The sequence below is a fragment of the Leucopleurus acutus genome (genome assembly GCF_964270905.1).
Source record: "Leucopleurus acutus genome assembly, chromosome: 4".
Classification (NCBI taxonomy): domain Eukaryota; kingdom Metazoa; phylum Chordata; class Mammalia; order Artiodactyla; family Delphinidae; genus Leucopleurus; species Leucopleurus acutus.
This window is the reverse complement of record NC_139146.1, coordinates 63453489-63558156: the sequence shown is the minus strand read 5'-3', so window position 1 is coordinate 63558156 and position 104668 is coordinate 63453489. Positions and strand designations below refer to the sequence as shown.

At 40.7% G+C, this 104668-nt stretch overlaps 1 protein-coding gene across 3 annotated transcripts; it reads right to left on the bottom strand.

The window, feature by feature from the left end:
- Positions 1-26666: 26666 nt before the first annotated feature.
- Positions 26667-90352, bottom strand: FAM114A1 (family with sequence similarity 114 member A1). Of its 3 annotated transcripts, none has more exons than XM_082838973.1 (14): positions 90326-90352; positions 81502-81857; positions 71448-71535; positions 58500-58613; positions 58274-58380; positions 55323-55457; positions 50429-50581; positions 43933-44056; positions 40298-40389; positions 37852-38013; positions 36868-37007; positions 33950-34022; positions 29733-29786; positions 26667-28517 (listed from the first exon to the last, which is right to left on the bottom strand). In XM_082838973.1, exons 2-14 carry the CDS (start codon positions 81847-81849, stop codon positions 28416-28418), a joined length of 1692 nt encoding a protein of 563 aa, XP_082695099.1. In that variant the 5' UTR covers positions 81850-81857; positions 90326-90352; the 3' UTR covers positions 26667-28415. The 3 variants fall into 3 exon arrangements, with proteins under 3 accessions (XP_082695099.1, XP_082695097.1, XP_082695098.1); XM_082838971.1 differs by lacking the exon at positions 90326-90352 and adding an exon at positions 89614-89705; XM_082838972.1 differs by lacking the exon at positions 90326-90352 and adding an exon at positions 89614-89705 and having other exon boundaries at positions 58274-58377.
- Between the last annotated feature and the right edge of the window lie 14316 nt (positions 90353-104668).

Below are 104668 nucleotides of genomic sequence, written 5' to 3'. Positions count from 1 at the left end.
GCATAACAAAGGATTGGAAAGAGCCCTTAATCAGTGACTTTAGGAAGTTTTTCATGTTCTTATAAGACATAGTTTTAATAAATGGTTTAAAATTTTTTTCCACTAATTATTTTCAGATCAACAACATTTTTGTGTGAATAATATTTGCCTTTTTTTAAATCTTCAGACTATCCGTATGAATTCCTCTGGGCGATTTGGACTGAACCCTTCTGAAGAGTATTCATAATTCTATTCTGGGAATGAGTTAACTTGTAATAGTTGGTCTGGCTGAGGATGTACAATAGGAACCAGTAGGAGTGCTGACTGGTTGATGGAAACTAACTCAACAGCACTCATTTGACCCAGGAGATCAAAGGCACAAGAGTTTTTTTCAGGAAGGCATTATGAGTCATGGAAAACAAGCTAATGAAACCCATGGAAAAAGCAAGAGAACACTTACTCTCTTTGTTTATCCATCATTATACAGCTTACACTAGTCCCAAGATTTTGATTTTGAGGAACCAAAAACAGGGTTGAGGATGCAAATCCTTTCTCTCACTGGTCCACATTGCAGATCCTGATTTGATGTGTTTTCTTATATAGATGGATTGTTTCTATTTGGCAAATTGCTTAAGAGGACCTGGGTTGTTTGTTTATACATTTGTTTGCATGTGTAAAGCTTTCCTCCTTTTGGCACTGGGACGTTTAAAAAAAATTCAAAACACCAAAATAAAATGAATTTAAGTGAAATACTTGAATGTTTAAATCTAATAACAACATGTTTCCTCTGTTTCCTTTGGCTTTCATCTTTTCATAGCTATCATTGATGTCAAGAATAATTATAGTTATTAATTACAGTAAAATCATATATAAAAAAGAGGATAGTTCTTAACATTGAAAAATACTTTCCAAAGAATTAATATTGTTAAAATGGCCTTACTATCCAAAGCAATCTACAGATTTAATGTGATCCTTATCAAATACCCATGACAGTTTTCACAGAACTAGAACAAATAATCCTAAAATTTATATGGAACAATAAAAGACCCCAAATTGCCAAAGCAATCTTGAGGGGGAAAAAAAAAATACCAAAGCAGGAGGCATAACCCTCTCATACTTCAGACAATACTACAAAGCCACAGTAATCAAAACAGTGTGGTATTGGCACAAAAACAGACATATGGATCAATGGGACAGAATAGAGAGCTCAGAAGTAAACCCACACACCTATGGTCAATAATCTTTGACAAAGGAGGTAAGAATACACAATGGGAAAAAGACAGTCTCTTCAGCAAGTGGTGCTGGGAAAGTTGGATAGCTGCATGTAAATCAATGAAGTTAGAATACACTCTCACACTATGCACAAAAATAAACACAAAATGGCTAAAAGACTTAAACATAAGACATGACACCATAAAATTCCTAGAAGAGAACATAGGCAAAACATTCTCTGACATAAATTTTACCAATGTTTTCTTAGGTCAGTCTCCCAAGGCAATAGAAATAAAAACAAAAATAAACAAATGGGATCTAATGAAACTTACAAGCTTTTGTACAGCAAAAGAAACTAAACAAAATGAAAAAACAACCTATGGAATGGGAGAAAATATTTGCAAATGATGAGATGAACAAGGCCTAATTTCCAAAATATACAAGCTCATACAACTCAACAACAGAAAAACAAACAACCCAATCGAAAAATGAGTAGAAGACCTAAATAGACATTTCTCCAAAGAAGACATACAGATGGCCAACAGGCACATGAAAAGATGCTCAACATTGCTAATTACAGTACGTCCCCTACATATGAACCTTCAAGTTGCGAACTTTCATAGATGCGAACATGTGTTCGCATGTCCAATCATGTAAATTCATGTGTCTGGCATACCTTGTCACGTGTGTGCATCCTCTACAAGTGGTTGTGCTTTTGTGTACAGTACTGTATAGAGTACAGTATCATTATTTCAAGCCCAGCATGTCCAGAAGCAAGCGTAAAAGCAGTGGTATATAGCCCATTGTGTTAGTTGGGTACTTAGGCTAACTTTGTTGGACTTACGAACAAATTGGACTTATGAATACGCTCTTGGAAGGGACCTTGTTCATATGTAGGGGACTTACTGTATTAGAGAAATGCAAATCAAAAGTACAATGAGATATCACCTCACACTGATCAGAATGGCCATCACTAAAAATTCTACAAATAGTAAATGCTGGGGAGGGTGTAGAGGAAAGGGAACCCTCCTACACTGTTGGTGGGAAAGTAAGTTGGTGCAGCCACTGTGGAAAACATTATGGAGGGTCCTCAAAAAACTAAAAATAGAACTACCATATGACCCAGCGATCCCACTCCTGGGCATATATCCGGGCAAAACTATAATTCAAAAAGATACATGCACGCCTGTGATAACCTAGAGGGGTGGGACAGGGGAGTGGGAGGGAGGCTCAAGGGGAAGGGCATATATGTATACATATAGCTAATTCACTTTGTTGTACAGCAGAAACCAACACAACATTGTAAAGCAACTATACTCTAATTAAAAAAAGAAAAAGAAAAAAAAATACATGTACCACTATGTTCATAGCAGCACTATTCACAGTAGCCAAGAAATGGAAACAACCTAAATGTCCATCAGCAGACGAATGGATAAAGATGTGCTGTATATATACAATGGAATACTACTCAGCCTTAAGAAAGAATGAAATAATGCCATTTACAGCAACATGGATAGACTTAGAGATTATCATATTAAGCGAAGTAAGTCAGACAGAGAGACAAATACCATATGATATCACTTCTATGTGGAATCCAAAATATGACACAAATGAATCTATCTACGAAATAGAAACAGACTCACAGACATAGAGAAAAGACTTGTGGTTGCCATGGGGGAGTGGGTGGGGGAGGGATGGAGTGGGAACCTGGGGTTAGCAGATGTAAGCTATTATATATAGAATGGATAAACAACAAGGTCCTACTGGATAGCACAGGGAACTATATTCAACATCCTGAGATAACCCACAATGGAAAAGAATATCAAAAAGAATGTATATGTATAACTGAATCACTTTGCGGTACAGCAGAAATTAACACAACATTGTAAACCAACTATACTTCAATTTTAAAAAGGAAAAGAAAACACCTTCTGAGAGTTAAGGTGGAACTTAATCTCCTGATGTCATTATACGGTTAAAATTGCTTATCTGAGTAGATTTTCAGAGTTTAACTGCAGGGTCAGATTTAACATTAAGCAACCTAACAGGAATGAATGTTTCAGCACACAGGTTTTTTTGGTACTCCAGTTTTTTTTGTTGTTGTTGTTAGATCACAAACTGAGATTCTAATTGTAAAATTTAGGGATTGAGGATTTGGCAAATGGAATTCTACTAGTCATACTTTTTCTTATTTGTATATCCCTGATTAATAGGTGAGTCAGGCTTAGGTCTGGGATACTTCAGCAGGAATTGAGGGATGTCACACTCTTTGAAGTATGGACCTTATATACAGTTTCTGAGAAGTCAAATTATTGTTTCCTTGCATATCACCTATTATGATCTGACAAATGACTTGGAAATCAATGGCAACTTGGCTTACAAAAGGCATGAATTAAGCTTCAAGTTCTGTTACATTGTGGCAGCTTTTAGAAGCTAATTTCACTTATTTATTAAAATACTAGACTTTAACAGAAACTGTGAAGCACTGAAAGAGGTAGTGTTATGGGCTCTCTGCCCACAGCAAGCTTACAATGTGGTGGAGGAGACAGGATATGAATGCCGCTAGTTACAATACTAGATGCAATGGTAAGGTAAGTGTCATTAGCAGGCTCCATGCTTCATGCTGAGAGTTCACAGGCCAGAAGAACCATTGCCAGCGGGGGTAATCTGGTGGGCTTCTTGGGAAGGCCACCTTTGAGCAGGGTCTGGAAGATGGCTTCTCCTGTCCTCTCAGTAGAAGTCAAATCTCCCACGTGTACATGTTCTCAGCCCTCATAGCCCTTTTCATATTGGTCACTTACAATTATTTTTGTGGTTGTTAATTAATGTCTGTCTCCTTCTCTAGACTGGTTCTGCTCACCATACTATCCCTGGCAGCTGGTAGAATGCTCAGCTCACAGTAGGCGCTTAATAAATATTTGTTGGATGAAGAACTATTTATGGAGCCTCCCTGTGCATCAGGCACAGTCCGTGTATACTCATTTCCTCTCACAACTGCTCTTAGGTGTCATCACCGCTGAGGAAGCTGAGGCCAAGGGAAGCTCACCAGTTTGCCTGCCATCTCTGGACTAGTATTTGGCTCCAGGCAAGGTCTGTAAAGCCGGTGCTACTCCCAGGACTCGCACTGTGGGGTGGAGATGGGGCAAAGGGTGCAGGATCCTTGGAGGGGGTGCCTGAGAAAAGGGCTCCCTCCGAGAACACCAGCGGCCTCTCTTCTGGAAGTGCGAAGAGGCTGGGTGAACCTGCCTTCGGAGGAGGCCTCTGATGGAACTGCCTCGGCATTGCTGGTCCTGCATGTCCCCCTCAGCCCCGCAGTTCTGCTCGCCTCCCTGCCCGCCTGGCTCCAATAAACACGACCCTGTGTTCCTGGGTGCCTGGTGTGATGCCTGGCTTCCAGTCTACACAGCTGAGCCTGACTTTTAGCCCATCCTGGTTTTCAACTGGTTCCACGTCTGACATTGACCCACCTCACACCCCTTCCCTATGACTTATATCTTTGTCGTCGTGTGTCTGTGGCTCTCACCGCAGGCTCCCCTTCCCAGCTGTGAGCCACACTCACCTCCTTGACCTCTGTGTCCTTCTCAGCAGCCGGGACCCCAGCACTCCATGCAGAGGGGTTCAGGTGTGAACTGGAGGGGGAGGGAACCCGGCACCAGGCAGGGAGGCTGCCAGCATTGCTCAGTCACTGAGCAGACACGGTGGAATTAGAGTGGTAGAAAGAGGGAGAGAGAGGGAGAGAGGATGTGAGGGGAGAATTGGTGGCACTTGGCAATGATTTGATGCAGGTGTGGGAGTGAGGGTGGGGCAGGAGAAGGCGGAGAGAAGAGGCACGGAGGGCACCCCTCGGATCTCTACGTGCGGAAAACAGCATCACCCGAATTTATAGCTGCTAGCTTGGGTTTCTAGAAGAATTTTCATTTCCCAAAGGATTCCCTTCAAACTTTACTTTCATCCTGGTTGTAACTTCTACTTCCCCCTGCCCCCTGCATCCTTAGTCATCCTGAATGGAGCACTCATTCTCCAGACCACCTTGCTCCTTCTGCCTCCTTTCTGACTGTGACATTTGATCTTTCCTTCCATCTGTAGAAATCCTCTCCACCCTTCAAAGGCAGAAAGGCTACCTTGTCCATGGAGCAGCCCCTGCTGACCGCAGCTGGAATAATGTCTCTTTTCTGTGCTTTCCCAGCATTTAGTCCTCTTGCAAAGTACTTCTCCATCCCGCCTCACACCACAACCATTGTACTCATGTCTGTTTCCCCACCAGATGGTGAGGAGACTTGGAACCACATCTTCTCCAGCTTCTGAATCCCCAGGGACAGGTACTCACTTCTCCCTACCCGCTCCTCCCTCGCAATGCTCATCAGTGGAGCTTGACAGATGTTGGCTGTAAATTCAGCACAGTGGTTACCTCTAAGGCGATGGGGAAGGGGATGGAGCTGGGCAGCTACATGCCAGGGACTTCTAACACAACTGTCATGTTCTGTTATAAACTTGGTGGTGGGTATATGGGAGTCTTTGTGTCATGATTCTATGTAGCTTACATATATTTTAAAATATACTTTTGTACCTACACGAAATTTAATAAAACCAAATTTTACAAAGGATAAATAGCATATAAATTGCATCTTCCTTTCTCCCTCTGTCAGAAGATAGCTCTGTCTGTCTCTCTCCCAACTATATTTCTTTCCCTTCATGTAAAACATGGTAGAATAAAGACTTGGAATCAATTTTTTGACAGTTGATTCCCATGATCTGATTTTGCTTACTTCCTTCTCTATTTTTTATTTTACTTCTCTTTTCTGTCTGTATCTTTCTTAACCATCTCCAACTATTGGTGCTATTCTGATGGGTGGCAATCTTAGGATAATGAGTGGAAGGAAGTTCTTACATTTTTAAAATCCAAATAAGGTATGTTATTGATTAACTGAGAGATATGACAACAAAAGATGCATTTAAAAATCCTCTATGAACTGGGAATCATGTACTTTAGTAAAGATAGGGTAGTCTAGAAGCTTCTATAATTTGAAGGACAAGATGAAGTGTGCATGCAAGGGCATGGAGCAAAACAGGACATTGTGGCAAAAAATATTACTCACAAAATTCTTTGGATGAGTTATTTTTTCACCTGAGAGTTAAGGCTGTTTCCAGAGAGAAATATGGAGATAAATTTATTGCTTATTGAAAGAATATCATTTTGAGGGTTATAATTGAGGTACTTTCATCTGCAAATAATAGTAGGCCCAAATCAAAATGACGGAAATTATAAGATAAATTAAATTACTGTCTTACCTAATAGAAATTCTGAATAGGGTGCTTCCCAAGTTGGTGAATTCAAGAACTCACATCATCGAACACGCAGGTTCTTTCCTCCTTTTCCTCTCTGCCATCTTCAACTTGTTGGCTTTTGCCTTCAGGCTTCCCCTCTTATGGTTTCAAGAAGAGATTGTATTAAATGGTGGTGCCACGGCATCAGCCATCAGCACATTCTTACACCACAGTATCCTTTTTAAGAGTAAAGAAACTTTATAAGAAGACCCCTCCTGGAAAGATTTCTCCTCATGTCAGAGCATCTAGAATTGGATCACAGACCCACCCTTAAACCCACCAATGACAGGACAGGGGGTTGGGAACATTATGACTAGTTTAGAAGAACTCAGATTTGCTTTAGGGGAGAGGAATTGACCATCAGAATGAAAACAGGCTCTGTAAACATGGAAGAAGAGGAAATGACTATTGGGTGGCTCTGGGAATGTTCCTCCTCAATTCCAAGGAGATGTGCAGAGAGAAACTGATTGAAGACAAAACACAGGCTTGTTTATGTTCCCCGCAGAACAATCTCTTGGGGGCATGCTAAGGCTGTTTGCCAAGCATGTGTCATTGCCCAACATTTCACGATGGGTGTCAACAGCGTTGTCGTGGGGCCATTATCTCCCTCCAAAGACATGTCTATTTTCAGAAGGACTGTGAAAATAACCCAACAATTTCCACATAGAAAAGTGATATCAGTGTGTGATATTACAAAGGCAGGCACAACATTTGTAGTGAAGAGCTGCATGGTCGTCATTACCTTTCTTTCGTGGCCTTATGTGACTTTCCTCTTAGGAATTCTCTCTCGTCCACTGAATGATGTCTTGGCAAGACTGTAAATCATGGTTTCTTTCCCATTGGGCAAGGGGTGACATATGACCCGAGCTAGACCAATTTGACCTACTTCCTTAGGACTTTGATTTATAGCGACATGAAGGTGAAAAAAAGATCTGAGCTTCTTCATTCCAGCTGCTGAGTCATTTCTGCTTTTAGACACCCCAATATCTCCCTACCCCCACCAAACTGCCTTGGTCCTGAGCCTGATTCTCCAGTCTTCCCTTTGATTCTGTGAGCTACCAGTAACATCCTTGCAAAAAGATTCTTTCCTGCTTCAGTTTCAGAGTTGGTTTCTGTTGCCTGCTATATACATCTAACATCTACTTTATTTCATAAAATCACAGGATGTCTGAGCTGTAAGAAATCTTATAGATCATTTGGTCAATGCCGTCATTTTACAGCTGAGGAAACTGAAGCTCCCAGAGGTTAAGGGTTTCACCCAAGGTTACATCACAGAGCTTGTCAGTGACAGAACTGGGAATAAGACAGCGTCTCCTTTGCCAAGGGTAGTGCAGTCAGTTTTTAATTTTAATTCCTTTTTAGTATAAACCACAGCCTGACTTTCTCCTCTCTCTCTCATGATTAACACAGAATAGTGACTTTAAAATCTTCATTTCCCCCTGCAAACTGACAATTTGCTTTGTGTAGTTAAAAAAACTTGTTTCAGAGATAGTCCTTTCAGGTACATGGCATCTGGTAAAGACAGGCATCAGTTTATATCCTTATATGGAGCCTTAATTCCTTCCAACTATCTATAAATATTTATTTTTCTCTTGAAATTCATGTTTGGAAAGGAAGTGGTTTGCTCTAGGGAAACATATGGGCTAGGGCTCTGAAAGTGATTATCTACCATTTTTAACTCTAGCTTCTAGCTGTGTGCATTTGGGGAGAGCCTTCCTCAATTCACACTAAAAGATATATATCTGCTCTATTTTTTCAGGTGCTTTAAGGCAGTCGTACCTCATATAACTGCAGCCAAAATAGCCCAGTGTTAGGGTAGGAGTTGAGGAGGGGTTTAATGTAGTACTAATTATGTGCCTGTCTCTATTTTAAGCACAATACCAGAAGGTAAGTACCTCTATCAGGATCCCAACTTATAGGTGAAGAAATTAAGGCAAAGAGAGGTCAAGCAGTTGCTCAAGGACACACAGGTTTAAGTGGCAGAGTTGAGATTTGAAACCAGGTGGTCTGGGTTCAAAGTCCATGCCCTTAACCCTCTTCCCCATTACATCTTAATTATGGAATCTCTCTGTGGAGGTAAAGGTAGATCCATTTTCTTAGGAAGAGATTGTCCAATACCTTTTCATAAACACTTCTAGCAGGGGGTTCTATAGCATGAATCTCTCGTGTCCCAACAATGCTTCGACGGTATACTTAAAAAGCACTGCTCAATGGCAAGTACTCCTCCACAACAAATGCTTTTCTTGTCTCTACCCATGCAACAAAGCACATCTAAAGAACTTAATTATTTGGTAGTTGTGAGAAAAACTGCACAGAAGGAAGCTTTTTGCTCTGGATGCTCATAAAATAGGATCAAAGGTAAATCATTTAATAGATTTTTAAAAGAGTTAAATTCTTTGAACTCATCTCAAGATCCCCTTTGGTGAATGATATTAATTACAGTGCAAAAACAGCCAAATATTGATTAGAAAAAGCTGTGAACTAAGTATCTGGAAATTCCCTTTCTGCTTATGGGTTCAAAACATTTTTCTACTTGAAATTTGTTACAGAGAAACAGGAAATCATCTCTATTCCCCATCCTATTTTGGCAAACGGACAATGTTTTATTTTTAAGCAATTTACCAAAACAAAGTTCCACTACGTCAAAACAAATCAAGAGGGCTTAATGGGGGACACCTTCAAGATGGTGGAAGAGTAAGATGTGGAGATCACCTTCCTCCCCACAAATACATCAGAAATATATCTACATGTGGAACAGCTCCTACAGAACACCTACTGAACGCTGGCAGAAGACCTCAGACCTCCCAAAGGGCAAGAAACTCCCCACATACCTGGGTAGGGCAAAAGAGAAAAGAATAAACAGAGACAAAAGAATACGGACAGGACATGCACCTCTGGTAAGGAGCTGTGAAGGAGAAAACGTTTCCACACACTAGGAAGCCCCTTCGCGGGCGGAGACTGCGGGTGGCAGAGGGGAGAAGCTTCGGAACCGCGGAGGAGAGCGCAGCAACAGGGGTGTGGAGGGCAAAGCGGAGAGAGTCCTGCACAGAGGATCAGTGCCGACCAACACTCACCAGCCCGAGAGGCTTGTCTGCTCACCCGCCGGGACGGGCGGGGCTGGGAGCTGACACTCGGGCTTCGGTCGCATCCCAGGGAGAGGACTGGCGGCGTGAACACAGCCCGAAGGGGGTTAGTGCGCCACGGCTAGCCGGGAGGGAGTCCGGGGAAAAGTCTGGACCTGCTGAAGAGGCAAGAGACCATTGTTTCGGGGTGTGAGAGGAGAGGGGATTCGCAGCACCGCCAAAACGAGCTCCACAGACGGGCACGAGCCGCGGCTAACAGCGCGGACCCCAGAGACGGGCATGAGACGCTAAGGCTGCTGCTGCCGCCACCAAGAAGCCTGTGTGCGAGCACAGGTCACTATCCACACCTCCTCTCCCGGGAGCCTGTGCAGCCCGCCACCGCCAGGGTCCAGTGATCCAGAGACAACTTCCCGGGAGAACGCGCAGGCGCGCCTCAGGCTGGTGCAACGTCACGCTGCCCTCAGCCGCCGCAGGGTCGCCCTGCACTCCGTGCCCCTCCCTCCCCCCCCTCCCCCCGGCCTGAGTGAGCCAGAGCCCCCGAATCAGCTGCTCCTTTAACCCAGTCCCGTCTGAGCGAAGAACAGACGCCCTCAGGCGACCTACACGCAGAGGCGGGGCCAAATCCAAAGCTGAACCCCGGGAGCTGTGCGAACAAAGAAGAGAAAGGGAAATCCCTCCCAGGAGTCTTAGGAGCAGCGGATTAAATCTCCTCAATCAACATGATGTACCCTGCATCTGTGGAATACATGAATAGACAACAAATCATCCCAAATTGAGGCGGTGGACTTTGGGAGCAACGATATATATATATTTTACCCTTTTTCTCTTTTTGTGAGTGTGTATGTGTATGCTTCTGTGTGTGGTTTTGTCTGTATAGCTTTGCTTTCACCATTTGTCCTAGGGTTCTGTTCGTCTCTTTTTTTTTAACTTTCTAAAATTTTTTTCTTAATAATTATTTTTAATTTTAATTCTTTTCTTTTCTTTCTTTCTTTCTTTCTCCTTTCTTTCTTTCTTTCTTTGTTTTTGTATCTTTCTTTCTACTTTTTCTCCCTTTTATTCTGAGCCGTGTTGATGAAAGGCTCTTGGTGCTGCAGCCAGGAGTCAGGGCTCTGCCTCTGAGGTGGGAGAGCCAACTTCAGAACACTGGTCCACAAGAGACCTCCCAGCTCCACGTAATATCAAACGGTCAAAATCTCTCAGAGATCTCCATCTCAACACCAAGACCCAGCTTCACTCAACGACCAGCAAGCTACAGTGCTGGAAACCCTATGCCAAACAACTAGCAAGACAGGAACACAACCCCACCCATTAGCAGAGAGGCTGCCTAAAATCATAATAAGGCCACAGACACCCCAAAACACACCACCAGATGTGAACCTGCCCACCAGAAGGACAAGATCCAGCCTCATCCACCAGAACACAGGCACTAGTCCCCTCTGCCAGGAAGCCTACACAACCCACTGCTCCAACCTTAGCCACTGGGAACAGACACCAAAAACAACGGGAACTACGAATTTGCAGCCTGCGAAAAGGAGACCCCAAACACAGTAAGTTAAGCAAAATTAGAAGACAGAGAAACACACAGCAGATGAAGGAGTGAGGTAAAAATCCACCAGACTAAACAAATGAAGAGGAAATAGGCAGTCTACCTGAAAAAGAATTCAGAGTAATGATAGTAAAGATGATCCAAAATCTTGAAAATAGAATGGAGAAAATACAAGAAACATTTAACAAGGACCTAGAAGAGCTAAAGAGCAAACAAACAATGATAACAAAATACATGAAATTAAAAATTTTCTAGAAGGAACCAATAGCAGAATAACTGAGGCAGAAGAACGGATAAGTGACCTGGAAGATAAAATAGTGGAAATAACTACTGCAGGGCAGAATAAAGAAAAAAGAATGAAAAGAACTGAGGACAGTCTCAGAGACCTCTGGGACAACATTAAACGCACCAACATTCGAATTATAGGGGTTCCAGAAGAAGAAGAGAAAAAGAAAGGGACTGAGAAAATATTTGAAGAGATTATAGTTGAAAACTTCCCTAATATGGGAAAGGAAATAGTTAATCAAGTCCAGGAAGCACAGAGAGTCCCATACAGGATAAATCCAAGGAGAAATACGCCAAGACACATATTAATCAAACTGTCAAAAATTAAATACAAAGAAACCATATTAAAAGCAGTAAGGGAAAAACAACAAATAACACACAAGGGAATCCCCATAAGGTTAACAGCTGATCTTTCAGCAGAAACTCTGCAAGCCAGAAGGGAGTGGCAGGACATATTTAAAGTGACAAAAGGGAAAAACCTACAGCCAAGATTACCCAGCAAAGATCTCATTCAGATTCAACAGAGAAATTAAAACTTTACAGACAAGCAAAAGCTAAGATAATTCAGCACCATCAAACCAGCTTTACAACAAATGCTAAAGGAACTTCTCTAGGCAGGAAACACAAGAGAAGGAAAAGACCTACAATAACAAACCCAAAACAATTAAGAAAATGGGAATAGGAATATACATATCAAGAATTACCTTAAACGTAAATGGATTAAATGCTCCAGCCAAAAGACATAGACTTGCTGAATGGATACAAAAACAAGACCCATATATATGCTGTCTACAAGAGACCCACTTCAGACTTAGGGACACATACAGACTGAAAGTGAGGGAATGGAAAAAGATATTCCATACAAATGGAAATCAAAAAAAGCTAGGGTAGTAATTCTCATATAGGACAAAAAAGACTTTAAAATAAAGAGTATTACAAGAGACAAAGAAGGACACTACATAATGATCAAGGGATCAATCCAAGAAGAAGATATAACAATTGTAAGTATTTATGAAACCAACATAGGAGCATCTCAATACACAAGGCAAATGCTAACAGCCATAAAAGGGGAAATCGACAGTAACACAATCATAGTAGGGGACTTTAACACCCCACTTTCACTGATGGACAGATCATCCAAAATGAAAATAAACAAGGAAACACAAGTTTTAAATTAAACATTAAACAAGATGGACTTAATTGATATTTACAGGACATTCCATCCAAAAACAACTGAACACAATTTCTTCTCAAGTGCTGATGGAACACTCTCCAGGACAGATCATATCTTGGGTCACAAATCAAGTGTTGGTAAATTTAAGAAAACTGAAATCATATCAAGTACCTTTTCTGACCACAATGCTATGGGACTAGATATCAATTACAGGAAAAAATCTGTAAAAAATACAAACACATGGAGGCTAAACAAGACACTATTTAATAACCAAGAGATCACTGAGGAAATCAAAAAATACCTAGAAACAAGTGACAATGAAAACACGACGACCCAAAACCTATGGGATGCAGCAAAAGCAGTTCTAAGAAGGAAGTTTATAGCAATGCAATCCTACCTCAATAAAAGAAACATCTCAAATAAACAACCTAACATTACACCTAAAGCAATTAGAGAAAGAAGAACAAAAATAACCCCAAAGTTAGCAGAAGGAAAGAAATTATAAAGATCAGATCAGAAATAAATGAAAAAGAAATGAAGGAAACAGTAGCAAAGATCAGTAAAACTAAAAGCTGGTTCTTTGAGAAGATAAACAAAATTGATAAACCGTTAGGCAGACTCATCAAGAAAAAAAGGGAGAAGACTCAAATCAATAGAATTAGAAATGAAAAAGGAGAACTAACAACTGACACTGCAGAAACACAAAAGATCATGAGAGATTACTACAAGCAACTATATGCCAATAAAATGGACAACATGGAAGAAATGGACAAATTCTTAGAAAAGCACAACCTTTTGAGACTGAACCAGGAAGAAATAGAAAATATAAACAGACCTATCACAAGCACTGAAATTGAGACTGTGATTAAAAATCTTCCAACAAACAAAAGCCCAGGACCAGATAGCTTCACAGGCAAATTCTATCAAACATTTAGAGAAGAGCTAACACCTGTCCTTCTCAAACCTTCCAAAACATAGCAGAGGGACGAATACTCTGAAACTCATTCTACAAGGCCACCATCACCTTGATACCAAAACCAGACAAAGACGTCACAAGGAAAGAAAACTACAGGCCAATATCACTGATGAAAATAGATGCAAAAATCCTCCACAAAATACTAGCAAACAGAATCCAACAGCACATTAAAAGGATCATACACCATGATCAAGTGGGGTTTATCCCAGGAATGCAAGGATTCTTCAGTATACGCAAATCAATCAACGTGATACACCATATTAACAAATTGAAGGAGAAAAATCGTATGATCATCTCAATAGATGCAGAAAAAGCTTTTGACAAAATTCAACACCCATATATAACAACCCTCCAGAAAGTAGGTATAGAGGGAACTTACCTCAACATAATAAAGGCCATATATGACAAATCCACAACCAACATCATTCTCAACGGTGAAAAACTGAAACCATCTCCACTAAGATCAGGAACAAGACGAGGTTGCCCACTGTCACCGCTATTATTCAACATAGTTCTGGAAGTTTTAGCCACAGCAATCAGAAAACAAAAATAAAAGGAATCCAAATCGGAAAAGAAGAAATAAAGGTGTCACTGTTTGCAGATGACATGATACTATACATAGAGAATCCTAAAGATGCTACCAGAAAACTACTAGAGCTAATCAATGAGTTTGGTAAAGTAGCAGGATACCAAATTAATGCACAGAAATCTCTTTCATTCCTATGCACTAATTATGAAAAATATGAAAGAGAAATTAAGGAAACACTCCCATTTACCATTGCAACATAAAGAATAAAATACCTAGGAATAAACCAACCTAAGGAGATAAAAGACCTGTATGCAGAAAACTATAAGACACTGATGAAAGAAATAAAAAATGATACAAACAGATGGAGAGATATACCATGTTCTTGGATTGGAAGAATCAACATTGTGAAAATGACTCCACTACCCAAAGCATACTACAGATTCAGTGCAATCCCTATCAAACTACCACTGGCATTTTTCACAGAACTAGAACAAAAAATTTCACAATTTGTATGGAAACACAAAAGACCCCAAATAGCCAAAGCAGTCTTGAGAAAGAAAAACGGAGCTGGAGGAATCAGGCTCCTGGACTTCAGACAATACTACAAAGCTACAGTAATCAAGACATATGGTACTGGCACGAAAACAGAAATATAGATCAATGGAACAGGATAGAAAGCCCAGAGATAAACCTACGCACATATCATCACCTTATTTTTGATAAAGGAAGCCAGAATATACAATGGAGAAAAGACAGCCTCTTCAATAAGTGGTGCTGGGAAAACTGGACGGCTACATGTAAAAGAATGAAATTAGAACATTCCCTAACACCATACACAAAAATAAACTCAAAATGGATTTGAGACCTAAATATAAGGCCAGACACTATAAAACTCTTAGAGGAAAACATAGGCAGAACACTCTATGATATAAATCACAGCAAGATCCTTTTTGACCCACCTCCTAGAGAAATGGAAATAAAAACAAAAATAAACAAATGGGATCTCATCAAATTTAAAAGCTTTTGCACAGCAAAGGAAACCATAAACAAGACGAAAAGACAACCCTCAGAATGGGAGAAAATATTTGCAAATGAAGCAACTGACAAAGGATTAATCTCCACAATTTACAAGCAGCTCATGCAGCTCAATATCAAAAAAACAAACAACCCAATCCAAAAATGGGCAGAAGACCTAAATAGACATTTCCCCAAAGAAGATATACAGATTGCCAAAAAACACACAAAAGAATGCTCAACATCACTAATCATTAGAGAAATGAAAATCAAAACTACAATGAGGTATCACCCCACACCAGTCAGAATGGACATCATCAAAAAATCTACAAACAATAAATGCTGGAGAGGGTGTGGAGGAAAGGGAACCCCCTTGAACTCTTGTTGGGAATGTAAGTTGATACAGCCACTATGGACAACGGTATGGAGGTTCCTTAAAAAACTAAAAGTAGAACTACCATAGACCCAGCAATCTGACTACTGGGCACATACCCAGAGAAAACCATAATTCAGAAAGAGTCATGTTCCACAATGTTCATTGCAGCTTATTTACAATAGCTAGGACATGGAAGCAACCTAAGTATCTATCGACAGATGAGTGGATAAAGAAGATGTGGCACATAGATACAATGGAATATTACTCAGCCATAACAAGAAACAAAATTGAGTTATTTGTAGTGAGGTGGATGGACCTAGAGTGTGTCCTACAGAGTGAAGTAAGTCAGAAAGAGAAAAGCAAATACCGTATGCTAACACATAGCATACCGTATGCTAACACATATATAACACATATATATAACTCCATATATATGGAGAAAAGCAAATACCATATGCTAACACATATATATAGGACATGGAAGCAACCTAAGTATCTATCGACAGATGAGTGGATAAAGAAGATGTGGCACATAGATACAATGGAATATTACTCAGCCATAACAAGAAACAAAATTGAGTTATTTGTAGTGAGGTGGATGGACCTAGAGTGTGTCCTACAGAGTGAAGTAAGTCAGAAAGAGAAAAGCAAATACCGTATGCTAACACATATATATGGAATCTAAAAAAAAAAAAAAAAAAAAGCTTATGAAGAACCTAGGGGCAGGACAGGAATAAAGATGCAGACGTAGAGAATGGACTTTAGGACACGGGGAGGGGGAAGGGTAAGCTGGGATGAAGTGAGAGTGGCATGGACTTATATCTACTACGAAATGTAAAATAGATAGCTACTGGGAAGCACCCACATAGCACAGGGAGATCAGCTCGGTGCTTTGTGACCACCTAGAGGGGTGGGATAGGGAGGGTGGGAGGGAGACGTAAGAGGGAGGAGATATGTGTATATGTATAGCTGATTCACTTTGTTATAAAGCAGAAACTAACAAAACATTGTAAGGCAATTATACTCCAATAAAGATGTTAAAAAAAAAAAGAGTGCTTAATGATTACATCATAGTGAGATTTCTTTTTCTTACATTATTCTTTATTCAGAGTGAAAAATTCAATAGAAAAAAAGGTACTTTAAAAATTGTCTATTTTATTCCAGCTATCTAAATAACAGACTAATACTAGACAAAATGTTTATTATTCAGTAGTAGTTGTTGCTTTTTTATCAGAATAATTAGATCAATGCGAGCAAAAATGATCTCTTTCAATGGCATGTTTTACTGACAGAAATGTCATCAGAGACAGAATTCACACAGGCTGTATTCCTGAGAAACTGCTGGTTTGCATGGGATGGGTAGGGGTGGAGGAGCAGTAGGGAGGAGAGAGGAAGAGGAGGTAGGAGGCTTCCTGCCTCCCTTGGGAACTGGTTGTATGAGCCCTGGGCGTGTAGGCCTCCCCTCCCTGGGGACCCAGGTTGGCCTACCTGTGCCCCCAACAAGCTAGTGTCTGAGCGCCAGTAACGAATACTGGTATCTGATATAGAAATTACCCATTAAGTGTTTGTGGACTTAATGAATGGAGTGCTATGGGAGCCCAGACAAGGGGAACCTAAATCAAGGAGGAAGAAGTGAAGGAAAACTTCCTGGAGGAGGGGACACAATCTGAGATTGAAAGAAGTTGGCCAGGCACTTATGAAGGCACTTGGGCAGTTGTGTACAGGAAAGTGGGGGCCTAAATTAAGATCTATGTGTCTAACACACACACACACACACACACACACACACACACACACACACGTGTGAGCTCCTGTCATGCAGGAGACAGAAGCATGCTCTCTTTGAAATAGTAATAACCATGCTATTCTCTTTCAAGGACATTGTCGTAATTAATGTGGGAGAGGATGGGCTTTGTTAAACTTCATAATGTCAGGGTTCTGCAGGGGAAAACTGACAATACTGTGATCTATTGTGATATTCTTCACACTCTATAATTTGAGCTTGTAACTGCTTAACCAATTAAAGATTAAGCAGGCAGGCCTTAAATGCTACTGCACAACTGAAAGAATGATTTATTACTCACAAGGTTATTGGAAGGGAGGGAAGCCAGATTGCATTCAGAGGAACACCACTGGAGGTGGCTGTTAATTGGGGCTCCAGATCTAGGCTTCCCTGTTCAACCCGGAGAGAAGCTGCACCTTCAGTCCGCCTTTTGGAGAGTTTCAATACACAATAATAAACTGAAAGGTTTGGGAATTCACTATGGTTAAAAAAAAAAAAAAGGTTTATTAATGGTTAACACTCTTCTCAGGAAAATTCTTTTTTTTCCTTCCCAATTATCCCTGACTACCAGTTTTTGAATCATTGCAGTAAGAGAAGATTGAGACACTGGAAGAAATTTCATCCCTCTTTTGGGGTTATATTATAGCCAGATTTTTAAAAATCAGTCTAAGATAAATTCCATGAAAGCACAGTTTGTGCTAATGATGCTATGCTGACTCTAGGAATGCCTATTTGCTGTTTTTCAAGTGCCTACAACTCAAAGTAATCAACATACCAAAGCAGCATATTTGGGGATGGCATGTCCTGAACTCCTACAGTTATATACTGCAGTGGCATATGCTGCAACCCTTCAGTATCTATTACACCAGTTCACAGGAATGATGAGAAGAAAGGGAAACAAGACTGAGGCAATGGGATTGAGGAAGATATACAAAGTAACTGATAGCCTTTGGAAACTGATTGGGTGTTGAGGGTGTAGAAAAGCAAGAGCGTAGGGTGACAGCTAGGTTTCTGGTAGAAGTAACACTGTGCATCCAACTAAGACAGAGAATGTAGGAGGAGGGGGAAAGGTGATGAATTCAATTCAGACATGTTCAGATTAAATTTACTAGGACACCCAAATATTGATGTACAGGTGTCTGGTAGGAAGCTGACTATGGCTAGAATCCAGGAGTGATATCAGGGCTCCAGGTAGAAATTTGGGTGTCATTAACATATAGGTGGGTGGTTGTAGAAACCATGGATATACCTAGTGGATGTTTTTGCACAAACAGATTTATATAATTTTGGATAAAAGAACTGCAAAGTCAGTTTCAGTTTGAATTTCAAATTGAACCCTATTTTAATTACTAGAGGGTAAAACAGTTGCAATAAATGTTATGTACTGACTGGATGAATATATGGATGAATGGATAATTGAATGAATGAAGGGTAGAGCTTCAAGAAAATCAATAGATGTTTTCCTTTTTTACTTTATCTCATGATTTGTTTCAGTTTTAGCTCTGGAAAGAAGAAAAATATGACTATCTCAAAGAAGCAAGAAGGCCACAATGGATGGGTTGTTTGGATGCAATACATGGAAGACTGCATTCCTGCTCTTAAAAGCCAATGAGCCTTTCATTTTTATGCCAACTAATTTCAGACCATTGATGTATATTATTCCCATTAGGTATTGATGCCCTAGCAGTGACTGATCGACTGCTGCCTTTGCAGCAAATCCAGATGGAGATGACCAGTCAAGTGACAGACTTGTTACTGTTCAGTAAGCAAACATGTTATTTTGCACATGACTTTCTTTGAGTAAATGTGAGTCTTCACTCTATATTCCTTGCCAGAGATCAACTGGCTTTAAAAGAAAGAGATGTGGGATACCAAGCATTGGATTGTGATACCCATATCTTATATAAATGGCCATACTATGGTCCCAGGGGGCTGAAGAATAGTCCAAGACTCCTTAATAATCAACCACACTGCCATCAAGGCGATAGACAGGGCAGGTTGGAAACAAGTCTTCCATGACCACTGATGGATGACTTTTACCTTTCCATGGAAAGGTAGTTCTGACTCTTCATGAATCATCGAGGAAATACTTAAAATGCATGGTCCTGGCCCCGAATGGTCAAAATGTTTTCACACCTCACTACAGGCACCAAATGGTTTGGGCAATGCCAAGAAAATCCATTTTATTGTTCAGGAAGGTCATTAGGACTCAAATTCATTACCTGCTGAGACTTTTCTTTGTTTCCCATTCATTACTGTCCTTTGAGTGAAATGGAGCTATAGGAACAGAGCACAGACCTCAGTTCACTCATCCCTGACACATTATTCATGTCTACAATTCCGCCATAAATTTAGAGAGGGAGAGACAGAAATTGCAAATGCAGGGATTTAAATCCCCTTGTGCTACATTTGTCAAGATGAGCAGATTGTAAACTGCCTCTTGCAAACATGATATGCATTTGGGCATCAAACTAATAATTGTGAACCACAGACTCATTCATTTGTGTGGTGTTTCCCTCCAGAAGTTTCTGAAATTGCTTTTGTAGTCATTACATAGACGTAGAATTGTTCAGGTTTAGTAGGAAGATTAGAGAGACTATCCAGCTAAAGAAGTTGGCCTTTTCCAATGAGATAGAAATGACAAATTTTTCTGTTTACATCATCACAGTCTTTACAAACTATGCATTTGGAATACTTGGTTTTGGGCTTTTTTGAGGAAAGGAAGGAGAGATTTGTATCGTCCTCAAATTTGTCTTAGAACTTTATAGGAACATTGATGACAAAGAAATCCAAATCATTTAGATGCTCTCACTCACACATCTGGCCCTTCTGTTGAAAAATAACCTGTGTATTTTACACATTAAGGCCCTGGCAGGGCCCTAGCCTCTCATCTCTCTCATCAGAAGCTATGTTCTTTTGCTTCTTGTTTTGATTTAAAAATTTTCATTATATAAGTCATCCATTAATATATTTTCATTATAAAAATATTTATATATTATGAACAACACTGGAGTTTCCTTTGATTACTATGTCAAATTCTGATGTTCTCCCCACCCTATTGCAACCTTTTCCACCCCTGATCACAAGCATTGTTAATAGTTTTGTGTGTATCTTTGCAGATTTTCTTCTAGGAATGTGTGCATGTGTGTGTGTGTGTGTGTGTGTGTAGTATATTTTTGTGTGTGCACATGTTATTTGAGAGAAAATATACTAGAAGTACCATACTGTAGCTTTCTTTTTTCACTCAGTGATACATTTTGGAGTCCCATTAGTACAGAGATCTCTTCCACCTTGCTATGGATTGAATGTCTGTATCCTCCCCAGATTCATGTGTTGAAGCCTAATCCCCAATGTGATGGTATTTGGAGGCAGGGCTTTGAGGAAGTAATTAGGTCATAAGTGTGGAGCCCTCATGAATGAGATTAGTGCACTTATAAGAAGAGACAAAGAGGGCTTGCTTCCTCTCTCTCTTCACTCTCTGCTGTGTAAGAATGCAATGAGAAGACAGCCATCTGCAAACCAAGAAGTGGGCTCTTACCAGACACTGGATCTGCCAGCACCTAGATCTTAGACTTCCCAGCCTCCAGAACTGGAGAAATAAATGTTTATTGTTTAAGCCACCTAGTCTATGGTATATTTATTATAGCAGCTCAAACAGATCAGGACACATTCTTTCCATTCTTTTTAACTGTTGCATAATATTTCACAGTATTGGTATACCATAGTTACTTATTAAGGTGGTTCTAATTTCTCACTATAGTCTACCCTGGCCTGATGAAGAGTCTTGAAAAATCCCTTACAGAGTGAATTCTTCTAAGTAAAAAATGTAAATTCCATTCACTTTAATGGAAAAAATGTTTATGTACTTCTTTTTTTTTTTTTTTTATGCGGTACGCGGGCCTCTCACTGCCGTGGCCTCTTCTGCTGCGGAGCACAGGCTCCGGACGCGCAGGCCCAGCGGCCACGGCCCACGAGCCCAGCCGCTCCGTGGCACGCGGGATCCTCCTGGACTGGGGCGCGAACCCGTGGCCCCCGCATCCGCAGGCGGACCCCCAACCACTGCGCCACCAGGGAAGCCCGTTTATGTACTTCTAAGTCCTCAAATCGTGCCCATTTACGTTACAACACCAAATACCATTAAAATGGACACAAGGACTTCTATAGTTAACATTAACTCGATCAGATATTCTCCATCATTAATTACTCCATAATATGGCTGTTCCCATTCTCTTATTCAGTGTTTACAGATTGCACCCTTAAGACTTTGATGTATTTGTTCATTCAACAAATCATTACTGAGCCCCTACTATGAGCCAAACACTGGTATGCATGCAGGGAATATGTTAACAGACAAAAAAATCCCTGTCTTATGGAAATTACATCCCAATGCAAGAGATAAATAATAGACAAGTAAGATGTAAAGGATGGTAGATAGTGATATATCCTAAGGAGAAAAAAACAAAGCAGGGAAAGGGAATATTGGGAGGGTTGCAATCTGACCCGGAGGTACCTCACCAAGAAGGTGTGCTTTTGAATAAAGACCTAAAAGAAGTGAGGGAGGGATGTGTGAAGCTGTCTGGAAGAAAATTATCCTATGTATCCCTGACTAAGACGCCCTCTAGGACCAAATAATTCTTTCTGACAGAAATGACCAGTCTTTTTGCCCTGCAGTGCATCATTGGTTTCTCATCCTTTATCACATTTCCTAGCATCGGATTTTTTCCCAAAGATAGTAGACTAGAGCTTTCTTGCAGAAGCGTTAAGAGGCAATCACAGTTTTCCGTGAGAAATGGACCACTCAGCGTGAGATTTATAACATGAGGGAGAATGGTATACACAGGCTACCCACTTTCTCTTGGGATCAGAAGCATGGGCAGGAAAAATGTGGTTAGCCTTCTGACAGGGAGATTTGTGGAGCAATTTGTCTCTGCCTGAGGCCACAGGGTAGAGAGAGGAGAGCCCAGGTATTAGCTGGAAGAAAAGAACTCAACCTAAGGGAAAATGAGCAACTTTTCCTTTTTATGACCAGGTATCTGCTTGTCTGTGGGCTCTGACTAGCATTTTATACACTGCCTGGATATAAGTCCTATCTCTTGCGAGTATCAGTTGGATAACCTCAGGCAGATTATTTAATCTCTCTGTGTTTCGCTTTTCATCTGTAAAATGAGTATGATAATAGTCGCTATCTCATAAGGTTGACATTGGGAATTAAATTGAGATCATGGAGATAGTGTCTGGGACATAGTAAGTACTTGTGAATAAGTTCATCATCACCATCACCATCACCATCTCTATCACCACCACCACCATAATTTCTTGGGCTTAACAGGGAACAGCAGCAAGTTCAGGGACAAGCAGGTATTATTGAGTGCATCCTTAAAACACTTATCTGTATGTCACAGCACCTGGTACTGAAGATTCAGCAGAGAGGCTGCCTAAAGTCAGTAATCTTCTAGGCAAGGGAAGCATAAGACAACCCCAAGCTTCAGGCAAATAGTAGAGGGTTAAGGATTTTCAGGAAGGGTGGTGATATGAAAATGGGCTTCCTTGGCACCAGTGAAGGGGGAGGGGGAGGGGGAAATAGAGCCATTTTAGGACAAAGGCACCTGTGAGACAGGCTGCTGTGCTGAATTTGACCAGGGAGCTGCTTGATGTAAATGTCTGTGAAGCGGTGAAGAGGCCTGCGGTGAGAACCATCCAGGGGCTCCATAACCTCGCATGGCTTCATTCTGTGTCTCTTTGGCCCCAGTGTGTCCTCAGTTGTGTGGAAACAACCCAAGCTGACGACCAAATCTTTCAGCTACAAATCCACCTCGCGGCGTAAAGAGAACTAAACACGTAAGTGTTCAGATGTCTCTAAAATAACGTGTTACTTTTCTCTTTTGTTGGGAAGTTCTACATAATAGTTTACAATGTTAGCTGGTCAGGACGAACTGCTGACATGGATTTGAATCCTGGCTCTGTTTTACTAGTTGTGTAAGATTGGATGAGTTACATAATTCCTTGGGTCTAAATGTTCTCATTTAGACACTGGAAATTGTAATAATATCTACCCAATAGGGTACTGATGGAAATTAAATGGGATAATGCAAATAAAACACTCAGCACAGTGCCCAGCCAACAGTAAATACATATGATGATCATTACAGAAATCTTTTGGCTGGATTGTTTTCTGGTGAGGTAAATGGGGAAAGGAGAGTATACATGTAGAGAAAGAGAAAGGATAGAAGAGGAGACATGAAAAAGAGAGGCAGGATGTGAAAAGCTGATCCTGGAAGAGAGGCACTTAACGACTGTCAAAAAAGTCCTGAGAGAGAAAAAGGATAAAGATGGCAGGGACTCGAGGCAGAGAATTAGCTTTGCTTTTTTGCCAAGGTTTCATCCATCTGGTCTTGGCTTCTATGCTTGCTTTCTCCTCCAAATGCAGCTCTAGAAACCTAGTGGTGAAACCCAGGGCAAGGAGACAGGCCATTTCTGAATTACCCTAAACTTCTGTTCTCAGGCAAGGCATATATGAAATGGACATATTAGTCTTTTGCAGTACGTAATTCCTTTGAGACTAATAGAAGAGACAGGCCTGTCAAGTGAGTCAGCAGTGACCAAAGGCAGACATAATCCTTTTGCTTTTCGGCTGACAGCTCATGCAGAGAAAAATATTCTCTGGTTCAGACAAAGGTAAATGTAGCTTGAATTCCAACACAAAATTCTTTTTTTTTTGCGGTACGCAGGCCTCTCACTGCCGTGGCCTCTCCTGTTGCGGAGCACAGGCTCCGGACACGCAGGCTCAGCGGCCGTGGCTCACGGGCCCAGCCGCTCCGCGGCATGTGGGATTTTCCCAGACCGGGGCACGAACCCGTTGTCCCCTGCATCGGCAGGCGGACTCTCAATCACTGCGCCACCAGGGAAGCCCCCAACACAAAATTCTTACCCTCCATAATCAGCTTCTATTCCCAGTCTATGATGACAGGAGACACTAGAAATATCAGAAACACCACTGATTTCTTACTGTTGGGTTGTAATAAGTTAATCATTGCTAAAGGTAAAATGCCCAAATGATAGAATAACTCAGATTATTTTCAGGATCTAAGCGTGCACACACACACAAAGAATTTAGATTTGTTTAATAGCAGATATTGTAGTGGAGCATCTATTTATAGGTAAATATACAGAAAATGAACACAAACCTGAATAAGTTATGAGACACCTAGAAAAATACAACAAATGGTTAACCCCATGATTTTTTTCTTTAATGTGAAGAATGGCTGGTCTGAATCCACTCCTAGATTAGATTTTTGAATTCTAATCAACTACAAAATCAAGGCAGAATTGCAGTTCTGAACTGAATTTTCATTATGATCTCTTCTGATGTGCCTTTACAAACACAATAATTTAAGAAGCCAAGTTGAAGCCTGGATCTGAATATCAGAACGTAGGGCACACTTAAGAGGAAGACCAAAGGGTAATTTTTACATTACAAAATTTACCTTGACCTTGAAGAATAACTGCTTTTATAAAATTAAATACGGATTGAAGTCATGTGTTATGATCCACCCCATCTGTTCAGCATACATACATACATTTTTTTTTTTTTAGGAAAAAAGAGAAATATGCTTATTTCACATTTTTGCTGAATTACTTCATAAGATGTTATATCCTGGACCTCTGAGATGGCTGTGACTGGAATCTGCCTGCTTTTGTTTCTAGCTTAAGTGCAGCCTGGCTGGCCTGTGCAGAAGGTAATTTCCCAGACATGCAAGCCCCTCGGGGCAGCTGACTTCTACAAAGCACTGGAGACACTCTCATTTCTCAGTTGGGACTTCTACCATGTAATTCGCACTTTCCTTTGCCTTCCCAGGGCTGGTGCTTCTTCGCCTTTGAGTTCTGCAGCTGAGGTCCATGGTTCCTTTGTGGGTGCAGCTGAAGCAGCTCATTCCTGGCACTGCCCCAGTGAGCCACACTGCTCATTTAACCATGGGCTTGATGTACAGCCCAGTGTGAGACCCAGAGGAAAGAGAGGCTTCTGTCCTCGCTGGGATAGAATATTTACGCTTAGGCCTTTGCTTTAGGATTTGGGATTTTGCCCTTCAGAGCTGTATGTATCAATACCCCAAAGCAATTTTTCTTGGATGCATTTTGCTTTGAATTTGAAATATGCTTTTTATTTAATAAGGCACAGGCACAGGACTACATTCATTATTTAGACTAGAACATCTTTTGCACCTGATGTAAGGAAAAAATAAAAAACTGGCATGCATGTTCAGGGTAATTGCATAGAGTAAAATGAACCCAATTTATGTAAAGGATTATTGAAGGAATACAAAACCTACAAAGTAAGCCTGCTAAATCATTCATTCAGTAACGGATTGACATGTGCCCAGATCTGGATCCTGTGCTTTGCTAGCTTTTAAAGCAAAGCAAAGAAGCAGTTATTTAAAAGTGATGGTGGGGGCTTCCCTGGTGGCGCAGTGGTTAAGACTCCACCTGCCAATGCAGGGGACACGGGTTCGAGCCCTGGCCTGGGAGGATCCCACATGCCGCGGAGCCACTAAGCCTGTGCACCACAACTACTGAGCCTGTGCTCTAGAGCTCATGGGCCACAGCTGCTGAGCCAGTGTGCCACAACTACTGAAGCCCACACGCCTGGAGCCTGTGCTCTGCAGCAAAAGAGGCCGTTGCAATGAGAAGCCCACGCACCGCAACGAAGAGTGGCCCCCGCTCACCGCAACCAGAGAAAGCCCGCGCACAGCAACGAAGACTCAACGCAGCCAAAAATAAAAAAAAAAAAAAAAAAATAAAAGTGATGGTGAAAACCAGTATTGAAAGGGAGCAATCCTGGAGAGTGGATATATTTTAAGTGATGATTCTCTCTTAAATAATATAATTCACAGACCATGGAGCTAGGCCCCAGGAATCATCTCTCGGCCTACGTTTCCATTTGGCAACCCTTGACATTCTATCATTAAAAGATATATAAATGCAATGTAAATAATGTCAACCACTTTTAAACAAATAATTATCTCTCTTGTTCTTTCGCAGATTTCTATTTCATTTTATGATTAAAATTTTTGCTATGCACTAAATGGGTGCAGTTAGGCTTAAAGTCTAATTTTGGGAATCTAGCCCCTTTGAAACTATTGGTTTCTTTTACATTTCCAGTTATTGTCTATAAATCCATCTGATGCTAAAACATCTGATGTGAAGAAATTGTAAATCTAAACCCTTTCTTCTGCTCTATACACAAAAAGTCTAAAATTTATGATGAGGCAAATGGGACACTTTCATGAGTTAACTGTTCTCTAGACTGAATAGCAGAAACATTTCAGGCAATCAAAAAGCAAGTAGGGGGACTTCCCTGGTGGCTCAGTGGTTAAGAATCCACCTGGCTATGCAGGGGACACGGATTCGATCCCTGGTCTGGGAAGATCCCACATGCCGCAGAGCAACTAAGTCTGTGTGCCACAACTACCGAAGCCCGCATACTCTAGGGCCCGCGAGCCACAACTACCGAGCCCACGTGCCACAACTACTGAAGCCTGCGTGCCTAGAGCCCATGCTCCGCAACAAGAGAAGCCACTGCAATGAGAAGCCTGTGAACCACAATGAAGAGTAGCCCCCGCTCGCCACAACTAGAGGAAGCCCACGCACAGCAACAAAGACCCAAAGCAGCCAAAAAAAAAAAAAGCAAGTAGGAAAACCCAGCTTTAATTGATTCCTCAGAGAATTTTTTTTCCAGATTATAAATTCTTATATTTTCCATTTTGTTGTTTCAGGAGATACACAAATGAAATGCAGGATATTGGAAAATAAAATGCTGAGAAGTAGGATGATACAAAAATATACCTACTTTGCCTGTACGGAACTCTATCAGGGGAATAAAACCAAAAGTGAATGAGGGATTTTTTCACCCTGGCAAAAGCATAGGCTTCATCTGGCCTGGAGAGAGCCACTGTGCAAGACATCTTGTGACAGTACCTGGAGGGATGTCAGCGGGGCTCCCAGATAGGAACATTGTACAGACCCCTACCCAGAGTGACCATATGGGGCTCGGGGGGAGAAATGCCCATTGACAAGGCCTCTCCTGGCCGCAGGGTCTTCTGTGCAGCTTCCTGGATTGTGACCAATTAGTCATCCACACATCAGCATTTTCTGTCTTTAGAAGCAATCATTACATTTGCCATTGGCGAGTGTGATCTGTGTATTCATGGAACAGCTTGACTCAACTGTAGTAGATTTAGAAATGCAGTCCTGGGGGTCTACTCTGTTGTAATTCCCTTAATTTTCTATCTGAATACTTACAAGCTTTATGATTGTGCTATTATGTACTTATGGTCATAAGAATTCAATTTTAAACAAAATATTCTTTAGTATCCCTTTTCATATGTATTTTCATCCCATATGTAAAGCTTGGGATAAAAAAGTACAATCAGTTGAAGGGTAGAACATTTTAAAAAACACTAATTTACCTTGTTCTTCAAATTTTTTAAGGTTTAAAAAAGTTATTAGTATTTTAAAGCATTTTAAGAATTATTATAAATCCCCTCTCAGAATATCTGTCTCTACTGGGGTGAGATCATGTTCCTCTATTGTGAGCACACAGTAGGAGCTCAATAAATGCTTGTTCTGAGAGTACATGACTATAAACAGATACTTACGTTTCTCTTTCACCATAATAGGTAATATCTATGAGAAGTGTTATCTCCGACAGTGGCATTAATATAACAAAACTAAGTTTAGGATAAGAATTGATTTTAAGGCATACTAGAAGAATGGGAAATTTAAAAGTGGAAATATAAAGTCTAGGGTCTGTCCATGAATTTCCAAATATAACATGCTTGACCAGGAAAATAGAAATGAATATTTTGAGTGAACTCCAGATAAAGGAAATTATCAATACAAAGCCATGTAAATTTAAATTAACATAAAGGAAACATAATTACTTGTAAAAACAACTGTATACATTAAGAGAAATGATACTGTCTTTGAACTTGAATTCTCAATCTGTCTGTGCAAAATTGCTTGTAGTGTCTCCAAACAGGCATCTGTGGTCAGATACGTCGAAAACATTCCATGAAATGGTATATATCAGAGCAACAGAGCCTGCTGTTTCCTTTAACTAGATGGAGTCTGGCCAGGTCATGGCTGTGCTTTGGAACGACTGGTCTGGATGTGTGAAACCTGCAGGACAGGCAGCAGCAGCTGGAAGGCATCCTGTATGTATGTGGTGCTATTGCAGCCCTATGAAGGGAGAAAATTGTGATTGGAGGGTTATTGTCAGAGTTCCAGCTTGACAATTCCTCCCATTTGATAATGTTCCTTCTCCTCATACCCCACACTATTTTAGAATATTTTTCTTTTAATGTTGGTGCTTAAAAAAGATGTAAACACATTTCTTTGGATGTTTCTATTCTGTCTCTGACTGCCTGGGTTTCCTCTTAGCTGTGTCCTCCAGAACCTGCCTCTATGGTTCCTTGTCTCTTCTTGTCAACTCCATCCCCCTCTGTGGCTTTGTCTTAAACGATAACATTTGTTGTCACCACACTGTTATTCTTGTACCTTGGTAGTTTCCCTTAACGATAAGACCCAATTCCTAAACGCATTGCTATAAATACATAGGTAGCCCTCCCTGACCTTTGTAATTTCCAAATTTTGCATTTGACAGGTACTTCAGACAGCAAGAAACTACTGTATATGCATTGTCCATGTTCAAACTCAACTTGTCAACACCTTGTGGCTTCAGTGGGGTGCCCTGGGGCTACAGATGTGCCAGTTCCTTAGAGATGGTCCCTAATAGAAGGTTTTCCCCACTAATTACAGGTGGAACACAGTGCCTCTAAGTCAAGAATGAGGCCTCCTGGGCTTCTCTTCTTCGATCTTACATCGTTACTTCTGGCAAAGCCACAGCTGTACGGGGCAGCTGCACGTCCATGTTACAATGTCCTGGTGGGTGGGCAGGCCACGGAGTGAGCGGTCACAGAGGATCTTGCCTCTGGTCACTGAACGGGCAGATGATAAACATTCTACTTGTCATTTTTGCCAGTCTGGAGCTTAGACCTAGCTAAACTCAAGGTTATGTAAATGGAGGGAAGTGCCCATTTTTATGAAAATCACCACTGAGCAAGAATCCCTCATTGCAGCCAGTTATCACAGTGTTAAATCTGGTGTCAAACTTCGCAGCAGAAATGTGCTTCTGTCGGGGGAAACAGCAACAGAAATAACATGCGAGCTTAGCGTTTCTCTTTATAATCAGAATTCTTGAAAATGAGGTATTGCTGCTTCACCCGAGGGTTTACAGCTGGTTTAACTACACAAATGTACTCAGAAAAGACCGTAGACGATAAAATTTAGAATTGCAATAACACTTGCTGCCTGGGAGAAATACACACACACAAAAAATGTAGCTCTAACATTTGCTTTGATTCAGAAGCACTTTCGCTCCAGGAGGCCACTTACCTCTAACAGTACACTATTGATCATGGGGTTAAGGACCTCAGCCTTCTTGTTGCTCTGTGGAATCAAAAGGATGAAATTGACAGATTAGGTGCTCATACTCCAAGGCTTGTCCCAGAAAATGCAGATGCTGGCTTTGTTGAGGAATCTCTTAGAGAAGAAGGGGAGAAGTGGAATGCTTACTACAGACAAGGCTTCATATTTGGTGCTTCCCCTACACGATCATTTAATTTCGACAGAAATCTTAGGAGGTAGGTAGGTACCATGATAACCCCGATTTAAAGATGAGAAAATAGGGGACGTCCCTGGCGGTCCAGTGGTTAAGACTTCGCCTGCCAGTGCAGGGGGTGCGTGTTCAATCCCTAGTTGGGGAGTTGGGGAGCTAAGATCCCACATGCCTTGCTGCCAAGGAACCAAAACATAAAACAGAAGCAATATTGTAACAAATTCAATAAAGACTTTAAAAATGGTCCACATCAAAAAAATCTTAATAAATAAATTTAAAAAAATAAAGATGAGAAAATAGGAATTGGGAAGGTTGAGTAACTTGCTTAAGGTCATGTAGCTAGAAATTTACACTCGGACCTTTTAAACTACTTAAAGCTCGTAGCAGGTCTGGGATTAGGGGGAGGTGAGTGAGGCTGAGTTGTACAGGGTTGGATTCAGTCTTTATTTAAAATTTTGATATTTTGTTCATCATGAGTTTTTGGTGTTAATTTTGATTTTTAAAATACTGCATTAAAATATTTATCTAGATGACTGAGGTTGTTTCTTTGTCTCTTTTTGTGGGGGGGGGAGTCCCCTTAAATTTGATAGACATGTTACGTACTTTTACTTGCCTACCCTAGTTCCAGACCTGGTCTGTAGTCTTTTTTCTTTTAAATGCAAACACGGGTACTTGATTATAGGGTGTGTCTTCAAGGTTGGCAGTAAAGTTAAAACACTCTTAAATATAACTTGCAAACAGGTCAGCATATCCCAGTTTGCAAAACATGGAAAACGCAGAATACAGAACCTGATATTAAGTAGGTGTTCAAAAAGTGGGAGTCAGTGTTCATGTCGCCGTTATTATTATGTCCAGTCTTCTCTATCTAAAATGTTCAATCCACTCTTAGACAATAAATAATTACAGGGACTAGAAAGAAGAGGGCAGTCTTAATAGGCTGCTTTCCCTCACTGTACTTGAAAGACTTTATGACAAACAAAAGTATATAAATGAACTATTTCTTCCCAGAGCAGCCCACTTTCACTGACATTACTCTACCGAGGGTTAAGTAATGTCCTACTGGGGAAACCAGAATGGAGTCTTGGGAAAAACTCTTTAAAAACCCAGTCATTTTAGTAAGTAACCAGAAAATCCATTATGGTTTGCTTTCATGTTTATTTGATTATCAATAAACCTCTAAAATATAATCAAAATGAGGGCAATAAAATGGCATCGGTTTTCAGAATCAATGAGATGTGCAAGCAATTTAAATAGAGTCTGGAGAGCAATATATACTCATTAACTTCAAGTTATGAATAATGGCTCTTTTAGAGAATGCAAACAATGACGATGTGAATGATTCATCACAGCACAAGATGCGAGGTACTGTTGTCGTGAGATGGTATTTCAGTAAACTCCATTTAGATTTGGCTTTTTCTTTCTCCAAACAATAATCTGTGTGTTCCTGATTGTGTTCATACAAACATTTGGACACAAGTGTGTGTGTGTGTATTTTTTTTCTTTTTTCTTTCTTTTGCGGTACGCGGGCCTCTCACTGTTGTGGCCTCTCCCGCTGTGGAGCACAGGCTCCGGACGCGCAGGCTCAGCGGCCATGGCTCACGGGCCCAGCCGCTCCGCGGCATGTGGGATCCTCCCGGACCGGGGCACGAACCCGTGTCCCCTGCATCGGCAGGCGGACTCTCAACCACTGTGCCACCAGGAAAGCCCTGTGTGTGTGTATTTTATGTGTGTGTATTTATTCAAGTACACACTTATCTGCTAGAGCTTTGCTACTCAAAATGTAGGATATGAATTAGGAGCACTGTTACCACTTGGGAGTTTGTTAGAAATGCAGAATCTCAGTCCTCATCCTAGACCCACTGAATCAAAATCTGCATTTAATAAGCTCTCTAGGTTATTTGCTTGCACATTAAGGTTTGAGAAGCACTGTGCTGGAATACAATACATTAAAGGGAATAGAAAGCAATACCATGAATATCACCCACTAACATAAATTAATTAATGTTTAACATGAATCATATAAAACATATAACACACATAGACACAGACATATACATCCTCATCACTAGGCAACCGTAGAGAACCAAACAGTTAGCTATCTGTCTGCTGTGTCTGATGGGCAGCCAACTGGGAGTTGAGTCAACTGGGTGAATCGTTCACCCTTCTGAGACTCAGTTTCTCAGGTAGTAAACTGGAAAGAGCGAGAAGAGGGTACAGTAGAGCCTTGGGAAGCTGAGTCGCCAAGGTCATTCCATCCTGATTAAGAGCTCACACCTCTCTGTAAATCTAGCAGTTACACCAAAGTCCATGGGCATCAGTTAACTTAGATGATGCCAATCACATAAATGTATTTTATCAAGCCTATCCTATCAATGAGCTTCTACCCTCCCCCTTCAGTCTGCCTGTTTACAGTGAAGCTCTATTGCTGAAGCCTGAAAAAAAGCTGGTCTTTTACAAAATAGGAGAAGCAAACCATATTCTTTGACAGCAGAATGAATAGTTGGTATGTAACTCATCCTTTATCAACTAAGCCACTTACAGAAGTCTGAGAGGCACACAACTCGGACAGCCCAGTCCACAATCATTTTTGCTTTTTTTGAGACCTGCTCTTTGCCTGGGGTGGGGGTGGGAAGAGGTGTACCCCAGCAGCAAAGTAGGTCTACATGATACGACCCTGTCCTCATCACTACTGGAGACACCAAGATGCATATCTGAGCCTTTCAAACCTTCTCACCCAGGATCCTGGAATTTGAATGAAGAGAACCAGGAACTGCTGTAGTTGAGTCACATTGATAACAACACTTTAGAGAGAAGGTACATGAGCTCTGGTGATGGGTCCCCCACAGCTGCTCATATACCTCCACTACCTTTAATAAGCTCCCCTGTCTGTCTAAATTATTTAGTGCTTGTTTCTGTTACTTTGTGCTAGGAAGAGGTATGTTGAAGTCCTAACCTCCAGTATATCAGACTGTGACCTTATTTGGAGATAGGGTGTTGCAGATTCAATTAGATAAGATGAGGTTGTACTGGTCATACCTTAATCCAATATGACCACTGTCCTTATAAGAAGAGGGAAATGTGGGCACAGACACACACAGAGGGAGGATGATGTGAAGATAGAGAAAGAAATTGGGGTTACACTGCTGCAAGCTGAAGAATGCCTGGGAAGCTGGAAGAGGCAGAGAAGGGTCCTTCCCTAGTGGCTTCAGAAGAAGCATGGCCCTGCCAATACCCTACTTTCAGACTTCTAGCCTCCAGAATGGTGAGACAATACATTTCTGCTGTTGAAGTCACCCAGTGTGTGGTACTTGTCAAGGCAGTCCTAGGAAACTAATTCATTTGTAACCCAAACACCCTAGCTAAAACAGGAAGTGAAACTTGCTGTTTCTCTTGTAAAGAATCATCTGCCTTTGCATCCAGGGCCTTAAAAGGAAAAGTAGAAAGGCTGAAAAGGAATAATTGCCACTGTCTTCTCCAATCCCATTAGGTTGAGTTACAAAACATGACTGATTTCTAAAGAAAAGAACCAGAAGCCACAGCTCCAAATGAATGCCGAACCTTTCAAAATTGTTGCCTCGAGAACAGAAACACTTCTACAGATTGGTAAAATTTTTTTCTTTTGGTCAAAGTTGAGGTGTAACAATAAAGCAGAATTATTTTACTAGAGATTGTGGAATTATATATCGCAGATGTTAAATAATAGAAGGAACCTTAGTGAACAAATAAAGGAAATGAGGCCCAGAGAGGTTTGAAAATCCACCCAATACCTTGTATGTCTGATATGGTCGCACCAGGGCTAGAACTCAGTCAGATGAGAGCCTTAAGCTGCCTATAGCTAAAGAAGATGCTCAGGTCTCATTTTAGCAAATGTCCCGGCAGAGCTTCTGCTTTGTGGAGCTATCAAAGAAGGTAGTATGTCCTCCACTTCACATCACAGCCCCTTGTAGGCCTTCCCCTCAAAAAGGTGAAAAAAGAATCAGTATCATAATCTTACCCCAACAGTGGTTAAAGAATTTGTAAACTTCTCTGATAAGGAGGCCACTTCCTTGCACATTGCAGTAGTTAATCTGAAAGAAGAAAAAAAGAGATTTGGGTATTTTTAATAAAGAAAAATAATTGTATTGTTAATACAAGTATTGATATTAATACAGTATTCCCTTTAGACGAAGGGCACTCAAGTTTGAAGATGCTCTGTAGAAATGTTTTCCTCAGTATTCTTCCATGATTCACAATCACAGTTTAAACTAATTCTCACCCTACCTCTTTATCGAAGCAAAAGCATATGCAGGGGGCTTCCCTGGTGGCGCAGTGGTTGAGAGTCCGCCTGCCGATGCAGGGGACACGGGTTCGTGTCCCGGTCCGGGAAGATCCCACATGCCGCGGAGCGGCTGGGCCCGTGAGCCATGGCTGCTGAGCCTGCGCGTCCGGAGCCTGTGCTCCGCAACGGGAGAGGCCACGACACTGAGAGGCCCGCGTACCGCAAAAACAAAACAAAACAAAACAAAACAAAACAAAACAAAAACAAACAAACAAACAAAAAAGCATATGCAGGAAAATACCAGGCTTGAGCTCCACAAGGGGTATAAAACTCTTGCCAAGGGCCTTTTCTCCAGCATTGTTCATTTGAAAATAATAATGAACAGTCACTGAGATACTATGTTAAATACTTTTATATGCATAATCACATTTAATCTGCATAATGACCTTATTAGGGTCCATTATTATTCCCATTTTATAGATGAAGAAATTCAAACTCAGATGTCTCTTCATATCTTGATTATGTTTTTTTTTTTTTTTTCCGGTACGCGGGCCTCTCACTGTTGTGGCCGCTCCCATTGTGGAGCACAGGCTCTGGATGCGCAGGCCCAGCGGCCATGGCTCACAGGCCCAGCCACTCCGTGGCATGTGGGATCTTCCCGGACTGGGGCATGAACCTGTGTCCCCTGCACCGGCAGGCAGACTCTCAACCACTGTGCCACCAGGGAAGCCCTTGATTATGTTTTTATGAGATGCCTCAAAATAAAGATCCTGTAGAATATGTTTTTTAAGACTTACATCAAATACATCAAAACTTTACCCCAATGTTTATTCCAGCCATCACGCCTAGGACTTTACCCCAAGAAAATAATGCAAGATAGATACAAATATTTAACAAAGCAATGTTTGTCATAACATTATAGATGATGACAAAAGCTGAAAACAATCTACCTAACAATGGTGCATTTTGCCTGATTTTTTTAAACAATAAGTATGTAAGACTTTTATGAAGTGATTAAAATGCTATTAGCAAAACAATAACTCCAAGTTAAGAATCTTACATGTTAAAAGATCTAGTGATGTCAGTAGAGGCAAGTTTCGTTCTGATAAATAGGGGTTCTGTCTAAGCTATGTATTCAGGTTTGTTGAGCTATATCCATCTATCCCTCCTTCCACTCATCTATCCATCCAACTACTCATCCATCCACCCAACCATCCAAAACTTATCTGCAGGAAGGGTCAGGAGTAAGGCCAAGAGATAGCAAAGAGCAGTTCTGCCTATGTTCTTGGGCAGGTGGGTGGAAAGGCACTTACTGTACAGACATATATGAGGCCTTATTACATTTTGCTTGGAGCAGCTTGGTAAGGTTGGGACAATCAGGGGCTGAGAATCAGACAGGAGCTAAGGGTAAGGTTCTGCTTTCCATACTCAGAAACTTCTGACTTCAGCCCTCCTCTTTCCAATCAGCATGCAAATATAAAACAGTACTCAGATGTTTTCCTCAATACTTGAAACTTTTCCTATTTCACCCTTTCCTCTTCCTTCTTTACGTCGAGACAAGTACATATTCTTTGCAGGCATTTTAAGGGCAGGATTGTGCAGTGCTTATAATATCTTGGATTTTCACATGTTTAGATAGGAAAACCTACACTAGATCACAAATCTGTACAAGTGAAGAAAAATGTCATCAGAGACACTAATAATGACTTTTTGGAAGGTCCTTCCACCAAAAATTTGCTCCCCAACCTACAATGCCAAATGTAGTAATAAGTGAAGACTAGTTAGCTAGCAAGTGAGTGAATGTGTTGAGATGTGTGTGTGTCTGTGTGTGTGTACCCATATATTTTTAGGAGGCTCTTATTTGGGTTCCTGTGTCTACATAATAATGAGAGGGCGTTTGGACCTGTGCTGATTTTCTACACCATAGCTTACAGTCATATGTGTAAAAGTTAATGGCTTATTCTTCAGCTCCATAATCAATTATTTTAATGAATGCTCCATACCAGCTATTTTCATGTGTATAACATTATATATATATACACGTTTTTATTTCACTAAACTAATAATAGTAGCTTACTGAAGAATAAACATATGAGAGCAAATATGCACGCAAAAGCAATGCACAGTGAACTGGCTTACGTTAGTGACCATCATTGCCAGAATTCAGAACGTGCAGAGCTTGTGTAAGTCCCTCGGAACCGGGGGTGGGGTGGGGGTGGGGTGGGGGTGGGGGTGGGGTGGGGGGGGTGGTGGTGGTGGTGGTGGTGTTTGCATATTTCTGTGAAACTAGTTGAGAAGGTCCATTAAGGTGTCTTTTATCTGTGTGGCATGTTGAAAATGTAATTATATTCAAAGGTCTGTACTTTCAAGATTCTGATCTATTAAAAGAAACACTTAGCTCTGAATGATTTAGGGTGTCTTCCCTTAAATCTCTTCATAAATAATTCCTGGAATGTCTAGCTAATTATTACTGTTCTCGCTAACTTGGCTCATTTCTTAAGAGAGTCCTTAATTCTTAAGATGACCACAGAACAATGGAATTAGTTGACATAAAATCTGAATCTTTAGTAGCTGAGGGTGTATGCGTGTGTGTGTGCGTTTGAATGGCACGCATACATAAAATTGGAAAAATAAGAATTAAAAGTAACATTTACTTTATCAGAACTTTTGCTTGGTCGTGAGCTGGTTTTTCCTCTTCTTGTCCATGAAGAATTAATTCTGCTACTTTATGAAGCTGCTCAATACAGCGAGCTGTTACTTCTGCCAGGCTTTCGATGGACTGCATGTATGCTTCCTGAAAGCAAAAAGTACAAGTCAGAAAATTATTCATGGAGAAGATGCTTTCTAAAAAACTCCTGTGACATTAAAACAATTACATAATTCCTGGAAAAAATCCCCCAAAACAACTATGACCTGAAAAAATTTACCCAAAGATTAATGGGTGTACCTAAGACTTTTCTAAGTGGAAATACTACCATAAAACAGAAGTGTCACCAGGTCCCAGGGACATAACAAGCCTTCTTCACACCTGGGTCCCCAGTTCTCAGAGCAGTGCTGGGCACACAACAGACATGAAAGCGTGTGGAAGGGTGGCTGAATTGAACAGACCTCAGTGGACATTTTTCTTTAGAGCGATCTAATTTGAAATTTTCATTCTCTAAAATTAAAATTCAACGTAAAATGAAGTTATTACAAACTCATTTGTGAACATAGGCAGATTATAAATTATGCACATATAAATTTATTAAACTACAGAATAAAAACTGTGGCAATGAAATTCTTTTTTGGAAAAAGCTTCAATTACCTCATTAGTTATGGGGCATAAGGACATGTTATGGTTACAAATTTGATATGATGGAATTTTACCCTAAAGATAAATCAACTATGTTCTTAAATATCTTTTTTCCTTTAAATTATAACTGTAACGCTATGGAGGAAAGCTACAATATCTATGCTAAATCATGAAATGTCCTGGTATAGAGAAATTTTAGTGTTTATTACATTACTACTCATATTTCTATAGTGTGGAATAGGGTATAAATGAAAATGAAATGGCTTTGCCTCACTTAAAATTAGGCTGCTAATAAAATGAACATAATATTACTGCTCTTTAGGCAGACGATCTGTAATGCGTTTACCTCGACTGTCTTAGTTTTCCTTTCTTCCTTCTTGTCTTCTTCGGGGTTTTCAGGTTTCTCTTCCTTTTCTTCCTTCTCTGTTTTGTCCTCTGACTCTTCGGCCACGTCTACTGGCACCACAGTTTGATCCTCTTCCACCCAGTCGTGAGCTTTTTTCATGGCCTGCAAAGGCCCCCAACCAAAGCAATACATTTATTGTACAAATATGGAGACACAAAAGCCAATCCCACGACTTGGATCAAACCCTAAACCGCCAAGGGTGGTTCTCTGTACGTTTAAAGAGTGATGGGGCAATTCCTCAACTTCCTTAAAAACACCTTGTGGTTGCTTTCTGGTAAAAAATACAGTAAGAAAAAGGGACAGAGTAGAAAGAATGTATGGAGAGAAAACTGCAGGGCCTGAGGAATTTTTGGAAAGCATTCTAAAATGATACTCAGGGCTTCCCTGGTGGCGCAGTGGTTAAGAATCCGCCTGCCAATGCAGGGAACACGGGTTCGAGCCCTGGTCCGGGAAGATCCCACATGCCGCAGAGCAACTAAGCCCGTGCGCCACAACTACTGAACCTGCGCTCTAGAGCCCGCGAGCCACAACTACTGAGCCCGTGTGCCACAACTACTGAAGCCTGCGCGCATAGAGCCTGTGTTCTGCAACAAGAGAAGCCACCACAATGAGAAGCCCTCTCACTGCAACAAAGAGTAGCCCCCGCTCACCGCAACTAGAGAAACTCTGTGCACAGCAACAGAAGACCCAATGTGGCCAAAAAATAAATAAATAAAATCTTAAAATAAAAATAAAATGATACTCAGATAGGAATAAAAATGACCATCACTTTGGAAAAGCCATAGTATATTTTTCACTTTTTGTGACCAACTGTAAAATTTCATATATATATATATACATATATATATATATATATATGTGTATATATATATATATATATATATGAAATTTAGCCAGGGTCATTGCTAAAGCAAATTTCCTCATCTGCCATGTCTCATGAAGCCCTTAATATTTCATGAACCTAATAATGTATTGCACCGGAAGATGAAGGATGGCTCTGCTCCTCTCCAGCCATGCCAGAACCTCGCAGGGCGGGGGGTGGGAACAAGAGAAGAACTGTGATGAATTTCACTTCACATGAGTGCAGTTTGAGCAACTTGTGGCCTTAAAAGTTTTTGAACAAGCAGACACCACCTTCCCTATCTGTTACTCCCTGAATTTTGAAAGGGCAGACTTACCAGCTTTTATATTATAGTTTAAGCTGTTTGCTTAAGTTGCATCTGAGCTTATGCAAAACTTACTCCTCATTTGAAAGCTTGCATGTCAAAGTTTAATGTGTCATGGTGTTGATGGCAAGTTAATGGGGAGAAGATTAGGGGAGACAAAACCTAACAAACCATGCTTGGTGTGTCCTCTTTTAGCGACAAAGGTTTACCTATGTAAATAAGCCAGTGACACCTCGGAGGCACCACACACACTCTCTGAGCTGCGGCAGGTGCTGTGTGGAGATGAACGAGGCAATTTCCCTGCTGTGTTCAAGTCACTGACCTGCCAGAATCAGTGACCTCTATCAGAGATAAAGAAATTGCTCATCTCTCCACCTCACTGCCTCAGTCTGCCCTTTCCTCACCCACCTTGATGAGTGAGGACCTGTGTCAACCACCGATCGCTAAAGAGAAGAAAGAGAGCGGGTGGTGGTGGGATGAACTGGGAGACTGGGATTGACATGTATACACTGATGTGTATAAAATGGAGGACTAATAAGAACCTGCTGTATAAAAAAATAAATAAAATAAATTCAAAAAAAAAAAGAGAAGAAAGAGAGAATGGGAAAAATGACAGTTTTAAGTAATTAATGATCAGTGACCTCATTAAGAAATGCCATCGCAAGACCTTGTAGGAACTTGCAAAACATCCAGTGTTACTCTCAGAGGAAGCCAGACAGCGAAAGCTCAGATGGTCTTAGACACGACGAAGCACCGGCTTTCCCGTGGGAGGGGTTGTGTGAGTGGCCTGGCTCTGGCAGATGTGCTTTCTCTGCCTAATGCTGGCATGTCACTTTCGAGGGGAGGGGAGATGGAATTTGAAAAAGCCCTTTGGTGATTCTGCACCTTCTTTCCTCCTCTAGGCTGAGGGTAACCACTGATCTGATCTAAGACCCTATTTTAAGGAGAAATGACTTGTTCAAGGTCACAAGGTAATTACCAGTGAAACTGCAACTAAAATGCAGGTCTCGCGACACAGCCTAGCAGGTTCTCCGCAGCCACATTTCATGATGTTGCCTCCTCGAATCTTAATTACTGACCTGGGACTCCCCTCCCGCTATGTGCCATTGGGACTTGGGGTTTTTCTATTTCAGGTGGATTTCTGGATTTTACAACCGAGACCTTTAAAAAAAAACAAAAAAAAGCCAACGAGCAAAAACTGAGATTCATATGGTGCTGACCTTATTGAGTTTGTCAGGCGTGGCCGCAACATGCAATTCAAAGAGAAGCTCTGTAAGCATGCTAGCAAATTCTTCTCCCTCTTCTTCTATCCCTGGAAATAGAAAATGACAGAAGTAAGAAGCATGATTTATTTTTCATCCTTCAGAATGTGGCAGCTCCCCCAACCTTACAGCCCACAGTCAGAGTATAAGTGGGGGCAGCAGCAGCCCGCCCTCCAGCCGCTGGGCAAAGACGAGTTGTGCCCATGTATGAGCACAGAGGCGAGGCAGCAGGCTGCAGCTGGGCGAGGGGCTGGTGGAGCCTTGCTGCTCGCAGCTCTAGCTGGGGCACCCCTGGGCTGGCCCGAAGGGCACGTGAGGGCAGGGAGGGACCTACTGGTCTTGTTCACAGCTGTAGGTGGTCAGTAGCTGTTTGCTAAATGACTGAATGAACAAATGAATGACCCTTCTCAGGCTTGAGAGCCCTGGGACAACACTGTGTTTATGACTTACAGTACTGTTATGCTTAGCATTGCAACCCTTAATGATACTCAGGGTACCCTTTTAGGTCCACAGAGCCACAGTACGGAGCAAGCAGAATTTTGTAAACACTAGAGTTTTATATAAACTATATTGTTAAGTGTTACAAAGATATAAACATAGGGAGATTAAAAATATTTGAGAGTAATCAACACTAAATTAGGATACACGTACTCTCTGTAGCTCCAGCTTTTAAATGTGCATTCGTTCTATAGGACAGAGAAATACACCAATAACTTGTAGCAAATGTTTTAGGAAAATCATCACAGAGAAAAATGGATGTAAATAAAAAACAGATGTTAAAGAATGCTGCAACGAAGAATACCTATTACTACAATTCTTGGTCTGTATGTGTGGCCGAGAAGATCTTCACCAAGTCAATAAAAAGAGAAAATATCTTTTAAAAATCTTTTCACAACAGTGGTAAACCAAATTAGAGACCCACGGCAGTGTGATAAAATTACACTCTGCTGGTAGGACAAACATGCAAATCATTAGCTAATGTTATTAAATGCAGAGGAGCCCAATATTAAATTTATCTAAAAATGACAGTTCATTACATTTTCTAAGACTACCAAATAAATTATTTAGGTGTTAGGGGGCTTTTAGGAATGCAAGTGCTTACAAGAAAAAATATGATGAGAATGCTGTGGTTTCTCCCAGAATTTTGCTCCTGGATTGTCTGCTCTCCCTCACTAATGAGATTGCTCTCGACAGCTTTTAGTTAATCCCTCACCTTTCTGGAGTTGTAACACTCCATCATATTGGATTGATTTAATGACAACCCTGCTATTCTTCTCTCCTATTCTTCTTTAGGTGTCTAAATGACATTTATTTATTAAATTAAGTTAATTAAAAGTAATTGTGTTTTGATAATCTGGAGCTGTCCTTTAGGAAAATGGACATATTATGGGAGGTAACAGGGTTCCATCACTTAAAGAGAGATTAATCTACCATTTCTTTTTTTTTTTTTTTTTTTTTGTGGTACGCGGGCCTCTCACTGTTGTGTCCTCTCCCGTTGCGGAGCACAGGCTCCGGACGCGCAGGCTCAGCGGCCATGGCTCACGGGCCCAGCCGCTCCGCGGCATGTGGGATCTTCCCGGACCCGGGCACGAACCCGTGTCCCCTGCATCGGCAGGCGGACTCTCAACCACTGTGCCACCAGGGAAGCCCAATCTACCATTTCTTAAGCATGCTGTTCAGGACTTCAATTTTTTTTTTTTTTTGGTCATATTAAAAAATCTCCATTTACTGAAGCTCTATATTAACACTGGAACATAACACATGTAGTAACATTTTCTATTTAACAGTATTGAATCAAGTTTTCTCTCCAAGAAATTGCACTAGTTGGGGATGCCATACTGTATTCACTTACACTGGAAACAATATTTCTTTGATGTTAGGGAGAATTTGGGATCCTGTTTTTATCCGTTCTGAATGACACCCCCAGTAAGGCAAAGGTCTACCTCAGGCATCATAAACTGAAGAAAAATAGCCTGCATCTTTTTGGTGATTGTTACTCTGGAAAAGAGGCATCTACATTAGCTCATCTTGGGTTCAGAATACTAGCTGCATGACCTTTGACAGCTAGTATCTTAGTTTCTTCATTATTAAAGCAAAGACAAGAGTGTCATCCTTTGTGACTTTGTAGAAACACACAAATGCTCAAAACCATTGTTCTCCATCTGTCTCTTTGATATTGACCTTTTCCTATGCTTCAGTATAATTGATTCTTCTATTTTGATGCAGTGAGCATATCTCATTAAACTGAAGGCACACGAGGTCAGCATGCGGGGCTAAAGCGGGAGATAGTATTTAAAAGACAGTTTGCAAATGCTTAGAATAATTTTGCCCCGAGCATCTAGGCTGAAGCATTTGAGCTCTTGTGTTTGAGCTTTGATTAAAGACATGTAACACGTCTGGGCACTAAATGCTTCCAGAGAGTGATGTACATGCTATGCATGTACATTATCACAAGTACAATCGTAAATAAAAGTTGTAACTTATCGCATCTTTACTATTTTCCTGGAATTGTGTTAGCACTTTTAATAATAATAACAGCTAACACTTCGAGCAGTTCTGTGTGCCAGGCTCTGTAATGTGTGTTTGCATATATTATCTCATTTGATCCTTACAATAGCCCTTAGGAATAGGTATCACTGTCTCCATTTTACAGGTAAGATACTGAATTTCAGAAAGGTTATATAACTTGTTCAAGGACAAATAGCAAGTAAGTAGTGAAAATGTTGCAAATAAGACCCTTCAGATGATCCCAGGAGAAGCCAGCCTTGTGTGTCCAAGCTTGCTTAAGTTTTCAGCGTAACCTACGTGAAACAACTGTCTAGTGCTTGGTGATGACATCGATCACTCTCCATGTACACAACAAATGCTTTACTATATTCTGCTCCCAAATGGACAACTTAATCATTAAGCACGTCCAACTTTGGGAACCTCCTTTCCTCTCTCAAGGAAGCCTTGCTTCTCACAAAATAGGTTCTAGTCTCCTTGGAGTCATGTCATCGTCTGGCTGGAAGAGCGTGTACCTGGCTCACTTTAGTGATTGACTAAATCAATCAAACCTGACAAATTACGCCTTGATGCACCCTGTGCCTTTGTATTTTTTGGGTGACGTGTAGGCCACTTACAAATACACCCTAACTCCTACACACAGAAATTAAAAGGAAGAAGAAAAATACGAAAAGAAATCCATTGAAAGACCTGCCCACCATCAAGATCAGCCACATTCAACAACTTCCACGTGCAGGTAAAAAATCAGACACTGGAGCATAAACTCTAGTCATCAGGGCCCTGTTGAGTGCACTGTGCTCTTTGTTCACTTGACCAGATGCATTTGCTGTGTGCCTGTGACATGACAGGGACACCAGAGAAATAAAGGTGCCTCACTCAGCAGTTCCCACCCAAAGGACAGGAGGACTATAGGTCAATGTGACCAGCTCCTGTAAAAAGAGCAGATGCACAGAGAATTTGGAAGTGAGCAGGAGAAGCACCTGAATTAAGTAATTCTCTCCTGTTCAAAGGGCTATGCTTATTAACAGCAGTTTCTAAGGACGGCACCAATCGTTTGTCTTGCTATTTAACTGGTTACTTTCCTTTACCTTGCACTTCTTGATTCTCTTCATTCTCTAATTCTTTGGCTGCAAAGATGTCTTTAATGGAAATTAGGTCATTTTTTAAGACTTCCAGCTTCTCTCCATCAAGTGATGCTAAAAATGACTGCACCTGAAAAAAAGAAATAGGTCAGCATAACTGTCATCTTTTCTTCTCATTAATGATGTTTACGTACAGCTGTGCCCAGTTCTCCCAGGTGATTCATGGTGTGGGAGGTAACACTGGGCTGAATGTTGGATTTAATTGCCTAGTAACTGTGCAACTTTGGGTAAGTTACATAAGCTCCTTGGGCCTCAGTTTTCCCATGTTTTTAATTGAATATATTTGACAGATAACATTGTGTAAATTTAAGGTGTATAACATGTTAATTTGATACATGTGTATATTGTAATATGATTGCCACTGTAGCGATATTTAGCACCTCTATCACATTACATAATTACACTTTCTTTTTAGTGGCTGAGACAATTAAAATTGTAGTCTCTTAGCAAGTTTGATGATTATAGTACAATACTGTTGTCCGTATGCCTCATACTACACATTAGATCTCTATGGCTTATTTACTAATTTTGCAAGTTTGTACCCCTAAGTAACATCTATCTTATCCTCCCCCCAGTCCCCTGCTAACCACCATTTTACTGATTTTTATGAGTTTGACTGTTTTGAGATTCCACATAGAAGTGATATCATGCTTATCTCACTTAGCATAAGGTGCTCAAGGTCCAACCATGTTGTCGCAAATGGCAGGATGTCCTCCTTTCTCATGGCTGAATAATACTCTATTGTGTATATATCTCACACCTTTTTTAATCCATCCATCTGTTGATGGGCATTTAGGATGTTTCCATATTTTGGCTATTGTGACTAACACAATAAACATGGGAGTGCATATATCTCTTCAAGATCCTGTTTTTGGCTTCCTCAAAAAATTAAAAATAGATCTACCATGTGATCCAGCAATTCCACTTCTGGGTATACACCCAAAGGAAATTTTATGTTTTAAACGGAGAGCCACACTTCATTGTGATCCTTTGTGGGATAAATGAAACAACGAATGTGAAAAACATTGCACAAGTGCAAACAGCAGGTGCTAAGTAAATGTTGCTGGTAGCTCTTCTGTCATAGTGGCTGAAAACATACCTTGGTGTCAACCCTGGATTCAAATATCAGCTCTTCCCTTATTAATTATGTGACTTTGGGTAATTTACTTAACCTTTCTGTGACTCAGTTCTCTTATCTCTAAAATGAGAACTTATAGCAACTACCTTATAAGACTGTTTTGAAGGTTAAATGAAATGATGTACTCAGGAGTATTTATCGTGATGGTCAATAAATTATATATATAATGTAAACAAACATATACGTAAGACAGAAAACAAACTTATGGTTACCAAAGGGGAGAGGGAGGGAGGAGTATGGGATTAACAGATACAAACTACTACATATAAAATAGATGAGCAACAAAGATTTACTATACAGCACAGGGAATTATACTTACTATCTTATAATAACTTATAATGGAATATAATCTGAAAAAAATAACTGAGTCACTTTGCTGTACACCTGAAACTAACAAACTAACAAACTTTAACAATATTGTAAAGCAACTATACTTCAATAAAAAAGTGTATGTAAACAAATATATAAATAAATAGTTGTACGTATATTACAGACATACATACAAATACACTTGCTAGATGTTTTATTGTACTGGGGTTACGAAAGCGTACAAGATACATTTTTCTTCTCAGAGATCTTACAGTCTCAAGGAGGGAGGCCCATGTGAACAGATAACAGCCACACCAGGTGTGAGTGTAGTGACAGTAGGAGGTTCCCAGCAAGGGGGCTGCAAGGCTCCTTGTGGAGGTGAGAGGGTGGGCAGGGATACAGCACAGAGGATGATGCTTAAACTGGTGTGCTCCCTGTTCACTGTCTTCAGAACCCCTCTTTTGAAACTGTCCTTCATAAGCACTTAAAAATTATTTGTACAGATGGTCAGTCAACCTCTGTGACCCTGAAGACCATTTGAATCTCCAAAATGGTCACAGTGCATGGAGAACCATATAAAAAGTAAAGTCTGACTATAAAGTAGTAAAGTTTTAAATTTTCATTCTGCAGGTCAAACACTTGCTCTGGAGGGAGAGCCAGCAGAGAAGCTGCCATACTCTTTGGATTGTGTTTTCATATTGATTATGGCAGTAGACTTGCAGTCCAGACGAGTGAGAGAGTTAAAGAGGGCATCACCGAGGCCTGACACCATTTCCCTAAAAGTTGCCAATGCACATCATCAGGACGTAATGCAACTGCCATCAAGGCTCTGAGAGGAAGTTCAGGGGGAAGTCTTCAACACAAAACCCATTAGGCGCCGAGTTCAGCAGGTGGAAGTGATGCTCCCTGCATGCTGGCCGCCCCCACTCCCTTCTGCCCTGACCTCTTCAGAGTCTTCATTTCAGCTCATACCCTCATGTTTAGGGCTCACGGTCCTAGATATGCCCACATCATATCTTTATGCTTCAGATATATTTTCTGAACAGCACTTTTCTCAGAGTAAAGAAAAATGGGTAATTGAATAAATGTTAAAGTACAACGCTTAGTGAAAAAGTATACACACATGTGGGGCCTCTTGGTTTCTCTGTGTCTTCTGAGGGTAGCTATCCTCTAGGAGTGAATGCATTGGGGTTTTATGCTTTTGGCATCTCCCAGAAAGGGTTCTTTTTAGTGAAGTACTCTTTGGTCAGCATCTTTCTATTACAGCATCTCTTTTGCTTCCTCTAGTTCATTCCATTATGCTAGCACGACGTGCATTAAATCTTTACTTCAGTCCGATAATAAATAATAAATAATCATGCACTCCTCAATATTCATGGAATGCTGACTATATGCTTGGCACTGTGCTTAAGTGTTGTCAGGGACACAAGGGTAAACGGTCTGCCTTGTAAATCTTTTCCCTGAAAGGGGGTGCGGGGTGTCATTTTGAGGATTCTTGTTTACTGTTTTGGTTAAGTATTGAGTATAATGACAATAAAAATATTAGTTTTTCCCTAAGATTTATAGTACAGCACGTTGCCATGCCTGTTGCCATCCTAGAATCAATCTAGTAGGTAGTAATGATTCCTTATAATTCTGTACACCCTGTCTAAGTTTCAGCCAATGGAATGTTAGCAGACGAGATGTGTACCATTTCTGGGTTAAAGTTTTTAACAAATGGGAACGTCCCCTCTATATTCTCTCTCCTTATGCTGGTGGGATGAAGAAGACAACAAGGCCCTAGAGGAGAGTGAAATCCAATACATTAGACTTGGTCGTAGGGGAGTCCACAGGGCCAAAGGGATGTGCCCACCGAGAACCCACACTCCCACTTCTAGATCACTCTCCAGGTGACTGAAGTTTCCCCTTCATGATCTGTATGGACCTCTTCCCCAGGCTGTATTCCCTATGGTGGGACCATCCACTGGAGCGTGCACTCCTAGGCCCAAGGGATGGACAAAGGTGGCCGTTTGCAGGGCATGTGGATGGTGCTTGAACTGGGGCATCCTCACTCGTGCCAGTGAGGGTCCTTGAAGCAACAGACAGTTGGAGATAAAGGGAAGAGAGCAGGCAGGAGGGTGATATGAAAATTTGAGGAGTCAGAATTCTAAATGGAAACCTGGCCTTCCAGGCCATTATGAAAGTACGTTTGTCAAGGAAGGATGACAGAATATGTTTTCTTTAACAGTTTGTTTCCAAAAGCTCTTTAACTTTTAAATAGTTGGTATGTGCAGGGTTGCCAGATAAAATGTAGGATGTCTGACTGAATTTGAATACCAGATAAACAATGAGTGTTTTCTTGGTATAAGTGTGTATCTCAAATATTGCACAGGACATATTTATACTAAGAAAGTATTCATTGTTTATCTAAAGTTAAAATTTTATTAGTCATCCAGTATTTTTATTTGCTAAATCTGACAACCCCAATAGGGTCTCCATTTGTATTCTTGCCAGGAGCCTGTGAATATTAGGATGGGACTAGTGGAGCCATAAGATGGACAGAGCCCGGCTTCTAGATCCCTAAATGCTGGAAAGCTGCCTGCTGACCAGACACTCATATCTTGGGCTGTCACAGGAGTGAGGAGAACTCTTACTGGTTCTGACCCATATATTTTTAGGACTATTTATTATAACACCCAGTAACTATTATTACTAAGCCAGGAAAAAGTTCTGCATTTCTCACTATGAAAACTACGAAAATCTCCAGGCTGGGGAAAGAAAGCAGAGCTTGTGGGAGCAGTATGCCAACAGAGGGAAATGCCCCCCTCCAGGGACCAAACTGCCTTCCTGGCAACATCAGTCCTTTGGGGCTCTTTTCTAGAGGCCTGGGGCTGTTTTACAGCTAGACCTGCATTGGAACCAGCCAGAGTGGAATGTCTCTCTACCACCGTGATAGATTCAAGGGGCCATGCTCCCCTGTAATGTTTTCAACAATAATAACATGTATATATAAGAATGCAGATAAAAATAAAATGTCATCAACATTATATATGCATATACACGTGCATGTAAAAATGGCAGCTAACGTTTATTGACTACTTATTATGTATTAGGCACGCTGCAACTAGCTTCACATGGATCATCTCATTTAATTCTTTTAATAATTTTACAAAGTTGGTTATCATTCCCATTTCATCGATAAGGAGATTGAGGTAAGACAGGTCCAAAACCATACAGCTACTGAGTGGCATTTGATCACAAAATGTCTGACCCCAAACCCCGCTTTTGTAGGGAAAAGTTTGTGCTTTAGTGGAAAACTACATTTTCCAGATCACACTTTACCAGCTTATTGGATTCTGATTCCATGGGAGTAATTTTATAACTCTGTAAAATGTAGATAGCTGATAGCAGTGCAAAACAATAATGAATTTTGCCCAGTGGAGGGACAACGTCTCCTTCTATGGAAAAACCAGGTTTGTGTCCATTTGTACATTCATTTCAAAATTGCTTTATTTCATATGAATGTGTGCTTCTTTGGCTTTTCCTTCGAACCGGTTATAACATCTGTCTGGTTCTTTCATTTAATTAATGAGGTAAGTAAATTCTTTGATTTGTGTTCACTTGGTATCTGCATGAGTCATGATTTTGCTTTAAAAAAATGATCCGTTAACAGTTTAACCACAAGACTGTCAGTGATGCCTGATGGATAACGAAAAAGGAAATAAACACAGAGTAACTTGTAATTCTGTAATCTTGTATGTGTGTGTGTGTCCATCCTGTTTGGTTCTTGGTTACCTGTTATATGGCAGAGGTCATCTTTCCCTGACTAGGTGGGCTTTAAGAATGTCTCAACCCCCCAAAGTCCAAATGTAAGAAGACAAGGCCAACAGAGAGTCAAAAATCACTGTTCGCTTCTAAGGCTTACTTCCAAGTTCAGCCTCCTGTCTGAGGAGGCTGCCTCTCCCCCAAGTAAATGTCACTGGGATGGCCCATGGCCCCTCCCAGGAAGTCCAGAGGGTACTGCCCTGTGGCCTTCACTGCAAAAACACCCCAGACTACAGTAAGCCTGACTCACAAAAAGAGCAGTATATACAATTAAATGAGTCAATAGTTTTAAAGTGCTTAGATTAGTGATTATATAAATGACATATAAGTGTTTGTTAAATAAAAACACACACATTTGGGGACGGACACACACACACACACACACACACACACACACACACACATCCTTTTAAAGAAAAAGAAATCACCAACAACCCTGCTGACTTCCACTATTCATGTTTGTTTTCTTGGGATCAGACAGTGTGAATGTGCAGGGCTGTTAGGTAATTTCCCAGAGCTCTGTTCAGGAGCATCACTAAATAGAGCTTTAACGCCCAGTAAGATAATCCTGCCCTTTGTGGCCCAGGCATTCTAACACATGGGTGAATAAATAACTATATCACCCATGAAACTAAATATATTAGAACCCTGCAGTCTGGGAGAAATACCAGCTGCTTTGTCTCCGCTGAGTAGGAATGAAGACATGGCCTGGCAGGGCACCTCTGATCTGGGTACTACATCATCAAATGGAGGCACAGGCCAGGTGCTGACAGCCAGGGTTTGCAAGGCCTTTTGGGCCATGAGTTGGGGGTGGTGATGACTCCTATCATGCTGGCCCTCCTGGGGCTAGTGAGGGGGAACAGCTAGGCACAGGATAGAGAGAAAATAATATGGAGCCTGAGGGGGGTCATCAGGCTGGACAGTATCTGTGACCTCAGCACAGTAACGAGGCTCTAGAAAGGAGGCTTTCTTTCGTGTTTAAGAAGACGTATTCACTCCAGGTGCTTCTAATGTAGTAGACAGTCCTCAGACCCCAAATGTGGGAGATGAGTACAGGGACCCTGTTCGTGTGTGTGTGTGTGTGTGTGTGTGTGTGTGTGTGTTTAATATATTTTTTTTAACATTTAAAAAAAAAAAAAAAAGAAGACGTATTCATGAGCGTGCTACTTCAAATGTCCAGGACAGACATACCTTGCTTTCGCTTTCATTGGACAGAATTTCCAGGGCTTCCAGGTGTGACAAACCCTGATACTCATCAAACAGCATCCCGTAGTGTGCGGTCCTCTCGGCCGTGAGCTGCTGTGCCAGCCTCTGCTTCTCCTTCTCCTTGGCTTCCCGCAACATCTGCACAAATACACAGTGTTTGTACATTAGGTGTACGCTTAAAAGCCACATTTCCTGCGGAAGATGTTGGGGGAGATGAGCACTGACTTGGTACTTGTGAAGAGTAGGTTTTAGTCACTGTGGAATTTCTAAAAAAATGACTTTTTGCATTGATCTTACTCACAAGTTTTTACATAATATTCCACTTTGAACTTTTCATGTTCATATGTACACAGCAAAACAAAGCAAAAATTCTACACCCAGGAAGAGGATTGAAAAGAAGCAAAACAAAAGCTGAACAGTGGTTTCTACTGAAGTGTTTACCATGTGTGTGATTAATCTTATTTTTAAAATGTCCAGATTTTCTATAATGAGCAAATTTTATTTACACTGGGGAAGTTGAATCTATTGTGCCAGGATTAATTGCAACTTGTGCACCTAGGCAGACTTCAAAGCAAAAATAAGCTGGTCTGATTTTATTTGAGTTATTTAAAAATTTTGTGTGTGTGGTTATTAAACATCTTTGATGAAAATGATTAATAAAATATAAACTCATAGTGTATTCCTCACCAGATACTTAATATTAATATAAATAAGAATGTTAGCTTATCAGTTCTTTGATAAGATTGGTTTCTAGAAATACTGTGAACCGAGTTCCTCTCCAGGTTGATCATTTTTCTCCAGTTATTTTTCTGCTGATTAAATAATAAGACAGTAAAATAAACGCAAGTCCACCAGTTACTCTTAATTTCCTGCCTTTGTTTTCTTCGATTCTAAGCATCTTTTATTTGATTCCTCATCAAGGGGACTGTGGCATTTAGTTTATAGGGTTCTTTAATATCTGTGAAGAGCACCATAAATGCACTGGCCACCACAAGGTCACAAGGGGAAGATCATGAAAGAATAGATTTTGGTTTTTATTATGTGTCAATAAACAATCAGCTTCATTCTCCTTTTTGGTTCTTGAGGTTGTTAACCCCAAACCCACCAGGCTGCAGACAGAATTCTCCCTCCTGCCTGTCTTTAAGGCTAAATAAGTATAAGATCTGAAAGTTTTCAAAACAGCCCCATCAAATCATCCCTGGGAATTGTTAACATTTACAATAAAACCCAGCTACTCCCACGGATCTCACTGGCTTGGTGGTGGTGAAATAAAGTAACAAAGTGACACTGAAATTGCTTTCTTTCCTACACCAACTTCCATCTCTAAATTCTGATTCAGGTTAGAGGGAAAAAGGGATGCAATAAAAGGTAAAGGGAAATTGTCACTTTGGAACGATGTGGATTCACCCAAGAAATGGAGAGTGAAATTAAAGTGGCCTAAAGAAGAATTAACTGGCTTTCAGGGTGCTGCTGCTACATTCCTTCCGGAGAAGAAAAGGAGATTGGTTTAAATAGCAGTGAGTGATTCTGGCGTGGAAGACTTTGGGACAGAAGGGCAGCTTTGGAAACTTACACCAGTGGGATCTGAGAATCACCCTGTCCCCACGTTATTCAAAGAGTAAGATAGAATGCATGAGAAACTTAGGGAGGGCATGCATGAACATTTCTGATGTCTAGAGTTATTTAGTGTGGATTAGGAAAAATGTAACAGATGTCCCTCTCTCAGTTGATGGCAGCTTCATCCTTGTAGCTGCTCAGGCAAAAACCCTGGAATCATCCGTGCCTCTTCCTTTTATGTCATACTCCATACTCAGTCCACCAGGAACTCTGGATCGACCTTCAAACTACACCCAGAACCAGCCTTCATCACCACCTTCATGGCTTCACACTGCTCTGAGCCACCATTATCCTTGGTTTAGATACCTGCAAACGCCTCCTGAGGAGGCTGTGAGAGGGGAGCATAAATGACCAAGAGCCCCGAGGGTGCGCTTTGAAACCCACTCTTCATTTTCACTGAGGTCATGGCTCTTACCACCTCCCCCTGCCAATCACTGGTGCAGCAGGGATGTTAGGGCAGACCTTCTCCTGAGAGACGGAAACTCCTCTGTCAGTGGACTTTGGCTGAAGGACTCTCCCATGGCTTTGCCAAACCTTCCTTAGACTGCACAGCAGTCTAGGATGATTGCACCCAGTCTCCTTTCTTGTTCCCCTCCACTGGGATCAGACTTGCATTGTGGTCTTATGGCTCTCCCCCAACTCCCACAATTTTCTCTCACATTGTCATTTCTACCAATAAAATCCTTGCACGTTTAAACTTAACTTGGCATCTGCTTCTGGGAGGATGTAGGCTGATACACACTCTAACTGGTCTCCCTGCCCTTCACCCTCCCCCCAACCTAGTCTGTTGTCAACACCATAACTAGAGTGATACTTTTAAAATCAGATCTTGTCACTCCAAAACGTTGCAATGGTCTCCCCTTTTCACTAATAGTGAAGTCAAAGGTTCTTACAAACGCCCTCCACAATCTTCCATCACCTGCTCCCCATGACCACACTGGCCTCATCTTCAGCAACTCTCATCCTGGCTCACTCCTCTCCCACCACACAGCATCCTTACTCTTCCTTGTTCATACCAGACACTCCTGCCTCAGGGCCTTTGCACAAGCTGCTCTTTCTGCTTGAAATACGCCTCACCCAGATTCTGCATAGTCAAGCCCTTCATCTCCTTCAAGTATCTGCTCAAACGTCATTCATCTATCTTCATGAAGTTCTCCCTCACAATCTGACTTAATACTTAACCTGCCCCTCGCTCCCATATTCCTGATTACCCTCTTTCTGCTCTACTTCTTCTACTGTTTTGACAGCACTCATCATCTTCTAAAATATGAGATACTGTTTATTGTTTGTTTGTCCCTCCTCACTAGAGCAGATCTCCATAATGCAGGGATATTTACTCATTTTGACCACTGATGTATCTCAGGTGCTTAGAACGGTGCCTAGCACATAGTGGACATTCAAAATGCATTGTGGAGTGAATGACCGAATGAAAAATTACTGTTCGGAAGGAAGCTGAAGTGGGCAATGGCCCCCCACATATTTTTCTCCCCTTTCTATGAGGCTGGAAGTCAAGGATCTTAAGACGGTGGAGCCACAAGACGTGGGCTGCCACGAACGCTAACACTGTAGGAATGAGAGAGAAAACTTCTTCAGTTCAAGCCACATTGATACTTGCGTTATTATTATTATTTTTGGTCTTGTTTTGTATTTGTACAACATCTAGTGTTAATGTCCTGATTAATACAACATCTATTTTCTTCTTTAAGGATCAGGAGGGTGATGGTCTGGCTGATCCTGCCAAGTCCCTACCTGGGCCGTAATATCACAGTGGTTATATGTGGGTTATTCTGGAAGAGCCAAGAAGAAATAACCTAAAAATCAAACTTTTCAGGAGCTGCCACTCACCCGTTGCCAGTGATAGCTCCTTCGTGGCTTCCCAGCACTGAGCCATGGGAAGATGTGTTTGTCCTGCCTGTGAAATTTGTAAGATCCTGCATCTGCTGCTCCTGATTTTGATAAGACATAGAGAGACCTGGTGTATCAGACTCTTAAGGGGGAAGGGGAAAAGGGGCATGATTGACACTATGGGGTCTGAGCTGGTCATGTGTCAACAGAAAGAGCAAGTTCAGTATTAGAGTTCTGTATTTGGAAAATAAGATAAACATTATTTTTAATTTTACTGACTACTGTAAGTAAGCAAAACATAGATTAAATTCTTCATACCATATTTCTCAAGGAGGAACACTTTAGAGCTGGAAGTATGAGAGGAGAAGTCTAACCTTGCACATAGTAAGAGAAATATAAATTAAAATTCCAATGAGATGCCATTTCTACCTATCATCTTGATACATAAAAAAGACAATGACAACAACTAACATTCTTGGGTGCTAACTATGAGTCAGGTTCTATTCTAACTCATTTCATCCTCACAACAAAGCTATCAGTAGGTATTGATGTTCCCAGTGTACAGATGAGTACTCTGAGGCACAGAAGGGTTAAGTTGTCTGCTCAAGGTCATGTAGCTAGAACGTGGCAGAGCTGGAATATAATCGTAATATAGACTGAATGTTTGTGTTTCCCCAAAATTCTTATGTTGACACATAATCCCCAGTGTGATGATATTTGGAGGTGGGGTCTTTGGGAGGTGATTCGGTCATGAGGGTGGAACCCTTATGAACAGGATTCATGTCCTTATAAAAGAGACCCAGAGAGCTCCTTTGTCTTCTTCTACCATGTGAAGAAACTGTGTGAAAACGTCTGTCTATGAATCAGAAAGCAGGCCCTTACCAGACACTGAATCTGCTGCTATTCTGATCTTGAACTTCCCAGACTCCAGAAGTTTGAGAAATAACTGTTTGTTGTTTATAAGCCCCCCAGTCTGCAGTATTCTGTTATAGCAGCCCGAATGGACTAAGACAAATGGCATCAATGGAATCATCCTCAAGAAATTATTAAGTATAATTTATACTTAATAAAGCAAGGTACAAAGGAGCATGGTTAGTATGCTAACATTTGGTTGAAAAAGTTTGTATGTATATATGTGCACATGTATATATATGTATATGTTTAGCTACATCTATTTATATAGTCATATCTATATCTAAATCTGTCTGTATAATGTCTCTGATAGAATCCGTAAGAAGTCGTTAACAATGGTTGTCTCCCATGATGTGTGGCTGGGGAAAGGGGTGTATTAGAAACTCAATTTTCACTCCCTGATATTTTGTGTCATTTGAATTTGACATGTGCTTTAAAATATCTATTAAAAAATGTATTCACTTTATTGACCAAAAGAACAAATCACAAAAGTACATAATCCCACCTGAGATAAGGAAACGGTTCTCTCCATGAGTGTCTTGGTCCGCTTAAAACCTGGGTCACTTTCTGCAAGGACATTCATAGTTTTCTTGCCAATGAATTCCAGAGCATCAAGACCTCCTGTTAAGACGCTCTTACCCTGCCAATGAGATAATTGCACAAGATTAGGTTTTCATGTTTTGCTGTTCCGAGGCAGTCAGCACCTCCTAGACTGCACTATCTTCAAATATGAAAAGCAATATAAAGTCAGTTTTTTCTTATCAGGAGATTTATCATCCATTTAATCCTATTTTCTTTTCCATGGAAGAGCGTATGTCATATAACTTTGTAGGACATGCAGTGTTATTAAATAAGGATGCTTAAGAAAACCAAAGCACATTAGGGATTAATTTTATTGGCTGTGTGTATGAATAGATATGTTCCTAAGACAAAAAATTAATAGGTGACCCAATTGCTGTTTTTGTTTGAAAACATTTTAACCCAAGTAGCAGAATCATTTGGAGCAGTCTATAAAAATGTCAAATACTCTTGCCAGTTTAGGGAATTCTTTAATATAGGGCCCTAGAGTGTAGGACCCTCAGGCTGTTTCAGTGGCTCGTGCATACTTTCAGAAAGTAGCAATAACCGCCTATAATTAGTATTTTCATGAAATAAGACAGGTTGATTCCATGTGCTTCTGGCTTTAGAAATTGTTCTATTATGTAGTTAACCACTGCAAATTCCTTTGCCAGTCACTGTTTCTCTTTTTAAAAAAAAGAGTAAAACAACCAAGATTTACTCACATAAACTTACATACACATACACATAACATACACATACACATAAACATACAAACAGAACTGCTTACATTTCTTTGCAACATCTTCTTTGCCTATACCCCAACTATACAACTACAATTACAATATGCATATATCTGTGTTTTTTCCTCACCTTACATGAGTTTGCATAGGTTATATTTATTATTACATTATTCTTTATATGCATTATCCATTTTCATAATTATCACTTCAACAGCAATATTTGATTTCACTGATTAATATGCTTTATTAGTCATCTCCATCTTGAACATTTAGACTGTTTTCCAATTTGGGAGCCAATGAATAATCACACTACAAAACAGATTATTGTTATTTTTTTTTTTGGCGGTACGCGGGCCTCTCACTGTTGTGGCCTCTCCCGCTGTGGAGCACAGGCTCCGGACGCGCAGGCTCAGCGGCCATGGCTCACGGGCCCAGCCACTCCGCAGCATGTGGGATCTTCCCGGACCGGGGCACGAACCCGCGTCCCCCACATCGGCAGGCGGACTCTCAACCACTGCGCCACCAGGGAAGCCCCAAAACAGATTTTTAAATGCACATATTTTGGGAGGACTAGGGGGTATCAGCAATTCACACTTTTGCATAATTTGATTTACCTTCTCCTAACATCCTGTGAGGGATTACTTCAGTAGAGAACAAGATGGGAGAAGGAAGGATGAAGGGACTTTGAGTAAGGGCAGACTTGGTGGGGGAGTGTCTGGAGCTTGGGAAAAGGGAGAACCGGAAGGTTGGAGAGCACACAGAAAGGAATGTGAGGATGCTGAGAACAAACTCAGAGGGCCCTGCCTCGTAGCTCAGGGAGACCATGGATTTACTTCCTTTTTTTTTTCTTTTCTTTTTTTTTTTTTTGGCCGTGCCTTTGTAGCATGAGGTGTGTGGGATCTTAGTTCCCTGACCAGGGATCAAACTCTCTTCCCTTGCATTGGGAGCGTGCAGTCTTAGCCACTAGACCACCAGGGAAGTCCCCATGAATTCACTTCTTACGCCAGAGGTAATGAAAGCACTCTGTCCCATCCCCAGCCCTACAACCCTCCCCGCACACCTGCCGTGGGCATACTGGACTTGTACTGCTATCCAACTCCTAAAACATACTTGCTGACCCCACTTCTCCCTGCTTAGTCTAGAGGACCTCAAGTATCAAGGAAAGGAACAGTCATTTCCTATTTCTGGCATACCCTGACCTGAAGTCTGGCTAAGACACCCTCATATGTGTGTCCACAGCCCCCTCTTCTTCCCATAGAGCATTGCATTTGACAACTGTTAAGTTGCCTCCACCTTCCAGGATGTTATGTCCTCTTTCAGCTTATGCCCAGCATCTAGCATAGCTCTTGGGATATAATGAAAGCTAATTACCTTTTTTTTTTAAATGAATGAATGAATAAATTGGATGTGAGCCATATTTCTTAAAAAACTAGTTATTTGGTTTCACATAGCAGAAAGTAAACCTTTTCCTTCTGATCCTGAAGACCAGCTAACTGCCTTATCTCAGTTGGGGTGCATCCCCCTTTTTTCATTATTCATTAGTGTTTTGTTGTCAACAACAAGCTTCTTAAGCTTCTTTAAAAGGAAGGGGCCTGGGAAGGAGGGATGTGTATTAGGCCTGTTCAAGGAAAGAGGAGAGTGGGAATTGGGAGGTAGGGATGGAGGAAGAATGTTGGTCTTAGTTATCTGGAAACACTTCAGTAACATGTTGGGGAATGTTCCTGATTCTTTACTGGTGTGTATATATATATATATATATATATATATATATATACCTGAATCACTTTATAATTTTTCAAATTGAAGGTTAAGAAACATAGAGCATCTCAGAAAAACAGCTCTAAGAAAGAGCCCTCTCTCCCCGCAAGCAGAGGCTGTCCTTGCAGCCATTGGAAAGGACACTTATATCAGACTGAAAAATGTTCCTTCTAAGCAGCTCCCTTCTTTTAAACATAAAATATATTTCATTTTGTTCTTATCATTTTGGTTCCAAGGTCACGCCTACTCCGTGGGAGAAAGCATAACAAAATCATAATCCAAAGTTATGAGCAAGACCATCTTTTCTCTGATGTATCTAGGTCACTGGTAAATAGAAATATCAAAAAAAGGCACTGGCAGACCTCAGGGAAAACAGAGGAAGCAGCCAACGACTCACTGTGTTCTGAACCGCATTGGTGATGGCTGACAGCATGCCCCGAGACCCCGATGAAGGAGAAGTGGGTGGGCTTTCTGCAGGCCTCTGATCTGCGGCTGCAACTGCTACTAAAGAGAAAAACACCCTTTTAGAGTTCGTTTTGCTGATATTAACTTGGAACTCTATTTGTGTATGTGGTGTAATGCAGCCCAAGTCCAAGAAATCCCCAAATAAATGCGCCACTCACTTTGAGGGATTTCATTTGCAGTATCAGGTTGGGCCCCTTCGGAAGAGGCAGAATTCACACTATGAATCCGGAGGGTGGCCCCTGCTTTTTCCTTGACCGCTGTCAACCCATGACCTGTCAGGAAATAAAATATGGCTCATAGATACAATAGAAGCCCACGGTCTGCAGGTTCCACAGCTCATCTCCCAGAGCTCTTCTTGTAAGCTGTAGGTGTATATCCCGACTGTGAGAGAACGTGGTGATTAACAGCACAGACTTTGCGAGCCCTCAGATGTGGGTTCCAGTTCGAGCTCAGTTTCACCATCACCCAGCTGGGTGACTTTTGAGAAGTTACCACCTCTCTGTGACTCAATTTCTCCACTGTGTTGTTGTGAGGAGCAAATAAGTGCGTGTACAGGGCTGCCAGATGCTTTATTAGTCCCTCTTACTTCTCACACTATCTAACTAGCAACCTGGGGTTTCCAACCCAAGATATTATCTGTGAATGGTATCCCTGTCTTACCCTCTTTCCTCTTTTTTAAGCTTCTCAAGGCAGGCACGTGTCATTCATTTTTTGATTCCTTGTAGGCCTATCCTATTGTAGGTACTCAATTACTACTTGTTGAATAGAAATCAGCTGAGCCTTAACAAAGTGTCAGTCATTCCTTTAGTACGGTCTGTATGTGTGAGAGCAGGGTCTGGAGATGACATGTCAGGATCCAAAGGCAAGCCAGTGGGAAAACCAGAAAGGGCGCTCAACAGCTCTAATAGTTATCTTAAGCAGTAACAGTCCAAACACAAGATGTAAGAATAGTCGGCCAGGATGAGGGGCACTGATTTTACTCTATCTGAGCCGGGACAATCCCTATAATTCCCTGGAGCCCAGCACAGTGTGCATTCAATATCAATAACTGTTTAGTGAATACAGAGCTGACCTTCTCATCCACTACCCCCGCCCCGCCACTGACACATACACACAAACAAACTTTGGCTTGACAGAGAAATAGCTTTGTCTACATTTTATTTTGGAGCCATTTTTTTCTCCTTAGAAAACTAATAGTCTAGTGATGTCCTAAGTGGCTGTTTGAATTCTTGGAGAAGCAGCCTGGGCTGCCATCGTCACAGCACTCACCTCCCCCTTAGTGCTCGGGGAGAAAATGAAAGATTCACTCAGGACCCTAGGCAACCTCAGGCTGTTAAAACCCAAGGCAGCAGCAATATTAATATCTGGGGGAAAAAGGCCCAAGTCACAGCAGGATTTGAGAGCCAAAGAGAACCGTCTAGTTGTAGAGGGCACCATTCAAATGACTGACCGTCCATCTCCTGAATAAGAGAAAGACATGGATGAACCCCAAACCCAAAGAGTCATATTTCATCAATCGTAAGCTTGCTTATCAGAGGGGTCTTAACTTAATCACGGCACCGAAATTTGCCAAACTGATAGAGGACTAATTATATCCAGTGGGAATCACCTGTTATTATACACTATCTAGAAAACACTGAAACTTAGGAAACAATATTTACAATGTTTACAACATTAATTACATACAGAAACATATGACTATATTCATGTGTAGATCATTAGACACAGTCCAAATTCATTACTGAGTTACTTTTTTTTTGTTTTTTGTTTGTTTGTTTGTTTTGTTTTGTTTTTTTGCGGTACGCGGGCCTCTCACTGTTGTGGCCTCTCCCGTTGCGGAGCACAGGCTCCGGACGTGCAGGCTCAGCAGCCATGGCTCACGGGCGCAGCCGCTCCGCGGCATGTGGGATCTTCCCGGACCGGGGCACGAACCCGTGTCCCCTGCATCGGCAGGCAGACTCTCAACCACTGCACCACCAGGGAAGCCTTATTGAGTTACTTTTAAAAAAAGATGCACTATAACTGCTAAAAGTAAGACTTGATTCTCTCTAGCTTCCAATTAATTCAAAGCATTTCAATGGAAACTCACTGGAGTTTCAGCAACACATGTAAATTATGGGATATAATTATCTAACTTTATTATATACTGAGCTCCTATTCCTCGACATCCTTTAAAAGCACAAGTATTTTCAAAAAGGAAATAATGTACATACAAATCTCCATCCATGACTCTCATTTAGATTTCTGAGAGCTAAAATCAAGGGATAAATGAGTTTCAGAAGGCTGGTAGGCATCTGCTATATCTTCTTTGTGTAAACTGTACAAGAGAGATGATTCCATATCCTTCCCTGAGACCATTCAGGGTTTAATGAACTTCACTGTCATTACCTCCTCTTTCACCTTCTCCATCCCTTCGCAGGTTAGAGCCATGTCTGAATCTTTTCCCGGGGAAGAACAGCTTCTCACCATCTCAGCTTCTCACAAACGACTGTGGATATGTATACACTACCTGCCTCTAGAAAAATCGCTTTGTTTCTGGAAGGAAATACCATTTTACGTGTATAATAAGTAGAATGTGTCTTTTTAACAGACATGACAATAGGCTGCTACTCCACCTACACACACACACACACACACACACACACACACATACACACACATACACACACATATACACACAAACATACACACACTATTGAGGTATAATGGATGTACAAGGATTTGCACATATTTAAGATTCCTCCAATTATATTTTCTAATTAACAGTTCTTTTTTTCTGAGTTCTTTTGTTAGTGAAAGTACATCTTTAACTACATTCTACTAGAAATATAAAGCTATGGTTTTTCATAGCTAAGGTTTAGACTCTATGCCACACCCTACTTTGAAGAATAACTTCTAAAATTTTACTTAGTGTGACATCTAGTGCCCAGACAAGGAAGTAATAATACGGAGCCACTGCTGCCTTTTGACTGAGAGCGATTCATTCTCAGAGATGCTGATTTTGTTCTACCAATAACAGAGAAAAACAACCAATATGAATAGTACTACAGGGTATAGTTCATGGATTCATTTCTTCACATGTCATCATGAACCCTAATTATCCCCAAGAAATGAACCCATCCAAATTCTATCGTTCTAAAGACGGAATATCCTCTACTCTTTGATTTACTGCAGTAAAAAGGCGAGTACTGCAAAGAAAGTAAGATAATACATGCCGTGATACTGTATCATTTAAAAACAAATGTTAAATGATTGGCTGGTGTTTAATTTATCATCCATACTCTAGTGGAAAACACCCTAAACTCAGGAGTCAGGAGTCTTCTGGAGGAATTTTGGTTCCATCAGTTATTAGCCATGTGGTCTTGGTGACCTTTCTGAGTCTCTGCTGCTGTGTCTTCTCTGAAAGGAGGTTTATAACATCTACCTCCCAGGGTTTTATAAGGTCACTGAGAAGAAATATGTGAAACCTTTGGTACTGGTCAACATTACTGAGCACTTACTATGTCCCAGGCACTGGACTAAATATTTTCAGTGTAGTAAATTATCTTATTTAATCTTTTCATTATGAAGTAAGAGATACTATTATGCCCATTTCACGATTGAGAAAACTGAGACCTGGTGATGTGAAATTACTTGCTGAAGGTCCCCAAACCAGTAAGTGGCAGAGGCAGGATTTGAACCCCACATTTCTGACTCTAAAACTCACTTGCTCAATCACTATGTTATGTTAAGAAAGTCTTACATGCCGTTTGTAGTTGATTAAACGTCATTTTAGTCCCATTTCTATAACTCCTTGGAGATCAGATACTTAATCAGGAGCTTCTTCATCTTTAAAATATTGGTTTATGTTAAAATTAGCTTGAGTTACCTTACCTTGACCAAACAGCCAGGTGAAGGTCACCCCTGCAGTGAAACCTTCCTCTAACCCTGGCCCTCCCAGCTGTGCCTTGGGTTGGTACAGCTTAATGTTTTTAGGATAATCCCTGTGCTGTGCAGGCACGGATCCCAAGACACTGTGTGGTGCTGTCTTCTACTTCCAGTTTAATTTTTTCTCAAAAATTTTTTACCAACCTCGCTTCTTGTTGAGAAGATCAAAACCCCATTGAAGGGAGGTCTCCCCTCTCTCTGGAGGATGAAAATAATCTGTTGTTGGTGGGGGGGTCTCTCTGACCAAGTGGTAACTTAGGGGAGCAAGAGTAGTTCTACACAGCACCCTGGATGACTGGGTAGCCTTATAGGTACTTTCTGCTGGTCCCTTATGATAAAGGACCCCCCAGGAGGGCAGCAGCTAACTTGTTCAGAGGGTTCTCCCCTTTTAGATTGCTTTGATCTTTAATATAACGTTTCCTTCTTTTTCATTTCATTTCTTTCTTTTTCTTTTTAAAAGGTGGATATATAGAAAAGAAACTTTAAAAAAATCCCATAATCTCATTTCTCTATATGGCTGATTTCTAAAAATAAACATTTATTAGGTTAATCTATATCAAGGTACTGTGAGAGTTCATTATAACATTTTTGCAACTCTTCTGTAGGTCTGAATATTTTTCAAAATAAAACTTTTAATTAAAGTGATAAAAAATGTAAAATTAAATAAATAAGTAAAAATAAACATTTATAATGTTAGCAAAATCAGAGTATAGAAACATAGACAACAGAAGGTGGGCCAGCCTCTTTCTCCCTAAACAGCGCCTATTGATCTAACAGTCAATACAGTCTATGAGCTTACAGGGGCCTATGGAATGATTTAAGACCTGAAAAGAAGTATTGGTTCTAAAAGACAAAAAAGAAAATTTGTAAATTAGAAATTAAATAATATTTACTTAAATGTATTCAAAAATGTAATACTTGGTCAACTGGTTAACTATAGTTCAAGTAAATTCAACTCTTCCACAGATATACAAATTACATATTTAATGAGGGATGTGGGTGCATTTTATTATATTTGTTGTGATATGAGAGGGACTTCCAAAAGGAGAGGGCTCTTAAAAGACTTAAAGGGGCCCTGCCTTCCTTCCAGTCCCACCCCCTACACCCCATTTCCTTCTAAGGATAACAAGTCTGATGTGTTTCTTGTTGATTCCTTTCAGGGAAAAGTTCTGAAAAGCACATCCCTACATATAAGTGTCTTGGACCGGCTTCACCATATACAGTGGAGGTCTCAGCATGTGTAGATGGTGGTGGAGGCTGTGTGTGCTGCCTGGGAGCCCAGTGCTCCTTCACCCCTGCTGACAGCTAGCTCTCAGCTAAACGCCTCCCTTTGAAATGCCCTTCACCAAAGGGAATTGGCTCCTTCAAGATTGTACTGTAATGACTGGTCAGTGGGGAAGTTGGTGATACAAAAGCCTGGTCCTGTGCCTTATGCCCTGGGACAGCTCTGAAGAGTCATCCCAACCCCCAAGCTCCCTGTGGGATGGGCTGTGGCCTTTGATGCAACTGCATTGCAGCCCAGTTCTGCTTTCCTAGTCCTTCACTCTCTTGCAAGGCTTGCTCCTGAGGGTCCTTCCTAATAAAACTCCAGGACACTCATCCCTGCCTCAGTTTCTCCCCGGGCATCCGACCTAGGACACTGATCTACCTCATTCTTTTTAAGGGCTGCATAGAATCAGAATTCTACCGAATGGCTCTGTCATGTTTCACATTCTCTGTGGATGGATACTTGGGTTGTTTCCAGTTTCTCATATATGCCTGGTGAACTCCCTCAGCTCTTTCAGGTCTCTACTCAAATACCATTTCATTAAGATCTACCCCACACCACCTTTTTTAAAAGCTTAACCTGTACTCCTGACACTACCTTATATTTTTCATAGACTTAACACTTTATAACCCTCTCTATAATCTTCCTACTCATTATGTGTATTGTTTATTTTTTAATTTTTAAAAATTTTAATTTTTTTGGAGTATAGTTGATTTACAATGTTGTGTTAGTTTCAGGTGTACAGCAAAGTGATTCAGTTATAAATATGCATATAATCATTCTTTTTTAGATTCTTTTCTCATATAGGTTATTCCAGAATATTGAATAGAGTTCCCTGTGCTATACAGTAGGTCCTTGTTGGTTATCTATCTTATATATAGTAGCGTGTGTACGTTCATTCCAAGCTCCTGATTTATCCCTCCCCCCAACATTTCCCCTTTGGTAACCATAACTTTGTTTTTGATATCTGTAAGTCTGTTTCTGTTTTGCAAACAAGTTCATTTGTTCCAGCCTTTTTAAAAATTAGATTCCACATATGAGTGCTATCATAAGATATTTGTCTTTGTCTGACTTACTTCACTTAGTATGATAATCTCTAGGTCCATCCATGTTGCTGCAAATGACATTATTCCATTCTCTTTCATGGCTGAGTAATATTCCATTGTATAAATATATACCACATCTTCTTTATCTATTCCTCTGTCAATAGACATTTAGGTTCCTTCCATGTCTTGGCTATTGTAAATAGTGCTGCAATGAACATTGGGGTGCATGTATCCTTTCGAATTATGGTTTTTTTCTGGGTATATAACCAGGAGTGGGATTGCTGGATGTGTATTGTTTATTGTCTGCATCCTTCCACAAGTCTGTAAACTCTACTACAAGGTCTTCATCTTGTTTACTCACTGCTTTACCTCAAGTGCCTAGAATAGGGCCTGGTAAGATATGTATTTGCTGAGTGAATTCCATATTGAACATATACATTAATGAACTTTTGCAAAGAATTAACAGTGGAACTGCTAGACAGAGGACACATGCATTTAAAATTTTATAGATAGTGTTAATTGTTCTTCTGAAGGTTGTGCCAATTTCTACTCTTCTTTGGGTGAATTTTTGAGAAATAGAACCATTTAAAAATATTGGCTGTAAAACCGATAGCTAGTGGGAAGCAGCCGCATAGCGCAGGGAGATCAGCTCTGTGCTTTGTGACCACCTAGAGGGGTGGGATAGGGAGGGTGGGAGGGAGGGAGACACAAGAAGGAGGAGATATGGGGATATATGTATATGTATAGCTGATTCACTTTGTTAATACAGCAGAAACTAACACACCATTGTAAAGCAATTATACTCCAATAAAGATGTTAAAATAAATAAAAATAAAAATATTGGCTGCATTTCAGACTCTACTATCAATGAATTCAAGATATTATAGTTGTGAGAAGTAGTTATTTAGAAAAACACATAGATGGTGTTGCTGTGCTCAACTAAAGCCAACTTCAGGGCAGCAGAACCTACAGCCAATCAACCTTCCTTTTGGAAAAGTCTTCTCTCTCCGTAATGATGGTTGATGCCCACTCTGTAATCAGATACTCACTTCTCTTCAGGTTCAAAATTGACAAGAAGAGTTTCTGAACTCATAGTGTTTGCCTTGCCATCACACAGGAATTCATTAACTTATTCATAGATTGTAAAGGACTGTGAACAAACTCCAAGCATTAATCCTATTATCTTTTGTATCAATGATCCTTGAGAATTTTCACATCATCGGCAATGCCACCTTCAAAAATAAACCCATGTGATATTGATACTGAAATACCTAGTTAAGAGTTCTTACTGTAGTATCATTCTGACAAGTTTGCCGTTCTCTGTGATAAAAAGACATTGTCATTATTTCTGACAGTGCTGGTAGAAGACTTTCATTAAAATGTGCTGAAGGAAAAAATTGTGTAACTCAGGAGAGGATGGGGAAGGAGAACAATGGTAACTCTGAAAAGGTAAATATGCAGATCAGATCTCCCTCCCCCTCCTCAGGTACTCTTATACAAGGTGTTGAGACTCATAAAACTGTCAAAACTAGAATTTTAAATAAACATGTAGGTCATTTGTAGTATCTGGAAATAAGTTGATCTATTCTACTGTAGAATTTTTACCTTGGTATATTTGTATATATCTCAGCATTGTTGACTTTCATTTTGATTACTGGTCCATCACTTAACTTAGCAATATATTCTATGATTAAGTCAGGTCTCTAGGGTGCTTGTGGGAAATCACATCTGGTTCTCACAACAGTACTTTGAAATTATCATCAAAATTGCTTTTTCTTTTTTTTTACATTTTCCTTTCCCACTCAGGTTTCTTCCTGGATCTTAAATAACAACCGTTTTCATTGTATCTTACGAACTTGTCCAAAGGCATGAATGGCAGCTGATCAAGTCTTCTTAGAATGTGATAATAGCATGGCTGTCAACGAAACTAATGCAGGAGATATGGCCTCTCCAAAAACAATTGTTGGCTGAGAAATGTTGGATTTTATATAAGCATTGGAAAGGTTGCTTTTTCTCATTTTCCCTTCACCTTGGGGGTCAAAGTAGTGAGGCAAAAGATAAAATATAAAAATACAGTGTAGCAAAAAGTCAATCAATTTTCTATATTTTTCTACTTAGCACAGTGGTTACAAATATCTTTCTCCTGCTATATACAGCCACAAACTATGGAATCATCATATTCTGGAAGTTGGAGGGAATCTTAGAATTTCTCAAGTTCTTCCACCCATACTCTCCCAAGTAAGGAGCTGAGTCTGGAGAGGTTCAGTGCATAGTGTAGCTAGGTAGTGACAATTCTTTGTGATCACAAGTTAGTAGCAGTTGGGACCGGGTCTCAGGTCTTATGACTTCTGATACAGTGTTCTTTCCAGGACAGAATCATCTTCTAAATCTTTCCATTCTCCAGTTACTCTCCTGCCAACTCTAAACAGTTCTAATGATTGTGACTGCAGTTTTTCAACAACTGTAAGAAGTATTGGTTTCTGTTTCTAGTGCTCAACTGACAGCTCTGAGTTTTGTTATAGATGCTGTCTTGCATAGAATTCCATCTGCAACTGGAATTACCCCGGGGGTAACATGAGGTTTCTGAGTGGGAATTAATTGCAATAGAATATATGGTTATTTTCTTTCTTTACTTTCCACAGGCAATTTATAAACCTTCAAGAGCTTGTCTGTTGCTGTGAGTGCTCTGTTTTCCAATAAGTTTTTTCACCCTGTGATAATAAACTGTTAATGCTGCAAAGCCCTGGATGGATATTATTTGCCTGTATGTAATGGAAGGTCTGCCTTGCTTGCCTCTCTCAATCCAAAGATAGTAGCTCAAGATAGACCACAACCCAGGACGGTGCCCATAACTTTTTCAAGCTTCTGTAAACAGGTGGTTGAATCCTATTCTAACCGTCTATTTCAGGCTGTGAGCCTGGCTGTGACACTTCTCCATTTGTGGGACACTTGTGATCCCTGTTATGTTTTGGGAGTCAAATTCCCAATCACCACCACTACCTGTTTCCAGCCTTGGAACCTAAGCCTCCCCTTATGCTTCAAGTTTTAGTTCTCTATCAGGTCCACCAAAATACTTATCTGGTTTTCAAGTATATACTGCTATTAGTTTAGCTACTATTACTTTGTAAAGTTAAAGCCCATCCTGACCAAAAATCTCCAAAATGTACCTGGAGAACAACTTAGGGATGGCATTCAGCTATCTTGTTATTGCATTTATTGGGGTTGTGATGACCAGCGGTGATGAACATATTTAGTCTCTACATCTCTAAAGATAGCTCCAATTTTTCCAAAGGGATTCTTAGAATGAGTATCAATATTTCAAACTTTCTTTGCTCTCCCTCATGTGCCCTTTGGTCATTGTGGGTGCAAATAAGAGAAAAATGCCAAGATTAAAATGCTTTTCAAACTTCCAACATATATCAGGGAGATAGTGCTTTGGGAAGGATCCCTGGTGTTCTCCTTACTTACTGCAAGTAATAATAAATCCTTCCTTCTCCTGAAAAAAAAAATCCAACATGTAGCCAGAGCCCTTAAAAAATACTGAGTTTCTGGCATTGGTAGTATAACTGACGAGCTTTTCAAACGGAAAAGGGAGGTCTGTTAGGGAGAATTGAAAGATCACCCCAAGATTCTCAACCCTGGCATAGACAACATGCAATCCCCCCACTTCTTTTTTTTTTTTTTTTCGGTACGCGGGCCTCTCACTGTTGTGGCCTCTCCTGTTGCAGAGCACAGGCTCCAGACGTGCAGGCTCGGCGGCCATGGCTCACGAGCCCCGCCGCTCCGCGGCATGTGGGATCCTCCCGGACTGGGGCACGAACCTGTGTCCCCTGCATCGGCAGGCGGACTCTCAACCACTGCGCCACCAGGGAAGCCCAATCCCCCGACTTTGAGTGTGGACAGGATTGTGAATATGATGGGATTCATTCCCATGATTAGGTTACATTATACAGTAAAGGTGAAGGGACTTTTCAGAAGTAATTAAGGTCATTAATCAGTTGAATTTGAGTTAATCAAAAGAGAGATCCTGGATGAGCCTGAACTAATCAGGTGGGCTTTAAAAGGGACTTGGGCCCTTCCTAAAGGGAGAGATTTGAAGCATGGGAGAAATTATTCTGCTGGCTTTGAAAAAGGACCGGAGGGCAGCCTCTAGGAGTTGAGCGACCCTGGCCAATAACCAGCAAAAAAACAGGGGTGTCAGCCCTACAACCGCAAGGAACTAATTTTGCCAACAACTTGAATAACCTTGAAACTGACCCTGAATGTCAGATGACAATGCAGCTAGCTGACACCTTGATTTCAGCCTGGCAAGTCACTAAGCAGAGAACCCAGCTATCTTGGACCTGAATTCCTGATCCATAGAAACTGTGAGATAATCACTGTATGTTGTTTTAAGCCTCCACATGTGTGGTAACTCGTTACACAGCAATAGAAGTGAATACAAGAGGGTCTACTTGAACTTCATTCTGATATTTGATGGGGCAATGTGTGACTGTCAGATCATCTCAGAGGAACCCTGTCTCCACCAACCATAAGAAGGAAATGGCAGTAGTGATGGCACAATGATCCTGCTGGTCCACAGGCAGTTATCTCCCCAGGTTCTTCTGGATCAGTTACTGCACAGAGCCAGGTGAGAAGCACCACAAGTTTTAAGTGGTTGCAACATTAACAAGACACAACATTTATTCGGGGTGCCTTAGGGAAACCTCAAGAGTAACCCCAAACCCAAGCACAGGCTAAAGATTAAGACACTGACTTGAGGTCAAATTAAAAGATGAGTGCCTACCAGCATGGGCTGGGACCTGCCATCGGAGTCACAGCCTGATTTTTAAGCAGTAAAGCCAGCATCATCTACTGGTTATACCTGAATCAGGTAACAAAACCTAGAGGTCTTGGAGCACAGTCCACCGGAAGAAGGCTGCACTAGGCTGTATATGTGCAAAGGTCAGATTACAACAGGACACTGAAAAAGATAATGCACAGTAAATTCAACAGGTAAGCCGCCAGCTGATGGATGGAGAACTTTATAAAGGTCCAGCAAAGCCCAAAGTCAAATGGTGAGGTGTAGTCGCTGACTGATAAGAAACAATAGCAAAGAGTCAGACCTACGAGGAGCAAAGCAGTCACGGGTGAGTGCACCTGTAAGTGTACCAAAAACACCTGGACATGACACCCACAGGGCAGCTGATAGCTGTCTTTACCGTGGAAGGAGCTTACAGTTAAATTTTTAACGAGAAAGTAAATCCTTTGTCTATAATAGAACCTTCTGAAGCACCAAGTTCATTATAAGCCAGGGCAGTTCTGGACACCATTATAACTGGAAGCACCCAAAACACTGTACTGTTTTATGACATAAACCATGAGGAGAGCCGTATAATTTGGTGACCATATAATTTACTGTTCCATGACTTATCACAACTTCAAAAACTTTTAGACTGCACATTTTTAATTTTGGTTCAGAAAGCTGGCAATCCTGAGTGTTGCCAGAGGCAAGATGCATTTGAGAGCCACTAAGAGCTCAAACATTTTCCCTAGGAAGTAGGATGCCTTCAGGTTCCTGTCCTCACTCTTATGAAAAGACCCTGTCCTGTTCAAAAAACAAAACAGGCTCTTCTACTTTAATCTGATTAATTTTTCCATCTGCACATGTAATATTCATGGCATACCTGGCCTTTCAATTAGCAATAGAAAAAAATTTGCTTTCCAGGCTCTCATGCAGAGGGCAACGTTTATTTGACCACCATCTACTTCTTGCCAGAGCTCTCCTGATACTTGACAGACATGGAATTAGGAGAATGCAATCTATCCATTCTTCCAGGGAGTCTAAGTTCTATCGGATTAGGTATCTGGCCCTTCAACTGTTTGTGACCATGGTCCATTAGAGTGGGGTCAAAGACCTCAGCCCTGCTGGTTTTAGGAGTAACAGTGAATTGGACCAATTCATGGCCCATCACAAGATCCTCATGCCACAGAGATACCTTGAGAACACCTGAGTTAGATGATCTGCAAGTTGTGTTACCTGTGACTTCCCCTGTCCTGCTCTTCACTCTCTACCCTCAAGATGAAATGCTACGGCTACATTATCATAGACACGTTTATGTTGTACCTTCAGTTTTCATGAAGAGTGGATATAAGAAATGGTCACATGAAGAATATTTTGACAAACCTTCACTGATGAAGACATTGTCTATTATATTTTCTCTTTGTATACGAGCCAATACGGGACATTTCTTCAAAAGTTTAATACAAGGAAAATAAATTTATCTAAATAAACTAAGTCTTGTTTTATCACTCAGTGAGACAGATAATCTACTGGTAGCCAAGAATCTCAGAGTTAAGGTCAATGTTCAATTATATTATCCTTGATACATATCTCCTCCCTACCTGCATATTTCTTTTTGTATTTGTATTTTAATACCCTGTGATGAATGCCTTTTATTGAGATACCTCAAATCCTTTTAGGGAGTAGGCTATTTATATATTTTAAAATGTTCATGCGGGATGATAAACACAAAGCATTAAGGATATATTATAAAAGCCTAAATCTTATATTCTAAGATGCAATATAATATAATGGTTAAAAGCCAATTCAGCCACTCCTGACTTTGGATAATGTTTAACCTCTCTGTGATTCAGCTTCCTTACCTCTAAAATGGAGAAAATAAGAGTGCCTCCTCATAGGGTTATTTTGAAGAATAAATATATTAATATACAGGAAGCACTTAGAACAGCAAACACTAAAAACAATTTGCTCTTATTATGTCATGAGCTAATATTAAACTCTATCAGTACATGGTATGATCAAAATGTCATATCCTATTTGGCTCCTGAACTTTATCCATTCAAACGCAATGTGTAATGCTTACCTACTGTGGCAGATGCTGATGAGAGCAGAGATTTGCCCCAGGAGCCCCAGCCTGCCCAGCCCCCTCCACGTGGAGAGGAATCCACGGCCTGCAAAAAACCAGATTACCCACAAGGTCAGCAATTTCATTCATCCCTGAATGGAAAAACACCCATTCATTTGAAACAAAGAGAAGATTTAAAAAAAATCACCAACAACCATATCTCATTGGCTTATAGTTTATAAGGGCCATAAAATATACCAGTCTACATTGCAATGCGTACTTTGGAACCAAATTGGTTTGTAGTGGTGTCGGCTTCTGAGGGCTTAGCTTGAAGTGAGAAGGGAATTTGATGTCAACTAAGACCCAAATCTCCCATTATCTGGAAGACAGGGATAGGGCTGTGGAGGGGAGGGGGAGATTTAGTATTTTAGGGTACACAGTGATTTGTTAAAACTCCAAAACAACCTTGACTCATGCAATTTTTACAGAACTAAAATAATGTGCTCTTCAAGGTAGGGTTAACTTTCAAAAATCTGGGGTGGTAGGAGGGAGCTTTGGCATGGATGGTAGTAGGCAAAGTGTCTAGAAAAGCATCAAGAAGCTTGGAGATGGCGAATAGCAACAGGAAGCCTTTTGAGGTAGACAACTTTCAAGGTGTCCACTCCACTCACAACGACCCCTGTAACTATATCTCTCACTGTCCCTGGGCTGACTTGATTCAAATTCTTTTTCCTAGGTATTCTGATTGGGACTGAGAGATTCTGGTTCAGCTTGAATAGAAGATAAAAACTCAGACAATGTGGGGTGACCATATTCTACCCACCATGCAGACTAAGCATTAAGAGAAAGCATAGTGAGCAGAATCTTCTCTGAGATACGCTCAGAGAAACTGTTTGGATTCCAGAGAGCTTCTCAGCCTCTGCTTCCTGTCCCTCTTCAAGGCCCTACCGCATTCCTACTTTTGGGTTTTATGAGATTCCAGCACAGTGTTTCTCTCTGCTTTAATGTTTTGTTCACTGTTATGTCCACAGAGCATAGAATTCATGGCGTATAATGAGTGCTTAATAAATTTAGTTGTTAAATAAATGACTGAAATTCATCCATTTTCTTAGGTGTGCTTAGTTTCTGTTACTTGCAACCAATGCATCCTGACTCGGTGGAACCACAGCTTTCCCTTAATATCCGGGAATGCATTATAGAAAATGAGGCAAGAACACATTAGGAGATGAAGAATAACAGCTCTTTCACTCCAAGAAAAGAAAGGAAGAAGTTAAGAAGGAAATGAAAAATTCCGACAGAGTTTGTAGATTCTATAACTTTTGACTCAAGGCTGGTCCATCATCATCCCCACTTCCTTCTGTGTGCAGTCTTCCACTCTTATCTTCCACTCTTGCAGATAAGGGTGGCCATGTGAAACAGTTTTGACAAGTGAGATATAAATGGGAAAGGTTTCGCTTTCATGATAAAATACACAGTTTTGTCTGGTGCCGACTCTCCCCTCTCCTTTTTTCCTGCCCTGATGTGGACCTGATGCTTGAAACTGAAGCAGCCATTTTTGCTGCCATGAGGGAAAGGCCAGGGAATCACAGAGTCACTGGTCCTGGTACTGCTAAGCTACTAAACAAATGTGAGTTGTTGCATATCTCCATTCTTTCTGTTAAGTGAGAAAAAAATTAATTGCTATTTTGTAAGCTAATATATGTTGGGTTTTAGTTACTTGCACCCAAATGCATTCCTAAGCGATTCACCTCATAAACATCAAACATCATCCATCAGCATAGACTACTGGTCAAGAGTAAAGGTTATGGAATTAAATTGCTTGGGTTTGACTCCAGGCTCTGCCACTTGGACATGTTAGTTACTCAAGTCTTTTAGCTATCACTGACTCATTACAAAAATGCAACCATAAGTATAAGAACCAATAACCTCACAGGGTTATTGTGAAAGTTAAAAGAAATAATTCGCTTAAAGCTGTAAGCATAGTGCCTAGCACATAATAAATACTCCAGAAATGTTAACTAGTAATAATAATAATAATAAGTAACTACATTTTTAACACTAAGAAGCAAAAAGTTTTGAAAGTTGGCTGACATTATTTTTCTGTTTGGAAACAATGAGAAGCTTGTTAACATGAATGGAAATACTCAAGATTCATGACAGTCTGCTTTCATTTTTGGTGTCTACATTGATTTACTTCACTTCAGCAATGAAGCCAGTGGCAATTTTATACCATCATGAAGACGTATGTAAGTTGGTGATTAATATAGTTCTTTCATGGGACCAATCTCTACCTTTGTGATTAGGGAGAGTTAATACACTTAGGGGTGACAGCTTCTGACTCAAATTTACAATACGTAATATGCCGTGACAGCTGGTAATTGACTAGCAAATGGAAATTAATGTTAAATGAGTCTAGAACTTTTTGCAGTGTGACTACTTCAATTGCTTTATTAATAAAACTCCTTTGACATTGAGCTGTGACTTCCTGATCAGCTAAAAAGAGTATTTGTTATCAATGGCAAATACTCAAATAACTAAATGTGCACATTTAATATAAAACCACAAAAACTAAATGTTTGACATGAATTATAAATATATCTCATCTTGAGTATTGTCTCCACTTTAAATAGCTTTAATGTCACATGCTTATGAGACTACAAATTAGGCAGCATGGATCTACTCAGATCTCCCATTTTCATATATGGATATTTTAAAGCTTTTTTCTCACCCTCACCCATGTAACCCCCACCTCCTTTACCAGAGAACTTCACATCCTAATTTACAGAGAAAACAGAAGCCATCAGATAAGAACTCTCTCAACTTCCTGTCTCTTCCTCATAAACTCACAGAAGAGTGACTGCATACTGTAACAGCAAATCAGACTTGGTTTGATCAAGAGGGATCTCCAAAACTCAACTGGAGATCATTTAAACATCTATAACTGTTGTGTGGTCCTAAGAACATGAAAGAGTGCAAGATTCTATCAAGTTCGAAGTTCTTTAAATATAAAAGACATTTATTTATTTTTAGGCTATCAAGTTCAAAGGTATCATTAGATAGAAAAATATGCACAAATCTTAGAATTCCATCAAATTCAAAGGCCTTTAGCATTTAGATAGAAGATATATGTACCTCTCTTAAAGGATAAAGACCAACCTGGTTGTCCTATTTCCTTGGGTAGATCAAGAATCAGATACTGTGTATAACTTTGGTCTTGGGATGTGGACAGTAGGAGTTATGAGACCAAAGCCTTTTTAAGTTTTGTAATTTGTGACACAGCTGTTCTAAAAAGGGCCCAGGGTGACATTTGGGAGGATGTAAATTACTCTGGAGGCCTGCAGCTCTGTCGAAATATTTGCTTGAAAATGGCCTCAGTTATTCCCAGGTAATCTTCTTCCTTGGTGAGTATGCATCACTCAACTCTAGGAAGATTTAACATCAAATATGGAAAGGTTTAAAGCATGAAATATGCTATTAATCATTTTGTGCATATTTGGTCTTTTCTATACTACTGATGTTTAAGGAATTTGACTGATTAGAGTGACAATTTTTTGAAAATCAATTTAAAATGAATAATTGAATTATTAGACTTCTGATTTTTAAGTTGAAATCTTCCTAAGTTTATGCATAATGTTATGCCACCTAAGGAGTTGTTTAGTCTACTCTATAAATTTAAGATTTACAACAATTTTTAAGTACTCAGCAAGATTTTGTTTAAGTAGATAAATGAGGTACTTAAAAAGTATATTAAGTTTATAGATGTAGTTTAAAAATATTTGACAGTGTTTAAGTTGGCAAAAAGGACCAAGCATTAATCAAAAGCCCCTTGAAAGTGACTGTTCAATTATGTTAGGCTTCTAAATACAGTAAGATTTGTGAGATGAATGTAAATACTAGGGAGAATTGACATTGTGAATCTGTAACCTTAATACATTGAACACTAATTGTTTAAACCAAATTAAAAGTCTGAGTAGCTTTTTCTTATGGACAAAACACAGACTAGCCTACACCAAAAACCTATCTCAATACAAATCTAACTTTACTGCATCCCCAGTCACAATTACTTCCTCCCCTTCTATCATAACGGAAATGATATCTTCCTCTTAGTTGTAATTATCACCTCCATCTGAACTCCTCTGGGCCTGGGAAGGTTGGTTCTCCCTTTTTTCCTGGTTTTTCAACCTTTCTCTCTGGCTGCTTCCCACATTTAATGGTGTGCACGATTCCTCCATCTTAAAACCAGCAAATGAAAATCACGATGACAAAATGTTTCTTTCGAACTTCTCTGGTTTCTGCTCCATGTCCTTCTTTCTTCTTCAACTCTTAAAAAAGATGCCTGCCTTCTGTATCCACCCCCTCCACTCCTCTACCCACCATGGTGACTCTCCCATGGTCACTATTTCATGAAACCATTCTCACCAAGATCACAATGGCTTCCTCATTGTCAAAGCCATGGACTCATTTTAGTCATTTTATTTCTTGACCTCTCAGTAGCATCAGAAGCTTAAGCACTTTTCAATTCTTAAAAGACTATTCTCATGGCTTTCATGACCTATCTTTTGACTCTTGCTTTTTTTGTCCATCCCTTATTATGATGATTTCAGTTTACTTTAGAAAGTTTCCACATGCATATTGTGATATTATGGAAGCTCCTTAGATTAAGATACAACCCAACTGCATTCCAATAAAATACACACAGTCCAGGTGGTCAGCTGGCATCCTAATCAGGAAAGCCATACCCCAAAGGCAGCTATAATGAACACTTCTATTATTTGCATCTGTATTAACGTATGATGCTTTGCTAATTAGCATACTGAATTACAGAAATGGGCTTTAACTGGTAAACATGGTGGACTGTTGACTAGCATTTTAAATATCTGAAAGGGGTTCTCGATGGTGAAATTAAAGGTATTAAACACTTGTAGATGGTTAAATATATTTTAGAGCCTCTTCCTACCTTTACATGAATAGGGTGCAAGAAAGGGTTTTTCCCTGTACTAAATGATCTTCTATCCATCTCTGAACTCTGGAGAATTCTGGTTTCTTGATGCCAGGTATAAGGGAAGAAACCCCTGCCCCTAGAATTCTAGACATTTGTGTTGAATGCACCTTTCACGCAGGGTAGTGGTCAAAGCACCTAAAAGTCCAAAACAATGGCACATTCTCAAGCCTACATGAGTTCTCACAAGCTATCTTTAACTTTCTTGTTAATTAATGTTTAATTTTAAAACGTCACTGTAGTATAATGTGATTTGAGATTTGATTTCATTTATAGAATGAACTTTGCTGGCAATCACAACTTATCAAAGAGCGGTCCATGACCAAAGTGGCTTAGAGACAGGAGACTTCAGGGCCAGGTCCTTGGCCTCTGTTCTTTATTTATATATAACACCTGGGCAATCTTACCCACTCCCATTACTTAAATAACATCCAGTTGCTGCTGGCCTCCAAATCTCTCTCTATCCCCTGGGCTCCAGACCACTATAACCAGCTGCCCACAAAATATCTTCACTTGGATGTCTCATCTCATGTTCAATATGGAACTCACCATCTTCTCAATTTTACACGATTCCCGTATTAGTGGTTCCCAAACACGGGTCCACAGACTGACTGCAAGAGTATTATCTGGGGGAACTTATTAAAAATACAGAGTCTTGGCTTCTACTGTGATCTTTTGAATAAGAATCTCTCGGGATTCCCTGGTGGCGCAGTGGTTGAGAGTCCGCCTGCCGATGCAGGGGACACGGGTTCGTGCCCCGGTCCGGGAGGATCCCGCATGTCGCGGAGCGGCTAGGCCCATGGGCCGTGGCCGCTGAGCCTGTGTGGCCGGAGCCTGTGCTCCGCAATGGGAGAGGCCATAATGGTGAGAGGCCCGTGTACCGCAAAAACAAAAAACAAAACAAAACAAAAATCTCTCAGCAGGCTTCCCTGGTGGCACAGTGGTTAAGAATCCGCCTGCCAATGCAGGGGACACGGGTTCCTGCCCTGGTCCGGGAAGATCCCACATGCCGTGGAGCAACTAAGCCCGTGCACCACAGCTACTAAGCCTGCGCTCTAGAGCCCGTGCTCTGCAACAAGAGAAGCCACCGCAATGAGAAGCCCACACACCGCTATGAAGAGTAGCCCCCGCTCACCGCAACTAGAGAAAGCCCGTGCGCAGCAACGAAGACACAACGCTGCCAAAAATAAATAAAGTAAATAAATTTTAAAAAAAGAATCTCTCAGGGTTTCTACCCTGAGAATCTGAATTTCTAACAAGCTTCCCAGGTAATTCTAATATACCACCAGATTTAGGACGCATTGCCCAATAAAGCCATAAGGCAACAGCAACCACCTGGTTGCCCAATTCAAAAATCAGGTGCCATGATGGAGAGAGGCTTAAAAGGAGAAATACTCCAACAGAATTGGAGCAAACTCTACTCACTCATTGAAGAGGCAAAAATCTATCATCAGCATGTCTTGGCCTATGTTCTCTCATCTTTGTCTCTGTTGATAGCAATTTTATTGCTCTTAAACACCCTGCTTTTCCTTTTCCAGGGACAGAACTATTGAGTGGTAGTCTATGTTTTCCTTTGAGAGTACTTTTAGTTGTAACATTGCGTTCTTTACCTTTTTCATAATTGGTCTTATGCACTGGTGTAGGACAGTAAGGATGAAATTTTTTTTACTCTGGGAAATATTTCTTGGTGCTAAGAATTTAGAGAAATTTTATCTAGATTAGATCTTTTAGGGGCTGATAGACTAGTATATAATAAGGTCCCACAAGATCTCTGGGAATAAATGTCGCTCCAGGCTAGCACTCAAGACAAACATCTCTGAATGGAAGCTGAGGACTTCACTGACTCCTTAAGATTGATTTGAGTGCTCTAAGGCTACCTTGTGCCTGTCCTATCTAGTACTATAAGACATGCTATAGTTGCTTTTATGCAACACTGCCTTACCCAAGTAGATGGTAGGCATCCTGAAGATAGTTGTACTACTCAGATTCTGGGGCATAACTCATGTATCCTGAGGCTGGTTGAGGCCTTAAAGGATCTAGTACAACCTTCAAAGTTCAAGTGAGGCTGGGGACCATCTCTTATGGATGTGGTAGAGTGGAGTCCTGAAGGAAGCCTTAACTCAATGGCTTCTGAGTCTATACATCAGAATGGATGAGAAAGGGGCCCTAAAGACAGAAATAGCTTCTCTGAGTGCATCAACTGCAAACGGTGTGATCCTTCAAGGTAGAGGTGCCAGCTAAGTAGCTGGCAGAACCGCTGGCCCCAGGCCCCCTCCTTGTTACACCGCCCTACCTGCCAACTTATGGCCCCCATGCTGGCTCAGGCAAAGGTGAAGCTAATAATGTGGATTTTAAGGGAACTCAGACCACTTATAGAAAAATATATACATTTAAACCCATTATCACAAAATCTAGTGTGTCCTAGATTATATAAGTTTACTTCTTCAAAGACTATTCTGCCAGGTTTTTTTTAAGCAGGCATTTTCCCTTAGAAACGTTTTTTAAAGGTGATGAGATTCTTTTAGGCTCAGATACACCTGGAATCAGATAGGTTTTGGAGCTTGACTACACCTATAGGACTTGACATCCCTCAGGGAATCTGTGTCCAAGATCCAAACAGCCAACTTGTAAATGAACTTTTCATTGAAGATTTTTTGTAGAATTCATTATCTGCTGGATCAACAGAAAAGTGGTTGTTTTCATCACTGCAAAAGGACTTCTTATAAGTGTCCAACAAACAGCAAACGAACAATGCTTGAAGACGAAGCACAAAACCGAATTCTTCTGTATTAACCTAAGATACAAGGATAGGCTGCCACGAGAGATAGCAGAACCCCCTTTTCTGGTAATTATTTAAAGGAGACTATATTTGTACCTATTTAGAAGGGTTTAAATGGAACCTGGGTGAAAGAGATATATCCCTTCCCTTCAAGGCCCGTCCAGCCACCCATATCAGCTTTCTGCCTTCTTAGAACCAATATACTCACAAGAATTCCTCCTACACCCCATTTCTATCTGAGCTCCTGATGCAATGCCACAAACACACATGCAGAGCCATGGCCCCAACTCTGTGGCCAATATTTGTATTTCCATCCAGGTACTTTTGTGATGCTTCATTATGAGGAAATGCTCACCTTTTCAAAGTCCTTGAAAGCTATCAGTGGTGCTGGGAGAGGAGGGGAGTATCTGTCTGCCGGTTGGCTCTCTCCCTGTAGCACTAAGGTTTATAAAGTGCTTGCAAGAGCAGGATTCATTCGATTTGCTCAAAATTTAGGAAGATGGATGTGTAGGAGCATACTGAATTTTTTTGTGCTATCTTTATTGGCAATCTTGTTATAACTTTCAGAAGTCTGAAATTGGAATGTATAATCTAGCCTTCATGAGCTCACGTATTTTGAATCAGTGGAGCTTTTGTAGTTTCTTTAAGTCGTCTTCGGTCAGAATTGTGTGGCTAAGACATAGTGTCTTAATATGTATCAATAGTAGCACTTACAATAACAATTGGGAACCAATCGTCCCCCAATAGAAAGACAGCATGGAGGGAACCCAGGTTCCAGAGTCAGGCATATACGTAAATACAAGAATAGGGTATATCCTATTGGTTCTGTTTCTCTGGAGAATTCAGGCTAATATACATCCTGGCATCATTATTTCTTAAAGCTCTCTCAGTGGTTGAAATGTTCAGCTAGGGTCGAGACCCTCTGGTCTAGGAGTTCCCTCAGAGGGGTCCATGGATGGCTTTAAAGGGTCTGTGATATCATGGAACTTGTAAACAAAATTTTACACGTATGTTTACATATCTGATCCAAACTCCCATCTGGTCCTCAAATGCCTTCCATGATGTTCCTGCAGAATGATTGTTTGCTTTTGTTTAAACATCTCCAGTGATGGGAACCCCGCCTCTTCCCTGAGGAAGCTCATCTCATCTTAGAATAATTCTATGAGTCGCTTTGAGGAAACTGTGGCTAAGAAGCTTGATTCTGAATAAAAGAATCACAAAACATTAGTTGGAAGGATACCTCGTGGTCTTCGTGTGCAAAGTCCTCATTTTACAGAGGAAAAACTGAAGCACAGAGAAATTAGGTGTCTTGCTCAAACTAACAAAGTTAACGATAGATGGAGGATGAAAACCCAGGCCCCCCGACCCCCTGCTTCGTTCCCGTCCCTCACTGCTTGCAGCAGAGTCACCTCAAGGCGGTGATCTGTGTGGTACACTCCAGGAGAGCAGGGCTGGGCCTGGCAGAGGGAGGACTCTCATTTCCCCTATACCGTAGCATCCTTCTAGAAGGGAGGATTGGAGGACAGGGCCTCCCCACCCTTTCCAGTCCCCACATGGATGGAGGGGAAGGTGTCAGGAAAACCCAGCTTGATGGTCATACTGATGTGGAACCAGGTACCACCTGGGAGACACTGGTCTGTCTTATCTCCCAGAGAGACAGGTGCAGGCACTGAAGGGAAGCATGAACGTGTTCTGCCTCTGGTTCCCCTGGACGGCGGTATGTGATAATAAATGAGTGATCTGAATGTTTAAGATCTTCACGGTAGATTTGTAAATATGTATTAAAATTTGAGTGATGTTAAAGAAACATTGACTTGTTTAGGGTGGAATCAGGTTCATTAATAATTTGGACTCATTACGTTCAATATTACAATATCTTCCATATACTATTGAGTAGCTTAATCTTACTGGGTTGCTTAATATCTCTGAGCCTGGTTGCCTCGTCTATAACTTGAGGTCAATAATATCCAGCTTAGAACCTCAAAGAACTGTTGTATAGAGTGAATTACATAACATATAGAGTAGCTAGGAGAGTGCCTGGCACACAGGATGTGCCCAATAATTGGTGATTGTTATTATTAATAATAAAACAATTATCAAAATGCAAATATTATAATGACCAATTACTCTCATATATGCCTTTTCTCACCACACAACACATCTTTGACGACAGAGGTAATGTCACAGTATATACTGAACACCTAATCCCTACCCAAAGAGCCTGGCACAAATCTATGGCTGTGGTAGTATCAGTAAGAACTTAGGTTGAACTGAGTCAAGTGAACCACTCCTACCGGATTACTCTGCTCTTTCAGGAGTATTTCGGATCCAAGTTCTGCCTCGAGGTTGACGGAGTCAATGCATTCAACAAGGGTATCCTCAGTCACTTCTCCATTGCGGGGGTGCTCCATGGGACCGGGGTCTTTGGGCTGCTCAGTGAGTCCAGTGTCAGCAGTCTCTGCACCCTGAACAGCCGCATTTTCATGTACATCTCCTCTGGGGTCAGCTGGCGTTAGCTCATTTGAAATCGTAGCTGAATCACAGTGCGCTTCTGCATCTTCGGGTAAGGTATCACTATTGGGCATGTTGGTGATTTCTGCTTTGTCTCCAGTGGCTAAGGTATCGTCGCCATCATCAGACATTTTAATATCTGTCAACATGATTACAAACAAACATCTTATGCTTTAATCTAAATTGTTAAACGTTAATTCAAAGCCCTGAATAATTAAGTTAAATCTGGTGGGGGTAACCTTTCTTCTACCAAGAAGAAAGTTTATGTAACCTTGGGGTAGGCTGAATAATGGCCCCCCAGAATATCCATGTCATAATCCTTGGAAGCTGTGAATGTTACCTTATATGGCCAAAAGGACTTTGAAGATATGATTAAATTAAGAAGCTTGGATTATCTGGGTGAGCCCTAAATGACATCACAAGTGTCCTTATCAGAGAGAGGCAGAGGGAGATTTGACTACAAAAAGGAAAAGGTGATGTGATGATAGAAGCAGAGATTGGAGTGATGCATTCTGAAGATGAAGGAAGGGGCCACAAGCCAAGGTACACTGGTGGCCACTAGAAGCTGAAAAAGTCAAGGAAACCATTCTCCCCTCAGAGACTCCAGAACTATAAGAGAATACATGTGTATTATTATAAACCACTATGTTGGTTGTACTTTGTTACAACAGCAATAAAAAACGAATACAAGCCAACCGTGCTCTCTTTAAACTTTCATGGATCTCTTACTTGGCATGAAGAAATAAATATGCATATGGGAACTAAGAGTATTATCTGTATCTGTGAAAGTACTTATTTAATATGACTTTATTAATTATATTTTTAGCCATAATGAGAATAAGCATGGAAAATACCTGAGAGCTTATAAAAAATATTTGACATTTGGCTTTGCAATGTGGTCTGAAATTCAAATTGAGAGAGACATACATACACATAAGTGTGCCTTGTTGGGTACCAGCCCATGAAGGCCTGAGCTATATTTGGACAATAGTTTAGATGGAAAAACACAAGGATGAAACAGAAAAAAAAAGAAGCCAATATTAAGCCAGATAAGGAATGTAGCCATTACAAAATAACCTACGAAGCAGAAAACTCTTTATGAAGCTTGCAAGTTATTGCTATCATATCGAACAGTGCAGTTCAACAGAACTTTCAGTGATGATGAAAATGTTCTGTATCTGCACTGGCCAATATGGTAGCTAACAGTCACCTGTGGCTATTGAGCACTTAAAATGTGGCTAGGGCAACTGAGGAACTAAGTTTTAATTTTAATTTTAGGGAATTCCCTGGTGGTCCAGTGGTTAGGACTTGGCGCTTTCAGGGCTGTGGGCCTGGGTTCGATCCCTGGTTGGGGAACTAAGATCCCACAAGCTATGCGGTGCAGCCAAAAAAAAAAATTAATCTTAAATAATGTAAACTTAAATTTACACAGGTATGTGTGGCTAGTGGCTATCTTACTGAATAACACATATCTAGAAGGCTTATTCAAGATGATAATTTTCTTAGTCTAAAATAAAGACACAGTGTTCTCACTATACAGGAAGCCAAGTCTCAGGAAAATCAGTGGGTATTTTTGTTGACCTCAGTGTTTACCAGTTGGTCAAATCTCTGGTCACTGTTAAAACCACAGTATACGGGAAGCCATTTAACATACTGGCCACATGATGGCACAGACTTAGAACTCACGTGCCCATGCCAACCCTCTTGTCCCCTCAAATAGCCATTCCCTAAAGTTGTCTAGCTATTTTCTTTTCTCTTGCTACATTCTCTCCCTTGGTGAATCACATTCCTTTCTCACAGTTTTACACACTTCTATGTTGTGACTCTCAAATATCTACCTCCATTCTATAGAGACAGAAAGTAAATTAGTGGCTTCCAGAGGCTGAAGGGAGGGGAAATGAGTAATGGCTGCTAATGGGTATAGATTTCTTTTGTGGGTGATGAAAATGTCCTAAAACTAGATAGTGGTAATGGCTGTACAGTTCTGTGAACATGTTAAAAACCACTGAACTGCACATTTAAAAAGAGTGAATTTTTAGTATGTGAACTTTGTTATGTATGAATTATATCTCAATACACTGCCATAGAAAAAATTCTACCATTGGATAAGCAGTTTTAATTGTCAGCTGAACATCTCTTTCTGTCCCAAAGGAAACCTTGTCTTGCCATTAATTCTAGATCTTCACTTTGACCTTTGTGTTTCTTTTAATGGCACCCAGATTTCTCCAATAACCCAGGCTTAAAATCTCAGAGCTGTCATTGACCAAACCTTCACTTTCTCAAGAATATATAATATCAATAGCTATCATTTACTGAGTGCCTATTAAATCCAAGCTCTTTAAATGTGCTATCTCCTGTGAGTTAGTTACAACGAGCTTCATTTTACAGATGAGGCAACTGATGCTCAGAGGTCACACTTTAAGGAACAGTGGCAGATTTGAGATCTGAACCCACGTCTGACTTTGAGATTGAGCCACGTTGGAGCCCTATCTGCAATGCCACTTGCCTCTTCTCTTACATTCAACCAGTGCTCAAATCCTAGAGGCTCTTTATTCAGAATCCATATCCTTTCTTTGACTTCTATTTTCCCTGCCATCACCTTCAGTCAGGTCCTCAATTTGGTTCATGTTGATGATTTCAATATTGGGGTCACCTCTCCACTGTTCTCCCTTTCACTTCCCCATCTTTCCCCACCCTTTACCTCACTGCTTTAATTACATCACCTCCTGCTCAGACATCCTCAGGGGCTTCCCACTTCCTATTGAGATGAAGCTACATCCTTCAGCTGCCATCCAAGGACCTCTGTGCTCTGATCCCACTAGGTTGACCTCCCACGATGCCCTTCCAAATCCTTAAGTGAGACAACATAAGTATGTGAAAAATGCCTGACATTCACAAAAGAACCTCAGGTGGCTGTTGGTTCAGTATGTTGTTTTAACATATTTAAGGCCCATTTAAAATAACCGCCTCCTCTGTTTTTGTTCTTCCCAACTGGATATAACTTTTCTTCCTCTGAACTTCCCAGAGTGCTTTGCATCTGTCTCACTTTGGAGGGTTACAATCGCCTTTGATCAGTCGTTTGAGTGTTTTCCTACTATACTGTAAATTCTATGAAGACAAGGATCTTCCTTGTTTTGTCTTCATATTTTATATAGCACTTAACATGGTTTCTTGAACACAGTGGGAAGCTCAACAAATATGTGTGTTGAGTTGTATTAATATTTTTGTGGAGATTTAAAATTAAAGTGTAATTTGGAATGAAAGCAAGCAGAAAATGTCTTTACCCCATTCACTACTCAGGAGTTATCTTACAGCAAGTGGTTCCAAATGACCCATATTATCTTTCCTTTGTTCCTTCACCTCCCAGATAACTGAGTTAGAATGTCTTTTTTTAAACAAAAATACTTGAATTCTCTGATAACACACCTGTAAACAAGTCTACAGATGGGAAAGGCAAATAATGCATATTTCCTTTTAGGTGGGATATTAAATTTCAGATATTCAAGGTTGGATATGGTCTGTCAGTGAGTATGGTCAATGCCTAGATGAAATAGTAAAGAGTGAAAAAGGCCACTGTACAGAAAAGGAGTAGTTACTGTGGTTCATGGGAGGGGGATGAGATTGCGGGAGGGTACTTGAAAAGCTATCATCACATGGAAACTTATAAAATCTTTATGAAAACCTTGAGTCAGGACTGGCCTAGGAGAGGGGCTGCCAAACTACAGCCTGCTGGCTAAATTTGCCTTCCCTCTGTTTTGGTAAATAAAATTTTATTGGAACACAGACATGCTCATTTGTTTATGTACTGTCTATGGCTTCTCTAGTACACCAGCGGAGTTGAATAGCTGCAACAGAGACCATATGGCCCACAAAATTGCAAAGCCTAAAATATTTATTAGCTGGTCGTTTATAGAAAATGTTTGCTAATCCATGGTCTAGGACATTGCTTGACGGCCATGGCCTAGAGTTCTCTGTCCTAATTTGCCCTAACCCCGCCTGGGTCCTAGGGGCACAACCATAAGGAGAATGGGTCCATATTGGACATCACTTATATTCCCATTTTTCTGTTCATCAACAGCTGGTCATAGGCACTGTCTGATATCTTAATTTCTTCGTAAGATAATTTGAAAATCCTTATTAATCTGGATTATTAAGAAGTTCCAAGCTATTTCACTTCTCTATAAGCAGGAACATGAGAATAAACCTGGTTATGATAAACATTCATGGGTGAATAAAAAGCATTATAAACACTTTGTTGTATCTGCTTCACCCTCAATTGTTGTGATACTGTTCCCAGTGCTAAACTATTTCAGCACATACCATGTGACATCTATGTGAGTTAGCTGGATTTTATGCCCTGAGGGTGGCTGGTTAACATTTGAAGCGCCCTATTCAGGAATATACTCTCCAAGGTCTTTACTTACTTAGCATTTCAGATTCTGTAATGAAGTGTTCACCTTTTGAGAGGGTTCAATTATCCCTCTCTCTGATCGCTATTTATCAGGGGGTACTACTCATCCTAAGGGGTATTAAAAGCATTTTTCACTAATAAAATGGAAATAGTGCTTAAAGTGGATTGGCAAGAAATTATGCACAAGTGCTTTCAGCTCTTCCATTTCCAGGGCAGAAGATTATATTCAGTCCAGCAGCTATTGAACTTTGCAGTAGAGTTTTTCTAGTTCTTCTGCTAATTGCAGGAGAACATCAAAGCCTGATTAGGTTAACTGAGTCCTGCCACCAGAGCAGTCCTAAAAGCAAAGAGAGCTAGGACTTCATCAACCTACAAGAACAAGCTACATAACTGAGCCTGGTCGCTAATATACATGTGGGTGTGAGGCAGAACTCCATCTGAGAGGTGGATTCATAGTACAATCAGTCTTGGTAGGGATGTTGCACAGAGGAACCCTACAGCCCTCATCCATCTCTGATGGCCAAACTGCCCTAAGTCAGCTCACCTCAATTGTGGAAAAATTATCGAACAAAACCTCTCTTCCCTGCAGCTGCTCTGTATTCAAGCAACAACATGAAGCCATTCCTTCAGAAACACGCCCAAAGTTCATCTATCAGGTGCTGAACCAATACTGTTAGGAAATATTTATAGACAACTTATACATTTCAGAAAGACTATATTTTTACATCTGTTCAAATAATGAAAATGGTCACCATAATATTCAGCCCTACTTTAACTTCTAATTGTACATGAACTTCTGCCTGTTACAGGTCCACATTTTCCCTAAACCAAAACCAAAAAAGAATCCCCTCCCAAACCTTTTTTGTCCTGGTAGATCTTTGTCTACTCTGGATGTTATTATGACAGGAGATATGTAATCTTTTTTAAGGCGGTGCCCTTTTGTCTGAAGCCATTAGAAATTGTGTTCTAAAGACACAGCTGTTTCTATGCAGTGACTGTTGGTGTCCAGAAGGACCACAGCTGTGATACATGCTCTTTCCTGGGACAGCCCCCACCTCTGCCTGGATGCCCCAGAAGCAGTCAGACTTAAAATCTCCCGACTTATGGTTTGGAATGTTGATCGCTCTAGCCATGTCCTGTGGCTTTGATGCTAGGGAGCCTCAACCCACAGAAACAAGGAGCCTTCTTCAGTAGATTCCAAGGAGAGGAAGAGTGGCATATAAAGAAGCCTTTATGGGCTGGGAATAAGTTAGTTTTTCATGAGTAAATTCATTCATCACCTAGAATGCTCCCAGAACTATGCTAGGTATTGGAGCAGCAACATCATAGCTCCAAAAATAAGTTTAAAACGGAAGACATGGTTACTATCCTTCAGAAAACAAATAATCTGTTTTCATTTTATTCCTGGTCAGTGAAGGCCCAGGAAACTATTGCATCTAACATGAAATGGTTAAGTGATGATGCAAAACAGCACATCAAAGCAGGGAAAGATGTGCCTGAACAAGACTGATCTCATACATGGGAAAACCTTGATAGCGGCTTTGATAGTTATTCAGGCATGATGGGATAAGAGTATGTGCAAATGCCCAAGAATGAATCTAGATATTCAGAACAGATGCTGTGTGGCTGGACCAAGAGCGATATGGAGGAATAGCGAGGGATGGGAGGGATGGACACTGAGGCGCAAAGAGCCATGCTCTGGTCCCACCATCCCTCTGTGGGCGTACAGCTCATTCTTGTTGTTGTTCCTCACTCCCTCCTACGTAGAGTAAGGCTGGACAAAATGATCTGGATACTTTGTTCCCCAACACCAGACTGCAGGACTGGAACCAGTCCATGATGACAGAGGAAAATGAGGACAAGATAGCGAGTTTTTCATCAATCTAAATTTATTAAATGTAAAGCACTGCCTTCATCTTGCAAGTTTAGTCTTCGTGCTTTTCCTGGTATTAAAATGTCTTTCATTTTACGAAATAGTGGTGTAGTGCATGGATTTTTTTTTAATGATATCACTTGGCAAAATAAGAATTTGGTAATACCATACCCTGTGTGAAATCACTGCTCCCAATTTCAAAAAGTGCCAGTAAGTGAAAGACCAGGAACAAAAACTGTGGATGACAGGCTCTTAACCAGGTTGCAAGAGTTTCTACGGTGCTTGACAAGTACACGTGCCCAGAGCCCAGTCTCTTTTTCCTCCCGTCTGGCCTCCACGTGTCTGCCAGGTAATTTTATGAAACACGGAGAGGACCTACCTGCTCCCCTGTTTAAAAACCATTAGGTTTAAACACCTTTGCATGGCATCCGTGGCCCCGCACAATCCAGCTCCAATCTCTCTATCCGCTTCTGTAACTCTCAACACACCCGACACTCTTCCCTCACCAGATGCTCCATCACTGCCGGCACAGCTCATAAACATCCCCACCTCTGCTTATGCTGTTTTCTCTGCCCAGGATGCCCTGTCTCCAACTGCCTGGCAAGTTCCTATTTGTTTCTCAATGTGTTATGTCACTGTTTACTTTGAAATTTTCCTGAATTTGTCCCACTCCTTCCAAAGAATGAATTACTCTCTCTTCCGTGTTTTTCATGATACCTTGCATGGACTTCTATGGCATTTATAAGGAATATTTATTTCTCTGTCATTCTCTCCTCCAGAACTGTGACCAACAAGCACATAGTTTGGCTTTGGACCCTCTAATATTTACTGAACTGAAATATATTGTTTGATATTGATTAAAAAGAAACAACGTTCCATATAAGCCTGGTCTTATTATTATTTTTTTCAAACTGAATCCTGCTTTAATTGAAGCTTGTGGAGTATAAAGTCCTACAGAAACATTACAGAGAATCTTCTGGAAAACAGGAGTGACGACAACCCCTGTGGAGAGGCAGATGAGAGTAATTCACAGCTCACCAAGGCCTCCCTGTATCGAGATCCCAGAGTACCCAGAAGATCTCTTCACCATCTCAGTCCTGTAAGCCTGGTCTTATAAATAAATGGCTGCTTATATGGTCTGAATCCCTGAGATTCAGCAAGGTCCCTTCCTACCCTCAAATTCCTTCTGCACTGGCTCCGTGGAGCCTCAAATTCCACCCTGAAAGTTTCCTTCTTTTGCTTAAAGCTTATGATGTAAGGAGTTTATCAGTCTTTCCTGAGCTCAGGTTTTGATGGAGAAAGGAAGGAGAGAGCAGGGAATGGATATGGGTGAGGTAGGAAAGGAGCACTAGGCGGAAAAGAAAGCAGAGAGAGGCCTCTGAGGAGTAAGCCTGCCTCATTCTCAGTTTCCTCAGGTTGGCTGAGGTCTTCTGGAGTTCAAGAGACATTGATTTTAAAAAGCTACCTGCCTGACTCTCTCCGTGTTTAGGATGGGAATTGATAGGATCGGTAGGACAGAGATCACTCTTAAGATGATACAGAGAGGTCTCCTACTCTAGGAAAGGGCAGTGAAGTTTAGGCGCCTGATCTGAGATGGCTGGAAATACTCACCAGATTCCAGGGAAGAAGATGAGCCAACTGGGTGGGCAGGTTGGGGGGCTGGGGAGCTGGCGTAGGGAGTAGGACTCAACCTGGGAGCTGTGAATGGAGGTGCTGCTGGCTTAGAGTGTTGGCTGGGGTGGAAGAGCCAACACGGCCGGCGTCTGCAGGGGGAGAGATGATGAGCTTGGGTGGGAGGTCAAGGCCTGAGCTCAGTTTTCCGAGGCCAAGGGCAGCGAACCCCGGGATGGGACTTGCTTCCTCTGTGTCCCCCGCTGCGGAGACCCCGCAGCCTACCTCTCAGTCGAACCTAGGACCTTGGGGAAACTTTTTCCGACTTGCATGGTGCTGGACCGGATACTTCGGGAGCACAAGACAGGCTCCGCAGAGGTTCTCGCCGGCCGAGGGGGCAGAGCCAGAGTGCGGGCGTGTGGGTGTGTGCATGAGCGTGGACCCGGAGCGACACACACTCACACACACACACTCACACGCCCGCACCCACGCAGGGCCCTCGGCCGCAACGCTCGCGCCGCCCGGGACCCTCACCCAAGGCCGGTCCTCCGGGTCCTGCGCCCCGTGCCAAGCCCCTGCCGACTCCGGGAACAGGACAAGCAGCGACGGCAGGGTCTCCCCACCACCCCGCGGCGGCTGTCCCCGCATCCACCCCCCACCATCTGCCCGCCCGGGGAAGGGGATGACGGCGAGAGTTACCCAGGGCTCTTACCGCTCAGGCGGCCGAGTGCGCGCGGGAGCGCCCGCCGGGTCCCGCCCCGCCACGTCGGCAGGGCTGGCGGGGACGCGGCCTGAGGGCGGGCCAGGAGGGGGACGGGTGCTGACGAGCCGAGCTGCCCCGCCCCGCGGCCCCGACAGGGCCCCGCCCCCCGTGACCCCGCCCCAGCCCAGAGCGCGGCGGAAGTCCCGGGCACCTCTTTCCTCAGGCTGCGGGGGTCGCGGGCGCGCTTCCGACCAAGCTTGGGGAACTTGGCTTTTCTGGCTTTGCGCCTCCGGGTGAACTGGAGGGGCGCCCACCCCCACCCAGGGCGGGACTCGGGGTTCTCCGGATCCCTTTCCTTCCTTTAAAAGCGCCCAGGAAACACCACAGACAGTTTCACCGAGAAGGGGCCGCTCAAGTTCAGTAAGAGTTTGCGATCCCCTGGTGGTGCTTTAAACAGCTTTGTCTTACTCTGTTTGTGGGAGTGTAATTTGATTTAAAACCAATCAACCGAATAAAAATACCTTCTAGAAGGCCAGTTTAGAAATGCGGATCAAAATTCAAATGTATTAGCTTTGGCCCAGGAATTCCACATCTGCGAATTGTACTAAGTAAACAGTCAAATGTACAAATATGTATGTCCAAGGATGTTTATTGTGGTTGTTTATGCCGGGGAAAATAACGCGGAAATAATCTGTCCCCCAGTAAAAAGATTGGTGAAGTAAACTATGGTAACTTCAAACAATCGGACATGCTGTAGTCATTAACTATAACTGTAGTCCAATTTGTTGATATGGAAGGAAGGCGGGCCATAGCCGAATATTAAGTTGAGAGCAAGGGAAGCTTACAAAAGTGTGTATATAGTATAAACCTATTCTTGTGAATATGTATGTGTATTGTAATTTTTTGTATAAAGTTTAGGGAAAATTTAATTTTAAGAACAGTGATTCTTTCTGAGTTCTGCCATTGTGAGTGTTAGCAAATTGTATTCCAGGTGTGACAGGTGTGTTTTGGTGTACCACAGACACAAACACCATTGCCTGTGACTTCTGTGCCTGCCTAGGGCATAGCAAATACCTTTGCCACACCTGCCCCTCCTTGCCCTGCTGAAAGGCAACAGCCCTATCAGGTATTCCTCCCTTTGTGTTGTTTTTTTTTTTTTTTTTTTTTTTTGCGGTACGCGAGCCTCTCTCTGTTGTGGCCTCTCCCATTGCGGAGCATAGGCTCCATCTAGATGGGCAGGCTCAGCAGCCATGGCTCACGGGCCCAGCCGCTCTGCGGCATGTGGGATCTTCCCGGACCGGGGCATGAACCCGTGTCCCCTGCATCGGCAGGCGGACTCTCAACCACTGTGCCACCAGGGAAACCCCCTCCCCTTGTTTTTAAATTTAATTTAAATTTTATATTGGAGTACAGTTGATTAACAATGTTGTGTTAGTTTCAGTTGTACATATACATGTATCTATTCTTTTTCAAATTCTTTTCCCATTTAGGTTATTACAGAATATTGAGCAGAGTTCCCTGTGCTATGCAGTAGGTCCTTGCTGGTTATCTATTTTAAATATAGCAGTGTGTACATGTCAATCCCAAACTCCTAATGTATCTCCCACCACTCTTCCCCCCTGGTAACCATAAGTTCGTTCTCTAAGTCTGTGAGTCTGTTTCTGTTTTGTAAATAACTTCACTTGTATCATTTTTTTTAAGATTCCATATATAAGCAATATCATATCTGTCTTTCTCTTACTTCACTTAGTATGATAATCTCCAGGTCCATCCATGTTGCTGCAAATGGCATTATTTCATTCTTTTTAATGGCTGAGTAATATTCCATTGTATATATGTACCACATCTTCTTTATCCATTCATCTGTTAATGGACATTTGGGTTGTTTCCATGTCTTGGCTCTTGTAAATAATGTTGCTATGAACATTGGGGTGCATGTATTTTTTTTGAATTAGAGTTTTCTATGAATATATGCAAAAGAATGGGATTGCTGGATCATATGGTAACTCTATTTTTAGTTTTTTAAGGAACCTCCATACTGTTTTCCATAGTGGCTGCACCAATTTACATTCCCACTAACAGTGTAGAAGGGTTCCCTTTTATCCACACCCTCTCCAGCATTTATTATCTTTAGATTTTTAACACCATTCTGACTAGTGTGAGGTGATATCTCATTGTAGTTTTGATTTGCATTTCTCTAATAATTAGTGATGTTGAGCATCTTTTCATGTGCCTCTTGGTCATCTGTATGTCTTCTTTGGAGAAATGTCTATTTAGGTCTTCTGCTAAGTTTTTGACTGGGTTGTTTGTTTTTTTGATATTGAGGCACATGAACTGTTTGTAAATTTTGGAGACTAGTCCCTTGTTGGTTGTATCATTTGCACGTATTTTCTCCCATTCTGTGGGTTGTATTTTCATTTTGTTTATGGTTTCCTTTGCTGTGCAAAAGCTTTTGAGTTTAACTAGTTCCCATTTGTTTATTTTTGTTTTTATTTCCATTACTCTAGGAGATGGCTTGAAAAAGATATTGCTGCAATTTATGTCAAAGTGTTCTGCCTATGTTTTCCTCTAAGAGTTTTATAGTATCTGGCCTTACATTTAGGTTTTTAATCCATTTTGAGCTTATTTTTGTGTATGGTGTTAAAGAATGTTCTAATTTCTTTTTTTATTTTACATGTAGCTGTTCAATTTTCCCAGCACCATTTATTGAAGAGACTGTCTTTCCTCCATTGTATAGTCTTACCTCCTTTGTTGTAGATTAATTGGCCATAGGTGAGTGGGTTTATTACTGGGCTTTCTATCCTGTTCCATTGATGTATATTTCTGTTTTTGTGCCAGTACCATACTGTTTTGATGACTATAGCTTTGTAGTATAGTCTGAAGTCAGGGAGCCTAATTCCTCCAGCTCCGTTTATCTTTCTCAAAATTGCTTTGGCTATTCAGGGCCTTCTGTGTCTCCATACAAATTTTAAAAATTTTTTGTTCTAGATCTGTGAAAAATGCCATTGGTAATTTTATAGGGATAATATTAAATCTGTAGATTGCCTTGGATAGTATAGTCATTTTGACAATATTGATTCTTCCAATCAATGGTATATACAACATGGTATATCTTTCTATCTGTTTGTGTCATCTTCGATTTCTTTCATCAGTTTTATAGTTTAAGGAGTACAGGTCTTTTGTCTCCTTAGGTAGGTTTATCCAGTTTTCTTTCTCCTTTGACCCAAACTGTATCTTTACAATAAGAGACTATCAATCAAGCAACAGGTTTTGTTGCCAACTGCTAATTATGCCCTTTTACTCAAATGTTGCTGCTTCAAGCCCACCTGGTTTATTTCAAAACTTTAATTTTTGGCAATGTAAGCAATTTTTATTTAAAAAACTCAGGAGTAGTTAAAATATATAGAAAACTAGAGAATAATATTGAGACAGGCTGGGACCTGGGACCTGGGACCCTTTCCTGCACTGCTTGCACCTGGACACATGTCTCCTCAAGCAACAGAATACAAAGAAACTATGAGGGACTAAAGATAGCTGCATGCATGTGCAGTTGGGGCAAAATATGAACAATAAGATACAAAAAAGCCAAAACCCAACTGCCACTTTTGAAGTGCCAGGAGCAAAAGCAGGGTCCTGAGCATGATCCCTGCATGCAGCACCACCAAGGGGGTAGGCAAATGACCTAAGCCACCCTCCAGCCCAACCCATCAATCTGCCCTCACCCTCACCCCATTTAAGGAACCAGCTCACCCACCTTGGGGATCGAGCAAGGGCACCTGTTACTTGTTTTCAATCCCTCGTGCTGCAGCACGAGTCCCCATAAAGCCTTGCCTGAATTCCTCGTCTGGCCTCTTAGCAATTTCTATTGATTAAAGAGTCCAAGAACCCAGGTTGGGAAAAATATGACAAATACTTATGTGTGTGAAGAGAAGTAGAGAATGGTATGAAAATATGTAGATTTAACAAATCTTATTTTTTGCCACATTTATTTTAGAACCTTCTTTTAAAAAGAAAAAAGTTACAGATATGTTTGAACCCTGTTCCTCCTGGTCTCCACCTTCTCCAGAGGTAACGGTAACGAGTGTCCTGAGGTTGTTGTGCATCCTTCCCACCCATAGTTCTATTACATTTGGCTGCACATATCCTCATTCATCAACACTATATAAGATTGTTTTTCAGTGTTTTAAAATGTTATAAATAACATCCTGTACACTTATTTACTCAACATTATATTTTTGAAAATCATTCATATTCATACATGTAGCTCCAGTACATGCATTTTTAAGTCTTCATGGGATTCCATTGTATGAATGTGCCACAATATATCCATTCCCCACACGATGGACATTTAGTGTGTTTCATGTTTCACTATTACATGTTGTTACATGTGCTGAATGCCAATATAGTGCTATCTACTATATTGCATATAGAGCTGCAATGGTCAACTTTGTATATGTTTTCTTGTATCCCAGGCTAGAAATGGAATAGCCAGTTGACCATCACTAGATATTATGAAATCGTTCTACACTGTGGTCCCAACCATTCATTAAACAAAAAATTTTTTTTTTTTTAAATTTTTTCTTTGCTGTACGTGGGCCTCTCACTGTTGTGGCCTCTCCCGTTGAGGAGCACAGGCTCCGGATGCTCAGGCTCAGCGGCCATGGCTCACGGGCCCAGCCGCTCAGCGGCATGTGGGATCTTCTCGGACCGGGGCACAAACCCGTGTCCCCTGCATCGGCAGGTGGACTCTCAACCACTGCGCCACCAGGGAAGCCCCTAAACAAAATTTTTTTGAGAGTGCGCTACGTACCTAAAACTGATCTAGGTACTAGGGATGATATAAGGAGCAGAGCAAAGTCCTGCCCTCCAAGAATTTATATTCTGTCGCAAGGCAGATAGACCCTAACTAGATAATGTGCAAGGTGGTGGAATAAAGCAGAATATAGTCTATAGTGTCTAGGGAATGATGGGTGGGAGCAGCTGTGGTCAGGGAAGTCCCTGCAGATAAAGCGGCACTTCAGTGTAGACTTTAAGGAAGTGAGGGAGTGAACAACGGTGATATGTGGGGACAGTTTCAGGCAGGGGGAACGGCAGGAGCAGTGTGGGAGCATGCTTGGTGTGCTCACAGCATGGTAAGATGGCCAGTGTGGCTGGAGCAGAGGGAGGATGGGGCAGAGTGGAAGGAAATGAGGCCACAGAGGCACTGAAGACTGAGAGATGGGGCAGACCAGGCAGTGCCTTGCAAACCATGGTAGGGATTTGGCTTATGCTTTGAGTGGCAAGGGAATCCTTACAGCTTTTGAGTAGGAGTGTGCCATGATTTTAATTGGGTTGGGATGGGGTTGGGGGGGATGGAGGGAAAGGTAGAGCCAGATAGACCAATTAGGGGTCCACTGCAGTTACCCACGTGAGGGAATTGATGGTTTGGCCACGTGGGAGTGGTAGAGGGCATGAGAGCGGTTTTGCTTGTGGATATATTTTAAAGAAAAACTCAACAAAACTTGCTCATGGATTGGGTGTGGAGTTTCAGCGAAAAGAAAGAAGTCTCAAATTACTCCAAATAATTTAGCCTGCACGAATAGAAGTATCATTTACTGAGATGAGGAAGGATGCAAAAGGGACAGGTTTGGGGTTTGAGGTAGATGGTGGATGGACCTAGAGATTATCATACTAAGTGAAGTAAGTTAGAAAGAGAAGGACAGATACCATATGATATCACTTATATGTGGCATCTAAAATATGATACAGATGAACTTATTTATGAAACAGAAACAGACCAGACACAGAAAACAAATTTATGTTACCAAAGGGGAAAGGGGGTGGGGGAGGGATAAATTAGGAGTTATATAAAATAGGTAAACAACAAGTCCTACTGTATAGCACAGGGAACTGTATTCATTATCCTGTAATAAACCATAATGGAAAAGAATATGAAAAAGAATATATATATATATATATATATATATATATATATAGAGAGAGAGAGAGAGAGAGAGAGAGAGAGAGGATTTGAGAAGATGGGAGGAGAATAATTGCAGTTAGTGAGTAAATCAACTTTTTCAAGGATTTTTAGTGTAAAGAGGAGCAGAGAGGAAGAGGTTGTGGGTTCAGAGGAGGGTTTTGTTTTTTACTATGAGAGAAATTGTAGCATTATATGCTAATTGGAATCATACATCAGAACAAAAAAAAATGATGATGCAATGTAGAGAGGATAATTGTAAAGGGATTTCCTTGAGTAGCTAAGCAGGAGTGAGGTTCAGTGCTTAATGGGGAGGAATTGGCTCGACACAGAGAGTTCATTCAGGAGAACAGAGGAAAGCACAGACAGAACAGGGACAAGTAGGCACTAGTAGAATTTTGGAGGGAAGATGTGGAAATGCTCTTCTGGCTGCATTTATTTTCTTCCTGAAAAATGAAGCATCAGCAGCTGAAAGTGAGGAAGGAAAGGAGGTGTTGGAAGCATAAGAGGAGGATGTGTAGGACAGTGAGAGTGAATGGGCTAAGGAAGGGGAGCAAAAAGGATAGTAGAATGGCTTCTCCCTCTTGAGGTTGGGATCCAGTCATGAATTTCAAGTGAGACAGTCAGCATGGGTGTGTATTTTCTCCAACTATGTTCAGCTGGTCAGGCTCAATATAGTCCAGTGGCGAGTTGGATTTAACCTGGGTTGAGGAGAGAGGAGTAAGGTAGCTGAGGGTGAATTCAGAGAGATGATTAAAAGGGTGGACCATGATCTTTCAGTCCAGTGCAGTGGGACTGGGGAATTGATGGCATCTGAGAGAAAGAGAGGCGCTAGTTGAAAAGCGGGATGCTGGCAAGAGAGGTTATGGAGAGAGCACAGCCATTGGTAATAATAATATGTAGGGTACAATAAGGGAATGCATGGCTGAGGTAGGTTTCAGGACAAGCTCATTAGAAGAGAGAATATCAAAGAACTAAGAAGCCAGGGGAATGAAAGAATCTCTACATAGCTACTGAAATCACTAGAATTATGACAGTGGTGGTGTTAGACTCAGACAGTGAATGGTGCAAAAATACTCAATGAATGAGGGAGTGATGGGCCTGTGGATGACTGCAACCAGGAGGGGTAGGTTTCAAGGGTTGGAGGGAAGAACAGTGATCTGGAAGTAGCAGTGAGAGTCAGGGAAACCTACATCACCTCCAGGCCCTGAGGTGTGAGGAAAAGAGGGACCACTGGAGACCACTAGGGACCACTAGAGGGCGCAGTGTTCAGGATGGCGCTTAGGTCTCAGGGCACCCTGATCCTCACTGGGTTGGAGTGGAATCACCTGAAGAGCTTTCAAAATAATACTGATGTCTGGCCCCATCCTGGACTATTTAAGTCAGAATCTCTGGACATGTGTAAGAGATCCTGTTTCCTCACATTGTGACCAACACTTGGTATCATTAGATGTTTTAATTTTTGTCCATCCCAGGGGTGTACAATGGTGTCTCCTGGTTGTCTTAATGTTATCCTGTTATCCATTTGATTATATCCTTTGCTAATTCCTACCCCCACCCCCATTGGGTTTGTTAGCCATTTTATTAATGATTTGTAGGAATTCTTTATATATTTCAGATACTAATCCTTTTGTGGTTATGTGTGTTACAAGTATCTTCTGGAATGTGTTTTGTTTTTTCTTTTTAATTCAGCAGAAGATTTTGGTTTTAATATTAATATTTAATATCTAAGTTATCAATTTCATTTCTAGTGGTTTGTATATTTTATGATGCTGATCATTTTTATGTAACTTGTTTCAAACCTATTGGTAGGCAATTGATTTTTTAATTGATTTTCCAGGGAAAGAGAAGTTTTTTTAAAGAACAAAAATCATTAAAGTAATGTCTTGCTTCTGTTTGTATGGGGACAGTATAATTTGCTGGCTTTAGACTATTTTACTTATCCCACTATAATGCTATTTTATTTTTTAAAAATAAAAGTAATGCATGTACATAGTAAAAAAAAAAAAAAAATCAAACAGGACAAAAGAGCATAAAATGATGAGTAAAAATATCTCCCTCCCTTGGTTCTTTGGCTCAAAGGTAACAGTTTCTTAAGTATCCCCTCAGAAAAAAAGATTTTTATGCAGATGTCAGCATAAGTATGTAGACCCTTGTGTTAGATGCCTGTGGCTGCCATAACAAATTCCCACAAATCAGGTGGCTTAGAACAAGAGAAATTTATTCTCTTACACTTTTGGAGGCTGGAAGTCCAAAATCAAGGTGCTGGCAGGGATGCTAGCTACTGGTGATTCCGGGCATTCCTTGGCTTGTGGCTGCAGAATTCCAATCTCTGCCTCTGTTTTCACCTGGCCTGTTCCTTTCTCTGTGTGTGTGTGTCTCTCCTCTGTGTGTGCCTTACTCCTGGCAAGAAGATAACCTGTGCAGGTGTCTGAGGGACCGGATTTTATGCAAATGCTGAAACACTCTCCATACTCTTCTGCCCTTTGCTTTTCTTCATTTCATAGTCTTTCCACCTCAGCATAAAAAATGTGAGGCTTGCATAGAATTCTAAAACTCCTTACTATAATGACTTGTCTTCTTTGGAAATCACTATTCCAGACACTATTTATTTATTTAAAAGCACTCCCATTTTGTGGATGAATAAATGGAGTCTTTGAGGTTAAGCCACTTGCCCAAGGCCATACAGCTAGGACATGGCATTTGGAGGACTTCTGCCCAGCACTGTCTGTTTGTTTGTTCCACTGCCATGCCATCTTGCATATTACCTGATTTTTGTGGGTTTTCTCATCTCCTTAAAGACATTTCTCAGAATTCTAACAGCCTCAACAAGAATAGCCTCTTTGTTCCCGAAAACCAGCATTATTATGCAATACCCTAATGAGCGTTTGTGACCAAATGCTCATAAACATTTTGTCACTGTGTGATGTGACCAAATCTGCAGCCATGTATGTGTGCTTATTTCTTAAAGACTTTGGCTCAGTGTTGTTTGAAATTCCCCCAAACCCATAGCTGTTTCCTTTCTCTTCTGTTTCACAAAGCTGGTTTCCCAGGGTCACAGGCACCCACTCCACTCTAGCTGTCTCCTCTGCTCATTCAGCAGAGATCCAGCCACTGCTTGTTGACCCTCCCCAGGCCTGTGAAGGCTTCCTGTTATGTTTGATGAGTAAGAATGTATAGTAAGAAGTTGGCCTTTCCTTCCCCCGAAAGCAGAAGTGATTCTAACCCTGATGTCCAACTTTGTCGTGGGTCAGACTGTACAGTCTTAACTTGTTTTTTTAACGATGAAATAATGCCAAACAGTGGGATTAATTATAGAATGATTATTTAACTCATATGTTCAGTTCTTTACAGAACCTCAGTTAAGGGAAAGTCTTGGGAACAGGGTATCCTGGCTGCCTGAAGTATCTGGTTAATCAGACATCCTCTTTTTGTATCATCAAGCTTTGTTGATATTGTTCTAAAATTATTCTAAATGGCCTTTAGAAAATTGATTTTAATTAGTCTTGCAGGATCTCAGTGGCATTTATTATTTTAGAATTAAAAATGAAAACATCTAACAATACCAAATGTTGGTCAGAACATGGAGAAACAGGATGTAATTTCCCCCGGATGTGGTAACTACTAAACTTTCCTTAAAAGTTGATTTTTTAAAAACCAATTCTTGAACCTAAGTTCATTTTATTTTAAAGTATCCCATCCAGCTAAAATAATGCTTCAAAACCGATTGATCATGGTAGTTACAATTATATTGAAAATATTAAAAATGGTGATAAAACAGGCAAAGTTCAATAACTTTCCATTGTGGTGACAATTTAACATTCAGGCTGCAAACTTCTACAGATAAATATCACCTTAGAAAAACATTTTTCTTCATACTGAAATTGTCATAAGCTGCGTGATCATATGAATTAAGAAATTTGATTACTGTTTTAATCTGTAGCCCAGAAAACCCTACTGACCACATGCTTTGCTCAGGACCTTTGAAGGGGAAATTCATGTGCAGGGGTAATTCCAGTAATGTCCGACAGGTGGCGCAAACCGTTTTTATGGTATTGCTTTACTTGAACTAAGGACTTGCATTTTGTCAAGCACTTATTTTTCCGTGCATTTAGAAGTTATTTTCCCTTCTTCTGAGAAAGAAATCTTGGTAAGTAAGAAGCCTTTGTGGCTTTTTCAAATTATGGAATAATTACTTCAAATAAGCAAGAAAATGCTAACGATTGTATAGGAAATAGGTAAAGTTTCTTTTAAGTTTTTGCAAAATGATTTTAAGGTTGTTTTTTTTTAATATTGCAAGCGTTCTTTTTATTAGACAAGAAAGATAAAGATATGGCTATCTTGAAAGATATAAAAATAGCTAGCACTTGTCATAGTTAAGGAAAAAACTAACTGATGTTATTTCTTTCTTCTGTTTTTGTCTACTACATTTTTTCTTTTCACCTTTCCCTAGTTCCTTGTTTTCAGTAAGGTTTACAGTAGTTTCTGCCGCTGATATGGCGCCTATCACATGTTATGTATTTTTACCACAGACGTGAGTGTTTGATCCTTCCTGTCACATGGTTCTATAATTGTTTATTTGTGTCTGTCACTAATTTATAAGCTTTTGAAAGCAGGGATTATGCCTTTGCTATTCGTATTTATATCCCCAGCACTGGACGTCTGGGGCAGTTCTGGCACATAGTACACTCTGAATAAACATTTATTAAATGGAGGAAGTGGCGGGGAAAGCCCAGAACTTGCCTTTTTCAACATTCTCACCTAAGCTTTGACAAATAAAACAGTATTTCTCTTGCATATTTGTGGATTTGATTATGGAATTGCACGTTTTACCGATCTTTCCTTTTTCGTAGTTTTTATTTTCATAGATCCTATCCATCATTTTCTTTCTTTCTTTTTTTCTTTTTTTTTTTTTTTTTGCGGTACGCGGGCCTCTCACTGTTGTGGCCTCTCCCGTTGCGGAGCACAGGCTCCGGATGCACAGGCTCAGCGGCCATGGCTCACGGGCTCAGCAGACCGGGCACAAACCCGTGTCACCTGCATCGGCAGGCGGACTCTCAACCACTGCGCCACCAGGGAAGCCCCCTTTTTTTTTTTTTTTTTTCATTTTCTTTCTTGATATAGAGCTTCTTCCCTCTGTCTCCCCCACCCACACCTTTCATTTGATGCATTAAAGAGAAAAAACAAAACAAAAAACCTTTTACCTTTTATCTCTTACACTTCCTTTAAAAAAAAAAAGTTGTGACCCTCTGTAATCTTCCGCTCTCTCGTCTCCCTCCCCCCCCCCCCATATTTTTTTTTTCTTAAATAGAGAAGCTCCTGGCTTAAATGTAAACACTAGGAAACGCTTGAGGACATAAATGATCGGGGAGGAATATTTGTGTTTTGGAGGCAGGGTGATATACAGGAAGCTTATCAACTTTCCTACGTAGTGGCTAAGTTTCAGTCCCCTGAACACAGACACCGTCCAGAGACCTCTGAGTGGGTTCTCACTCACGGATGTCAATTGTCTATCACGTGGAAGAAGCTCTCCCTCTCTCTCTCTCCACACAAATGCAAGTGTATTATATTTCTTTAAATATAGATAATTTTATATTAGCTATATTTCCAGACAAGCCTTTCAACTTATAAAACATGTTCAAAATTAGAAATTTTGGAAATATAAATTCATCTATGAGTTAGAGATCTAGAGATAACCAGTTAGCATTTTGTATATTTCTTTCCATTCTTTTTTTCCCCTAGGCTTTTTGTACATGTCAGGTTTTAATCATATTTAACAAAACTAGAGTCCTACTGCACACACGATTTTGTATTCTTTTGTCCACTTAACATTATGTCATAGAAATTTTTTTTCCGAAGTGCAGTATTTGAGGCTGCATGCTATTCCGTGGTATGGGTGTACCATAACTGATTAAACAATTTTCTCTACTAGTCATTATGATTTTTTTCAATTTTTCATCTTCATGAGCAACCTCATAGTAATATTTTTATGTGTATTCCTTTAGAAGAAAATTCTGAGAAGTGGAATTGCTAAAATAAGGGTAAGCATATTTTTAAGGAATTTATACATGGGACCAAATTGCCTTTCACAAATGTACTAATTTTTCATTCCTGCCAGCAGTAAGTGAGAGTTCTTATTTTAGTCCCACCTGCCAACACTGGGTACTATATTTTTGAATTTTCCCAATTTGGTAGGTGAAAATAATCATGCCTTTAAAAATATATTTAAGAAAAAAATTCCCATTTGATTCACTTTATCTTTTTATACTTAAATATCTTAAATTATAGGCGTGCTAATAATTCACCTCTAAATGCTTCATTCTGTATTTCTAAAAAAAGTACATTTTCCTAACATAGCCAAATAACATTATCAAAAATTAACATTTATTTCTTAATAGAATCTAATACCTGGTCCCTCTTAAAATCCTTTCTCCCCTTGATACTCAAGTAACGTTTACAGCAGGTCTAAGTTGAGATTCAGTCCAATATCACAAGTTTCATTTAGATGTTATACACTATTTTGATTTAATATGATTTTTGTGTGACTGGATGTTATTCATGTTATTGACTATTGATTTTGGGGGGATAAATTTTCTGAGCAAATCACGTGATCTACTTAATTTTAAATGTCCAAAATTTGAAAAATATAGGTAACAACTAAAAGGAAAATAACCCTTCCCCTTAAAATTTTACCAGATAGAGATCATCACTGTTAATATCTTGGTATGTATCTTATTAATTTTTCCATATGCATGTGTACATATTAACTGCTGCACATTTTATAAATAAGCTACTTTTTGTCACATATATATAGTGAGCAATTTTCCATGGAATTAGATTTTCATTATTTTTAAAGGCCACACAGTAATATTTAATTATATGGAGATACCATAATTTATTTGAACAATCTGCTATTTTTGGACAGATTTCTTTTTAAAAAAATATTTTTGTACTGGCCCCTTTATTGTACTCTTTTACTGGTTCTAACAGTTTTTTAATTACTTCTCTTGGATTTTCCACATTGACAATCACATAATCTAAAAATAATGATAATTTTATTTCCTCCATTCCAATATTTCTGTCTCTCATTTTCACCCCTTACTTACAATGACTAGAACTTCTAGAACAGTGTTAAATAATAGTGGGCATCCTTGATATTGACTTTCATGGAAATGCTTTGGGGGTGGGATATTGGTTTAAGTCAGATACTTGATATATTCTTTATCAATTTTTTTTTTTTTTTTTTTTTTTTTTTTTGCGGTACGCGGGCCTCTCACTGTTGTGGCCTCTCCCGTTGCGGAGCACAGGCTCCGGACGCGCAGGCTCAGCGGCCATGGCTCACGGGCCCAGCCGCTCCGCAGCATGTGGGATCTTCCCGGACTGGGGCACAAACCCGCGTCCCGTGCATCGGCAGGCGGACTCTCAACCACGGTGCCACCAGGGAAGCCCTATCAAGTTTTAAAAGTATCTTTTAAATGTATACTTTAATTAAAATGTTTTTAGTCAAAGATGAATGCTGAATTTTATCAAGTGAATTTTTAATATCTATGGAGATGCTCTTCTTTTTTTTTCCTTTTATCCACTGCTGTATTATTGTCATAGATTTGCTAATAATAAGTCATGCTTACAGTCCCAGAAACATCCAAATTAATCACTATGTATTATCCCTTCAGCATAGAGCAAGATTGATTAGGGTTTCTTCAATCTGATCTTCTCCCTACTACCAAATAATTGGAATTTATCTCTTTTATTTATATTTTAATAATATACATATACATACTCTTAATTTTATAATACACATACTTAAGCTTATATTTTTCTAACAGAATCTTGAGTTAATTGGTATCTATAGCTTCTTCTCAGTCAGGCAAGGATCTTTACATGCTTTCAGTCCACTCTCTCCCTCTCCCTCCACTATCCACTAACTCCCTTGTTATCATTGGCAATTTAAATTCCAGATGGTTATTAAAATTTTTGTCATCAATCCTTATTGGGACTTAGCAATAAATTTTCTACTTTTTTTGCAAAGTATTCCTTCTTGATTCCCAATTTTTTTTTTTGAGTCAGTTTCTCTTTCAGAGGATAGAGTCTATCCTTTAGTAATTCATATAGTGGATCTGTCTTCCACATCTTTTAGCATTTCTTTCATATATTTAATCTCTTTGGCCTCTTGGACTGTATTTTGGGAAAATTCCTCTTCTTGGTCTTCTATCTCACTCATTCTCACATCAGCAGTGCCACTTTGCAGTTCAACTCATCCAACGAGTTTTCCATTTCAGTTATTAAGTTTTTAATTTTCATGATTCCTACTCCATTCTTTTTTAGAATCTTACCTCTCTGAGGATATCTATCTATTAAAATGCCTATTCTCTTTTATCTCTGTCTCCTTGGGT

Coding starts and splice junctions, on each gene's coding strand:
- FAM114A1 (XM_082838973.1), bottom strand. CDS start 81,849: ATGTCTGATGATGGCGACGATACCTTAGCCACTGGAGACAAAGCAGAA. Junction 71,536..81,501: donor TGAAAGAGCAGAGTAATCCG/GTAGGAGTGGTT, acceptor GGTTTTTTGCAG/GCCGTGGATTCCTCTCCACG. Junction 55,458..58,273: donor CCAATGCGGTTCAGAACACA/GTGAGTCGTTGG, acceptor TCTCATTGGCAG/GGTAAGAGCGTCTTAACAGG.